A 144,179-nucleotide genomic window follows, 5' to 3' on the forward strand; every position below is an offset into this window, starting at 1 on the left:
GTCTTCAGGACATGAGCTATACGTACACGCATAGTGTATTTCAATTTCTTGTATGCTATGGGTAAGAAAACAAGGCTCCAAATTGAAGAGAGCAGTGCGTGTCAATATTATACTGTACGAGCTGAAATCTTCGCATACAGATATTTTCGCGAATTGCTACTTGGAGGACATTTTCGTGTGTTGTTAATTTCGCGGTTGCGAGGGTCTAACTGAACTTAGTTATTCCTGCGTTGTTATTTTCGCGGTTCAAAGGCGATTCGCGAAATTCGCGAAAATAAAACCACCGCGAAAATTTCAGCTCGTACAGTAGTAAAACTGTTGTACTGTACACCTTGAAATCCAGTGAAAGCAGGATGTATGAAAACACAACACAGCTCCTGATGTTAAACAGCACCTCCATGAATTACATGACTGTCTGTTTAACTGCTGATAATAATAGGATGAAAGATACCATTTTTCTCTCTGGAAAATACTAGACAATCTACAGTTGTTTATCCATATGTATGTATGTTTGTGAGTGTATGTGTGTGGATATACAGTGTATGCACCGGTGTGTGCATGTACATAGATTGTACATACAATGTACAGGTACATTGTACATTACACACAAGCATTAATGTGCGTACATTACACACAAGCATTACTGTAGAAGCTAGTATTCCAAATAAAGTAAATCACAAAGTTTGCGTGTCCTTGTAACTTTGACTATCAAATGTACTTCAACGAGCATAAAAAAAGCAACAACAACAACAAATTGAGAAAATGTTTCTCTTTTTGGCCCACATGGGCCAGCATATCATCAACGTCCCGTTGCCATGGTTTCTCACCTGTTTGACGCGGTCCCTGTCCTTGGTCTTCTCGGCCTTGTTGATGTAGCTGTCGTAGTCCAGGAGCTTGTCGAAGCGCTTCTGAATCAGCTTCTGTGGGCCCTGGAACATGTTGAGGAGGCTGTTGAGTGGGGACATCACCCTCGCCTGCACAAACAGGGTCTGGAATGAAGAATACCACATCAAATAAAGGTTTTTAACCCTTTCTGTGCCATTCTTTAGACAGTGTGTACAATTCTATGGTACATGTACACTGTATGTGGTTCAAAGCACTTATGTACAAGGTACATTTTAGAGGGATAAAAAGGGGGTTGGGGTTCGATTCCCCCACACACAGGACCTCCGTTTCACAATATGTCCTATCTGAGGAACAGAGTATTTTCGCCTTTTACTTGAGGGGATGACATGATTATGCACAGCATTGCTCATACAGACCTCTCAACTTTTCTTACTGCAAAATACTATTGGGATGGTTCGTCTCAAAAGTAGTGTAGAACACAAAGAGCAGTTCCCATAGGAGCCTGTGGTAAAATTATCAAGAAAAAAAGAAACTCCTATTGAAACAAGTGCTGGGAATGATAAAAATTCAGATTCGCTCCTCCAAATTCAGAATGGTCGGGAGGTCCGCTCATAGGCTTTAAAATGGGCCACAAACTCAAGCCATTTGATCGTAAGGCAGAGCAATGTACAGTTGTACACACTACCGACAAAGACATATCATTGTTCTAAGATTTCTTTGTTTGTTTGTTGTTTGACTGTTTGTTTGTTTGTTTGTTTGTTTGCTTGTTTGATTGTTTGCTTGTTTGTTTTGGAATCCTTACATAGTCCTTGTAGAGTTTGTTGGCAAGGTGGTTCTGAACTGCCTCGTACTTGTTGACCTCGTGTAGGTTGGACTGGTTGGCGTAGTAATCTGAGATGTCGCTACCCACTGTCGCCTCCACAGCGGTTGCTTCCTGGACGCACACAAAAGAATTCATGGCTGTAAAAACATCAGCGTATCTCTCCTACAAGTTCTACTCTAATACTTGGAATTGTACCTATGTGTACAATTGTACATTAAATTCTTCAACAGTTAATAGACAATTTCAGCGAGGTATCAAATCTCATATTTCTTTTCCTACAGCTTAATAACAACCATTCTACTCACCTGCTTTCAATGAGCTGTCTTTATCTATTAGGCAGAAATTCCCCTTTGAACCCATTGAGGATGGACTGGTTTTGCTACGACACGCATTTCCCATACACACCTGCCCAAGTATACTCAGGACTCATCCTCAACGGGGTTAGATAGAATCAATTACTTGTTGCTGGGTAGGGCAAGCCTCTAGCAAGCTTTTTGGTTGCTAAGGCATTTTCTTTTTTTAATGAACAAAGCATCAACAGAATTTGGATATATTAAAGAAACAATCTATTCTTCAGAACAGAGTAAAAAACATGTCACCTTTTAATACTATGGAAGATGTTTATCATGTGGTACACTACGTAGTACTGTATAAGATAATATTTTTGTGAGGGTCTAATTTTCGAAAATTTCACGAATCACTGTTGGATCGCGAATTGAACAACATGCAAAAATATCTCGAATTGACAGGCATTAGTGCACTTATGATAGCCTCAGAGTCAAACTCGCGAAAACAGCATCCCACGAAATTGTCCGTGACCTCCTCATTCTCGAAAATATCTGTACGTGAAAATAACAGCTTATACAGTACTTGATGAAGAAATAAGATTAATCGCTTGCCACATAAAAGCGAGGTAAACATGAAAAGGATATACGACGTTTGTTCAGCCACAAATCTGCCAGCCTTTGCTTAACAAAGTACAACAAATCCACCTGTAAATGAGCAAGCTGTATCCACATCTCAAAGACGGTTATTATGTTTTGATTGCAAGCTTTCATGCTGGTCGTCTTTCCATGAACTTTGCAACCAGAAAGGACTATTTGACAATGTACCTTGAGTTGTTCCAAGTATGCGTGGACATCCTTCACAAAAATCTTGATTGTCTTTTCCAAGTTGTGGAACTTCCGCTCCGCTTTCTCAAAGTCCTCATCAATGGTCTGTAAGACAGTGATATTATTATTGTATGCAATTATAATCATCCAACAAAATCCCACACCAAAAAAAAAAAAAATAAAAATAAACAAAAAAAAAACAAAAAAAAAACAACAACTCCACTACCCGCTATGCTCAGAATTCAACACAATAGTACATTCCCATTATAATGAATTTGGTAATAAATGAAATTTCGTTATAAAGAAGTAAAAAATCAGGTCCCCTAATTGTAGTAATATTACCTACACATTTTTGTATAATTGCACTTATCTAGTAAAAATCACAATGTAGTATTTTCTTCTATACATTGAAGGTCAAAAATGCCTTACACTTTTATATATGTACTTTCCATGAAATAATGATTTACTATATAAATGTGAAATGTAGCTTTCTAATACCTGTAATTGTTTTGGGGTTCCACATTAAAAACACTCCATTCAAAAGTGGTATCTTCTCATACTTATGTCAAAAGATCAGATTATCTTAATTTTTGATCTCTGGCAAATGTCATGACCCCTCTTCCCACAGCTATAAGATAAACACCAGCCCTAAAGATACTTATCTTATAGTAAAAGTGGGCACAAATAAATTGTTTGCCTAAAACTCTACATGCCTGAGTGTAGAAAAGTCATCTGTGAAAGACTTCATCTTTTTCCAATAAGAAACGTATTTGTTTTGTTTCATTTTGCTTTGTTTTGTTTGTCTGTGATGCAAAAGGAGTTGACCTCTGACCTGAGTGCTCAGTCCAGTCATCTGGGTGAAGCGTTGGTTGATGCGCTGTGACTTCTTGCGGATGGAGTGGAGGTTCAGCTTGCCAAGCTTGTCTGAGATGGCTTCTTGGCCTCTGTGTCTGTATTTCAACACTGACATGAAACAAGAAACACGAAAATGTGTCAAAGTCTGGTAAAGAAATCTAAGGCCTCTATTAGAGCCACTTCACCTAGTTTACTGAACAAGTATGACGAGGGATAAAAAAAAAAAAATAATAATTGAGTCAAGTCTCAGAAGAAAACACCACCTCTGGACTTCTTTACCCCTACTTCATACTTTGTAATTGGACAAAGAGAAATAACAACCCCAAAAAATCTGAAACGGAGACTACATGTATATTCTATTGATTGGTGTGCCTACAGTTCAATGCTTTTCTAATGGGGAGGGGGAGGGGTGGAAGAAAGATTTTGAAAGCATTTCATGATGCGATGACTGTGGTTTTTTTTTTCCTCTATTTTCGACTTCCTATCACCATCTCGTTTGTCTAATTTTCTATCTATTAAAGAAGATGGCAGGATAGGCAATATTCAGCTGCACTAGCTGGTCTTCCATGGGGTCCAGTTGGATGCGAGGGTGGACCACCTCAACGGATTAAACACCCTGCTCTTTACGATGAATGAATGAAGCAGGATCTTTTACATGCATGAGCTGTGACCCTCTCACACCTTGAACTTCCATTTTATGTCCTACAGTTGCATCTAGAGGGGCCGGTACGATTACACACAACATTGCTCAGTTAGACATTAGTCATTTGCATTTGGAGGCAGACGCCCAACCGACCGAGCCAAATCATTGCCCTTCTACTGCTGTTCCTTACCCAAATCTTTGCGCCTCTTGAACTCATTGATGTCGGTGGCGACGTCGGTCATGGTGGCCAGAGCCAGCTTGAGGGTGGCCTTGTCCTGGTGGTCCTCCTCTGTGTACTGTGTGGGATGAGGGAGGATGGTGAGAGTGTGAGAGGTGTCGTCATAGTAACGCATCTATTCATGAGACCGAAATGATGATTTGAATGTGTTCTGAAGGTGCACTCTAGGTCTTCATTTTATAACCAAGAGCACATCTATATTCATCAGTCTTTAAAAAATGCTGCTGAGAACAAGAAGTGCATTATCACATTTTTTTTTTTTTTTTTTTTTTTGGGGGGGGGGTATTGAATTATTGGTATCACGTTGTATAATGTAAAGCTCCATCTCCTCTACCTTATGATGTCAATTTCAAATTAATTTTCATCCAAAATCACAAGCGTGCTTTTTTCATTTAATATTTGGAAAGATGATTATAAATCTACCTACTTTTGATTAAAGATTATAAATCTACCTACTTTTGATTAAATGAATTATACACTTCATGAAAATTGATTGTCTCATTTCATTTACGTGTATGCTCAAATCTTTGAATGTGATGGTGGCCTTCAGGTTCTAAGGTGATGATATGTTGGCTACTCCTATGATTACAGCAAGTCTATAAATGCATCTATTCACGGGAAGGTGACTGTGATGCTGAGAGAATACAGTAAACTAAAGCTCCTTAGAACAAGTATTGCCTTTTCTCATAGGCTGCTTGCACATTTGGCTCCAGCTCCAAGAGTTACACTGTACATTATACTTGGGATACCGGTATACAGATACATGTAGTTCCCCTACGGCAGCTCTATCAAATGCCTACTATGGTATACAAAGCTTGCAGCTTGTTCTCATTCGAGCTCGCCTTGGGGGAAGTTTACCAATCCTACTGATGGTTGTGGAGTACTTAGCAACAAAATGGCCTCAAAGCTACAGATCTCCTGCCAAAAGCAGGTTTGTGAAAGTTGGAGTCTCTGCATTGTGCATGGTTACAGACATACGCTATAAAACAATCTGCCAAGAGCTCATCACACATTGTACAATGTACATGTATGCTAGGGAGAAATAGGACAATTTGAATATTTTACCTTATACAACTCTGCCAGAAGTAGATGATATTTGAGTATTCTCTGGACTGGCTTGATGAGGAAGGAGGCCAAATCCCAACAATTTGTGCTTTGTCTGCAAAACGAAAGAGGTGAATTGATATATGACAGATGTACATGTATGAAACACAATATGAAGGAAAATTTTGATACACGCTGTATACCACTTGCATAAGGCGTGACAGACAGTTAGTCGCTGGCAGTCCAGAATACATCCGGCACACAGGCATTCTCTACTTCATTCCCGGACACAGACATTCTGCCTGCATTGAGAATGCCCTACTTTTAATCCCCTTAGTCTTGTGAATGGAGGCATTCCATGGTATTCGGAGAATGGGGATTATGAAATCCTCTATTCAAGGGCGTTCAAGAGCAAGGAGGTACAAGGCCAGCTGTATAGTAGCACATGTACCTCCTTGGTGAAAACATGGGGCTGATCAGATGCATTCTAGAAGACAAAGGCTGTCAACCCTGGCAAATTAATCCTGTTACTGTTAGGTTTCAACAGACAAGAGGGATTAATCAAGGTACACCTGCACTGTTGAAGCATCTTGGCTTCATTCCACAATGCCTGTCTTTTCTCAAGGCCCAGTTTAAGCAGAGCATTCCTGAATGGTGGCCAAGAATGGGGTAAGAATGCACACATGCTCAATGAAATGCACCCTACTGAGATTAAAAGGCATTCCAGAATGCCAGCATCTAACTGTCTGCCCTTCCTAAATGAGTGGATGACTAAAAATAACTTAATATAACATTACAACTTTACAACATCAGATATATATTCACATGAAATGCACCCTACTAAAGATTAGAAGGTAATCCAAAAGCATTCTGGAATGTCAGCAACTAACTGTCTGTTGTGTCTACATGAGGCTGACTGAAAATAAGTTGAAACTTCAGCATTTACAACATCAGATATACAACTGTACATGTATAGCAATTACAGAACATGATTCAGATTTGACTTCATCAGTCACTCTTTTTTTCTTTTTGTTTTCTTGTTTTTTTCCTTAACAGACAAAAGGAAATCACTTACCTGACCAGCTCCAAACCCTGGTTGATGTATTCCTGTACTTCTGGGTTTTCTTCATACTACAAGTAAGACAATAGGAAACATCAGACCTTCAATAATTGTGAAATAATAGGGATTACAGGTAAATCTATTATTAGTTTATCAATAAGTACTAATTCCTTTCTTACAGGATATATTGTTCCAAGGAATATAAAGAAACCAGGCAGACAAATTAAAGTATTATCTAATCAGTAGGGCAATCTGTCAATCAGTTGAAAGTATTATCTAATTGATAAACATTTATATTCAATGTCAACTATTGAAGAAAAAGAGACAGGGAGAGATAATAAACTAGAAAAGCACTCTGAGAGCGCAGACCTCCGCCAAGCATGCAAATCATTTTCACCACTGATCTTGTTCTTCCGTAGAGATATCAGTGATTTCCACCCATATGCATTGCGTGCTGAAAGTTGCCAAATTTCCCAATATAGAAGCCTTTGTTACGTCATAAACCCTCAGCTGCACGGCGCGCCTCACCCCAGCAAAAACTAGAGCACGCACTTTAGTGCGCACAGGGAAACCTCAAATACGCGCAGCCTGAACTCCCAAGTTCATTGACCCTGCCTGTCAAAATGTCAACAATCCTTCATAAATTCCCCCAAAATTCTCGGATCACTGCCAAAAGTTAATCGTTTGGTACTTGTGTCATCCTTAACCTTTCCTGCAAGTTTCATCCCAATCCGTTCTCTGCTTTTTGAGTTATTTTGCACACGGACAAACGAACTACATGTAACGAACAAACCAACGGAAACGAAAACATAACCTCCTCCCTTGGCGGAGGTAATAAGAGAGAAAAAGAGTGGCAGAGATTGAGAGAGAAGAAGAGAGAGAGCTCTATAGACAACATACAGTGATATTCACTCCAACAGCTGACTCACATTCGAGAACAGGCAGATTGAGTTCTGTAATACAAAACAGCACGATCAATTTTGTTTTGTTTTTTTAGGGGAAAAGTATTAGATGACTATAAAGTCTTTGCCCCTTACAAATGTGTACTATTTACCTTTTCAAGAAGAGCCGATGCATCGTCATGGTTACGACAGTACTGTGCGTATGCCTCATGGAGGTTCTTGGAGTTGTCCATAAAGACTTTGCCTGTGGAGAATTGGGATCAAGACACCATTAATCTCAACATTTCTTTGACAATGAGTGATATCAAACCAAAAGTTAGCTCATCTATTCGAACAAGCTTTAAATTTGATGTTTCTTTGCAGTTCAGTACGTGCTGCTGTCTGCCAAATGTTGGGGATATTATCGCAGTTAAACATGACACATAAAACTATAAACAGGACAAAACTGAATGTGAGTATCAATGTAACAGTAACATGTTTCTGTAATAGTTGAAAATTATTTCACATGTCTTGTCCAACCTGACTGAAAACTTCAAATGGCCTCTCTACAATGAATAGTGGTCAGTATTCTTGGGCAGGTTTCAAACCTTGGTTAACTACTGACAGTACAGCTGTGAAGTGTAGTGTCCAGTCTTGTGAGTGAGCAGTGCTGCTTTAATTGCAGTCAGCTGCATAATATGTTTTGGTTATTACCGGAGTAACAACTGCACTATGCAACAAGGAAAAGTAGAAATTACGCGGTGCATAAAATATGTCCCCGCCGGAAGTAGCATTTAGTAGCAAAATGTACAATATCGGTAAAAAATCAAGGTCAAAGGTCAAAGAAGTCAAAGGTCAAAATTCTGTGTAGAAGTTTTGAAGCCCTCACCTAGTGCCATCACAAAAAGCAAACGGAATCGAAATCGGGTTAGAAATGGCGAAGGAGTAGCATTTTGTAGCCAATGTACAATATAGGTCAAAAATCAAGGTCAAAGGTCAAAGAAGTCAAAGGTCAAAATTCTGTGTACAAGTTTTGAAGCCCTCACCTAGTGCCATCACAAAAAGCAAACGGAATCGAAATCGGGTTAGAAATGGCGAAGGAGTAGCATTTTGTAGCCAATGTACAATATAGGTCAAAAATCAAGGTCAAAGGTCAAAGAAGTCAAAGGTCAAAATTCTGTGTACAAGTTTTGAAGCCCTCACCTAGTGCCATCACATAAAGAAAACGGAATCGAAATCGGGTTAGAAATGGCAAAGGAGGAGCATTTTGTAGCCAATGTACAATATAGGTCAAAAATCAAGGTCAAAGGTCAAAGAAGTCAAGGGTCAAAATTCTGTGTAGAAGTTTTGAAGCCCTCACCTACAGACTGTAGTGCCATCACATAAAGCAAACGGAAATGAAATTGGGTTAGAAATGGCAAAGGAGTACTATTTTGTAGCAAAATGTACAATGCAGGTCAAAAATCAAGGTCAAAGGTCAAAGAAGTCAAAGGTCAAAATTCTGTGTAGAAGTTTTGAAGCCCTCACCTAGTGCCATCACATAAAGCAAACGGAATCGAAATCGGGTTAGAAATGACGAAGGAGTAGCATTTTGTAGCAAAATGTACAATATAGGTCAAAAATCAAGGTCAAAGGTCAAAATTCTGTGTAAAAGTTTTGAAGCCCTCACCTAGTGCCATCACATAAAGCAAACGGAATCGAAATTGGGTTAGAAATGGCGAAGGAGTAGCATTATGTAGCCAATGTACAATATAGGTTAAAAATCAAGGTCAAAGGTCAAAGAAGTCAAAGGTCAAAATTCTGTGTAGAAGTTTTGAAGCCCTCACCTAGTGCCATCACATAAAGCAAACAGAATCGAAATCGGGTTAGAAATGGCGAAGGAGTAGCATTTTGAAGCAAAATGTACAATATAGGTCAAAGGTCAAGGTCAAAGGTCACAACTGAAATTCTGTATAGAAGTTTCAAAGCTCCCATGTAGTGCTATCATATAAAGCAAACAGAATCAAAATTGGCTCATAAATGACAGAGAAGTAGCAAATTGAACATTTTGATCACACACGGACGCACAGACAGATAGACGGACGGACAGACAGACAGACGGACGGACGGACACACACACGTACGGAGCTCGTTTCATAGTCCCCTGCTCGAACTCGTTCGGCGGGGACAATAACTGTTAATTTTCCATGCATACACTGTAGTCACATTCACATACATTACGGGATAGAAAAAAAAAATGGTTTCTTTGTGTACTGCTCACATGTAAAACATAGGGAATGTTATTGTGAGATCATTAAAAACAAAGTAAAACAAAACAAAACAATAAAAAAGTACAAATTTTTGCATTGCAATGTGTACCTCCAATAGTAAACTATAAGTATATTAATTTGTGTGTCTATAAAAAGACTTAAAAGCTCAAACATTATGGTGCCAAATATGATTCTCAAGAAACATGAATTTTGGGTGTGTGTGAATGCAGCAAATAGATCTTTGGATCAAGAAGTTTGGGTCACTAGTGCACATGCACAAGAAAGAAGAAAGAGTGTGCTGTCTAAAAGCTGGTGACTGTGACAAAACAATCATACACTACTGTTCATCACAATGACCGTGTGCTTTGGAAGCACCGCCCAAAAACAGATAGTTGCTGGTCACACGACAAATATCGCAAAGTTTCAGTTTCTAGCCTTCACACTGGCAAAAGGTTGAGAAGTTTGGCGGGGGTCGGGGAAATATCCCTAGTTGGAGTGGGAAGTTTCGCGGGAAGGTTGCAGTCACACTGGCAAAATATCGTGATCTTAAACTTTGCAATCTATATATTGCCAGTGTGACCAAAGATCGCAATATTAAATTTCACGATCTTTTGCCCGTGTGACTGCAGCTATAAATTTGAGAAGAGCAAAATTCTGTCTCCTCTCGCCACTGACCTATGAGTTGGTCCTCCACTGGTTTTTCTGTCGTCTCCTCCAGACTATTCATGAAGCTCTCTGCCACCTGGATGACTTGCTCCATGTTACCAAAGAGGACGTCCAGCTCCAGACCTTTGGCCTACAAGGGTGGAAAGGTCAAAGGTGAGAGGGAGAGCAGAAATAGAAACACATAGATGAGTAGACAAGCAGATCGGTAGACAGAAATATTGATTGATGGTCATAGTAGATGTAAAATACAGGGAGAGAGAGAGATTGAGAGATGGGGATAAAATGAAAGAAAGGACATCAAAATTTAATCCTTAAAATAGAAAGGACATCAAAATTTCATCCTTAAAATAGAACCTACCAATACAAATTTTGGCCTACGAGGGTGGAAAGGTCAAAGGTGAGAGGGATGGAAACACATTACAGATGAATAGATTTAATAAGCAGATAGGCAGGTAGACAGAAATATAGATTGTTTAGTCATAGTAGACATATACAGCGAGTGATAATTATATTATAGAGAGAGATGGAGATATGGGGAGAAAAAGTGAGAAAGGGCATCAAAATTTTATTCTTAAAATAGAACCTACCATTACAAATTTTTGGGAAACTTACATCAAAGGTGGGCGTGTCTGCCATACTACAGATTTCATCATTTTGTGTACCTTAAACACATTACTATGCAGTAATAAATTAAGAATCAATATTTTTAGATGCAGTGAAATTAACATCACTTTTGTGGCTGAATCAAGGAGACTTCGATAAATGGGGAAGTTTCTTTGCATGCCGTTCTGTTAAAATTGACCAAAAAAAAAAAAAATAGAGGAAGGAAATTTGCAGTATTCAATCAGAGATGCAATTTCTTCCTTGTACATGTACAAGCTGTACCAAACATACACCAATGGTATGTATGTACAGGGAGGTGTTACAGAGATGGATCTATGGTTGATCTATGGGTGATTTATTTCTTTCATAAATTTTCTTTTATTTATTTTTCTAATCAGATGATCCAAGAGAATTTGGCATTCACCCTAACTGCTGTGCATTCATTATGAATTCAAAGCTTTAACCGTTTGAGTGCTTAGAGTGCTGATTGGCACAGAAAACCCTAAATAACACTGCAAACACTGTTCATGGTTCCTTGCTCAGTAAGTCTGTATTAATTTGACATTCATTAGCTGTTGCTAGGTTGGGACAAAGTTAAAAAGCTTTCTTGTCATTAGGGAAAATTATTGTTCTCATGCAAAATATTTCAATATATTAGAAAGAAAAAAAAAAACCTCTTGCTTTTGTTTTGACTTGACACCAGTAAGGCACCCATTTTTCACTATTCCTGCATAGAGCAACTTTTCCAATAATATTCCATGTAATAAACGATAACTTAATATCAAAATGAGGGTTCTTCTCTCAACATTGGTGAAAGGAAAAGAAAAGAAAAAGTGACATGAAGTCATCTTGGTTTAACCATGACAGTAAAAGAATGTGAATAAGTTTGTCTACAGCAGTAATAAGAAGTAATACAGAAAGGGTGTCATGGTACCATATCTGTAAAAACCATAAGGGCTTTTTACACTTGTAAAATTTTGCTTAGCCCCGGACCAACGGTGGGGCTAAGGGGGGGCCTTAGCCCCACCGTTGGTACGGGACTATCCTTAGCCCACTTTCTGTTTACACTCGTTTTTGCCAAAGTGGGCTAGCCCCACCGATAGTACGGTACTATCTGGCCCTGCAAAATAGCAGGGGTTAGCACCGCAATTGCGGTGCTAGCACCGCAATTGCGGTGCCAAGCAAGTGAGTGTAAACAGAACGAAAAAATAATCCTGGGCTAAGCGACGGAGACGAAGTCCGACCCTCACTGACCAATCAGAAACGAGGTAATCAAGTGCTGCCGGTGCGTGCGTGTACGTGTACAGTACACAGCGTGATTATGAATATTCATGTGGTTTGGAAAGTCCGGGGCTAAGAAATACGAGTGTAAAAAGGTCAGTTTTCTCCTTAGCCCCGGACAAGAGATAGTACAGGACTAATTGGCGAGTGTAAAAAGCTGAAAAAATTGGTACGGGACTAACGATAGTCCTGGGTCAGAGAAAGTCCGGGGTTAAGAAATACAAGTGTAAAAAGCCCTATACAGGATTCCATGCAGTCCTGCAATAAATCTTTGAAATACTATCTTTTAAACATTTCTCTCTCTAAAAAAAAAACAACAAATATAAAGAGAGAAAGAATGCTTTACAATAAAATGAAATCAGCGCCCCACCATCACCACATTACCCAGGACAAAAATTAGGACAGCACATGACAAATATGATGATTTGCATTTAACAACTCTGGTGGTACAATGAGTTTTCATTAGTCCAAGAAATACACACATAGTGTAGCATTAGTTTTGAATATGGAGTCAACAATACTTCCTTGCCATCTTGCTGAGTGAGTTGGGGAAAGTGCTTGAAACAACTACGAAATGGTTTGCAAGTTTATTCTTTTATTTATTTAATATGTTTTTGTATTTCAAAGTTGACAAGATTCAAACCCCTTGCAATATCTCATGATTCCAATGGCCAAATAAAACACTTTCGCCTTTCTTCAACAGCAAAAATACTAGACACACAAAACATACTTTGTTCTCTGCGGGGTGTGTTTTGTTTTGTTTTGTTTTGTTCCTTTACACTTTATTCTAGAAAATGATGCTGCCACTGTATTTCTTTCATAATGCAACATATATAAAAAAAAACAGGTGACTGATCTAACCTGCAAATCTAATCTGCATAAAGTCTTAACATTAAAACATACAATATATGATCTGTGCCAATGAGATAGTTAAAGAGTGGAAGGTGGTGGAAAATCTGTGCAGAAAGAAAGAGAAAGAACGTTTTATTAGTGGTAGTAAGTCTCATTAGACCAGCCACCAGAGCAGAGAATGAAGGCTGCAGCAGAAATCTGCATTCTTCTACTTTGAAAGCATGAGGGAAAGATCTGTATCAACATGTGATAGAAAACATCATTAGTGTCCCCTAACGAGAGCTGTGGGAGAAAAAGGAAACCCTTCAGGTCAGAAACACAGAATATTATACAATACAGCAGTGAAGGCTAAAAAAGAAAGAAAAAAAGAAAGCAGAAAAATAAAAGTAAGTGAATACAAGGCATGTTAGGAAACATTATTATACACTGTGTATATATATATATATTTTTCTCTCTCTCTCTCTTTGTATAGTGCAGCATCCACAGACCAGAGCATGGCACTGACAGACGTGTCATATACATTCCTGTGCACGTTTGGGTGATAGGAACATGTAATGATGTGAAAGAGACACAGACAGACAGACAGACAGACAGACAGACAGACAGACAGACAGAGAAAAATACAGAGAGAAGCAAGCAACAGAGACACAGAGAAATATATAAAGAGATGGACAGACAGACAGACAAGACAGAAAGAAAGGGAGGGGGAGAAAGAGAGGTGTGTGACTAGATGGTGTACAGTACACACTGTAGGTTTGTGGTTTCTGTAGCAGTGGATGATAATACACACAACTACACGTACCTATTATTCCAATCCTAGTGATGGGTTGGGTACAGTATAGTACATGTATGTTACTTTCGGTATAGCCGAGTGAAAACAAACAGCTTGCCTATACAGTACATGTGCAGAGCCGGAGTGAGAATCGGTGTGAATGCAGTGATAAAAATCTATGTGGTGATTATACAGATGACACAGCGTCGGCGTTTGAAATCCTCCATCTACCATTCTCTTACATAGTATTTATAATAACAATGAAATTATTGTAGCTATCAGAATTGTTATGATGGATTACAACTGACAGTTTCATGGAACGTCAAAGGCAATTATGGAAGAAAAGTAGATGAATTCATTAAAAAAATTTGCCCATCATGCACTAATCATGGGTTTGTATTGACTCCGGTCCAGCTACACAAATACCCGGATATCCGACCATGAGAGTACAGAGTATCAAGTTGGTATTAGTCAGAGAAATAACAGGACAATGAGATGCTCGATAGGAAGATCAATTAACCCATTCTTCAATCCTTTGTGTGTTTTGAGTGCTGATTGGCACAGAAAACCCCATAGCATTGTACACACTGTCTAAAGTCCCTGGCACAGAAAGGGTTAAATGGAGATTGATGTACCACAATACTATTTAGTCTATGGAATGCTGCAATACATGCTGTACTTCACAGGGGCAACAGGTTCACACAGGGGAGAGAGAGATAGACACTGTGTTTAGACAGATAGATAGATAGATAGATAGATAGATAGATAGATAGATAGATAGATAGATAGATAGATAGATAGATAGAATAGATAGATAAATAGATAGATAGATAGACAGATAGATTAGATAGATAAATAGATAGATAGATAGATAGATAGATAGATAGATAGATAGATAGATCGATAGACAGATAGATAGACAGACAGATTAGATAAATACCAGATAGGCTAGATAGATAGATAGATAGGGAGAGAGAGAGAGATATATATTGCATTTTAAATTGACCTAGAGGGATACTGTGTTATTAAAGATACATGTATATAGATCTAGAGAGAGAGAGAGATATATATATGCATTGTAATAGATATCTAGAGAGAGAGAGAGAGACAGGGCAAAAGAATAGAATGTTGCCTGAACCTCATTAACATGACACACCCACGGGTGGTGAAATATGATTTCCATGGTGAATCAACGGAATATAATCTCTACTCTCGGGGAGCATACTCTGATTGGATTTCACCGAGTCATCTGTCATTCCACTCGCTATTATCAAATTGAAATGTACGATCCCCTGAAAGGTATCAAAAGACTAAACTAAAACAGCAACAGTAAAGCCTGGCTTGATAGCGAGCACTACTGAACATTTGCTGACAAAATTCCCCCACTTTGCCGGCACGTCGGCGCGGATGAAAGAAAAGACACTTCATGCTCCATTCCATTAAAATTTCAATGCATGCTCACACATGCGATGCACAACAATCAGATGTCAAAAATTTGCAATTTTTTAATCTTCAAATTACAATTTGAAGAAGGCATTCTTGGCAACGTGCTACACATGCCCATTCTTTCAATCAATTGCTATCCATTTCTCTGGTGTTGATATTAACATATCCATAATTGTTAAAAAATTCAAAAAGTCTTTATTTTTCTGAACCAAAATAGAACCACATGGCAATGGTAATGGCCAGTGTTTCATTGTGTTTGTTGACTGGTGGGGAAAATGAAAATATTGTGTGATTATTTCTTTGTATTAAGTTATACATTTTAGATATCGCCGAGGGACAATGGAAGTTTCCATTTTAGAATATATTATGTCCTGGTTGAGAAGGTTGTGGTACATTCAAAGACTGCAACTTTGACTACTAACTAAGACCACTGAGTGAAAACCTGACTAGAACATAAATGGACAATCCTGTGTGGATTTTGAGTGCACCTGAGTGCAATTATGCGTAACCAAAGCCATAAAGTGCATGGTTTAATTGCAATTCATTATGTATTGCTGACTGTACCCAACTCTAGATTGTGATTTAATTATGCGTAATTGCATCAAATTGTGCTTGCTTTACACATACGTGTACCGAAAATGAGACATGACTAATGGCTGTACAGTGTGTACCCTGCCAGGAGAATCACACAAAATCTACTCTCAACTGTGATTTTAATCAGAATACTTTTAATGTTTACATCTTTGGCAAACACATGTGAAAGAAAAAAACACATAAGTTTAATAGTCGTGGCATAGATTTGTCTGCTATTCCACCTGGCATCCCAGGAAAAAAAAAATGAAAAAGAAAAAGGGGAAATCTTTCCAAGCTATAATAATGTGGCAATACACAGGTTACAAAGAATACAATGGAACTCTCATGTCTGGTGCAGAGGAATTCATAAGTTTCATGAAGCCAAGGTCTACTAGCATGTTGTTGTGCAAAAGAATTTCAGTTTCATCTTAGCTATTATAATATACTTGTGTGCTATTGTTGGTGTTGTTGCTGTACAGGAGAATTTAAGTTTCACCTAGCTATAAAGATCTAGTAGTGTGTTGTTGCTGCTGTTGGTGGTGGTGTTTTGTTAAAGTCCACATCACACTTTTTTAAATTATACTGGATAGTGTACTACACGACCTCTGCTGAGTACTGTATCATAATTCAATTTAAAATGCTGAACAATGTTTAACAGTTAATGAAGCATGATTGTGATTGGATGACTGTGCAAATAATCCTTCAATATTTTTTGTTATTTTCACTTTTTTGTTAGACTGCAATGAGTAAATTCAGAATGCAATTATGATCGTGCATGATGGTCAAAACAAATTTTGCGACATGCGTGTATCATGCATGGTTGCATATGCTTGGTCTTGTAACGTGATTGCTCTCTCTACAGAAAAATCTGTCAAACTGAAATGTCATTGATGCAACAAAGGTATAGTTTCTGCAGTGAATCTGTGGGTACTCACTTTCAAAGAGAACCAAGTAAACTTCATTTTGCTGTCATGAATTCTGATCTTTAAATCTAGCTCGAATCAACCTGTACTGCAAAATAAACACTTAGGCCCGAATTCACGAAGGTGGTACAAATGAAACCATGGTTTAAACTATGGACAAAAACCACGGAGCGCCAAGTGTCGCACGGTATATTTTGTTACGAAATTGGTCATTTCGTCAACAAAATGACCGTTTCGTTAACGAAATTATCATTTCGTGGACAAAATGTTCATTTAGTTACAAAATGTTGTCATTTCGTTACAAAATAATCATTTCATCGACGGAATGGCTGATATCGTAACGAAATATTCCATGCGACACTTGGTGCTCCATGGTTTTTTTCCATGTTGTACCACTTTCGTGAATTCGGGCCTTAGTGCTTTGCTTCTGGTGTACCCTAAATGTCAAGGGCTGAATTTGTACTTTGCGCCTTGACCCAGTTCTACATTTCGATGCCTGTCACTTTGTCCATTATGCCACATTGCATTGTGGATTTTAATTGTCTGCAAATACCCTCTGATCTGGGAAACTAACCAATGTTTGGCAGAGTGAGGAGGGATGGTAAACTCAAGAATGTGGCGAGTCTAATATTGTTCATTCTTTTCTCAAAAATTCTAACATCATTATTAAAGATTTGTAATATAACCCACCAAGGATTCTGAAGTGAAAGCACCTAGGCTGGACGATAAACATTGACAAGTGACAGATGAAAGCAGCATCGGTGACAACAAATACTTCAGCTTGAATTCAACGGTGAAGTGGCTTTCACACAAGATTTGTGTGGATTTAACATAGAGTCAATACAGATGACTAGACAAGATTATGCTACCCTGTTGCTTTCGGAAGTGAAAGCACCTCGGCAAGACTATAAACTGGCTTTGCTTTGTTTAACACTCATGTGACAGTTGAAAGAGCATTGGCTACAGCGAAGACTCCAGTCTGAAAGGGGCTTTCACACCAGATTTGCGTAGAGTTGGATGTACACACATAGAGTCGGTACTGACTACGCTGAGCTTACTTCCCTAAGCTGTGAGTGATGAAATGCTGAATATTCACAAAATGTTAGAGACTACATGACTGCAAGTGAGAGTGTTTGAATAGGCTTGGGTTAGTTTGAAAAAGACACAGGCATACTGATGTTAGGTAAGACATGGGTATGAAGGTGGAGTTTGGATTAGTCTTCAGTCACCAGGAGTTTGAAGGGGAATGTGATTGGGGTCTAACCGCTTTCTTTTCACCAGTGCGCTCCATTTCTTCCTCGGCCTGTGCCACTAGCAGCGCACTGATCTCCACCTGATTGGACGAAACAAATCACATGACAGCCACAACACACAAGCATGAGGGCAACCACAATGGAAACTACATTCACATATAAAGTAACATATTGTACATACTAGGTGTTTCAAAAAACATTTCCCACTTTTGATTCTTAATAATTCAAAAAATATATATCAGATAACACTGTCATTGATATGAGTGATAGCTGAGTAATGTACAATTTGGTTGAAGGTGGTTTAAATATGAAAGCATAAACAAGTTTCATGAAATCCATGATTAATTTCACAGTTAGGTTCCAGACTTTGCTCTATTTTCAACCCTGTGTACAAAATTTCACTTTGCACACGGGTCAATGGGTGTGTATGGGAGTGTGTGGTTAACACCTTGACAATGGTCCTGAACAATGGCCAGGGTTTGAATGGTTCATTATTTATTCATGAGAAATTCCACTATCACAACTAGTCTTTATTCAGCCTCTGGCAGTATCTGGGTAAAGTCAAACGCCTGTCGATACTGTCGTTGAGTCGCGTCAGTGCTCTCCCTACTTCTGAAAAACAAAATCACAATGAATTCCTATTGTTCTATGGTAAACGTGGTGACAGGAAGTAAAGAAGAATCAATTAGAGTATATATACACTTGTGTATATGGAGCCTTAAATAAATCTACTCTGAAACAAATCGCCCCAATGATATTGCTGCTGAACTCTTTACCAAAATGATCTCTTCGTATCGAAAAAGCGAAAAATTTGTCAGACTATTTAATTAGTAGACAGTTGTATTAAAATGAGGAACTTTAGATCATTTATGCTTTATGATATCCCAAATCTAGTGATATGTAAAGCAAAATTTGAAAATGATTGCCAGCTGGAATGAAATGTCGTGTTTGCAAGCACTTTACCGTGCATGAATTCAGACTAGCAGTGCCCAGGGCAATCCACATGAATTATTGATTAAGCATTCATGTGCCTGGGAGCGCCAGACTGACGCCTAGTCAACAGGTGGTTCAGGCATGTCCATTGTTCAGGGCCATTGTCAGCACACACTCACATACACATCATTGGTTCCTGTGCGAAGTTCAATTTTTGTACAGGGGGTTAAAATTTGACCAAAATCTGAAACCTTACTTCAAAATCAATCTTAGATTTAACGTAATTGATTTATGCTTTCACATGCAAATCACCTTCAACCAAATTGTACACTATCCAGCTATTACTCATATCAATGACAGTTTTATCGAATGAATAGTATTTGAAATATTTATGATCAAAAGTGGGAAATGTTTTTTGAAACACCTAGTACATTGTAGGTATGTATGGATATATGCACCTGTACATACACATTTTTCTTTTTCTTTTTCTTTTTTTTTTGGGGGGGGGGGAAGTGGGGGACATTCATGAATACCAAGCCCAAAACCTACAAAACAAGGCAGATTAGGATTGTGTAACAAACAAAAAAAAACAATAATAACAATAATAATATTAAATACAAGTGTCATTTAGGCTCTTGACAGTCGCAATTTTTAAAGTTTGTCTTACTTTGGGAGAGTAACCTTTCCTCTCCTGTCTGTCAAAACTTTGGTGGCTTAAAACAAAACTGAAATCGAGATACCGAGTTTTCCTGTAACATATTTTCTTTGAACAGGCACTGCAGGGAAATAAAATGTGTTTTCATTGATACTTCTGCACAGCATGCCTGAGCGACCTTAATCTTATTATAAAATCCTCTTTTCTCCCTTTTCTATGAAACTGCAGTCTCTCGGACTCTCTCTTACACGTATATCAATTACTTTTTGAATGGGTTAGGATGGTCCAATTATAACAAGTCATCATGTTAACGATAAGAGCTTACTCCCTTTTCCAACTATGCAGAAAGGTGGAAATTCATTTTTGGCCTAATTTTTGTGGGTTTTGAGCTGGGCGGTCATATTTAATGATATGCACAATATACACACCATGTATTCACAACATATACAATGCAATTCATTCATCAATTTATCCTCTTTTTTGTGTGATATGCACTCTTTAAAGATGGTTTATTATCTTTCAACATGTAGTTATTGTTCTCCGACTTTCTATTGTCCATTGGCTTGCAAGCTTGTCAATTTATCAGATAAATGACAAGGTACTGCACTGAAATTGGATGGGACAATGTGCATGGGTAAAAAATGTTCAGATATTGTTCAACCTAGGACTGGCCAACATTATCAGTGAGTATTGCTAATCTAGCAATGTACCAATCTAAAAAATGCCTGATAAAGGGGCAGAAATTAACATCAAGACAATAAATCTAATAAAAAATAGTGGGGATATTACAGAAAAAAAAAACTATTTAGAAAAAGAATTGATTGAATAAGATTGAAATCTTGAATACATGTTTACCTTTTCACCTCCAAATTTTCAAGGAAAAGAATGATTTTGAGAAGCGATTTCTGAAACAGGTCACTGTTGGCCATCCTGTTATCAAGGGATGGTATAGTTTAGGTTGAGATACGTTGTAGGCTTCAGGTTTCCAACTTTTTTTGTGAGATAATGAGAAACCTCTATGAAATATGAAAGAGCGTACAATTCTATGACGAATTCAAAGTGTATTCGATGAAAATTGGTTTTGAAATGGCTGAGATATCCAAATATTCTGTATAAAGAGGGTCCTAATAGAAGGTGGGACCTAGCTTTTCAAGGACCATTCTATTTTACTTTGTTTTATGATACAATGTTGTATCTCAGCCATCACAAAACTGATTTTCATCAAATTAACTTTGGATTCCTCTTAGAACGGTATGCTCTTTAATATTTCAGAAGTGGTATCTAATCAAACTCCAGTAACATGGAGATGATATTTTCCTGCGCTCCTCTACCATATCACAAGGGAAATAAGTCAAATTGAGCTATATGTACATAAACAGTATATTGCATGCTTCACATGAAAAATGGACTTGTTTAATAGATGAAATCTGTTTTCATGTTTGCTCTGGAGCAATCAGACTACTCATGCATAACAAGCAAACACGGTGTAATGCTGTTGAGGACAATGGTTAATGATACCGTAAATGTCACATGTGGAGCATATAGTGTAGAATGTTTCTAAGCACATGGACTAGATAAAAAATGGGCATGCATGCCTACTGAGTCGCGGCTAATGGATTGGTGTCTGCTACCCACAATTGTGATTAAACAGTATAAAGCAGAAGACAACATTCAAACACACTTTGGTGAGGGATAAATCATGAGCGGCAAATTACACATCGCGGATTGCTTGATTTCTATTTGTATGTATTGCAAGTTCTCTCCACATAAATTAGTGAGGTTTTGCTTGTAGCAGTTCACCACCATTGCATGCTGTTGTTTATGAAATATACGGCAATAATATGTGATTAATCTAGACAAAGGAAACAAAAAACAGGTATGATATAAGGAAATATGGAGCCGAGCAACCATTTTCCGTTTTCCCACTTCCTCTTTTCATTCCAACATTTGACAGATATCTATTTGTTTGCCTATTCACTAGTTTCTGTAATTTCTACAAATATGTACACAGTATACAATGTACATGTAGCTCAGTCTCTGAATCCATTCATTAAATGTATTTTCCCAAACTAGTGTGTACAGTGTATCTTCAACTGATTATTCCATTACAGTACACTAGCATAAAATCACACTAATGTTATTCTGTCACAATCTTTGTGTGTAATCTTTCTCTCTCTCTCTACCCCTATTGTATGTTGCTGTCTATATCAACAAAGCAATTAATTCAACTTTGTCTATGTCTAATATTGTATCTCTTTCTCACTTTTTTTTCTTTTTCTTCATCTCTCATTCCAGGTATTCTATTAATTGATCACTCGTCAAATGCATTGTATGCAACCTTATGTTTGTATCAGACACGTTCTTGTACATCTAGCATACATCCAATGTCATATTTTCCCCTTTCTCAACCCTTTCTTTTTCTCTTGCTCCACTCCCCCCGGCCCCCCTTCTCATTGTATCCCCACCTATCTATCTAATCTATCTATCTACCCACCTACAGATGTATACTCTATCTATATATCTATCTATCTATCTCTTGATCCTTATATCTCTCCTTGTATCTTCACCTATCTATCTAATCTATCTATCTACCCACCTAACAACCTATCTGCAGTATATCTATCTCTTGATCTTCACATCTCTCCCCATATCTCTCTCGTTACCTGGTTCTCTTGCAGGACGGTCATGAATCCCTCCTGGCAGAGTTTGATGTCTCGCACGTAATCCACCTCGGTCTTCAGAAGTTCCTTCACCACCTTCTCCCGGAAGTCTGCCGGAGTCATCTTGGGGGCCGGGGTGGGCTGGGGCTTCAGGGCTGCTACTTGGTCTGCCAGGAGAACAAAATGTGGGTATGAATTGTGAGAAATAGAAAGATATACAGATAGATGGATAAAATGTAGATATATTGACAGAAAGATAGATAGAGATAGAGATAGATAGATAGATAGATAGATAGATAGATAGATAGATAGATAGATAGATAAATAAATAGATAGGGTACAGATATACAAATTTATATAGACACATGAATAGATACAGTAGATAGATAGATAGAGAGATAGATAGATAGATAGATAGACAGATAGATAAATAGATAGATAGATAGATAGATAGATAGATAAATAAATAGATAGGGTACAGATATACAAATTTAATGTATATAGACACATGAATAGATACAGTAGATAGATAGATAGATAGATAGATAGATAGATAGATAGATAGATAAATAAATAAATAGACAGGGTACAGATATACAAATGTATATAGACACATGAATAGATATAGTAGATAGATAGAGAGATAGATAGATAGATAGATAGACAGATAGATAAATAAATAGATAGATAGATAGATAGATAGATAGATAGATAGATAGATAGATAGATACAGAGAGAGATAGAAGTCTGCTGGAGTCATCTTGGGAGACAGGGCCGGCTGGGGCTTCAGGGCTGCTACTTGGCCTGCCAGGAGAACAGAATGTGTGTGTATCATTCAAAATGTTGGTATGAATTGTGAGAAATATATAAATAGAAAGATAGACTGATACAATGTAGATTAAGATATAGCTAGATGAATAAATGAACACACAGATAGGTATGTACAGATAGATAGATTGACATACTAGATAAACAGATAGATAGATAGATAGATAGATAGATAGATAGATAGATAGATAGATACATGTAGATAGATAGACAGATAGACAGATAGATAGACAGACAGACACATAGATAGGGTAGATTGATATATAGACAGATGAATAGATAGACAGATAGATACAAATGTAGATGGATAGATAGATAAATAGATAGATACATTGTAGATAGACAGACTGATAAGCAGATTAATATAATATACGTAGATGGATACTGTAGATAGATAGGGTAAATAGATACAGAATACATAGATAAATAGATAAATAAATAGATACATAAAGTCTGCCAGGAGGACAGAGAGTGTCATTAAAAAGAGGTACGCATTACTTATGAGAAACGGAGAGATACAAATAGCTAGATCGACAGATACAAAGACAGACAGACAGACAGAGAGACAGATAGATACAGTAGATATGGTGGATAGATAGAAAGATAGAAGTCTGCCATGTAGTCATCTTGAGGGTCGGGGGCATACTCGGGCTTCAGCACTGTAACTTGCTCTGCTGGGGAGAATAAAGTGTGCACTGTCACTATTGAAAAGAAATGTAGGTATGAATTGTGGGAGACAGACTGACACAAACAGAGAAAGAAGAGATAAAGTTTGGAGTAACTTTAGATGGAAAGGCACAACAGAGAAAGGAACATTGCGATTGGTGCTGAGTACAAAACAGAGAGACAGACAGACAGACAGACAGAAGAAACAGACAGACAGACTGAAACTGAAGAAGAAAGATTTAAAGTTTGTGGTATCTTTATAGAGAGAAATGAACAGACAAATGAACAATGACCTCGGTGCTGACAATGAGAGAGAGATGGACAGACACACCGATGATGATGCTGAAAATGATTACGAACAACATTATATTGCGCCATTTTTCTGCACAAAGAACATTCAAAGGTGTCCGGCTCCACACAATTATGCCACACAATAGTCACAAAGTTGCTGGAAATGACAGCAGGTCTTTTGTTCCGATTTGAAAGTATCAAGGCTGTTTACAATTCCAATGCTGGATTGGTGGAGTATTCCACAGACTATGCAGAACAACTGGATAGAAGACCTCATTCCCGTATGTTTTTAGGCGGGCAATGGACATTTGAAGAATTATTCCTGCATAACATAAATACAGTCCTGGCTGCCACTGGGGTACATGTACATGTACAGTCAATGTTTAGTGCAGACACATAGCTAGGGCCAAGTTATGAAGAGTCTTGAATAGAAAAGTAAGCAGCAGGATCCTATACTGCAATCTGCATTGCACAGGCAGCCAATAAAGCTCACAAAGTATTGGTGAGATATGGTCAAACTTCTTGGTGCCTGTAAGAAGGGATTAAGAGCAGCATTCTGTACACCCTGGAGACGTTTGATTGATGACGATGGCAGGCCAGCAAAGAAGACAGTTGCAGAAGTCCAGTCTAGAGGATACCAGGCCACAAATTGGATTTTCTGCAGTACTTCATGTAAGACTATTTCCAATCTCAGCAAGTCTTGCAGAGCTGGTCATATTTAGACTGACAAACATGCGATATGTTTCTCCACGCTCAGACAAGAACAGGAAAAGACACACTGAGCAAAACAGAAGGACAGAGAAGTATGGTGCCCTACTTTGGCAAAAGGAAGCAAGTGACATACCATCCGAATTTGAGTTATTGATGTTTTCATAATTCACATAATGAGCTCTTCTTCCAGGCAAAATTTCATGCAGAAACACTCATCCTACTAAGCAATATGTTAGATAAAACATCATGTTAGTCCATTGACGTCAGTGTAAATGACGGACACTTTTTGCTCTTTTACGAGAAATGTCACTTTTGTCACTTGCTTCCTTTTGCCAAAGTAGGGCAGTATAATGTAGTGCATGAGTGATGGAAAGACACTATAGAAAGTGAAAGAGAGAGATGAAAAGAATGCGGTAAAGGAGCATTTTGACAATGAAGGGAGTCTAGGAAACATAGAGAGATTCAGACAGGAGAGAATGTGTGAAATACGAGATTTATATTGAAAGTGAGAGCGAACACGATCCATTTGTCTCAAATATCTTAGTTATTCTTTTTATATCAGTCAAACAATGCTATCAAAAATGATTGTCACTTTACTGATTTACAGTCGTCTCTGCCATTACTTCCGTGTATTAAAACCCTTCCTGAGCTTTGCCGATCTGAGAGCTTTTAAAGGGATGGTATAGTTTTGGTTGGGGTCCGAATAAAAGGTGGGACCTGCCATTTATTCGGACCACTTTGTTTCTCTTTTTTGATATCTCAGCCATTTCAAACCCAATATTCAAAACCACTTACAAGATATGAAAGAGCGTACAATTTTAAGAGGAATTCAACGTTTATTAGATGATAATTGGTTTTGAAATGGCTGAGATATCCAAAAACAAAGTGGTCCTAATAAAAGGTGGGACCCACCTTTCATAACGACTACAACCAAAACTATACCATGCCTTTAAAGAATTTATTAATTCAATGCAAGAGCCTGCAACACCTTCACCCTTTCTGTGCCAAGACACTTTGCTTTAATCTTTTTCTTTTATAGTTGGTAATTTGCGAAGCTTTTTTGCCCATCCTGCATTCAGCATTAAACATATATCAAAACTTGACCTACAAAGAATGTACATTGAAGTTAATAGCAAGCCCACTCTGCAATAGCTACATTTGTACATTGTATGTACCTCAGTCCAACAGGAAGGCCATGGTGATACAATAAGAATTCTAGTGAAGAGAATTAGATTACTGTGAAAGAAGATATTTTTGTGGCATGAAATTTTGGCAAATTGCAACTGGCAATTAATGCATATGGTGTAAACAAGGAACTTCCCCAGGCATTTTAATTGCACAAATCTTGGCTCTTGCAAAATTTGCGATATCAAAATGCATGCAAACATTTCTGGTTTCACAGTATATTCATTGACAGTTGGTTTCCAGATAATCTGTGCCAACTGGCAGTTGAAGCACAGTACAGATTAAAACCAGCTTTGGATGAGGTGTGGTGGAAATCCGGAAATACCTACAAAGAATGACATATCACATTTATTTCTTTAAGGCTACAATGCACATTTGTGGCAAAAGAAGTTCCTAGTAAGTTTCACACCAAGTCTTTTGAATGCTAATGAGCAAATGTATGATGTGCAAACCTAATTGGCATTGAACAAAATTGGTTCTGCAGGGGTTAAACTCTCACTTTGAGTGCAAAGGAGAAGGAAGTCCTATTAAAAGATTATCACAAGAGACTGTGTTTGTTTCACACAACACCATCAGGTGAGTAACATGTCATAAACTCTGTGCGAAAACAGATAAGCTGCAGTTGTCAAACTTCCCAGTTGAAGGCATTCATAATAAAAAATGCAACATAAAGTAGGCACAAATGTTTACGGGGCAACCTCTTTAGCTGCCAATGAACTCAGTTGCAACTTGCAAATATATTTGATTAGCATTCCTCTACTCCCCCACCCCAATAAAAAGGGAAAATGAGAAACAAACATGATAAAACGCACCTATGAAGAGATAGACAACAAAGTAAGTCATACATGTAGTAATGCTGTACTATGCTTCTTTTCTATGGGGGACAAACATAATCCCTGTCCTATGAAAATTACTTTGTAACAGTCTGGACATTTGAGCTAATTGGCATTTGAAGGATAGTAAAGTGTGAACATGATCCTGGCTTGGCTCAGCACTCCGTGACATAGAATTGATTTTTGAAGTATTTTTTTTTTCCCCAAAGGATGTGGAAAGTGGATACAGAATTTCTTTACTGAATACATCAGTGAAGTTTGAGCAAAATTGGATATCCATTCCAAAATTATTGAGTTTGAAAGAGTTGTGGCATTGTTAACATTGATATTGATTTAGTCCAGTGAAGTGGGTTTACAAGAAGTCTACAACAGCCTGTGATGTCACAGTAGTGCAACGATTATAAAAAGAGAATTCCATATAATTGTTGCTTTTTAAAGAGAAGTACACACTCCTAATACTTGTGAATACTAATGTGAATGCTAAAGGTTTCATTAAACCCACCTTCTCCCACATTTGAGAGAGGCATGTCAAACAGAACCCTAGAGGGGCGTCACTACCACTCACCCTGCAGGGAATGGAGCTCTTTCTCCTTCTCGGCGATCTCTGCCTCCGCATCCGCCACCTGCTGCTGCAGCTCCGCCTTGTCCGTCTCCATGGTGACGAACGCACACTCTCGGACCAGACTGGACTTCTGTAACCTCTGCTTCTGCAGTAGGGAGAACACCGGGAAATGTACAACAAAAGAGAGATAGTTTAGAGTTAATGTTAAAAAGGTTACATGCTATGTACACTATATAAAGGACTTGTTAGGGGTCAGTGGATATGACAAGGGACTCTAAATTATGAGGTCGCCGGTTCAAGTCCCTGGACAGCAGTGATACATCAATTACATCTACCAGTGTGTGTAAGGCACTTTATCCTCACTGGCTATTCCTTCAGAAGGAATGGAATAGAGTCAAAATGTTCCCTTGCTTGCTTGTTTGCTTACAGGCATTTGTTGTTTCATTACCTGCTACAGTGTATGTAAAGTGACTCATAATTCAGATTCTATTAAATCAAATCAAAATCAAATTATAAAGATGAATTCATTTCCCACACATATCTATCAGATGCATTGCCAACTTTTGCTATTTTCTGTGCTCAAATAAAGTATACCATGTATACAGAACAGTATGGTGTACGGAATCATTCTATGTTTTGGAGTCAATTCTTGAGTGCAATGATGCATGAAACATTGAGCATTTTTACCTCCGCCAAGTGAGGAGGTGATGTTTTCGTTAACGTTGGTTTGTTGTTTGTTTGTTTGTTTGTTTGTTTGTCCCTGTGCAAAATAACTCAAAAAATAGTTAACAAATTGGGATGAAACTTGCAGGAAAGGTTGAGAATGACACAAGTAACAAACGATTAACTTTTGGTGGTGATCCGAGAATTTTTGGGGAATTTACGAAGGATTTTTGATATTTTGGCAGGTATATTGTAGGGTCAATGAACTTGGGAGTTCAGGCTGCGCGTATTTGAGGTTTGCCTGCGCGCACTTAAGTGCGTGCTCTAGTTTCTGCTGGGGCAAGGCGTGCCGTGCAGCTGAGGGTTTATGATGTAACAAAGGCTTCTGTATTGGGAATCGGGCGACTTTCAGCACCGATGCTGTGTGTATAAAGTATGATATCTCTACGGAAGAACAAGATCAGTGGTGGAAATAAGCTGTATGCTTGGTGGAGGTCTGTGCTCTAAGAGTGCTTTTCTAGTTTGTAAGATAATTATTTTAATACTGAAGATATGAATATTTTATGCATGGGCAATACACGTTTCCTGCAGTGCTCTCATCGAGATTAAGTAAAGTTTATTCCTCTGTCCACTTACTTCAATTTCTTCTGTCAGTTCGGAGATCCTCGTCTCCATTAATGAAATGGAATGATCCGCATCTCCATTCACTGCTGTAATGATAAAAGGGATAGAAATGCATCTCTGAAACAAATCTTATGACTAATACGTGTTTGCCTCATTGCCCTCACAGAATGCCATGTTACATTTAAAGCTTGGAAATTGTTTGTTTTCATTGAATGTGACATAATGCATTTTATTTCATTTTTGCATTCCTTTTTCACACAAAAAATATAACACAAAGTCAATCGAACAAAGTTGTGAGTAATATTCAACAGTCGAAAGTACACTATACCTGGAATCAGGTATAGACAAAAAAAAAATGACTGAGCGAATAAATGTACATTGTACAGCATTCTTTGTCTTGATAATTAATACACAATGGAAACAAGTAAGCGTCATTTTATGCATAAAGATTTCACATACCTGTAGGTCAAGAGAAAAATTATCAATAAGCAAATCTAAAAGAACTAGAATGCACTGGGTAATTCCATGAAGTTGGGGCACAAAGTGTTACATTTTAGCATAACTCAATACTAATTATGCTATACATATATTGTTCATAGGCTTTACATTTGTATTGAGACCATACATTTTCCTGGAAATTTTATGCCATTCAGACTCAATTTTGATGAAGTTATTACAAAACTAGATGTATCGCTATGGCGACTGATATGCCTCCGCCATAATGCATGGTTTTCCTAATAGGTCTATATAGTACAATGTCTTGACAATGTGTGATGACAGTTTCACACAATTGGCAAAATATTAAAATGACAGGTTTGACACAAATGTGCTGAATGTTCACTTTCCTAGAACTAGGTTCAATTGGATGAATGATTAAAATGTCAGAGTGCAGGTATTTGGGGAACTGATGATTTTAACTTGACTTTTGACCCTTTTATAAGTTTATGCATTGAGTAATTTTCAAGGTATTGAGAAAAAGTATCATTTCAATATCAAATGGGAAAATAGCATTATCTAAACCTGGCCTTTGACCTTTGACCTCACAGTTCCAAAGAGAATCACTGTTAGGTTGAACATGCATAAATATGTAAGTTTCAAGATGATACCTTGAGTTACTTTAGAGATATGGAGGAAAAAGTGCAATTTAGCACTTTCACTTGACCTTTTACCTTTTGACCTTTTACCTTTTGGCAAGAAACTTCCCCAAAAATATATATTGGGTAATACATGCCATACATCAAGTTTAAAAAAAAAAACCTTCAGGCATATTGCATTTTAAGGAAAGTAGTGATATTTTGAAGAGTTGACCTTGACCTTTGACCCCATGACCTTTGACCCATGACCCCCAACTTCCCTAGATAATCACTGCCCATCGGTACAAGCATATATACTAAGTTCCATGAAGATACCTTGAACCATTTGCGAGATATGGAGAAAAACATGAAATTTCAATTTTTTTTTCACAAAATAACCTGTGACCTTTGACCTTTGACCCTGTGACCCTAAAATCCACACAAAGTATTATCCCCCAAGGATATACCCTCATACCAAGTTTGATGTAAAACCACCACACGGTTCTTGAGATATCGACAAAAACAAAACGGGACGGACGGACGTACGGACGGACGTACGGACGTACGGACGGACGGACGGACGGACGGACGGACGACCCGAAAACATAATGCCTCCGGCCACTTCGTTGCGGAGGCATAAAAATGTAACGGTGTCCTGTAGCATCGTGACGTGTCCATGTAGCATCGTGATAGTTAAAATCTGGTCCTAAAAGTCAAATTAATGCAATTAGCTTGACCAAAATTTGATATAATATGCATAATTACAACTCGATCAGTCAGATAGCTAAATATCTTTACTCTCCTTTCCACAGTCTTACTTTTACAAGAAAATTACAAAATGTGTCACTATGCTACGCGGTGTCCACCAAATGTAACAAAAAAGGACACCGCGTAGCATCGTGATACATTTTGTAATTTTCTTTTAAAATTAAAACTGTGTACAGGAAATTTGAGATATTTAGCTATCTGACTAATCTCGTAAATATGCATATTGCATCAAATTTTGGTCAAGCTAATTGCCATAATTTGTCTCTTAAGACCAAATTTTAAAATATCACGATGCTACATGGACACGTCACGATGCTACAGGACACCGTTACATATTGTTTAATAACTTCATCAAAATTGAGTCTGAATGGCACAAAGTTTCCAAGAAAATGTGTGGCCTCAATGCAAATGTAAAGCCTACAAACAATAAATGTATAGCATAATGAATATTGAGTTATGCTGAAATGTATTTTTCAAATATCACGATGCTACATGGACACTGCCCCAACTTCATGGAATTACCCACTGACAACATTATATTTAGCACACACACACACAAAAAAATGCACATTGAAAAGACAAAATTCACACATACAGTACGTACCTCCATCTGGTCTGAGGTGGGACAGCATGGTGTCTTCGTCTTTTCTGTTGTTGGCTCCTAACCGGGGTGGACCAGGTCTACCTGGGGGAACCTTCTTTTTGGCTGTTTGAGGTGAGGAAATACAGGAGAAAGATGTATCTCATTACTAACCCTTTGTGTGCAATGAGTGTGGATTGGTACAGAAAACCCTATGGCATAGACAGGGTTATGAAACAGCAAGAGATATGACAAGGTTTTTCTATGTGTATTGCTTTTAATTATTGTTCAGTATGATGTTATTCATGATCTATGTTGATGGTCCTGTATTAAGCCTACTCATCTCTGCTTTGTCTTCAGCCATCACTATCTTATACCCCGTTCTTTCCTGTCTTTCTCCTCCCACCCTTCCTCCAAAGAGATTTTTCTCCTCCCCACCACTAGAGGGCAGACTCTACAATGGAGTCAATGATTTCATGGGGGCCGACATTGTACCACTTAGTAATGGCGGACTTTGCGTACTAAGTATTCATTTCTACAGCGCGTATTACGCGACCTTTTGAACTTTTACGCGAGTACGCACTTGATTTTGGCTGATCCTCGATTGCTCGTTTGCTAGCGTGTTAGCACGAGGGGTGAGCCTACCGCCTCAATGTCATCCAACCTTAGTTCGGTGCATCCAACGCTCCCCTTGCGCTCTCAAAACAATAGTACAGGGCGTATGAAGACCCCGCACTCTAGCAGTCACTAGGGAAAATCTCTTTGCCCTTCCTCTCACTGCTTCTTTCTCACAAACCACACTTTATTTATCTAATAATACATACACTGTATGTGTGTGCTCTTTTGTTTACGCCGCAAATTCATGTATACTATACACATCATACATGTGCATTCACATTCACAAATAGTAAGAGTGCTTTAACCCGTTGAGGACGAGTTCCGAGTATACTCGGGCAGGTGTCTATGGGAAATGCATGTTGTACCAAAATCAGTCCGTCCTCAATGGGTTAAAGGATGACTTTTAATTATTTCTGATCTCATTCAAGGGTTTGCATGTGCGAAGTCTTCTTTAAAGGCCTCTCACATTGGTGGCACCGACAAAGATGAATAAGCAAAGAATCTACTAAAGCCAAGCACGTCGGCACAAGGACCTTTTTTTTTTCTCCTTTTTTTTTTTTTTAATGATCATGCGTGAGCCTAGCCTGCACGCCCACTCCTATTGAATAATTCAGTTAGTTAATTCAGTAAGTCACATCAACCACTAGATAGGAATTGCTAAATACGCCCACAGGCTCACGGTGTCAGGCATCAATGATGCACAAGTTTCTTCAATCAGAGACTTGCTAGTTTGATTGGTTGTGAATAATTTCACCAGCACACACTGATAGTATAAACATTCCGTACTTCAAAGCTGTGAGTTAAGAAGTTTGGGCTGGTCTCAACAGGCCATTAGCTGTATGGTGGTTGGACTCTGTCGTATGGGAGGACCCCTTCTACTCGTTTCTCATTGCAAGTTACTGCAGTTTAAAGACATAATTTACCATTTGCAGATGAAACAAGAACCCAGCATTAGTGCTTCAAAATACTTCTAAAATCTGAGTTAGGGATAAAAACAACCACTGTAAAAATTTGAATCTGTATAATTGATGTTAAGTATTGTTAAATAAAACATTTTCTAATAAAAATGTTTCTGGACTAAAATTGTTTACAGTTATGGTTTATTGAGAAAAATACCGATATCTCCTTTTATCTTTTAGTGATCGTGAATTCTGTAATCTCATTGGTCAATCAACCACTTAATATATCCCGTATTATGTGGATATGACGTCATGATACTGTATTACACAGCCAGCTGCGCGTGTACCAAAGACGTTTATAGGAAAGCGCGCGCTAATCCTGTACAAAACAAATGGACAGCGCGCGGTCCTCAAGCGTATTGCGCACATAACCTGAGACCACTAGACGCTTGATAAACAACAGCAACTTATATCTATCTGGCTACTGCACTGCAGTATCTTATGGCGTGTATGTGTACGTATTTGTATGCGCGCATCACATGCAGTAATCAGCTCGCGAAATGTAGGCCTAAGTCAACATGGTCATGGCTGACAGCCAGTGATTTCAACATCATTCACGAGGGGAATCAGCGAGAAAAAGGTCAGCACTTACACTAAAAGATAAAATCGTTACCCCCTGCTTGTTCTTACGAAATACGGGAAATATCTACGGTCTGGTGCCATATTCCATTCGGCCTTTGGCCTCACGGAATACGGCACCAGACCGTAGATATTTGCCCGTATTTCGTGAACAAGCAGGGGGTAACTAATAATATTTTAGGCTTTATTGGGAAAATTTTATATGGTAGGATGTTCTGTGATACAACAGACCTACACATATATGCATCAAATGTGATATCTTGATTTTTTTTTTTTAATCACTGCTCCCAAAGGTAAACATGACCTTTAAAGGAAACCAAAGCTAAACTATCCATGTGGATTGAGTAAAAGCAGCAATATTAGTAGGACACATCAGTGAAAATACGACGAAAATCAGACAACGAATTCAAGAGATATGAGTTTTTAAAGTTTGGTACTGTCATCACTGGATATGAAGACTGCTATGTACAATTCACAGGCCATTTTAGACGGCAATATACACCGTAAAGAATACTAATTTGACAGAGAAACAACTAGTTTAATTTTTAAACATGTTTTGCCAATTCAAGAAGCATTATAAGCGAACAATTTCATACAAGGGTTTGAAATTTTGGGAATTCAGCCATACAATTATTTTTGAAACCCCCCCCCCCCCCAAAAAAAAAGGGATCCAATAAAGAGATTTTTTTTTCTTTTGTTATGCTTTTATACCAGTATTACATAGTATGGCATACTAAAACCAGTATAAAAACAACAGTAAGAAAAAAAAAAACTACTTAAAGAGGGATACTGGGTCTTGATGGGTTAAGAAAACAATCTGAAACTTGGCTAACTAGATGACTACAAAGCTGATTGACAGACTGATGGATATCAAGTACAGAATATCTGTTTCTGTGGATCACTACCACTTAAGGCAATCTCATACAGAGATTTGGCTTTAGCTCATTTAGAACACTCCGAGAGTAGGTTTATGGGCAGTGAAAAATGCACATGTCATGGTGAGGGCTGAAGTGTTGTAGTCAGGCAAGTTCAGTTGTCAAACCATCAAACTATGAGGAGCTGTTGAGGTTCAGTGGATAAGACCACAAACAGTCAATCACATGGTTCCAGGTTGGAGTTATATGGCTGCAACAGTTGTGCCGCTCAGGCAAAGCACTTATTATTGCTTAAGCCCCATTTTCACAGAGCCTTTCAAAATAGATTACAGCGACAACGTCCGGTTAGCGTCCAATCTTTTTTTTCTCTCTCTCTTTTTTTACGGCAACGACAAGCTAGCAAATTATATAGACATACAAAAACACAAGAAAACAATTGCTACATTGCTTAAACCTTCAGCAACTACTGTAGGCCTACATAGGTGTATTAGTTCATGGCAGCTCTTTTCTTGCAACAATAGCTAAAAAAGAATCTGTTACTGAACAACAGAACTCCATGCAATGTCTTTAAGATCTATCCATTTTATTTGTCCCTATTCTATTAATAGCAACCATTCCAATACTCCAAATCCTTGAAACTACAGTAATATAAGTCCCCAAAGAGAAAATTGTCAAAAATGGGATACTAATAAACCATTGAAGGTTTCTTCTGTATGCACCAAAAACTTTCTTTATAGAATGCATCATATAAAAAGCCTGCCTGTTTTCTCACAGCATTGCCACTTTTTGATACTAAACCTATTTAGGTGAAAATTTACAGCAAGCTTATTAAAGAGAAGTGCTACCTGTGTAGAAACATTTTGGCACAAACTTCGGACACGACATTCGAACGCAGCAAGTCATGTTTCCCTCAGGGCCGAACAACTCAAAGCAGCACAGTTACATTCAATTTGTTAGTTGCGCACCGACAGTCACTTACCACACTGTGAAGCGAATGCGAAATGTTCCGACACGGCCGGCCAAAAAGCGTGAAAGCAGCAGCAAGGCACGAGGCGAATAAAACAGGACCTCAAGACTACAATGTCGGTCTAGCGAGAATTTCCTGCTTACAGCTCCTACACCTTCTTCACTTTAAAAAGTATAGAGCCACTCTCCAGAATCTGAACAATATAGAGATTACCCATATGGAATGTGCCTTGCATGACAGCACTTCAAAAGACACATTGAGGGAGGAGACTCCAGTACAACAGAGTACCTTTAGCTCTTCGCAAGAAACAAAACTAGTTATAGTCCACTTATAATCTCAACTGGCATGCGAACTAGATCTGTCTGTTACCTTTCAGGCAACCTATCTAGATTAAAGTCCTCCATACTGTGTAAATACAAAGAGGAAGACACCCACCATGTATCAGTAATCCAATGATATTTACTCACAAACTGCAAATACTATAATCTATCAGTTAGTCATTATCTACTCATTACAATTTTTAAAGGGAAGTACATTACACTATGATGGGTGACAATGTACACACAATCACAGTTCTCAGTAAAAACACCATCACACTAAATACAAAATTCTACAAAATATATTCATATCATTTTTTATAGGCTGCTTCAAAAGAATACTTTGGAATTAAATATTAGCCTGGAGACTAGAGGTGAAATTACTGTCAGTACCTCTTTTATACTGTTTTACAAGCCAGTCAACAAATATACACTGTAAAAGAACAATACCCACCCCCCCCCCCAACATAATACAGATTGTGGTCAGTTGTACAGTGCACTCTCATTATAACATTCATGATTATAGTGAAATTCTGGTTACAATGAAGTGAACATTGAGGTTCTAAAATTATCTTCTACAAAATTGTATATTTCTTCAATTTAATCATATACAATGTACTCTATTTGTTCAGTTATAATGAAATTTTGATATAACGAAAGGAAACTGCTGGTCCCAAGGACATTGTTATAATGGGAGTTGACTGCATATCACATTCTTTCAACTACCCTTTCTGTAAGTAATAGAAGACATAAAGTCTGGCCATCATATTATGACCAGATGAAAAAATGAAAACAATGGTTCTACATTTCTATTTATCAAATGTGATGTCACATTCACAGCATTCATTTAATGATCTGGCTTCAGTTCTTCAGAAGTGTGCAACAAATACAATAGAGATTTTTTTTTTTTTTATAATATCAAAGAATTGGAACCAATTCGTTCAGTCTGTGCCTATGACTTCTAATTCCAAAGGGCTTACAGGGTCTATAACAAATCACATAACTTGTAGTATGGAAATAGTTAAGCAAGGGAGGGGAAAAAATTGGGGGGAAAAATATGAACATTGTATGTTCCAAAAGCCAGGCAGAATACAAACAAAGGTAATTTTGTTAGGTTTGAGAATATTTCTTTTCTTTATTTTTCTCTATCTTTCTGGGTGTATAATACCTGTATGTGCGTGCGTGTGTGTGTGTGTGTGTGGGGGGGGGGGGGGGGGGGGGTGTCCTAAAAAAAACAGCTTCAGCTTCAGTCTGCGATATTGCAGTGGTATTTAACTCCAGGCAACCAGGGATACATTTCACACCAGGCATATACACATGTAATTGTATGCCCGTTTGTTCAGAGTACAAATGTGTACATATGGAAAAGCGCCCTCCTGAGGCCTTAGGGGTATACACTATATAACCCTGCTTGTTCTGCATATTTAGGACCTGTACATGTATGTAGGCAAAAAGTTTTCACACTATTCAAATGGTGGGGAAGTTTTAAAATGTTTACATATCCTCAATTGGAATGTATAAACCTATGTACATGTATACACTACATGAAGCCTGACATTTTGTTTTACTTACGAAACTAAATATTTTTTTCAATTTCAATTTTATGAATAGTCAATTCATTAGAAGATTTTTTTTCCAGTTCTAAGCAAATAATAGAATATACCCAGTTACCTTGAGCAAACTGTCATATCCCTGGCTGGAGTATCTTACCAGAATGTGTGTGTCTGGGTGTGCATGAATGCGAGGGTGTATGAAGTATACTCATTTTTGCAATGTGGTGTACTCACAGGTATGACTATAGATATTTTGTAACATTGAAAAAAAAATGTCTAAAAAAATTCAACATGTGCATCCACACTTCATGCCTTTAAACAAAGACATAATTGCATATCAAGAAAGAATACAAAATAGTAGATACCCTTTAATTCCACAGATATTAAGTGCAAACAATTTGTACCTAAACTTCCCAGACACAGATAAGATACAGTGTACATGAATAGCTGAAAAAGACTGAAATGTATTTCTTGGCAAGCAATTCGAAGTACAGCAACATTTTAAAGAGTTATCATCACATTTCTTTTCACTTTTTTTTCTTTCCTGTTTTTTTTTCTCTGTTTTGTTTTTGTTTGCTTTTTGTCCCCCGCTTAAGCAGGAGCCCTGCATAAATACTGTCTGTTAACAGCTATACAATCAAGACCCCACACAAAACCAAGCATGTACAGCATGTATATCATGTTAAACCACACACAATATTTGTAACAATTTACATCCAAGACTACAGTTCACATCCGCTAAGGGTCCCGGAAAAAATGGGCTTGAAAATTAAGCGCATGCATTTATAGTAGAAGCTTGGTATTTTCACCAGCACAATGTCACCCTATGGTGCAGTCTCCCAACTACATCCAATCAGCAAATGTTTTCACAGTGCAATGTGCAGAATCTTTCTGGCATTGGTTGGAATTGTCTGCTTTGCTAGGAAAATGAAATCTTACAGTGGTTCTTTCTTTGAATCTAGTTAAAATGTTAGATATCAATGAGGGACAATTATGGATGTTTAGTATTTCAGAACATGTCCTATTAAAGCAGGTTATGGTTCTCATTGAGTGGTAAAAATAGCACATAATTTTTTGTTAAAATTAATTTTGTTGCACTTACCTTTTTAAATGTGTTGTTACTATTCAGTTCACTACCATTAGGTGAGCAGTCTATGTCACTAGATACTCCTTAGAAAATGTATATGTATCACCTCTATACCAGTTGTTTTCTCATGGATTCGATACACCACAGAACTGGTTCCACTCAGCAATGGATTATTGAAAAATACTGACAGCACATATAATGATACAGTTCACCAGGTGTGTGAGAGTACATGCAAGAAAAAATCTGTGCATTAAACTGTGAACTTTTTAAAGGGAACACAAACCCAAAGAGCAATGTGGATTGAGTAAAAGCAGTAACATTAGTAGAACACATCAGTGAAAGTTTGAGGAAAATCGTACAATCGATGCAAAAGTTATGAATTTTTAAAGTTTTTGTGTTGGAACCGCTGGATGAGGAGACTACTAGAGGTTATGACGTATGAGAGGACCACTTAAAAGAAAATATAAAAGGAATTCCACAAAAATTCACGTTTCTAGCAAAAAGAAAGAGTTCTTGACTAACCGCTTTCAGAAAGCAGGGGGAATAAGTGCTACCCCTAAAATATGTCAGTATCAAGTTGATGGAATGTGTAATTTTCATGAAAAATGAATTTTCATTGAATTCCCTTTTTATTTTCTTTATATTGTAGTCCACTCATACATCATAACCTCTAGTAGTCTCCTTACCCAGCAGTTGCAACACCAAAACTTTAAAAATTCATAACTTTTGCATTGATTGTCCGATTTTCCTCAAACTCTCACTGATGTGTTCTACTAATATTGCTGCTTTCACTCAATCCACATTGCTCTTTGGGTTTACTTTCCCTTTAATGCATTTGAATCCCCCGAAAGTCAGAAAATTGGGTTTGGGGCAATGCAAAAAAATCTGGAATCAGATTGAATGAACTCTGAACTCGCACATCCCTGAGTTCACAGATTGAGTGAGGAATCTGGAAGCTTTACCTGGCTGTGCTGGCCTGGCAGGTGCTGGTCGACTCGGTTTATTTGATTGGGGCGCGGCTGGCGTCTCCTCGACAACCCCTCCGATCCCCAGGAGATCCCCCACAGCGGCCTGAGTCTGGGGCCCCTTCTGGCTGGACTGCTGTTGCAAGACTTGATAGTCATACAGGGAGGTGGGTATTAAAATTAATATATTATGCATCCATATGGCTGCAAAACCTCTATTTTTGCTCTAAAATGAACACAATATGCATACACTGCATCATAAACTGATTGGCAAGTAGTCTTCTCATCCAGCAGAGCATCAAAACTTCAAAAGTTCATAACTTTTGATCAGATTATTTGAGGTTCCAAAAACTTTTATTGATGTGTTCTACTGATATTCCTGCATTCACACAAGCCACAAGTATATCAAGGTGTCCATTAACTTGTCCTTTAACTCTTTATGTGCCATGGTGGAAACCCCCTGTGTGCCACGTTATGCTGAGACACGAAGGTAGTCATGCTTTGAGAGAGAATTCTGTTTTTCCAATCTATATAACTTCTACAAATTTCTTTTAAGCTGAACATAATAGAGAGCAAAGTTAAAGAGGAATGCCAAACTTTGCTTCCACATACCATTTATGTATGACAATTTTGTGTTCAATTTTTCTTTTGCATTATCAGTTGCTATATTACTGTAAAGGCATGACTTTTGCACATAAAATAGTGACAAAAACTTAGAATGTACGCGAAAATCTGGTTGGGAACACCGCTTGATAGTCAATCACCACATAGAATGCAAGCCGTATGTAAGAGGAACAAAAGCGCGAGAAACGCTTTGATTGTACCGCGGGATTAGCGATTTATCGATCGGTTTTGGCGGCTTTGTTTGTTGAGCAGAATATGCGAAGTCGGCACGCCGTCGACTGAGTCGGACGTGCGAACGTGGCACATAAAGAGTTAATAATACAGTGCTTCATGTGCCAATCGGCAGAAATGTGAGAAAATCAACTGCAGTATCCTTGAATTTCTCGGGTAAACTCAGCATTTTTCATAGAGAAGTACAATGTACAATTGTACATATGAACATTGCTGATACAAACAATTGAATCAGATGCTCTTGAGAGTTTTATCATTCTTTTGCACAACTCAATACAATATTTTATAATGAATGTGACACCAATAACTGTAGTTAAAGGAGACCTCCGGGTGATTCTCAGATTTTTACATTTGTACAACTATGAATTAGTTATAATGAGGACAGAGTTTCAGAATTTGTGATAATTGGGATGAAGAATAAGAATATTTTCAAAAAAGAGAACAAATTGCAATGAACAAGGATGATGACATGGCAGAGTCACCATAAGAATGCATGAGTTGGGGCTCAAGGAAACAGAACAAAAGAATAAGGCATGCATAGATTATAGACAGGTGAACTCGCAAGCAAGCGGTATTGTTATGGAATTACACTGCTATCATTTTTGAAATATGCGAACCTTCTATGTCATCATCCTTGTTCAGTGTAATTTGTTTGCGGTTTTTCAAAGTATTGTTTCTCTGCTAAAGAACCACAATAAATTCCACAAATCTATACAGGGAGTTGTCGATTTATGTACTACATGATGGGAAATTATGAAAATCGTCTGGAATGTCCCTTTAAGTTAGTTTTATCCAGCCTCTATTTCCACGTAAGAATCACAAACTATTTTCTTGGGTCCCTCCAGGTAAAGTTTATTTATTTTCTATCCAAACAGCATTCTGACTTGTTATTGTTTACCTTGCCCAATGACTCCTAGATCCTGCTCCAGTAATGAAGCTCCTCTTGTGACCGGAGGCGGTTGCTCGGTAACATCTGCATCATCTGTCTCCCACTTGGTGGTGTCAAACATCTGCTGGATGCTGGCTTCAAAGTTTGCAAGCTCTGGATTGACAGCTGGCTGAGAGGACAACAAGTCCAGGCTCGGCTTCGGAGGGGGCACCGGCTTCTGGGGTGGGGGTGACAAGATGCCGGTATCAATGTTCTCTATGCTGGTCCGGGGGCGAGGGCGTGGCACAGCAGTCCTGGGGTCAAATTTCTGAGGTTTGGGCGGAGCAACAGGTCGCTTGCCCGGGGATGGGGGTGGAGGTAGCTTGAAGGCAGTGGAAGTCTGAGGGTTCTGGGGCACGCTGAGTGGCGAGTTGATGGTGAAGTTGATTCCGTTGGCGAAGGCATCATCCGACATGTCGGACGGGATGCTGTCATCGCGTGGAAGGGCAGTGTCCGAGGGCAGCATATCCTGGTTAGGATTGAAGGGAGAAGCAAAGTCTTCACTGGCATCAAATGGGGGTGTGACAGCGGAGAAGGGATTGGCTGAGGACCCAGGCTGCTGGAGTGGCTCTTCTTGCTGGTCTTGAACTGCCGCTGCAAATGGGTTTGGGGAAGGTTGTCGAGGCGGTACCGGAGGCCGGTACTCCTCTTCCTGGCTTGGAGCTGCGACTTGACTGAAGGGGTCCATCTCATTGCTAAAGGTGGCATTGATACTGGGAGGCACGTCCCCACCTTCCTGCATGGCCATGTCAAGGTCAGAATTTACCTGGGAAAGGGTGAGGAGGGCAGACGTTGCATTGGTATTACCAGGAGAACTCCCCTCCATCATGGCACGATCAAGGTCCTGGGTAACCTGTGAGACGGTGAGCATTTCTCCTGTCTGAGACGGCGGCGGCACCGGTTCTGAGCCTCCCACAGGGGCAGCAGTCGGTTGGATGGTGGAGCTTGCATCCGTGGCCCCTGATGTGGCTCCCCTATGCACCGGTCGCTGCACGCTCCGAATCTGCTTAGAACTAGTGGCGGCGAAAGGCCTGGCTGCCAGGATGTCAAACTTCGAAAGACTGTCGAGGGATTCCTGTTTGGTCACAGCGGGCCTGGACTCATTGTCACCGGCGGAGGCTGCTGGCGCCATTGGTTGCAGGATTGGGGACATGGGTTTGTCCACGGGGCTCATGTCCAGGAGAGAGTTACCCCGTGTCGGCTGGGGCGGTGGCGTTGGTGCAGCATTCTGCGTCTCAGCCGACATCGGTGCAACGGTGGCAGTGTTTGCTGGGGTCTTACCGGCGAATGACACTGGCTTGAAAGCAGTGCCTCCTGGTTTGAAAGCATGGGGAAGCGAGGGATCCCTTACCGTGGAAGTAGAAGAGGGTGGGGCAGGTTGCATGGGCGGCTCACCTCCACCCACCAGTGGGTCAAAGAAAAGCAGATCATCCAGTCCTCCCCCTCCACTGGAGGTCTGACTGGGCTGAACAGGTTTAGCTGGCAAGCTGGGCTTCTTGGAGCTCAAATTATCGAGTTCATTAAGCGGAAACACCTCATTAGCATTCTTATCAGAGGATGTACTTGGCGGTAAGCTAGGTGCCACACTTTTCTTGGACGGTTTCACACCAGGTGGTTGCGGCGCTTGTCGTTTGAAGGATGGAGTCCTGGGTTTCTCCAGTAATTGCACATATGCGATGGGAATGAAGCCCACTTTTCCCGAAGGATGCTTGGCCTCATACCACTCATTGTCTGGCTTTGTCACGATTGTTAAAATGTCCCCTTGCTTCGCCATCAGGTCGTGCTCTGTTTCTGCATTGAAGTCATAGAGCACCTTGGCTCTCCTGCCCTTGATGGAAGGAGACCCCTTCCCTTGACTGACGTCCAGGAGTTGGGGTTTGACCACCGCCACGTCCCCTTGTGAAGCTGATGATAATACTGAGTGGCCAGCGCTGGCGACTGGCTTGGCCCCGCTCTTTGGTTTCACTTCGGGTGGAACATACCCCGGTGGAATGTCTACAACGATTTCCACAAACTCAGCCGGAAAGAGCCCCACGTTCCCGTCTAGCTCCCCTTCGAGCCAGTTCTGGTCGATCCGCCGTCGAAGGTTGATCCTCTCCCCGTCCATGAAACTGAGCTCACAGTCACGCTCTGCGCTGAAAGGGAACAGAGTTTTTGCCGACGGCTGTTCTGAAGTCTTAGTACTGCTCAACGGGAATGACTTCGTCAGGGCATTTGACCCTAGTCCAAGAACACTGTCCTTTGGTCCATTAAGCATATTTGAGTCAAGCACTTTCACACATATTGCAGGGAGGACACCTGTTTTGCCATTAAGAGATCCTCTCAACCAATCATCATCCACTTTTTCTGTGATGGTGATGATGTCACCAATTGTGAATGTCAGTTCGTCACTAAGCTGCCCTGTGTTATTCTGTACAGCTTCAGCTTGCACACCTTGAAACAGAGAATGACAAGGGAAAAAAAAAAGAAGACACAAAAAATTAGTTTCCATAACATCTAAAAACAAGATCTGCTGTAAAATGGAAGAATAACCATGACAACCTGCATTCAACATGCTGAAAAAACCAGAAAGATTATGACTGCAATACACTAGACTATTACAATTTCTCTAATTGTCCACAAATAAATGTGACAGAAGTTAGATCATCATTACAACGTAACTTCTCCAATTTGATAGACTTTCTTTTGCCATGAAGGTAATTTAGAGTAAAATGATGAATTAAATACGTCTTCTTCTTTTTTGCTTCATGTGCTGTATTTTATTGCATCACTGTATCTGAACATAAAGTACTTTATTTTGTCAGAAACAGCAGCAGATCTGCATGAGAGACTAGTGACAGCAGGTGGACCATGCCGCACATGACGTGTCCAACAAACCTGAAACTGCGGACGTCTGAACATGGTCCTGCATGGAGCTTTCCTGAGTGACGTATGCCTTGGGGAAAATCCCGACTCTGCCACCTATACTGCCCTCCATCCAGTGATCATCCACTTGTCGAGATACCGTGATCTCCTCACCTGGGGAAACACACAGGAAGACATGGGGGTGGGGGGTTGTAATCATAAAGTGTTTTACCATTGCAGTCCAGATAATGCTCAACGTCCATAACTAATGCACACAAAGTGGAATCCCAATGTTAAAATCTAATCAACACACTTCAAGCATCTCATGTACCCAAATACCAAAGTGTAAAAACATCATCCCGAGAGGGACTTTCTTGGTTTTTTTTTTTTTCTTTCCATCATGTTAATGACATCTGAGGCATATAGGCGTATTGAGAAGCTCTTTTTTTACCCTCAGAACTTATGTAAAAGAACTTGAATATTCACGGAGTTAAACTGGCCCTTTGTTGCCTGGCAAAGTCTATAAATGTGCGTAGATGAGTCGGGGGGGGGGGGGGGGGGTAAATGTGGAACTGAAAGGGTCGAGCATTGGGGCAGATGAATATCAGAGTATATATTCATGCACATAATATGCAAATGTGCATATTTTGAAAGGTACACATTAAAAAAAATGACTGCATTCTAAAAAAAAAAAAAAAGTTTTGTAAATCCAAATAATTCAGCATGGTGATTTTTATTTCATACTAAAAATGAGTTTTTTTGTTGGCATTTCACCTTTCTTAAAGCTGAGATCTCCATCTGCGGTGCTGTCAAAATCCTCTATGGCAACAACAGTGTACGTCTTGCCTGCCTGTCCATCTGTTTGTGTGACGGGTGGTCCCCCATCGGCAGGCTTGACAAAGTTTGAGGGGAAGGTGCCACTACGACCCCCACACGTGCCCGACAACCAGTTGTCGTCGACTCGTGACGTGACCTCCACACGGTCGCCCGCCTTGAGCGACAGCTCGCCGGCCTCCGACGTGTCGAAGTCGTAGAGCGCCACCACGGTGGATCCCACCTCCATCCCAAGTGAGCACCACGGGCGTCAATCTGGTTGGCAGGAATTAATTACGAGACAGAATGAAATAATCATGAGGTAATCAGATATGGTATCATTTCGTTTTCTTTTCACTACACTAATCTATCTTACTTTTAGTTTTGAGATACCTACCTGAGTGTATTTTTGTCTCTACTGACTAAATCAGTATTTTTTCCTTCACTGTCATCTTGGCATACAACCAGCTCTACTAAAACATATCAACAGAAGTTTCACAAAGTTGAAATAAACTATTAGCTAAAGATGTCACTGCAAGTTTCATGCAAGAAAGCACTCAGATGTTTTTACGGACTTACAAGTGTCTGCATTCAGATAACTCAAAGTGTTTTGAATGGCATACTTACGCAGCACAAATTTAACCACAGAAAAAAAAATGCAAATGACCTTTAACCTCTCAGAGAATGTTGAATACAGTGTACCACTTCCTCTGGCCTTGCCAGTATCTGCACACTAGTTCCTTATTGATAATAAACCTTCATAAATGCCCTCTTGCAAAGAGATCTTGATCAACTTGAGGCAGATAGTGACAGTACAGCCTGTATGTAGGGAAATGTGCATTTTGCATCTACTATATAGAGAGAATAATGTGTAGTCAATCTGTCGAACATTATACAGAATAGAGTACTGTAAAACATGATATATTCGCGGCATGAATTTTTCGCGAATTGGAGCCGACGGCCTTTTTAGCGGCATGAAATTTTCGCGAACTGGAACTGGTATTCAATGCATATAGTGTAGAAAAGAACTTTCGTGTGCATTTTAATTTCGCGAATCTTCGCGCTCGCGAAATTCGCGAAATTAAAATGCACGCGAACATTTCTCGTTTTACAGTATTTGGACATCTTGTTTAAATTGTATCATCTACAATGTACAAATATGTAGTACAGCATGGCGGCCAATGCAGAAAAAAAATGTATCATCCCCCCCCCCCCCCCCAAAAAAAAAAGTGGCATTTGGGTCAGGGTCCGGCCAGATTCCTTTGCAGGTGAAGTGCCCATCCCCATGCATGTAATATTCTGCCAAACATCATGCACGCAAACCAGAGTGTGTGTAGACCTGTCTGAACTTTCAAAACCCCTTCATCATTTTCTTCAAGAACAGAATCAGGTAAAAAATAATGTCTATAACTGTGATCGAGCTACAATAATTTCTTTATTCGATTGTAAGCTGCGCATCAATGGACATTTACCCCTGAGGTTGTACAGCGTACATGTACATTTCATATAAATCTGTAGATAAGCCATACAGTTTAAAGTATCTCTAGGTCTGGGAGGTACAATGATGTGTCTATAAATACACATCCCTCCTTGAAGACCCGCCCCCCTTCCTCAGTTGGTGCGGAAAGGGGGCCTGTGACACACAGGAAGAAACGCAGTATCTGACAAACCCTATCAAATGTCACTGATTATCACTTCTGAGCAGAGGGTCATAGCAAAGCAATGGGCATTTCACAAACAGACCTCAACAAATGATATTGCACATGCAGCCCAACTAGCCAAATATTGATCTCCTAATTAGCGAAGGAAGTACCACACAACTCCTGTGATTTGATATTCAGGAAGGAGGATCACTTGCACACAAACAGCACTTACGTCGATGTAGGAAGGGCAATTTGTCAATCAGATGCACAAACAGCACTAAAGCCCTAGCGGCTTGTAATCCAAAATATTATCTGCTGATAACCAGAAGGGCTCTAATATCACAGTTTGGGGGGTATTGAGCTAATGGTATCTATTGTAGAGCTCAGTCTCTTCTAGTTCTACACTGTAAATTATGGTACACATGTATTAATTGTAGATTACTTTCATTTTCAATAAAATGTTTAAGTCAAAATACAAAATATAAAATCTAGATCAATGCCTGACTTTTTATTTCATGAACATAGACTGGATTTCATTTTTATTTTAACGCTCAAATCTAAGAATGCAATAGCGCCCTTCTAGTTCTCAGCTGAAGATGTATCATGTGTAGGTACACCATAAAAAGTTACTAGTATTGTGTTCTGTACACTGTACTTGTACAGTGTAATGATGAGATGTACAGTCATGCTATTGTACTTGACTGCTTTTAAGTAACCCCTGACAATCTAGATTACATGTAGACTATCACAGGAACCACACAGTGGTTACAAATACATGGTATTTCCCCAAATCCCATAGACTGGTCAATATTCATGACATATCAAGAACATGTTCCAATAAGATATTTCCAGCTTGCTGATTGGTCAAAGCATACCACGTGATCATTCGTGAAAAGTGTCTATCCCTGCACGCCCGTGGGATTTTCGCGCACCCAAATTGTCTAATCCACGGTTGAAATTTTTGCGGTGTTCAAATTTTCGCGCATTTCGCGCAACCAGAAACTAGCGCGAAAATAAAAGCACGCGAATATTTTTGCTTGCCGTATGTGCCTGCGCGTGATGTCTTGATTCCGCGGAATTAAAAACACAGGAAACTCTTCCGACCCGGCCAAGCGCGAAAAATTAGTCACGCGAAAATATCCGCTTTTACAGTATTCAACACAAGCTGGGATAATCTCCGAGAAAGCCTACTCTGGACCATTTTCCAAAGGTAAGTACAATTTCAAAATCTTTGATATTTGATTTATTTCATTATTTCTTTCTCATACAAGGTATATTCACCTCACGTTTGAAATTACTTAGCCATCTTATAAAAGGAATAACGCATTTTCCCGTCGTTGTTCAGCGATATGCAGTGCACTCGAGGTTTCTTCTTCGCATGCATACTCCACACTCGCCTCCGGCTCGTGTGGAGTGTGCATGCTCAGAAGAAACCTGTCGTGCACTGCATACTCACTAAACAACTCCGCGGAATGCGTTATTCCTATACTAACTGTCACATCCCATCTTAAAGGGATGGTGCATATAGTTTTGGTTGAGATGAGGATTCTATTTTGATGCTTTGCAGGATGATGAGAAACCATGCATGAAATGTTAAAGAGCTACGGAACTCAAAATTTATTTTCAAAGATGAAAATCAGTTTTGAAATGGCCGAGATACCCAAAAACAAAGTAAAACAAAGTGGTCCTAATAAAAGGTGGGTCCCAACTTTCATTTAGGACTTAGACTTTGTCTCTGGATATCTTAGCCATTTCAGATTAGAACCAATTTTCATTGAATAAACTTTGAATTCCTCTTAGATTTGTATGCTTTTTCATATTTCATAATAGGTCAAGGTTTCTCATCATCTCATGAAAATAAAGTTGGAAACCTGAAGCCCTACAATTTTATTCCAACCAAAACTACACTATCCCTTTAAATATCAACACAATCTCACACCCTCGAAAGGGATGGAAATAATCTTAAGGAGGGAACATAAATTTGCATTTCCTTGCTGTGGTTTTTGATCTGCCAACTTACCCTCTTGGGGGAAATTATCTTACAAGCCTTGATTTGCCAAATATATAATGACATTTGTGCAATTGCCTGCAAATATCACAGTTCAATTCATACATTCAATGTATATTACAACAGTAGGTTAAAGGAGCTAGCATACACTTGTAGTATGAATTTTGGGGGAGAACAAATCTGCTGCTACTACATTTGTACTTGTACGTCAGTTGTGACTACAAAGCTTCAGCTATCGAGTTACTTTCCTCGAGCTCTTATAATACCAAGATACACTGTAGTGGTAATTGGTTTAGATTGTAAAGAGATAATGCAGAAATAATGCAGAAAGAGGTTTTCTAATTATTTTTAAATTATGCAATCTACCAAATTCTAAACAAATCACATCTGGTAGAAGTTAAATGGGGAAATTTCAAATAAAAATAAACACACAATGAAAGCCTAACCACTGCTTTAAAATGATTGCAAACACAACTTAATCATTCGCTTAACTGTATCCATACAAACTTCACACTAATTTGAAAGCCTTCAACAAACACTTTGTATTTTGTGTTTAATTGCACAAATTCGCACACGAACACAACTCACCAGAGATGCCAAGTTCAAAAAACTTTTATGAGTGAGATATTTATGACTCGGCATGTCGGCGCTCGCGCGCATGCGCACGCGAACGAGGAGGGTGTCCCCCTCCCATGGTAGGGAGCTTTTTAAAATTATTTAATAGCTCTTATTAAATGATGCGATGTGGTGCATACTTTAGTGACTATTTTTTACTAATTTTGAAAGGCAAAAGGGAAATACACCTTCAATTGCAATAGTTACTATCACTTTAATCCTTTGAGATGCTCCTTATTTTTGGCCCAAATTGCAGACTTCACCAGATGCGTGAGAAAAATGGGTGCCATGCGTGAGATCGTGAGACAGACCCTAAATGCTTGAGTCTCACGCAGAATGCGTGAGACTTGGTACAACGTAGCTCTGACTCACATTTCTACATGTTATCATTGTGTACAATGCCATGGACATGAAATATGATTGTGGTGTCCAAATACTCTTTGGTTGCAGCTCAAGGCCCACTCAGGTCAAATGGGGACATTAATCAATGATACGATGGAAAAAAAAAAAGCAATGTACAAATACACATGGTACACAATGTATGATGCGAAAGGCTATAGATGGATCAGCAGGGTGTTAAAAAACAAATTTCGCCAGCATGGACACAAGGGCAGTAGGGTAAAGCCCCCACAGTCCACTGAGGATGAGTTGATATGGCTGTCAGATACACTCAAGACACCTGACAGAGTATACATGTATACGAGTATACTCAGAACTACAATACCCAGGTTGTCTTCCATCCTTGATAAATGTACACAGATCCGTCTTGTTCCTTGCCCCCCACCACTGATTTTTATTTGCCCTCGGCAAGCGAGTTACTAGCTTTAACGCACCCTGCTGGGTTAGAATATGACGTGCTGATTGTAATCACACTGTCCTCCATACCCCCCTGAGAAAGCAGCAAGCACATCGGTGAGTAACCTTTTGGATGCTCCAGGTACACGTGATTACTCCTCATCTCCCTGTAGAAAAGATGCAGACACACCAGCCAGCAATGCATGCAGCGTCATCACCGGGTGCCGGCACGAAATATGAGCACGGTGGCTGGTGGATCGCAGGGCTCGCTGTTTTCTGCTCATTAAGCGCGACGCATCACCATGCCCTCCCCCATCCCACCTCGCCCCCATCCCCCAATCCCATCCGCCTCATTACTGCATGGAGTAAATTCTGCACTATCTGAGCAACCTTGCAGCATCAGCGAGGATACGATTACTCTCTGGATGCTACAGTAGTGTTCAAGTGATTTCAGTCTCCTCTGTAATACTGATGATGCCAGCTGATCTAAGTACTGGGTGTGATGCAGAACCCTTGGAGTGGCAAGCTCAAGGCTTACCCACAATGGGGGAGGGGGGGGGGGGGGGGGGGGGATTTCTAAAGAAGAAATTGTCTACGAACATACTAGAAGCTGGATCCACTGAATAATAATAATAATAATAATAATAATAATAATAACAACAGTGGCTACTTGTATAGCGCACAGGTCCACTTTTCAGTGCTCATGGCGCTTCAAAAATGAAAAGATATCATATATTTACGTGCATATAATGGTATGCAAACATTTCAACAAAGAAGAAAATGGTAAACAAAAACAAACATATACCAAATAAATGCAGACATATCTGGTCAAAAGTAAAGGGTTTCAAAGTTTTGGTTAATCAAATTTGCACCTGAGGTTAAATCAGCAGTAGTTACGTACTCCCCCACCCCCCCCCTTCTTCTGCTCCCATATAATATGTGATTATGTTTCATTGCACATGATACGTACAGACTATGTGTACAGCTACATGTATTGTCTTGTACATAAAATGTCAATAGGAGGGCAAGTCCAAGATAACGCGCACGTTACGTATGGGACATTCAGAGACTTTTATGACCTGAAAAATAGTGTTAATGGCCTTTGATCATATTGAACTTCATCATGGTGATTGATATCTAGAAGAAGTATAATCATGTAAAAAATGGAGAAAAATGACCTTCACAATTATATTCTAGAAGAGAAAATAAGTGCTGTTACGTATGGGACCAGAAAATTTTTGTTTTTTTGAACATTTCTTTCAACCTCAAAACTCTCTGAAAGTATATCATTCTACAACTTGTAACTTACTGTGATGAAAGTCACAACACTCAAGATTATCACAGGTAAGTTTCATGTCATGAGGCAAAAAGCTCAAATTACAGGTTCTAATTAAAGACAGACATGACGTGTTACGTATGGGACAGTTACGTATGGGACAGTTTGTCCCCCATTCATTTAGTGTGTGAAGAACCATGTTTATGGGTATTTTGCATATTTATTGAAGTAAAATCAGTTGGAACTACTCAAATACTGATCCAGATTGTCAAGGAAACAATATTCCCCAAATATTCATCATCATAATCATATTCAATCATATTTTTATATTTTTATGACCAACCTGGCTATGCATGCCCTTTGTCCCCCATTCGTTTAGTGTGTGGAGAACCATGTTTATGGGTATTTTGCAAAATGATTTTGCAAAATACCCATAAACAAATTTTTGCATAATTATTGAGGTGGAATCAGTTGAAATTACTCAAATACTGATCCAGATTGACAAGGGAACAATATTCCCCAGATATTTACCATCATAATCACATTCAATCATATTCTATATTTTTATGACCAACCTGAGTATGTATGCCCTATTTTTATCAGGATAGTTACTACTGAAAAATTGAATAGTTTAAAGTGTTTACTTCCATTGATGAAGGGCAGTTTGCCATTTAGTTTCAATAAAAAACAACTTGACACAAGAAATATTAAGTTTAATAAATAAGCAATACCTGCTGCGTGGAACCCCAGTGATCGAGTAGACATATGATGTCTGTCTATCAGTCAGGTCATTGATTCGAGTCACACCTCAGTATGTATACCCATGAATTTTGTTGTGGCTACTACTGGAAACTGAATAAGGACAATTTGGGTATCACTTGCAATAAAAAGAAAAATCATTTTACTTTTTTTTCTATTATATATATCACAACCATTTCAAATTGGATCTCCATCACATAAACTTTGAATTCCTCTAGTCTTAGGATTTTATGCTCTAATAAGTAATTCATATAATTGGTTTCCAATCATCTCTTTAAATGTTGAAGACTGAATCCCCATTTCTACAAAAAAACAATACCATCCCTTTAATGATGATTTTTCATTGTGTATTTTGCCATTTTCCCCTCCCCCTTTCTGAAAATTGTTCAGTCAAGTTCATGTATTGTTTCAAGTGTCTATAACTCAAAAAGTAGCTACAATGTTGGGATGCTTTCTTCAGGATGATTGACCATTTGTATACTGAGAGACCTTCCCAGCTAGCTACATGCATTCACATGCAATATGTATGAGGATGTCCCATACGTAACGCATTTGTCCCATACGTAACATTATTTCAATGCCTAATAAAAAAAAATTCTTTTACTTTTTTTTCTTTTTTCTCTGGTATTTAATTTCTCTAAACAATGAATTAGAAGTTTCCAAAAGGGCATTAAAATAACCTTAGCAATTTCAGAAAAAACCTAAAAAAATGACCTCATTTTGTTACGTATGGGACATCTCATGATAGGACACGAGCTAATTTGCATAATCATTTGCATAATCCCTAAATTTTCATACCAAGTTAAACTATGTGATGAACTTCTTATGTCCACATATTAATCAAATATTATTTGCTTTCCTTTGAATTAATATGAATTTTTATAAATGTCCCATACGTAACGCTGTGTTTCACATTTATGCAAATGAAGCCCTTGAAATTTGCATAAATTTACATAATATCATTTTTTCCTCCATGGAAATCAAAACTTCAACTCATAAGCTTCAAAATGATACCAAACATGTCAATATTGAGCAAAGATGAAATTTAGCCTTCTGAGGGGACCTTATCTTGGACTTGCCCAGGATCTTTTTCAAATTTGTTTGTATCTTTCAAATTTCTTTTGCCACAATGTCCCTCAATTACATAGTTTGTTTAATGCATTGCACATGTCTGTACATTCATGTACAATGTACCTGATACAATACCAGCTTTTTCCTTCAAATTGAAGGATTATGTGACAAGAGTGACAAAGAAGAAAAAGGATGAAGAGAAAGAAAGAAAAAAACAAAACAAAACAAGGTAACAGACTACTGCAGATCGCGCAACAAAATGTAGGTATGATAGCTAGGTCTTTTATCGCACATGACACCTTAATGGTCTCTGCCAAATGGCAACCTCATTATAAATTGTCAGCATGTGGGCAGATGGCTTTTAATGGTATGAATATGAACATTTGAATGAGCAGTCACTGGCTAGAGATCAAACTGTGATGTGAAGCACTAGGTGCTTTTTTATAATGAGACAGTAAAACAAGTACATTGTACCTATCTCTGCCAGTACACAATGGGATTGATACCGATCAAATCAACTGGCATCCTTTTCTACACGTAGATTGCAGAATTTACATTCGTGTACGGTGATAAACCTACCTAATTCCACAAACACGCATTAACTGGTACAGAGGCAAAGACTGTTTAATAAAACATGATATATTACAAGTTGAATGAGTAAACATGTAGTACTACTTAATTTCAAGAATGGCATGCAGCCTAAAAATTATTTGGAATTGACCAGTAAACCTGCATCACTATCCAGACTTTAAGTGAGTTAACAAAAACAAAAAAAAAACAATAATATGATATCAAATAACATACATCCCTTGTATTTGCAATGTGTACCTTTTTATGAATGCGCTTTTATGAAACAAACCTCTGTGAAATTGATTTTGAAATATACCCTGTAGGCCTAAACAATAACAACCATTACAGGGCTTTATTCATTTAAAGTACAATATTTCAGTCCTTCTTCATCGCACACACACACACACACACACACACACACAAACAAAAAGTTATACAGTCCATGAGTAGGGTATATGACCTACAGTGAAAAGATGAGTGTAGCGTGTGCTATCTTTACTAGCATCGCATTGGCCTTGCCTAATCAATACAGGCTAATTTCCCCTGCCAAATATATCAAATGAGACAAGCTAGCCAGTCTATGGCAGAGGGAGAAGAGAATGAGGGGAGAGAGTGAGAGAGAGAGAGAGGGGGAGAGATGGGGGAGAGAGAGGGGTACAGAGCAGTGTGGCATTTCAATTGGATTAACACTGGGCCAGTGAAATATTGGATGGTGCCAGTGCGGCATGACGAGCCGCTGTGGTATACGTATACACACACATACAATTGTATTATACACACTCACATTTAACTGCACGCGCGCAAGCCGAAAGCAGTGTGTGTATTTATAATCATACCTCTATGCTACGTTTAAATGTGATGGTGTTCTTATCAGTGAAAGCCTTAAAATGCTGTATTTTTTCTGTACAGATATTTTTCAAATAAATGAAGAAACACACACATGTTTGATGCCTAAAAAAAAAAAAAAAAAATCAGAAGAAAAAGGTCAACTCCAGCAGAACGTGAATAGCCTCCAAGAGTCTCCATAACACATTAAAGGGTAACATCTTCTTCTCTTTCTTTTTTTCTCGTACCTCATGTAGAGTTTGCAAGCAATTTGTCCTGCGTACCAGTCTACATATATCCACAAATTGAAGCTTGTTACAAATGTACATCTTCAGTTATGACAATATTTCACTTTGTGGAAATTATACTCCATATTTATTGAGTCTTCAAGAAGCTATTTAAGAGAGACCCCAAATATCATTGTCTGTAACAAATATCCTCGGGGGAGGGGGGGGGGGGACCTCTTTAAGAAAGAGTCAATGATCTTTCTGAAGGTGTGTGTTATTTGTGTGGCGTAGTCTTTTATAGGACACTGAGCATTGTACTTTACCAAGGCCAATTACATCACAGTCGACACAGTTTTAGACTACCAATAAAAGGCAATTGTGTACAATAGTAGTACTTTAGCCAATGATGTGATATGTTTCGTTTGCCACTTCAGGATGGAGTGATTTGTACAACATCATCGGAGTTTGCCCGATATTGCACCACGGCTGTCCTTGCCGACGTTATCCCAAAGGTTAACTCCAGTGGGAGTATTGATTTCTGCAGAAGTTGAGGAGTACGAGTAGTGGACATAATCAGCGGTCAGTTGTTGTGCACTGAAAACGGTGGCCATCCACACTAAATATAATATTATATATTTTGTCCTAGCAGGGCATTACATTAAATATAATGCGGAATATTCCCCTCACCAGCCCATATTGCTGCTCCTCTGACAAAATTTTCAAAATGTGCAACTGATACCCATTCTCTTTACACTTGCCCCAACAGTGAGATCTGTTGCCCCCAAGCAAGCAGTATTCAAAGTGGGCTTGTAGCAACCTGCATAACATTATGAATAAAGATGATGATCCAATGGGTATATACCCTAAGCAAGACAGGTTGTGGTACCCTGGCTCTTATCTTCTTTGTGTTACAAAGAAATTATGATGCACTACAAAGTGTCCTCTACACTTCACAATTCTGTCCTTAATGTTTTTCTCTATCAATCTCAGTGGCTTTTGAAAGGCTTATGTGCAGCTTTGACATTCTGGACATTTCTGGCCGAAATTTCATGCTTTTCTTTCAAAAGAGAATGACCGAGTACAATAAAATTTATCAAAACGGCATACTGAATAAAGCTGCTGAAAAGCTCATGACGTGTTTTTCAATCAGAATGAAAAAAAAAAAATGATTCTGAATATTTTACGATAGAATAGGCCTTAATTTTTATATCAAAAAGTGTAGGGCCTATTGATATTCATGACCACCCAGATTAATTCGCAATTTGATATCAAAACACAATCAATTATTAAAACTGATCGTTAGCTGGAACACTGACCTACAATTTCATTTCCCAGTGGTGGATATTGGCTAACTCAAGCAAAGCTTTCCCTGATCGTGCATCCCCCATGTGACATAACATGACACCTATTTTATATGAAAAGACAGGCACATGTATACACAGGAGCTCAGATGGGCATATTTTCTATTTTAATGTTTCTTTTATTTTCCCGTTTCTCATTGCGTGTGTGGGGTGTATCATTCCTGAATACACACCATGAATATCCCACAATTATTCTATTTTCTTCAAGGCTTATAACAAATAGCATGGTAATAACCATAATATTTAACTGCAGTAGTTTCAAAATCATAATAATATAATAACTAAAGCAATTTCATCATGATAATGATCATAGAAATAAGAATATTGATGACCATATATCATCATGACACAGTATGCGAAGGTTTCAAAAAAGTCCTGGTGCTTCAAGTCTTTATTTCCAAACGTGAAACAAAAATCTTTCCTTTATCTTCTGTGTGTTAGTGACCTTGTAATTATCTATGAATTTATTCATCAAAAACAAAGAATTTATAAATGTATGTTTTGAATACAAGTACTTGTATGGTCACAAAGGAGAGGAGTGAAACTCTACAAATGATTTCTTTGCCAATCAACTGATGTGTGTATTTGGATTTAGTGATCCCATGACAAAAGAAAAGCAATAAACAGTGTGTATACTGTGGTATATTGTATCAGGGAGACACAGCCATTGAACTGCACAATACATCAGTAGATTTGTGCAGATTTCTTTTAATTTGTGAGTGAATTGTTGTTAGGTCTTGTGAAAACAGGAACTTTAAAAATACTATCAAAATGTAAAGAAAGACTGTGGTATATTGCATTTATAGGGAGATACCGTCACTGTTTAACTGCACTAAAGGTGTGTACAGATTTCTTTTAATTTGTGAGTGAATTGTTGTAAGGTCTTGAGGGAACAGGAACTTTTAAAATGTATTTAAAATGTAAATTGTTGGAAATCCACAGCCCAAATTATTGCTAGATTAAATGTACTTAACAGGTCATGCAGAGGATTCTATAATGTATTGCCTTGCACTGTATGCACTCTATACTACACAGCACTTGGTGTACACTGGCATGTTTACTACGTATGCATACAATAGAATGAACATTTAGTATTGTGTGCAAAGAGGGGGGGGGGTGGGGGGGGGGGGGGGCTGAAGGCCAGGGGAAACAGCACAGACAGGGAGATTCCCTGCCATGTCATTGTACTTAAAACCAGTCAATACATTGCCATACTTTTTACACTGTACAATGTACAACTGTATGTTAATCATAATAATACAGAGTCTAAAGGTCCTCTATACATTTGTGGATCACTGTATTCCACCATAATAATGATATTGATAATAATTTTAACAATAATAATAATAATAATGGGCAATTCCACGGTAACTCGCGTTACAAATAATGGGTACATTTTTGGGATAATGTGCCAATATCTTTGTAATTGGTAGGATCTACAAGTTACTTTTTTCATCATGGGTTAAGTAGACATACACCAACTAAATGAATCCAAAAAGAAAAATAAAGGACAAACATGTTGGGATTCTTGAATCATTTAATTTCGGTAACTCGCGTTACACAAAAAGGACATGGTCAATTCTATGAAGACCTCTTTTTGGAAAGTCTCCTCATACTAGACAATCTTGATAAAAGTTTTCCTACCTTGAATTGATAGTGGGTTAGGACTCATAAATTAACAATATCAAAGTTGAGTAACAATGACCTGGAAAAATGTAGGAAGCCTTTATGTCGGTAACTCGCGTTACGGTAACTCGCGTTACATTATGTCCACTAACACAGGGTGACACAAATTGATGACATACAATTGTTCTGATGGCACTGAATCTTGTGTTGAATAATCTGAGAGATGCTTATTTGTGTAGATAGTAAAACGAATAAATGTTAAACAAATATTTTACTAATAAACCCAATAGAAGAGTGTGTTTAAGACTAGTAAGAGCTTCACTCCTCATAGAGACCTTGAATATGTTTGAATATATACTAGATGATATGGGTGTATTATTACATTGTAAGTTTCAGAGTGTAAAGATGAAAAATGTTGAAAGTCTTTTTAAAACAAAACATAAAAGTATCAAACCCTATATACAAGTTTACGAAACAGCTTACAATCTTTCAAAAATTCAAATCCTATCTTTGTGAGGAGTGAAAACTAGTACATTTCTTTGTAGCTGATTGACAAAAAGACCAGTTCGTAATTCCACTTTGTGCATGAACAAAAAAAGATCATTTGTACGAACAGGCATTTTGGTTTGTAAATTCACTGACATTTAGCATGTGTGATGCGATGATTATTCATGCGATCCTTATCTAAATGATGCTTGCCAGCACATCCACCTGACAGCAAGAATGGTATTTTGCAATATAAAATGTAAACGGAAATAAGCTGTTACTGCATTCAATACAAAACAATGAAATGGATGCCTGCTAAATCATAAACTGATGGGAGTATTCTGATCCCCTGATCTAAATGCAAGTTCATTCTTTTTTTGAACAGAAGTTCCATAAATTGTTATGTCATGCAAGCTTTGTATGCATTATGCTGCTTTGAAAACAAGTGAAGTGCCGAACCAACTGAGAAAAAAGAAAGGTCATTTGTACCAATGTGTACATGAGCTACAGTGTATACGAACTGGCTTATTACCCTACATCGACGTAAATAAGCACTGAATTGATCAGTGTTTTAGTAGTAGCCATGATAAAAAAAGTCATGGGCGTACATACTCAAGCAGTATTCAAACTTACGACCTCCTGATCACCGGACCAGGTGTCATCTCCACTAGACCACCGTGCTTTCGCCCGACAGCAAGTAGTGCTGATTCTAATCCTTATAACATGCAGTGGGTACTGCGTAATTATTCAAATTCATGAAATTCTTCCGTTGAGATGTTTTCATTGCAACTGATTGACAAATTGCCCTACATCAACGTTAATAAGCTCACTGAATTGATCAGTGTTTTATTAGTAGCCATGATAAAAAATCATGGGCATACATACTTGAGCAGGATTCGAACCCACAACCTCCTGATCTCCGGACAGGTGTCATCTTCAGTAAACCACCGAACAAGGATTAGAACCAACACTTCCTGTGCTTTATAGCATTCTGTAATAAAAATTCTGTAATACTGATGCAGGAAATTCAAAAGATAAATCTAATGGTCTCATTCACTGCTGGATAAATGTACACATGCAGTGAAAGCCAGGCTAGACTCTTCAATGTGGCATGTGATCAGTGGCCTTGATGCTAATCACAGTTTATTAGGCTACCCTCCTTTGTTTCAGTCAAGCATAGTGTGTATAGCACTGCATTTGATTGTTTTCACCACAATCTAGCTCAATTAAGTGCTAAAATTTGCTTATGTTGGGGGAAACTTGTGTTTATAGTTGGTAACTCGCGTTACATGCCGGTAACTCGCGTTACATGGTAACTCGCGTTACACTTTTCATTGACATTTTTTAATGTGATAACAGTGTTTATTCAAGTCAACATCCTGTGTACAGTATCAGGGTGTGATGAATTTAGAAAATTATGATTCCCAACAAATTACCTCCACTGCTTCCTTCAGAATGAAAAATATTTCTTGTTTCGGTAACTCGCGTTACATGGCTCAAGGGCTGAACTTTCATGTGGTGATTAGAATTTTTTGAAGGTGGCATAAAAATTTCCTCATGGGAGACTGAAGTAGAACCAATTTGCTTCTTTAAAATGAATTAATTGAAGTGCTAGCAGAATTTTTCTATTAAAAAAAGTTATATCAAGTTAAGCATGCATTTTAGCAATTTGGATGACAGAAAAATTGTCTTCAACATTTGTAGCTGTTTCTCGGGAAATATTTGACCGATTGATATAATTCTTTGAGTTTCTTTAACTTCAATATATGGGTAATACATAATGAGTAATTCTTTTGCAATATGATAAAGTTGAAATTTTAGTGCCATGTCCACATTCCCATGGAATTGCCCAATAATGATAATTATAGTAATCATCATCATCATCATCATCATCATCTTAATAAACATATAATATATCTGTAATAATAATAACAATGATATAATAATGAAAGTGATATAATTAATGATAACAGATTGGAAAATGAAAAGCCATACATTGTACATAGCGTATCTGCTGACAAGTCTAACAAACAGTTATTTGAGAAGCTTTGTGAACATTGTCTCTGAAGTTCAAAGTGATCTGTATGCAAAGAATGTTTCTGAGAAAGCATTATACACTTACATGTATTGTATCATTAAAAGAGCTCTTAAAATTAAAAAGAAAACAAAAAAAAAACTTCGAGTAGGGTCTGAATAGAAGGCTATTGGTACAGAGGTCTGCAGCTGGGGATTATTGGAGTGATGAATTGATCAGGTCATTACGCATATTCCACCCCGTGTGACCATGACATGTACTACAGGCTCTAATATTATGCAGACGAGGTGGTCAATGAACGCATGTATACGTCATCAATTGACTACAATACAATTCTTTGCCAATTGGGTGATTCACACAAAATTGTAAGATGCCCTGCTGAGTTTGACATGTACACATTGACTGTACAATGCACTTTTTATTTTAGACAATCACATCTCCATTTGCATTGAAACATATAAAATCAGGTTCATGTTGCAACCCCCTACAGTTTTTGTACTTTTAAAACAAATGAATTGTTTTATCCTATGTTCAACAAGAGAAAGCAAATATGGGGGTACCCGGGAGGGCAATTTTGGAGGAAAAATGAGTTTGTGACTAGAGTGAACTATGCAATTTAAAGCCTCAAATAAAAAAAAAATAAAAAAATTGAATTCTAATGACAGTAATCACTTCTATTACAAGGAGGGTTAAAGTTCTCCCTACAAGCAAAAGGGAGGGCTGGTAACTACATACAATGTACAATTGTATTTCATTGTCAGTTTGTTTTTTATCTCTCTCTCTCTCTCTCTCTCTCTCTCTCTCTCTCTCTCTCTCTCTCTCTCTCTTTGCATAACAACTGTAGCAAATCACCTTTCCTTTTCCTCTCAACTTGATATTCAGCTTCCCTTGAGCATCAAAGTCAAATTCTATTAGTGTGTGTATGAAACATACAATTTGTAATACAAAATGAAGAGGTCTATTCAAATCAATGCACAATCTGTCTCATTTTTGTCAGTCCAACATTTTCATATTATCATATTATGTGTTTATTCTACCGTCATATCCTATATTGTAATTGCTCAACAGGGAATTTTCTTGCGGAGGGCATGTAATTTATGTTGCTTTTAAAACAGCATCCTGCTATCCCAGTCCATGGTGTAGTGTGTATGGGTGCCTCTACATTAACATCTCATGTAGATCATAATGACTTATACATCAATTGTACTATATTGAACATTGCGAGCAGTAATGATTCTTTTTTTCAAGATTCCATCAGATGATCTACAAAATAGCCAGATATTAAAGACAAATTAGTTATAATAGGTTTGATTTAACAAGGGGATTTTCATATGCACAAATTATGCATTATTACACTTACAAATGTACATAAAATCATTTTTACATGTACTGTATAAACCCATCCAACTACTGTAAAAAGGACAAACAGTTAGCATCATATTAGTAGGCACATGCATCACTAATAGATTTGAAGTTCATTGTAGATTCAAGTTTACGACTTATTCTTTGTGTAGATAAAAAGGGACTATTAGAAATCAATGTGTTCGACCCATTAAAAAATCTCCTTTGTGATGATGTGAGAGCATCAAAGTATCGTTAACTGTCCATGACTGCATGTAAAATTCATACGTGTTTTGTTTTCATTTTTTTTTTAGGGGGAGGGGGAGGGGCAAACATTTACGATCTCACCAATGGAAAAGAAAGAAAAGCAACCAAGGATTAAAGAAAGGTAATATGATTTAAATGGGTTCATACCACGGTATTATAAGGGATGGTATTGGTATTGGCTGAGGTAAGGATTCAACTTTTAACTTTTTTTACAATATACTTTTAAAACCACTCTACAAAATGTTAAAGAGCACACAATTCTGAGACAAATTCAGAGTTTATTTGATGAAAATCAGTTTTGAAATCGAAACCAGAAAACCAATCCAAGTGTCTTTTGATGGGTTTATGAATACAGCCTTGAAATAAACTTTTAATTTGAGAATATTATGGACTTTTTTATTACTGCTAAAACTGACTAAGCAGGCATGTCCGTGTAAAGTACGTTGTACTATACGAGCTGAAATTTTCGCGTACAGATATTTTCGCGAATTGCTACTTGGAGGACATTTTCGCGTGCTGTTAATTTCGCAGTTGCGAGGGTCTAACTGAACGTAGTTATTCGCGCGTTGTTATTTTCACATATTGTTATTTTCACAGTTCAAAGGCAATTCACGAAATTCACAAAAATAAAACCATTGCGAAAATTTCAGCTCGTACAATAAATCATAAACTGTACCAAGACAAGACACTCATCTACAAACTGTAGAATTTGTTTTTGTTCTTGTTATTTTGTTTTCACCACAGGACACCCAGATCTAAATATAGAATGGGCTTTATTCTGTGACATCAGAACAAAGTTTATATACGTAGCTAGCAATTGATAATTCATACAGTATAAAATTACAATGTACAGTTGTGTCATATCTATCACTTGAGTAAATTCTGAGTTTGATTGCATGCTACAATGTATCCCAAACAGAGAAAAAAAAATCTCCTTTAAAGAATATCCCACTTCACCCTGTATACATGACTGTCAACTGACATTGTGTAATGTACAATTGTATTCAATAGTTTGTATGCACTTGGAGTTTAAAAACTGTGCCTTTAAAGAATGAAAGTAGAACAGCGCCTGCCGTAGTATTTTAGGGAAATTGAATCTACGCCAACGCCAGCAAATATTGAACCATGCCCGACTTGCAATTTGAGTAATAATGAAATTGTATGTGAGGCTTGTGGCAGTTTTGCTGATCTTTCAAGACATTGGTTTGGCTCATCCACCACAGTAAATGAAATTTAGAGAAGAATGCGGCATCTACAAGGTACTCAATAGCCACAAGGCATGGGCAGATAGACTGCATTTATTCATTTAAAAAAAAAAATACCGGTAATAAAATTATAAAAAGGATTGTTAAAGCAACTACTCACCAAAATTCAAGCACTACAGGAAAGCTGTATCTTGAGAGGAGATCCTTATTTTAAAGTATACATACTATCAAAATCACAATGTATTTAATGTATGTACAACTACTTGTAATTTAAAGTGTACTTGTCATAATGTAAAATAAAACAAAGTTTTATAAATGTATTCATGAATACAAAAAACACTCTGTTTGTGTAGATTTTAAAAACTATGATTATAGCCCAACAGGGCATCAATTGGTAATTTCATATGATTGCAACAATGTACATATAATAATGACAAAATGGTAATTTTAGGATCTGAAGACAGAATTGCTCCAACATCAGGGCAGAAATTGTGACAAAATATAGTTGTACATGTAGTACCTAACAGTGGCAGATCCAGAGGGGGGCGCATCGGGCGTGCGCCTCCTCTTTATTTTTTGTTAAAACAAAAGAAATAAAAAGAAAAGAATGGGGGGGGGATCGTTTATCTCCACTTTAATTTTGTAAGGGCGCCTCCCCTTCACGGAATTCCTGGATCCGCCCCTGCCTAAAAATCGATGCAGACTCAAAAAATACCCAAAATTTTTACCCTGTAATGTATTTCATTTTGATAAAAGAGTATACACTACACTTTACAATAATCAGAAGCGTAATGGGTATATAATGCACAGTTTTTATTTTCTCTCTTGTTTTGGTTTGTTGCCAATTTTATTGATCCTGCTTTCCACAGAATTTCTAGTTTGTAACAGGTGTATTGATTTTTCTTCTTCACAGGCAAGCAGGTCAAAATATAAAGTGAGCAGAAATAGCCACGGAAATGACTTGCATTAATTTAAAAGCACGAACAGTACATGTATTGTACACGCACCGTACAGTATGTAGGTAGGCCTACATAAGTGTATCTGGATATGTAATGTTTGACAATTTTTTTATAAATTATACAGCCTAAAAAGAACTGTAAAGAAGGGCCTGTTGGAATAAACCACATTACACATTCGCCTTGCTGCACCCCCACATTCCAATACAATCCATCACAAGACTGTATAGGGAAGATGGGAAAGCCTTCGGGAGTAAGGCGATCATATGTCGCTACCCAAACACGTTGTGCACTCTCCGCTGTGCGGGGGAGGGAATCCAAACGAGAGAGACAGAGTTCTACTATCCATGAAAACAGACAGCTATACCACCGCGGCAGGTTCTAATACCGGAGTACGGTACATCGGTGTCAAGGCGCCCCCGTCTCAAGCTCGTGCACTCCTCAGGATGTGTTTTTGTTGTTTGTTTTTTTTTTTTTCTTTGGCTTGTCTCCTTGTAATCAGCGGTGGCTGCCGCCTCGCAGGCACCGAGCGGTGATACATCTCATCTGCAACGTTCATTAGATCTGCGGCTAAATGCCATTTTTACAGAGGAGCAATGGTGTAATAGGAAAACGCAGTGGCCAACGTCCATGGGCAATGTTATGGAAAAAAAAGAGAGCAACACAGCATCATCGTGTTTGAGTATTATTGCATCATGCGGTACAAGTCAAGTACAATTGTACCTATTAAAAAGACGAGTGTGCGCATGTGTGAATGATACTTTGTATAAAAGCATTTTTCACAATCAAAGAGAGGTGGAATGTTGTGGCTGGGGAATATCCCTGTTTGATTTCAATGCCGAGTACAATCACCCCAGCTGAATGAATGGGAGGAATTTTATATGGAGCAGTGGTGTGTGTAATTCCATGACTTTGCTACAGTTACACAATAGAGCAGGAACCTGTGCATACCGCTGTAGAGCATATTTTGTATAAGTCAGGAGATGATTGTTTTTTTTTTTCTTTCTTTCTTAATGATGTGTCTATTTGATGTACGTACAGCCTGCTCATGAAATCCATTAAACATGTGCACTGCTCTAAAAAATGTATTAGCTGCCTCTGGTTTCAGCATCAGTGCACAACTTTGTATGATTAAATCTTGATAGTGGGATTAAACATCAATTACCAAAGGGTACTACCCACAGCCATTCATAAAAGCAGTCATCCACCATCACACACCGTGCACTCCCCTGGCCCATCTAGAGTACAGTATCTAATGCACTGATTGCAGACTACACAAGGTCAGGCCACAAAATGTGCCTCTGCCAACATTTCTACAGTGATGAGCTACATTGTATCCATCTCGTATGATAATGGACAAAGAAGGGCTCATGAATATTGAAAGTTGACTCAAATCTATGGCTGTGGCCTAGTAGTCCCTCTGTACTTGCCTCAGTGGCTCGCGGCTCGTAACGTATTGATTACGGGGTTAATTGCAAATGGGGGGGGGGGAGGGAGCTGAGCTAATGCTTGGCAGGTTCCTTGTGATATCACTTGTAGTATAGTCTCAAACATAGTGTACATATCCTGTTTCTTCACAGATTAGATTTGGTTTTTAAAGCCCAAGATAATGTGCCAATCCGCCTTTTATTTTTCAATCTTACAAGAAGCTTCAAATTATGATTTTTCTCATAGCTACAAAGAGCCTGAAAATGGAAAACCAATCACGAGTACACTCGCATCAAAATGCATAAAATTCAGCTAAAATAATTGAAATATATCAATAAAACTAGGAATTAACAGAAATGCAAAATTTTAAAATATCGCGGCCTTTGGAAAAGGCAAGTGACAAGTGTTTCATAAAGGTAGTACGGTACTGTGAAAGTGGAAATTTTCGCGGTGTTGAAATTTTCGCGCATTTCGCGCAACCAGAAGCTAGTGTGAAAATAAAAGCACACGAATATTTTTGCATGCCATATGTTCCGGTAGTTGATGTCTTGATTCCATGGAATTAAAAACATGTGAAACTCTTCTACCCCTTCCAAGCGCAAAAACTTAGTTGCACGAAAATATCCGCTTTTACAGAACAAAATGATAGCCATTATTAATATCCCAAGTGCTCGGCCACTCGGCACCATGTATTTTCTCTTTACCTCTATTTTCATGTTTTCCCCTTTACACTTCCTACTTTGTATTCTATGTGTAAGTTGACTTCAATGCTATTAAAACAACTACCTGAATAATTTCAAAACATTCATCTGAAATATGATTTTACTTTCTTTAAAAAACGTGGATATACAGACAGTAATTTTCACATATATATTGTATGCGATTTTGTTAAACATATTCACTTTTTCCCTTCTCAGAAGAGGGTGAATATTATACGTACATATAGCGAGTACAGTGTACCTACAAGTGTGTACAAGTGGTGGGTGCTCCCAGCAGGTCTATGTTTGTTGTTTACTGTGTGTCACAGTGTTTCTTGATAGCACTTCTTTGATATCACAGTTCTTTTTACTATTCCACACAATGGAAGGGACAATGTAAATTTTGTATTCTAATACAAGTTTCTTTTAAAAAACAACAACAAAACAATCTCTAATTTCATTCTTCCAAAACATATTAATGTACCCACACTTTCACTGAGCTCTCACAAGAAATCAGTGCCAAGAATATGACATTGCACATGGTTTAATGCACTTTGAAATTCATATTTTCCTTTAAATTGTAACAATGCACTGCAATCAAATGGCTTCACATGAACCCCCTTGCATCACTGCAATCTCTGTGTTACCACACATCATCATCCTCTTCCTTGCCACTGAATAAAGAACGCTCCTTAAAGGCATTGTTTTACCATTTGCAGATGACACAAAAACCCAGCTTTAGTGCTTCAAAATAGTTCTGAAATACGAGTTAGGAATATAGAAACAACCAGTGTATAAAAGTTAATACTCAGTATAATCAATGCTATTGTAAAGTATTGTTAGATACAGTATACAAAATGTGAACAATAGTTAAAATAAAATTGTTTCTAGACTAAACCATCTTCAGTTCAGAAGAAATGCTTAAGTACAAAATACTGTATTGTGATATACAACGTAATATCCTTACATTTTAGCCTTTATTGCAAAAATTTCATATGGTACAATGTAAGATATTTTGTGATCACAGCTGACCTACACGTAATGCATCAAATGTGATCACACAAATACTGTTTTTAATCACTGCTAAAAAAGGTAAACTGTACCTTTAAAACCTCTGTCAATGCTCTGCTAATGAGCTCTGCTATCTGAACCCCAAATGGATAAGGCAGGTGTTTTGGAGAAAACTAAATGCATGCAAGGGGGAGGGGGGGGGGGGGGGTGGGGGGGGGGGGGGGGGGACCAGGATGAGCAGGCAAGATGAAAGCACATTTGGATTTAACAACTGTGTGGGGGAGGGAGGGGAGTGCCTTGTGCACTTGAATTAAATGGAGCTCCACTGTACAAAAGTGTATGGATGTCTGAAAACCTCCCAATAGTCCAATACAAGATTTTCACAATATTCATACAGTGTACCAAATACCTACAGTACGAAGAGTATACAATGTATCTAGGCTAATTTGTGGAAACCTGCCTTCAGGCAATTATTCATTACCCTGAATTGCCTGATAATTTTTAATCCAATACTGTGAATTCATTTATAGATCTGTAAATACTGTAGCTGAAACTCTTCACACCTACAATGTAGGCCTACATGTTGTACATGTTTAATAGAGATTTGAGAGTTAACCAAGTACAGGCCTATCCATTATGTGTAGGCCTTCATTGTATACAATGTAGATCTGTTCATTGAATTCAATAAAGGCAGACTGCCCTTCATTCTCTGAGAGCAAAAACAAAGATGTATGTTCTGTGTGAATGCAGGCAAAAATAGCAAAAAATTATAACATACTAAAAAAATAAAAGAAAATACCAAGAAATCTTAATCTTTCTAAGTAACTGCATATTTTGTACATACAACATGTAGTACAATGTACACAATTGTAGATTCTGCTATTCATTCCAGGGTAACTACACACATCTGCTTTTACATACACTGTATGTAATACCCAAGTGTCACAGGAAGACAATGAATTCTTTGGCAAAAGCTGAAAGATAACAGGCCTGGGAGTACAAAACTGTAAAAGTATCTGGGGCTCTTGCAAAAATGCCCTCTGGAGTAGTGTGATAAACATAGAGAAAGGGTAATACCCTGGTAGACACATCACACATAATTTTGCTTATTGATGGAATTCATGATCTACACAGTGATTGTACAATGAAAGAAGTTTACATTGTACTGTCAGTGTTCATAAATAATGCAAATTGGGATTTAGAAGAACTCAAGATTTTAGCAAGCACTGCTCAAATAGTTTTAATATTGCTTTACCAATATTAAAAGCCTTTTCAATAATACAAAACACGAGATACCATAATTTTTTTACTGAAAATCAACTACTGAGAGGTCTGAAGACGAAAGACTACAGCTGCTATTGGGAGAAGTATGAATCATACAAGACGGCGTGGATGTTGTAGCACACTGAAATTGGTTACTGCAATGCAGAATTCATACATTAGAGGTGCATATCGGAACTCGCATGGCGCTAATTCTCCTACAGCTCTGGTATAATGTTTGAATTAAAGATGATGTTGGCATCTATACTGGCTTGCACTGTATTATTTATGATACGGATTGTACATTGGGCAGTGTCTACAGATATTCCAACATGAAGGCTGAGAGGGTGGATAAAGAATCAGTTAGTGATCATAACATTGACTCCAAATTTACTACTTTATGTTTTTATGACTCACCCCGGAAAAAATAAATTAAATAAAAAACATAAATTTATATAAACAAGACAAAACAGAACAAAAAGGCTAAATTAGTTTTTAATTTGTGAAAGTTTCATGCAGGGAATGTTTGTGGTTTTAAGTTTTGAGGAAATTGTCATCACTGAAACGCTTCTCCTGTTTTTTCAATTAATATTTGGGGCAATATTATATTTTCATTGTCACTTGTCACACTGTTGTACAGAGACATTATTTGAAGCAATCAAATTACACAATTGTATTCCAGCCTTGCTTGCTTTGATCTCAATCTAGCTACCTTGTAGACACTGTACATCCATTTTGTTTCTATTAATAAAAACACTAAAGTATATATTTCCTCTAAAAAAAAAAAAAATCATACACACTATGTACGTGTACTTGTACTATTTCCTTTATAATTACATCGCATTTATCATAACTTCTAATATGAAGTTTCCTACTGATTAACATGAAACTTGGTACAATCTACATATTGTTGTATAGGCTGCATGGCGTACAGAGTACAGTGTTTCTCTTTCAGAATTTATTGTATGCACTGTGATGTGCACATTCATCAACCTCTAAAATGGCTTTGTAGCTCTGCAGACATCGTGGCATGTGAATGAATCTGTTCAAGGTCTGTATACTCCAGCAGCAGCAATGGAATGCTGTGTGACATACAATAGTTACGTTCAGACGGGAGCCCTTAACCTCGAAGTTGGGAAACTTCGAGGTTAGAGCTTGTAGTTGGGGACCGTGAAGACGCACTCGTAGTGTAGCAAACCTCGAGGTTTGCTCGATGTTTCGAGCCACGAGAAATCTTATGGTTAGCGCTCTAACCACGAGCCGCGGGGGGTCCCCACTCGTAGTTAAGCACCGTGTGGACACAAAAAACAACGAACTCGAAGTTAAGAGTGACCTCGCCGTAAACTCCAGCCCCCACAATTTCCCTCTGCTTCCGGGTCAACCTCCCAAACGTACACCACAAATACACTACACGTGAAAAACCTATGACGCACGATACAACAACATCATCTTTTCTTCCCATGCGCTTGATCTCTGAAACTGAACACGTCAAACTCGCTACTGTATTCTATATTCTTCTCCGACGCTAAAAAATGTTTTCGACGAATATCTTCATAAAGGCATAAAGTCATCAGTGCAGTGCTATCTCTGCATACCATGACAGAGAAAAAGAGTACCTGTATACAAGCGAGTCCGACAGGGTTGGACTAAAGAATAAATAGACGCCTTGTTGTGTGGGCTGAAACTTCCGGTTTTGTGGTTTTAACATCGAGTGGGGCCCACTCGTAGTTACGGGGAGCAGAAGCTTAACCTCGAGGTTTCGTAACCTCGAGGTTAAGATTCGTCGTGTGGACACACGTCGTAGTTAGGGGGCAAGAGCTAAACCTCAAGGTTAGGGCCTGCCGTCTGAACGTAACTAATTTGTATGCTCACTTCAATTTAATATCACTAATTGACAAGGTACAAATGAGTTCTGGAGCATACAGTGTAGGCTACACTGTATTTTTTCTAAGTTCCACCCTGGATTTCCATTTCTTATTCAGCTACTCGTACATTGTGTTCATTCAGTTTCCACATAGTCAGAAATTGTGCCATTCAGAAGAAGTGCACAATATTTACAGTCTTTATATGACCCTCACCTCCTTCTAAAAAAAAAAAAAAATACAGTTTATTGGGTAGCCTACAGAACAAAAGATAGCATACATTTATATACAACTGTACAAACACATGTATACAAAGTGTACACACACATAAGAAATTTGTATTGTAAGTTGTACACTGTACATGATCTGTAGTTCTATTATAATGCAGGGGACTAATAGCAGAGTGTATCAGAGGGATCAAATTTTTGTTGCAATCAGTCAGAAATCAAATGCAGAAAAGGCTCACTTCCTGCTTTTAAAGTGCATAGCACATTCTTTGAATTCCCCCTCACAATGTAAATAATAACATGTTTCATATTTCCCCCACCCTCCCCCCCCCCCCCAAAAAAAAAAACCACCAACAACAACAACAACAACAACAGCAACACCAACAAAACAAAGGCAAATGTGCAGTACATATAATGCTAGGGATATCAGTAAACTGTGCATCAAAATGTTAATAACAATTTTTATTCCAAAGTCTGACCCCCCCCCCCCCTTTCTTTTCTCTAAGATTCCCATCTTGTCTTTCAGACAGCTTCAACACAAACCATCTCAGCCCATTGGGCACCTAACGGTGTGTGTAGAAATGGCGAGATGCAGCACTTTGCCAAAGTCTGCAGTGGAGAAAAACCACCCTTGCAAAGCCAACTATCTTCTCCCTTTGGGGATACTTCACACTTCAATAATGAATTTTGATTCTGGAGTGTCAACTGTGTCTTGCACTGCACTGCAAAGGCCTTGTACACTCACTGCATCTTCAATCAGGCATGGAGATTTTGTCATATCAAATTTCATATTAACCAGCTTTAATATATTTAATAGCTTTTTATTTCAAAATGAAACTGCTGTGCATGCCATATGATTTGTGGGATTTTTATTATGAGTTTCAAGAGTAGGGTGCAATTCGCAAATTTAACAATGAAAATATTATATAACTCTGATCCCAGCATGAACCCTGCAATGTGCGTGCATTCATTTCTCAGTTAATTTCTACAGTATACTCTAATTAATTCTACTCTTTAGAGTTAATTTCTACTCCAGTTATATTTTCTATGGTTAGTATACTGTATGTAACACTCCACAATCCTGAAATTGAACACTCATGGAATTGTCAGGAACTGTAGTTTGCCTGCATGTCATGTACAAGTACATTGTACAAATTGTATGACCCTTTTTAGTCTCTGACAATAGAAGAACCATATCAAACTTGCAATCACACTTTTGACTACAAGTATTTTAAAAGCTATTTAAAGGAATGGGAGATAATCACACATGTGTAATGCTTGAACTGTTCTGATGTTTTGTTGATAGTGAAATAAATGTAGACCATGCAATTAAAATGTTTTGTTATCATTTGGGGTTCTTTAGTGTGACTTATACAATATATTATAATACCAACATAAGTATGCATTTTTATGTTTTATCATATCATGATACATCATCACGCTCAGAAGAAGTACATGTAATACTTGATTCCAAATTCGACTTTGCACAAGAAAAAATTGCACTTAAACCTGTAGGTAAATAATTTATTAGGACAAAACATAAAACAGGCTTTCCATTAAAAACTTACATAGCGAGTACATGTAATTGTAGGCAATTATATGGAAATTGATACAATGTGTTTCTTGAAGAGTCAAAAACCAGATGGGCCTCTTCATTCTGCCTACATTGTACAGCAGCACTGTGTATCTCCATAAAAGGCAAATCAGTGTATCACAAAATCCCCAGCATGCATACAGCTGTACATAGGTTACAAGAATTTTTCAGAACAGTCAGATGGCACCGATACAGCACTTGAGAACAATGATAAATAGGCCATGTTTACTGAGTGTGCCAAGCTTTGAGTTAATGAGATGATTCCTTCATGATGGTTGCCATGGAGATTTGATTGTTGTTCTTGAATGACAGTGCTCAACAACATAAAAGTGAGCAAGTGCACTTCGATGGAACTCACTTCAAGACCTTTTTTTTCTGAAAAAAGTAACATTTCCAGCACTCATCTTAAAGGTTCTTTTCAGAACTCACTCTCTCTCTCTATCTCTCTTCGGTACAATATTCTTGCTCACTTTTCCCCTCCGTTAACTATATTGTACAATATGCAGGATTCTGCTTCAAACCAATTGTCAGTAAAATACTCCTTACAAATTCTCACTCCCTCATTCATCTAGAGCCTTTCTATCTCCAAACTTTTTACTGCTCAGAAGTACTGTAGTATGGAACCAAAGGAATGCAGTTTGTCCATTGTAAGCCTTCTTCTCCACCTACAATTGTAGATCCTAAGAGCTTTCATATGGCGAATATTTTGCGAAGTTTTTATTTTCATGAATTTTGAGAGTCAGGTGCTATTCGTAAAATTTCAGATGCATTCTGAAAATAATGACTCTGATCCTGATATGAATATTTACAGGCAATCCAAGCATAGGTCACAGTGTTTGTTTATAAAATATTGAAATACTCATACACTTTTGTAAACACATTATACACTTTGTGCCTATGTACTTCTGTGTGATGCCATGAAGAATGTGTGGAATTTCAATGTCAGAAAAGTTCCCCAACCAGACTGTCTGAAGGATTACTGAAAGGCTTCAATCATAATCCCCAAGGCTCCCTTGAATGTTTGGTCAATAGCCAAATGGCAGAGTGCAGACTATTGCACACAAGGTAGAGCATATCATATCATTACAGAGATTACACTGAGTAGCATATTAGCTTGAACTTCTGAACTTTTCTGTATTTTCAATGATTGTGGGGCATTTTAAAATTTAAGTTTCAGAATGATTCCCCGAGAGGGTGAGGGCTTTCTAAATAGAGTTGGTTTGTTTTTTGTTTGAAGTTTGTTTGTTTTCACGAAGTTTGCTGTGCCGGTGAACTCAGAACTGTAACCTTAATATGTGTTGGTGAAAGTCATGGATAGCTCACAGGGTGTCAAAGTTAGAAGCCTGTTGTATATATTTGTGAATTGAAGTGAATATAAAGATTGTGGTTCAGGCTGTCGCAGCCCTGAAGAACTCCTGGCAAGGTAAATCCCTGAAGCAAACAACTCCTTTAAACAAATGTACTGCAACTGCAGCACGTATAATTATACAGTAGCTGTACAGTGCTTGTGGTTTTTGTTATTGAAAGATGTAGGCCCTATGTAATATGTACATTGGCTCATCATACTCATGGTGGAAGCTTGGCTGTCCATTTCATAACATGCCCTGTTCTATGAAGAAGTTAATTTCCTCAGGAATGTATGCTGCACACAACCATGAGAGCATTTCATCTAGTGTCTTGTCAATTTTTTTTTTTCTGACAAACTGTTTCAAGCTACTGAAATCCTTGCATCTAATTGGCTGACAGCAAATTTGTCAGAAAGATACTGAAAAAACACTTGATGAAATGCCCCTCTGAAGACAGCTGTACATTGTACATTATACAACTTATCTACTGTGTGTAAATGTTGAATATTAATTTATAAATAATTCATATGTAATGTATGACAAGATCTGTACTTACGTGTTGTTGTTTATGAAGTTGTGATTAATTATGAAATCTGCAAAGCTCATCACGGATGATAATACAGTTCAACCTCAATTATCCGGCCTCCTTTTATCCGGAAATCTCTATTATCCAGATGCGTTCATGCAGTGAAGGACTTTTTTTTTCATCCAAAAATTGAGAAAAAACAGTGACTTTAACATCTTTTCATGGATCTATTTCATTAATTTCACAAGATGTGCATGATAGGATTCTCAATATCTAATGAGGTAAAACATGTATGATTTTCACATACTAGATACTTTATTTCTGTGAAGAAGGGACTACAATTTTGCGCAGGCTAGCATAGATTACATCACCATTGCGGGGTACGCTACCTGCCTACAATTGTAGCTGCCAGTGCACTGGGATGGCAGCTTGGACGGCAGCTATACATTAAAGGACAAGTTCACCTTCATAGACATGTGGGTTGAGTGAGTGCAGCAGTATTTGTAGAACACATTGTGATCAGTGAAAGTTTGAGGAAAATCAGACAATCCGTTCAAAAGTTATGAATTTTTGAAGTTTCTGCTCAGTCATGGCTGGATGAGAAGTTTGATAGCTTGTGATGTCACATGAGTACAACGTTATAAAGAAAGTACAAAGAAAATTCAACATATTTTATCTTTTCTCACATAACAAAGGAATACTCGACTTCTTTCTTTCAGAAGGCAAGAAGGGGAATAATATTACCCTTAACATACGTCAGTAACAAGTCGAAGAAACATGCACTTTAATAAAAAAATAAAGTTTTGTGAAATTCTCTTTTTATTTTCCTTATATCGTTGTACGCATGTGACATTGCAGGCTCTAGTAGTCTTCTCTTTCAGCCGTGACTGACCAGAAACTTCAAAAATTCATAACTTTTAACGGACTGTCCGATTTTCCTCAAACTCTCACAGATGTGTTCTACTATATTGCTACATTCATTCAATCCACATGTATACGAAGGTGGACTTGTCCTTTAACATTGTGTGTCCCATATCCGGCCAATTCGCTTTAATATCCGGATGAGCGCTGGTCCCGACATGGCCGGATAATCGAGGTTGAACTGTATGTACAAACCTGTAAAGATTGTATCGTAGTATAAATGTCTTGATGTCATTCAGGACAGCTATTGGATGAGAAACACAGTGAATTTAACCTGCATATTATGCATTCACAAACTGCAATCAACAGGGATCAGGGCAATTTAACTGAGTACCAGATAATTGCAAACCCAAAAAATACTACTTGGGTTGATCATGTTGTCATCTCCATTAAATGTGATCTAGGGTGTGCAAGTGTTTCACAAGGAGTCTGTAGGAAGTGACATTCGATCTTAACAGTTGTGAATGACTTAAAATTGATACAAATATTAATGGTACTCAATCGGTAGAAGCTATAGATGCTGTACACATTTCTTCAATGGTGTTCGAACTTCCTAATGAAAGTAAAAATGTTGGGAAACTTCGCGTGCAGCCATTAATATCTGAGTGCCGAAGACATCTTTGAGAAGTGATTTTTTAGGTCTACAATTTGAAGCAATTTAACATGAAAAAAAGTGACATTTCAGTGAAAGCTGCATGGCAAAAGCGCTGATTTGCAATGAGAACAGCCGGGGCGGTGGCCAGGCTAATATCATCAGGGGTGTATGGGTACTTTAAAAGTGCTCAGGGGAAAAAAGAAAATATTCAAAACAAAAATGGCAATAATCAGAAACTTTTTTTTTCCATAGAATATAAAGTGCATTAAACTGTTAACAGTTTGCAATTACACATTGAATTGCCAAAGTCTTAAAAAGTGGGTTTAGGGCAGAGTAAAAAAATAAATGAATTCAAAAAAAAAAACAAAAAAAAAAAACTCCCACATGTCTGTGTCATATGCAGCAGAATGTCAAGTGTGAGCTATAGTATGGTGGAAAACTCACTTGAACTCAATGATCGATGACGCAGATATTTTCGTTTTTTTTTTATTCTCTTCATTTTTTATGGGGGAGGGGGGAGTCAGTGCAAAGGAAAAAAAATAAACATGCACAAATTATGGCTCTCTGCAACATTTAGGCCTAATGAAATTCCCCCCCCCCCCAAAAAAAAAATAAATAAATAAATAAATAAATAAGATAAAAAACTGAGAGAAAAAAAAGAGAGGAAGAGAGAAAGAGAAAGAGAGAAAATCAGGAGGTTCTACACAATAGCCCTTGGCCTTGCTTTGCTTTTTTACCTATCTTTCAAGAATGTTGAAGGCTTCCACACTACACTGTGCCAACTCATTGCAGGTTGGCTCATAGAATTACAATGTAAGTCATCTGATAATCAGTGTGGTTAGTGACAATAGTGCAGTAATTGTGTATAAAAATTTGACCGAAAGATCGGTCTGTATCTGGTCGTCGGGGATACAGTTGTACGTTACGCAGAGACTGTGTCTGGCTCCATGGATCCACTGTCTACAGAGGAGAGCGATAACGTCAAAAATAAATAAATAAATAAATAAATAAATAAATAAATAAATAAATAAATAAATAAGACTCCTCCACCGGACAGACAGATCTTTCTGTCTACTAAAAATAAGACTAGAGAAATGCATCAATATGAGCCAATAAGGAGAAAAGAGTTTAACGTTACATATCCCTCGATTCCCTGATAACATAACTACAGACTGACCTTTCGGTCAAACTCAAACTCAAGATCCGCTGCCCTGGACTTGTCCTTGCCAACACTAACATTTAACAACAGCAATTTAACGGAGCCACCTCGAATCTAGTGTTCCTACCACCACCTGCCTATCGATGAGGATAGGATACAGGTTGGCCCCTTTCCCATGTTTCTGCACTGCACTCGCAGTGAAAACATCAATGGAAACTTTCCATTGGAAAGGTCATATTCCATGACACACTGTCAGTGTCATACGCAAGAATCACACTTCAATCAATGTGGCACACACTCGCACACACATCACATTGCCCCTCTTTATCTGTGAGATGAGCAAACAGACACATCAAGCCCCCGCCGACCGATCGGCTAGGCTAGGCTGCGAGCCCGCGAGACAAATGTCAAGTGAAGCCGTGGTAGGCCAGTGTCTGTGGATGAGCAAATCATCTGATTATGACCGAGTCATGAACCAGCCGATACGAATAAGAGATAACACTATTTTCTTGTTACTTCATTTAGGAAACACGAGATTATTGGTCTTACCTTCGAGATAGATGAGCTAGAAGATATATCCGATTTGAATAGCAAGATTAGCTATAAATTTCTGGGGTCCTCTCAACTACGCCCGACGATCTCTCACAATAAACAATCATCCGTAATTAGAAAGATTGTAATCTCATTATGCTGAAGTCTCAGTGTAAACCGGGGAGGTTTCGTAAGGATAAGAAGTTGTACCATTCTGTTTCAGGAATCATGGGATATACAAGATGGCGACCTCCATGCGAGGTTCGAGAGATTCGATTATTTTTTTTCGGGTAGGTGACAACGTACATCGCAAATCACTCGTCACAAGGTGCTAAGTGAGTATTTGATAATGAAAATGTGATTTGAAGTAAAGGAGTTCTATAGCTATATTTTAATGCTTTCTTAGTGTGGAGTAGACCATTCTAGTCCATCATTACGTCTACGAACCGAGGCGACATAGATTTTAGTCCCATACGTTCATATTGCTGTCGGTATTGGTGTGTATAATGCAATAGAAGATTCAAGGTGCCCCCCGTGTTTTTTTTTAGACGGCGCAGATTGGGGACCCTAAAAATCTATTGGGAACCCTATCCCTAAACCTAACCCTAATCCTAATCCTAACCCTAACCATCAAACCCTAACCCTAACCCTAACCCTAACCCCAACCCTAACCCGGGAAGAGTTCCTTTCATGCCCCCCCCCCCCCCACTACCTAGCTACCCACTAACCTTTATTTAGTTTATTATTATCCCCCCACACTAATTTGCACAAAATAAATTACTATTTTTTTTACTAATAATAAACTAAATAAAGGTTAGATCTAGTGGGTAGTCACCAGTGGGGTTAGTGGGTAGTCTGAATAGGGTGGGGGGGGGGGGGGGACATAAGGAACTCTTTCCCCTAACCCTAACCCTAACCAAAAACCCTAACCCAACATTTTTCCCATAGGTTTAACACGCGCCATGCCCCAATCTGTGCCGTCTTTTAAAAAAATGCGCCCCGGGGGGCGGGGCGCTGTAACCCGACACGTTATATGTGACCCTGCATCACAAAATTAACAAAAGTCGCCAGACATAGACTTTTAGTGGCATTAGTTAAGGTAAGATTATGGAAGAGCAGACTCTAAGCTTTAAAATGATGTAGAATCTAACTGTTGTAGGTTTAACTCAAGTCGAATGGACGTAATTTAATTTATGGACTCTGTTCTTGTGAGCTGTAAAACTACGTGAGCTCTCCTAACGTTACGTAACCTATCTAAATATTGCCAGTAATGATCGGAAAGAAAACACCACACTAGTAGAAATAGAAGAAAAGAGTAGAAAAGTGTGAACTGAGAAAAGAGGCTTTTAACCAGTTGAGGACGATGTGATTTTGCTACAACACGTATTTCCCATAGACACTTGCCCGAGTATACTCGGGACTCGTCCTCAACGGGTTAAGTACAGCCAGGGTCTAAAATCAAGCACTTAATTTTTCCAAAACTGTGCTAGCTGTGCGATAAATGGGACAAAAAAAAAAGTGATGTAAACCACCAGAGCAATAACAGTGAAGAGATTACCGTGGCCGTGGTATCATTTTATTGAAGCTGAAATTGAGCAGGCTTTATGAACACATGGACATGAATAATGCCAACTCTCAAAAGCAAAGCAGTAGCATTATCCTGTCAAAAATAGAAGTGTTGGTGTTATTTTCAGGGCTGCCAATCTTGAGTGAGAGTTTGGCGTGAGACACTGCGAGGGAGCGGAGCGACCTCCTCCTGGCTAGCGCCTGGCGGCCTGCTGCACGGCCGTACATATGACGTACACAGTCAGTGTATGTAAAGCGATGTAAAGCACACGTCATAGCCATACATGTACTGTAATTTGCCAACATTACAACCTATGCTCACGTGGTATAGGTAGAAACCAATCGTAATTCAAAAGCTCATCTTTGCGCGAAAACCGAAAACGATTATTATTGGTTAAGCGTTACACCCGCGTGGGAAAATCTTAAAATTTTGGGCTTGGGCAAATCGATATTCGGAATATCAGAGAATTTAGTCCAGAGATATATTTATTTTTGTAGTCATGTATATACATTCCATTTTGGGGGTTTAGCGTGAGATTTCATTTATCAGAGTGAGACAGTCAAAATTGGTTGCATTGCTCGAGTCTCACACTCAATGCGCGAGAGTTGGCAGCCCTGTATTTTCCCCACACTCAGTGCCACTGTACAACTGTAGTTGAAACCAACACCCCTACCCTCCATGACATTGTCAATAGGTGAATTGTGGACAAACTGCTTTTCTGACATGTTTTAATGAAATATGGTACCAATAAATTTATCATTGTTTTGCTGTTGCTCTTTAATTTATTATTATCTTTTTTCCAGTAATACTTAGATATATTTACATCCCCAGTGCTTATGAACACTGTGTTTGTTGATTCTATAAATTTAACAGCTATATAAATTACATGTGTAGATTTAGATCTAGATCTAGATCTAAAATGATAGCAATGAATTATTAGAATTTATGTAAATAGATACATCACCAAATTACAAAACTATGATCTCTTAACGTCTATAAATTGATGGGCTAAATTCACTGGTTTGAGCTTTGTTTTATTTCCTTCACCAGATGGGCTTGATTTCTCGCTTCCTGCTTCGTGATGCGTATTAGTTACCATTGGCATGAAGCTGGTTTCACACTCATCAGAAATGGCAAAACGGCTGAGATTCTTCTCTGGGCTTCTATCAAATAATCATCATCTTTGGACCACGTTTAGAGCTCCACGATACCTTGGACTGTCCAGTGGTGTTAGAGATTATCATGTTAAACCAGCCACAGAGCACAAGGACTGCAAAATTGGGACATTTCAGGACAGTTTCACAAAAGTGATAAAGTGTGATTATGAAGAAGTTTTAAAGAAAGCCAGGAGTCCAACTCGAAGAACAATGGAGAAATACCTGCAACTTTTATATTCATGGAGATGCAGGCCCATATTCTGTGCTGTTGTAGACAGAAAGTGTGTGACTGATACACCTGTTATGCAGGGGCTGCTTCATTCTAAGAATTCACCGACAGCAAGACAATGGACACACACCCAGATAAAAAGGTTTTGTGTGCAATCGACCATCAACAAGTTGGGGAAACTGTGTGCAACATCAGAAGCCAGGATCCCTCACCATATTTCGAGGAATGCATACCATTCGCTGTGCAGTGGGTATGATGTTAAAATGAGTCACCACTCTGAATGTGATAGTGGATGCAGGGAACGGTGGTATGGAACTTCATCTGACAGTGAGACTGGTGATCCCCTCTCACCAAGCAGTGTGCAATTTAGATACTACATGGATCACCTGAGAAAAGAACACCAGCTCTTGTCGGAGAAACTACAGGTCTGAAAGAATGATACAGTGTAAATTTGAAATATTTGCTTTGAGAGATTAGTTGAATTGCATTGTGCATTCTAGCAAATAGATTCCTGGATATTTATTTCATCAGGGTGACATGTCATTAAATTGCAAAAAAAAATTAAAAAAAAGACTCAAAAAGTTAATCTTCATCTTCTCTTTAGAATAGTTATGTAGATAATTTAGAAAGCGGCAAAAAAAAAAAAATTGTAAATACAATTTACATGTTAAATTTTATGCATTCTACAGAAAGCCGGCACTCAGAAAATATAATTTTGTCTTTAGGGGATGACCTCACAGCAACAGCATTGGAATCTTGTTTCATGTGACTTTTTATCAGGAAATAACTTTTTGACGTACTTGCACTACAATACAGAACCTCTACTGGCATACCAATCCCCACTTCTTTGATACAATATAAAATGCGTAAAATATGTTTCAGTGTAGTATTTCATCAACTAAAAGATTTATTTTGACATAATATTCTATTCATCATATTATTTTCCTACTATTATTATTCTTCTTTATCTTTCTACATGTACAATATAAAGTAAATCTAATGTACATGTAACTTTGTCTCTTAGGTACTGCCTTTACATTGTGCCTTTCTTAAAGCTTGTCAAATGAAATGCATCTGAGCTTCACTTAAAAATACTTCTTCATTTGCATGATGCAGAAGTCCACATATATTATACTGTCATCACACTGCTGGAGTTGCATTGTTTGTGTCATATATTGTATATACAATATATATACATATGTATTCTATTCTGACACAAATTCATTGATGCATTTATAGCCAACCAAGACTCGGGGAAGTCTCTGCGATGTCATTTGCTTTGTTGACACAGGGTGGCGAAACGTTAACGGACTCCCAGCAGAGAAAAATGCGTGCAGAGCTGTTTGAATTGTCCCCCATCATTGACAAGTGGGAGGAGCTTAATGTCACAGAGCAAGAACTGCAGGAGCTTGATCAGATGATTGAAGGTATTGAAGGATATCCTATGTTCCTGTCAGTCTTTGCTATGAAGCACGTTTACCTGTTCCTTTAATACATTTAGATGATGAAATTCCCAGTGATGCAACATTTGCTCATGCGACAATTGCTCCAGTCTTATTTTCTCCAAGGATTTGGGGTTGGTGTTGTGGTGGGGTATTAGGTTTAGTTTGATGTGAGGATTGGGAGTAGGGTTAGGGTTATATTTGTGGGTGGAACGTATGTTTGGCTTTAATAGTGTGCAGGTATTTCATGGGAGTAGTCGAGAGCATATGTGACCCGCTACAACAAAATGGTCCTAAAGTCGCGCACGGTCGAAGCCGTGAAAATCGAGTGTGAAGTTAGAGCATCAAAATTGGTCAAAACTTACGATTTTCTGAATTTGACATATTATTAGAGCCTGACATGTCTTCTATCATCTGTCGAAATTTTGAAGCAAAATGATGAAAGGAAAGACCAAAAAAATAGCGTTTTTCTGGGCCATGTTTTTTTTGCGTTTCAACGAAGCAGAAACTGGTTCGAACATTTGGATTGAGCGCCACACATAGGCTCCGCCCCTAACAACGACCAGAGTGATCTCATTGGTCAGTTTGCTGCTTGCCGCTAACCGAAGCGTGAAGCTCGCACACTGCCCAGTCGACTGGTGCATGCGGGCGGGTTGCGCTATGCCTAGCCGCTTCTCCTGATATCCTGGTCACTGATTGGTCAGTGAGGAGACCGCCGACGCTGTGTTTGAATGAGCATGTCGGGGGTTGCTAGGGCTTAACTTCTATTGTCCAGAGGGGAATACTGACTTGCGTGTCTCTTGATTGTGATTGCGTCGCAAGGAGAACTTTTAGGGTGCTTTTCTCGAAACAGTGATTTCCCAGACGTCTTGACATGCTCTCTTTTAAACATCGATATCTCCTCAGCCGATTATTTCTATAAGACATGTTATATATCAATTTAAAGCAGAAAGATTAGGGAATTGTGTCATGCAATTTTCAAATAATCGACCTCGCCCGACTTTAGGATCATTTTGTTGTAGCGGGTCACATATTAATGTCATATGTAGAACCAAATTCCCAGATGTACTTTCCACAAAGCCTGCCAGGTTCAAGTTGACAATGGATTAGAACTGAAATCTCAGTTTGGGAAAAAAAAGTAGACTACAAAATCCTAAAAAAAAAATATAAAAAAAACCACACACACACAACCACTTTGAATTAAATCATTGGATTTGAAGGTTTTCTGGTGTCATAATATATGAACAAGGAGGAGAATTCCGCAAAATGTCATTTTGTTGTTGTTGTAATGAGAAGTGCACATTCCCTAGACTTCTTTCTGACATGGGATGAAGGAAATAATAGCCACAAATTGTCTGATATTCTTCACACTTTGCTGATGTGAACTACTGATATCATTGCATTCACCAAATCCTCATCTACATATACCTGGTATACACTGTACATGGGGTATACGTCTATGTAGTACATGTATTCCCCTATAAAGGAGCCAGTGTACCAGTTACTGCCAAGCACTCATTGCTCCCCTAGTGGACATGTGAAATAAATCATACATAGCTCCATATAAGCAATCAATGTGTCATCTCTCAAACTTCTCCATCACCCCCAGGATCACCTGCCAGCAGCCAGGACAAAGAGATGCAGGAACTCGCTGTCTCTGAGAAGGCAGAACTCTGCTCACGGTTTGAAGTCCTGAAGGAGGAGGTACAGTAGACTACCATCAGCCATTCTACAGTTTGAGAAGAGTTTATGTCTACCTTTGCTGTATACTGTAAAACTATGAGTGTTTGAGTGCACTTAAATTTTGTAAATTTTGAGGGAGTCAAGGTTCATGAAGTTAAAATGCTTGCGAAAGTTCTTGCCTTCACTAAATGCATTGTATGCCAGTGGCAATTCGCGAAAAATTTCATGCCATGAAAAAGGCTGTTGGCTCCAATTTGCAAAAATTTTGTGTGCAAATATTATGTTTTACAGTACATGATAAAATCTCTTTATGACATGAAACAGGAAACCATGGAAATGTTGTTATCACTTTATTGATGCAAATTATGTGAAAATGCTGTTGTCACTGTAGCTTTTAAGGCCCCAAGTGTAGTAATCTACAATTTGTAAATCAAGTATTTTGAGCAAACTGAGAATTACAAATGATTCCCTTGAAAGTGCATAAACTTTAACAATGGTGACCTGAAGTTCTCAGATCGTTGTCAAATTGCTATATTGCATTTGACAAGCCTTACCCTGTGGATAGAACTGGTGCTGATTTCTCATCTTTGGAATGCAGAATTTTCCTCCACTATACAAATCAACTCCTGTGACAGTTTGTTATCTTTTATTTTGAAGGGTTGGGATGTATAACAACATTGTGATGGCTGACTAGTAACATGCATCAATTCAACATTTCAATGTTTTTGTCTTTCATCAATCTCAAATATTTAAAAAAAAAAAATGTTTCTTCACCTTTGCTGGCTTTCATTGTAGATCTTAGAAGTAAAATGGGACAGATCTACAGTACCCTATGTGTTTTAAGAAAAGCTAAGAATCTTGAAAATACAAAATGATGAAAAGAAATAAGGAGAATCATGATGCACTATTGGGCAACATTATCAAGTCACTGCTCACATGATCTTCTTTCGGCAGCTCATTGAGCTACTCATGCCCTCTGAGGACACGGACAATAATGACATCCTGATGGAATTCTCTGCTGGGGTCGGAGGTCAAGAGGCTATGCTGTTTGCGTCTGACATGTTCGAGATGTACCAGCGCTATACAAACTTTCAGGGCTGGACATTCAATGTACTGGAGTACTTTACTACAGATATAGGTAGGTGAAACAGTAAGGTGCAGTTAATGTTGGTACAACTGTAGGCCAGTGACTCCAACCCAAAGCACCTTCTGATCTGGAGATTCTCCTGCCTGAAACCCCTAGCAAACGGGAGATTCCAAGTTGATGTGTGCGAAGCGCGAAATTCCCAGGGTTCTAGATGCTCTCTGGTGCTATCTAAGGCTTATTTTTTTTCAACATACTATAGCAATAGTTTTTTTTTTTTTTTTTTTGCTGTTTTCTGTGTTGTTATCGTCCATACCTCCGTAGTTTTCTTTTGTCATGATTGCATTGTTTTGACTTGTTCTGTTTTGTCAACTTTTTAATAAGTGACATTTTTCTTTTTCTTAAATCTGTCAAAGGTATGTATGTTACAGTACTATGGGTCATCTACTCACAAGGGCTTTTCCTTTCTTGCTGCTTCCCCCACCAATGGCATTGTCTTTGTATGTAGTCATACCGCCACATTATTTCTAATTGTATGTCGTATGTCTTTTGAATTTTTCTCTTCTTATATCTCATTTTGTACATTCATGTTTTTATTGTCTGCTCTGTATATTTTTAATGCTTGGTGCAAAATAAACTAAACTGAAACTGAAACTGAATAAGTGAGAAATCCTTTCCAACGGGAGACACAGAGCCAGGGCGGGAGAAATTAAATCATAAGCAGGAGAACGGGAGATTTTGGAAAAACGGGTTTTCGGCGGGAGATCTCCCGTCAAAAACGGGAGAGTTGGAGTCTCTGGTAGGCTTATTAGAAATCATCTAATGCTGAGCTTTTAAATGGACAGTCATTGTGTTCAGTAGTACAGTGAGTCCCTTTATAAAGAAAAAGAAAATTAAAAATACAAAATGCAAAACGAAACAAAACAGACTGAAAAACGAGGCAAAAACCAAGAGAAGAATAGAAAAATTGCTCAATACAATCTGAATTAGTTGGGAAAATATATCATGATTTTTTCTAGAATCCAATGGGATATATTAATTTCGGGCTCGTTGAACCATATTTTTTGAAAAAAAAAAAAGAGAAAAACTTAAAAACCTTTGTTTATTGAACCTTAACCTGTTGAGGATGGGCTGATTTTGCTATGAATGCTTCCATCCTTTTTGGAGAGCACAAACAACCTTATCAAATTCCAAGCAAGGCCCTGGAGTCTTCAGTCCAGAGTCCTTGCCTGTGACATTTGGCTTCAGAAGAATACTAGATAATCCTTTGTTTGCTTTGAGTACTGATTGGCAAAACAACAACACTGACAACACCAACAACAACAACAATGACGATGACAACAACAACAACAACAACAACAACAACAACAACAACAGCATTGTGCCCACTGTTCAAAGTCCCTGGCAGAGAAAAGATTTACGAGGGGCTGTTAATCACTATGGCAATCTCTTCCATGTTTGTGTTTCTTTTCAGGCAGAATGCATATTTGTAACTTCCCTTTTGCAGAGTATTCAGAGGATTCTATCTTCCCTGTCCCACCCAATAAACACTCAAAGACAGCATATTATGCTGTGAGGTATATGTTTCGTTTGTTTTCAACTTCAATCGTTTCTTTTTCAAATTAGGTGGCTTGAGACACGCTTCAGTGAGCGTCAGTGGGGAAGGGGCTTACCGACTCATGCGCCACGAGGGTGGTGTACATCGTGTGCAGCGGGTGCCGAAGACAGAGAGACAGGGGCGTGTCCACACAAGCACCATGACGATAGCAGTGCTACCCCAACCAAAGGAGGTGAAACAGGCTTCATGTGTCAGTTGTTACCATAGCAACAACAGTAATTCAATGAGTGACCTCCAACATCAGTGATGAACTGCACACCCAACCTTATTGCATAGCCTGCTGAAACCTTTTGGAGCCTGTACAAAGTTTGCAATAATTTCAAGAGTTAGTAGTTTATGGGTTGAAGAAATAAAAGCTATTTCAACCATGATCTTGGTGTGTCATGTCATTAGATGGTCAGAAAAATCAGTCTTGCCTCCGATTCACACCAAAAAAAAAAAAAATGAACAGGTCATTGTTTCTAGACAAGTACATGTATCACCCTCCTTGTATCATCGTCATTTGAAGCAAATTACTTGTTGTTTTTAGTTCACATCAGCCAAAGGTCCCAATTTGCTATTGCGATCATTCATGATCAGCCGTCTGCTGTATGTTGTCTGTTGTGCACTATCTGTCAAAACTTTTTACAGCTTTTTGCAGTTTCTTCTTAAAAGCCTCATAACGGATAATAAGGGCAGTGAGTTGGCCCGATCGGTAGCGCATCTGCCTCACGATCACGCAGCCTGGGTTTGAACCCGAGTCTGGACTGAGCAATAGGGACTTTTCGATTTGCACGTTGAGCCAGGCGTCACCCTGTTATGACGTAGTTTTTACGTACTGCGCATGCGCGAGTGTCGACCCTCGGCTTATCGTACAAATTTCGAACGCGTTAACCCCGGTTATCACCGTCCACCCAAATCGGTTGCGCCGCGCTCAACCCACCTTGCTATGACGTCACACTCCTCTCGGGTATCGTGCGAAAGAGCACGATGACTCTCGGGAAATACGTGCTCAGTTCACCTGTTTTCCTTTTTCTTTCGAGAGAATATTTATATTCTAATTACATGAAAGCTTATGATCTTGATACGTCACAGCAGCAGCGCTGACATACAAACTACAGCCTCTGGTACCTACTTTATTTGCCCGTTTTCACTGTTTCGCACTTTGCAACTGCCTACCGTAGTCCCACACATGCATGTACACGTAATGCTGTACGCAAACAGATCTTGGTGCTTTTGGCCTAGCTAGTGCAGCAGTGCATTTGCCTAGTAGTCTTACCATGCATCATGTTTTAAAATTCACATAATTCCTCCCAGGATACGCATCTAGTCAAAGTCAAAATGAATATTACAAGTACTGAAACGAGTCACAAATCCGTATATATGCACGCAAGGCACAGGTTGCCTCCTGCACACGCCACGAGACGTGACGCCGGCGCCCGAAATCGAAATGTGTTTTAGCAGCGGGTCAACGTACAGACGTGACGCCTGACGTACGGTTGCGCTCGGCGGCACGTCTTTCTCGTTCACCCAATCGAAAACTCCCTAATGTTGTTTGTAAACATACCGTCCCCTCTAGCAAGAGGCAAAACACTCTGTCCCTCGGAAAGGACATAAAATGAAGGTCCCGTGTATGAGAGAGTTACAACTCATGCACGTTAAAGGGATGGCTAGTAACCGATCAGTGGGAATCAGTGGGAATGCTGAGGGATGATTGTTCCGATCCTTGTGGGATTCATTTATGAGTACATTATATATCCACTGTTGTGTGAAAATTATTTGCTTCAGAATGGTCTCATATTCAAGTAATGTGTAGATTAATGCCCCGTCACTGACCAGGGACGCTTACCTGGAAACATTAAACTGCACATTACTTGAATATGAGACCATTCTGAAGCAAATAATTTTCACACAAGAATAGACATATAATGTACTCTTAAATGAACCCCACAAGGATTGGAACAATCATCCTCCAGCATTCCCACTGATTCCCACTGATCAGTCACTAGCCATCCCCTTTAAAGATCCCGCTTCATTCATTCATTGCAAAGAGCAGGATGTTTAACCAGGTGAAGTACTCCCACCTCACATCTAACTGGACCCCATGGAAGACCAGCTTACGTATCCAGCCATCTCTCAGATGGAAATGAACAAACAAAAACCAGATTTGGCAGGTACAGTGTAGCACAGATTGATAAGTGATCTCAATTTACTCAAATGGACACCATGCCCGTGTAGCAGTTAATGTATTTATGGTCATCTCACTCTCCTTCTGATCTGCCTTGATAGATTGACCTGAAGCTTGACTCGAAGGACTTGAAGATTGAGACAAAGAAGGCCAGTGGGGCAGGAGGCCAACACGTCAACACCACGGACAGTGCAGTCAGGATCACGCATATACCTACAGGTTTGTTGCTTAGCAAGATGCCGTCTCTGTGATGCTCTGTGATTGAGAACAAGACCGCAGTATACTTGGGCAGATGTCTATAGGAAATGCGTGTTGTAGCAAGAATCTCATCAGGTTCAAATAAAAAGAAAAAAAATGCAACAAAAAAGTTCGTCATATCGTTGAAGAAAAACTGAGGAGAAAAATTAAATTCAAGGAAAGCTTCATCCACATCATATGAAATACATGTTAGATATTACTTATTTCCAGTTCCATTTCCTCGCTACGTAGTTTTAATAGCGTGCGCAATTTCCAGCCAAATTTTATGCTATAAATTCATTACCGGAAGATGCAATTGAAGATCAATTGAGAGTTTGCATAATAAAGGTTGATTCATTCAAGTTTTAGCTTGCCTATGATTCATTTACATGTGCTTTTTTTCACTTTCCTCCTTAATTTCACTACATTTACTTTATTGTGAATGCTGCTGATATCTACAGGGTGTCTCTAAAAAAAGTAAACCCAACTTCAACGGCAAATTTTCAGAAAACTATCCAATATTTACACATTTTTTCATGGTTACATAGTCCAATAAGTCCTCTGTCCAATGATACCACGTAGGTTATGTATCTCTCATGCATGACTGAGCATGATTCAACTTAGTGAATAGGTGTGAAATCATCACTGTGGCAAGTTCCGTGATCAGCATACTTTCTCACATTGTACCAAATGGCTCTTTGTGTTGTAGGCTGCCTGTCGGGGAACTGCACCCAAAAAGCCTCTTGAACTTCCACGCAACTTCTTGTTTCCTGGTATCAAGTTACCAGGAATACTTTCTGCTCAATTGTCAACTGTACCATGTTTGGAAAGCATGTGAAGTGTGCCTGTGTCAGGAACAACCTTTGCTGACAAAAATTTAACTTCAAATATGCCCTAAATGCATGACAATAGCAAGAAACAACTTGCCACAGTGATGATTTCACACCCAATCTAAGTTGAATCATGCTCAGTCATGCATGAGAGCTACATAACCTATGTGGTATCATTGGATAGAGGACTTATTGAACTATCTAACCATGAAAAAATAATGTGCAAATATTTTAGAGTTTTCTGAAAATTTGCTGTTGAAGTTGGGTTTACTTTTTTTAGAGACACACTGTATAGGAACAGTCAAGAGAAAGTGGGTGTGGTAATTTCTGCATGGTGTGTAATCAAAGGTATGTGAGATCACTTACAGTACTTTCACTTCAAAACAAAGCAGTGGTATTGAATTGTTATTTCTATGGTGGTTTGACCTCCAGGGATTACCGCAGAGAGCCAACAGGAGCGCTCCCAGCACAAGAACAAGTCCATAGCCATGACGATGCTCCAGACCCGCATCTACAACATCATCCTTGCCAAGCAGGAGAGCTCAGAGCGCACCCTGCGCCTCTCCCAAGTCGGGTCCTCCGGACGGTCGGAGAAGATCCGCACCTACAACTTCCAGCAGGACCGCATCACTGATCACAGGATCGGGCGGAGTGTGCACGATGTCCAGGAGTACCTCTCCGGATCGGATCTCCTGGATGACATGATCCAGAGTGTGGTGGAGGAGGATGCCTTGATGGAGCTGAAGAGGAGGATTCTGGATGTGTTTGATACTAGATAGGAGACTCCATCAACCTTGACCACACCCACATTATACCTGCATGATGAGGTGGAGTGTGCATGACTTCCAGGAGTACCTCTCTGGATCCGAACTCCTGGATGACATGCTCCAGAGTGTCGTGGAGGAGGATGCCTTGATGGATTTGAAGAGGAGGATTTTCAATGTGTTTGATAGACAGGAGACCAGACTCCATTTACCTTGACCACACCCACATTCATACCAAGAGAATCAGCCAGAGAGTATACAAAGTGTGGCTGGGGCACATACTGAATGTGTATGATGGAGACTGCATCAGTGTGACCACACCCATGACGTTAATACCAGGATGATCAGCTGGTGATGTTACAGGATGTGGGGATGATGGTGATGGTGAAAGCCCTCCAGAAGGTGATGTACTGATGGACGGGCGACCGCATCCATTTGACCACACCTATATTGTACATGAATTATTATCATCAGGGTACAACCAATGTATTTCATACACGTGTATCTGACTCAGTGCACCCTTGAGAATTTTAATTTTGAAAAAGAAAAATAGCGTTTTGACATCATTACACATTTGTATTAACTACCAGGTATGGATATCACTGCATATCTCATTTTGGAGACTGTTTGCTACTTTTGTAGCACCAGCCAACTTCAATAAATTTAAAGGTAATTTACAGAAAAAGAAGCATCAATTTGACAGATTAAGGGGAACTCATCAAAAACCTTGAAAATATGTTGGTTGCAATTTCAGAATTATTGAAATATGAAGGTACAATTGTATTGACAGCTTTGAAAATTGTGAAATAGAAACACAAAATGACATGTGAGCAACTAAAGACTCAAATGCAAGATAGATTTCCCCTTATTGTTTATTATATAATAAAAAAAATGTTGTACCTTATCATTTTGATATGATATATATTTTTTTCTCTTTTTTTTTCAAATGGGATGTATTTTTTTTTTTTTTTTTTTTTGGGGGGGGGGCTATAATCATTGTTTCTCTCTGTAAGCATGGTAATATTAGTCTGCGGACTGACTGACATTGTGCTCCTTGTGTATTTTGCAGTAAAAATGAAATTGAATTGACTTTATCTTGTTCAACTCCAACAAGAAATAGGAACAGTAATGACAACATTAAACAACATGAATGTCATCTCTGGGACTTTGTGGGTTAATTGCCTAAGATGGAGCCAACCCATCTCCATATCAATCCACATCAAATATACACTCCCTGAAAGTGTCTTCATCGTCCAAAATGTAATTATTCAGGCTATGATTTGTGTTGATGCATAGGGTAGTTGTGATACCAGATGGGATAATACATGTTCATGTTTTCCAGCTTATCTTCAAATGGTAGAACAGACAGATATTCACATTTCAAAAAGGTTACCCTGAGGGTTGTGTACTGGAGCTTTAGCATCAATCATGAGATCAACCCATTGAAGACTACATGTAGTCCTGAATAAACTTGGGTAAATGTTAATGGAAAATGTCACAGCAAAATCAACTCTCAGAGGGTGTTCCCCCCCCCCCCCATTTGGATACCCTTTAGAGAGAAACTATTTTGAATAAACTGTTTTTTCTTTTCTTTTTCAGTAAAGAACTGTCAAACGTAGCAGCCTACTAGCTGATTTTTTTACAGCATCCAAAACAAAAGGACACAGCAAAGGATACATGAATTGAGAAAAATGTAGTAAGAAATCAAAGTTAAAACAAAACAAAACAAAAAGACTATGAAGAAAGTAATAACATTAGAATCATGAACTTGAAGAATTTGCTTTCTAACTACAATTACAAAGTAAATACAAGTGTAGTACCAAACAGATAGAGTTATCAGAGCATAGTGTGTTCTTTGAGACTTTGTATGGACTATTTGAAAAGTACAAGCACTGATGCAAATGTGTAGTAGGTTTCTTGAATGTATATTTCAAAAGTCATCAGGTAATGCATATGTAAATGAACCAGCTTGGAAATACAAGCCTAGAGCAAAATCGAACAGTTATATACAATCTATACAACAGTATTTTTAATACATAATTCTTAAGATACACGTACACACAAATTTATTTGCTTCCTTCAGAATATTAAACGATAATGTCAATGTCATGGTGAAGAGCCTATTAAAACAAAAAATGGAAAAGGTCTGATCGTATGCCTCCCTGCTTTACAAGCTTCTTCAGTCAGTGCTTGTTTATTCTTCAATTTTCGACTGTGGGCCATGACTCTTATGTGAGGGAGCCAGTGTTTAAATGGAGACAAAACATCCAGTTTTGGTAAAAGAACAAATTATGTCTTCATAAGTTAATAGTGCAGTGTATAACTCAAAGGAAAACATGGGATTGCAGCTTGTATGAAAGTGATGAATAAACTGTAAACCTGGAATTATGTTAGCATGCATAATACCTGAAATACAGGTAATTTTTAGTTCTTGATGAACTTTATGTGAGGTAATAGGAGGGTATGGAGTTGACTGCTGGTGTTGTGAGATCTTGGGGTATGTTAATCTGTGCACTTACCTCTTTTTGTGTTACAATAAAGACAATTTTGAGTGAAGTGAAAACTAAGATCAGCATTAAGTCTCATAAGTGTATTGACATCTTTAAGACCCTTTTGATAACCATTAGTGAGTGTTCATAATTTTGTTCTGAGTACAGACATATTGGGGAAAAAAGAGAATGTGTCATTCATCAGTTAGGTGCAAAATAGTATAGACTTGAAAGAGTAAAGTATTGCAAAGTAATCTAAATTTCCATGTGAGTTTTATAATCTTTCAAGGTGATCATTCAAAATGGCCTAATATCTCAGACCCTCATCGCATAGTAAATAGACTGCTTCTGTAAATGTATTACAGTAATGGATGTTTCTGTTTTTTTTTTAAACAGCCTAGTAACGAAGCATTTAATTCACTTGTTACCTCCCATTAAGTTCCACAGGCAGGAATTAACTTTGATGTTGCTAGGAAGGGCAAGCCTACATTAAGCTTTGTGGTTGTTAAGGACAACTTTTGTAGATAGAGCATGCATAAATCTGAATGCATTACAGAACTGGTCTTTTGGACCCGTGACAACCATGTTATGCAATATTTTAAGGAGCCAATCTTATACCTTTATTAAGCACAAGAGCATTAGGATTCTTGATAGAGGTCACATAGATTCTGTTTAGTCTCTTGACCCTTGGTCTCTTCTGTTCGTCTACTGACACAGGTCTCGATCTTGAAATCAACATCATACATGGGGATGTCTTCTGTTTGGGGGTTTATTTATGGAATGGGGTGGATGTTTTTGGTTTTGTGTTGTTGTTGTTGATGATGATGTTGTTTTTGTTTGTTGTTGTTGTTGTTTTATTGTTTTATTTGTTTGATAAGGGATGCCCATAATGAGGATGTGTATCTTTCTGAACACACATACTCAAAGAGTTTCCTCTCCAGTATGGCTAATGCCAATTCTTCCTGCTTAAAACTGATGTTTTGCAAACGTTTTCCGGACTAGTCATTCATTTCAAGTTTAAAGTACAGTTGTGGATGAGCCTCTTGCCAGATTGAAGGAACTCTGTCTTTTATCATCGGGACGTATATCCTAGGCAACTATTAGATCACATAACACCAAATGCGCGGCCATGCACACGTGCCTAGCGAAACACTCCAACCCTCTGCGTTCCTCCGACCAAAATACACTCAAAACAGTCTAAGCTCAGAGAGTTCCATAGTGGGTAATTTTATTTAGACACCGTATCAAACCAGATGCAAGCATTTTATTCACAAGTACATGAGCAACTTGTACCGGTACAAAGCGCATACAAAATGCTGAATATAAAGTACTGTCTTTCTTTTCCTGTTAATAGTTACTATACAGTTTGAGTATGGAGACTCTTTTCTTTCTTTCTCTTAATTTTTTCAAGTTATTGTTAAATGGTCACAAGGAACAAAGAAAATTTTGTCATCAACTTATACAAAATTTTACAAGCATGCAACAATCTGTTGAAATGGTCAAAAGTGAATTTAGGACATGCATGCAGCCAGCCATTAATTGACTTGAGCGATCATGATAGATTGTCATATTTCTCATTCATTATTGCTAAATGCACAGTTGTTGTTTTTCTGGCTGTTTGAAATAATTACAGTGGAAACTCGATATAACGAGATGGTCGGGACCGAGTCGTTTTCCTCGTTATAGCCGATATCTCGTTATATCAGTAGGCATAAAAGAAAGCATAACATAAAGACATTAATTTGCACATGTGGGACTACCCATCATCTTTCAATCAATACTGATAACTTGGTAATGTGTGTGAGGTAATTACTCACCTTTATGGGTAAGAAGATGTTTTTTCGCCAATGAAATCCGATATCAAGAATGTTTTTCTTATCAATTGTAGATGTTTGAATTTGTAAATCTAAACTGCTTGCGATTGTGTGAAGATCGTCTGTGGATTGGTGTGTGGTTACGGTATGGGTGTGTGTTGTGTGTGGAGAGCTTGAATATGGTCTGCACAATGCTGTGTGTGCAGTGTGTGTGTGTGTGTGTGTGTGACACATTTTGTATGTACATTATGACTGCGTGTGTGTGAAGATGGGGAATTCCCTACGTAGAAAGCCAATCACAGCATCAGATTGCCTTACACTTGCTAAACGTCATGATGATGTCATGTATACGGCCGTCCCACCACATTTTCTGCATGTATCAGTGCGCCCACACACACACATACACGTACAACATGCGGTGCTAGCTGTAGAGCGAACTGAAGAAAATATGTGTGTACAAGACAGTTTTTGGCGCATCGAGCTTTACAATCTCGGAACATGATAGCACAGGCGAAGTAAAGCTTTACCCGAAGACATTTTGCTTTACCTCGCTATATCAGGTTTGATTGGCTATGTTTTTCTTTGTTTGGAAATCACAAAATTTATCTCGTTATAGCAGTTATTTCGTTATAGCCGATCTCGCTATAAGAGTAGCATTTTACATAGACTTGTGTGGAAGGAAATTTGGGACCGGGAAAATTTCCTCGTAATAACCGATATCTCGTTATAGCAGTGTTCGTTATACCGAGTTTCCCCTGTAATACATTTTGATTTGTCACAGGCAGTTCATTAATTGTGTATTGCCTTAGATCATACCAAAATGTTATAGGCCAACGTACGTGCTATGTGAGGAGATGTTGTGTGTATACAAAGTGGCATGTGGACGTTGGGTTGTATCCAGGATCTTTGATTATACTGTGTGAGTGTAATAGTGCCCTATTAATAGGATGGAGCCAGGTATCTGTACAGATTATCAATATAGAGCAGGGGCCGCAGAACATTTTTCAGTTTGGGGGGGGGGGGGGGGGGGGGGGGGGTGTCAAGGTCAAGTCCCCCTGCAGCCTCCCCCCCCCCCCCCCCTTCCCCGCAGTTCCGCGGCCCCTGTAGAGAGGTGCCCTCTACTTCTGCTCGGAGCACGCCCTCTATGACCGTAACACATTATATTTTTATTAATCGTTGAAATCTAGTTTGCCTTCCAAGTAAATTCCTACTTTCAAGGAAAAAGTAACACGTTACGTAGATGTTTTCTTATTCGACAAGGCACTTTTAGCTGGTCATCAGGACAGGTTTGTTTGTTTTTTTTCTTTCTTTTTTGTGTGTGTTTGTTGTTTGTTTGCTGTTTTAAAGATTATTCAAGGAGCATCAAAAACTTGTAGTTATTATTGACATTCAAGAAGGAGCTCTAAGGTATCATACAGTACAAATGTACAACAAGAAAATGTACAACATGAAAATTAACCATTCTGTAATAACCAACAGTCAGTCAGGAAACAGATATACATGTATGGTTTAAATTATACAATTCCGCAAAGGTAATTCAACAACACAACACCATTGATAGCCATAGGTAAATCCTTGTTTCCGGCCTGTGACAGACGATCGACGTCGCTGATTTGTTAGTCTAGTTTAACCTTCAAGAAAGATTTTTGGGAAAATACCTTATGTATTACACATATATACATATTTACATCCAAAGGGAAGTTCTCGTGACCGTGACGGATATAATTGTGGTAAATATATGCATGTACAACATGAAAAATAATGTTTGTGACTAACCTGTGTTACAACTTGTCCCCCGGGTTAACATAAGGAATTACTTATAATCTTTTTTACTGTACTTTCCCCAAAACTGATCCTAACTACAAAGCATTATTGGTAAATCCTTTTTTTTAACATGCGAAATTGTTTCTGATTTGTAATAATCTAAGTTTCATTCTTGGAAAAAAGTTTTAAACTCGGAAGAAATTGATTCTTAAGTTGCTGTTATTGTTGTTGTTGTTGTTGTTATTCTGGTGGTGGTGGTAGTCGTAGTAGTGTTGATGGTGGTTTTAAATGGAAAATAAAAAAAGTGAGAAAAAGTTGGGCCTTATTAAAAACTAATTTGCCCCAGACAATATACACCATACTGACATAAAATCATGCTTGTTTTCGTTTCGCAAATCGTGGCTCCCATGCACAAAATTCGCAAAATTATCAAATTATCATGCATGCGAAAATTTCTGGTTTTTGACAGTATGTTCTGTAAATGAATGTTTTGTTAACGTAATACCAACAAAAATAATTGCAATTGAAAATGGTTTACATGGTTTATGGTTTACATCAGTACTTTAACATGGTCTGTGGTCTGATAGCTGTCCCATAGAGGCGAACCCACACAGTCTATTTTTCTCTGCTAATTTTTCTCCACATATACATTGCAGCTCCCAGTGGCAAACCATGCCTTGAATGTGAAGAGAGTAAAATGGATAATGGTTTCGCCTTAATGGGAAGGACCAAGTCATCGACAACGTGGCCATGTTGAAGGTAATGAACCATAATGTTAGAAGAGACCCTAAACACGAATCTGCAGTCATGTAGGCTGTCCTGATGATTTGACCACTTTCATTGACAGATCTCATCCATACAGTCAGACATGCATTGTTCTTTCACAATAACACGTAAACTTGGAAAAAGTGCAATTTGTCATTGTTAATTTGAAGTCCATGTGTTCGGTAATGCAAGACATTTGCCAACATAATTAGGTATCAAAGGAAAGAACAAGAGTTCCCCTTTCCTCACAACCAACATTGTGCTCTCTGTAGCGGACACTTGAAGACCTGAATATAAGAACGACCCATTCCAAGTCCATTTTTTGGCCAAATTCAATTTGACATGGGAAATTGTAGCTTATGCATGGACTCATCTTGTGTATAAATCCTAATTACCCCCGGAAGTGCCTGAAATGAATGAGTTAAAGCTTATATGAATGTAAGAATGAAGGACTTGGGTCATTCTTATATTCATACATTCTCTCATCCTTCTCTCATCTAATAGCAGAATATCATGTATATGAATCAAAGAACGACCCAAGTCCATATGATTCAAAGAACGACCCAAGTCCACCACACAAAATGGCCTGTCCACAATTAATGTAAATGTTAATTGTAATAATAATATATGCTCTAATTTGTATATACACTCAGCAAAAAAAAAAAAAAGTAAACACTTTTTCGGGTTCATAATTTTTATAGAAGATTTTCATCAAATTCCATGTATTATATACCATTAATGGTAATCTAATTGGCTATCAACCTAGTAGGTCAATATTAAGCGAAACTTTATGCATGAATGTACACATTCGTTTTTGTTCTCCAAGGCACAAAAGTAAAAATTGCAAAAATTGACATACAAGTGATGATAACAAAAGACCAATTCAACACAATCATATGAGAGACATGAATGAAATAGCAAAAATAAGTTTTCGTTTCCTTTATCTCTCTACAACCTAAAACAAAATCAAAGTGGGGAATTTGAGGGGGGAAATAAGAATTTTCTACCAACTCAAACTTCAAATGACATAGGGAGTAAGGGCAAAACATGATGAAATAAACCGATAATCTTTATTTAATTCATTCAATGTAGTAATTTAAGATCTATAAGACAAATTCAAGAACCAAATATAATTTACAATTTTCCTAATTTGAGAAATCAATTCCAAATCCTACCATCTTCGTTAATATTGCTTCTCTCATTTCACTTGAATTTGGATTTGACAGAAAATTTTTTTTATATTCCTTTAATCAATTTTACCCTTTATTGATCTTTTGGGCCTCACAGATATTATAAACATCATAGATATAATTTGCAACTGAATTCATGTTTCTTATTGTGTTAAATTTTTCTTTTGTTCTTACTGTTACATGGAAGAGCATTTACATAATATGAATGAAAACTTGTTCATTTTTTGCAATTTTTACTTTCGTGCCTTGGAAGAGAAAAACAAAGTTGTTCACTGATGCGTAAAGTTTCAAACTTTACTGACTTGTCAAGCTGATAGCCAGTTAAATAACCTTTCATATGGTATGTAATACATCAACATCTTGCCAAAGATTCTATGAGAAATATAAACTTGAAAAAGTGTTTACTTTCTTTTTTTGCTGAGTGTATACAATGTTGCTTTCCCATTACAGTTAAATAGAATATCATTGGAGAAATAAAAAAGATATGACGTTTTTTAAGTTTACTCGAAATGGTCTTCCATGGACTTGGGTCGTTCTTATATCCAGATACTCAATTATGAAATTGTAGCCCTGCAAAGTTGGATACTTTTTTTTTTTTTGATACGCACTGTATTGGATCCCATCTTGTACTCCTCAGTCCATCGCGTTATCTTCAATCGGGTACTGCGCTGCAAGATCTTCCAAGCGTGCCTTCCCGAGCGCTTCGCGAAGCTGTTTCCATACGTTAGTAGGCTTACACACATTCTGCCTCCACTCTTTTAGCATCATCAGGGTGGCGGCTGCGACTTCCTCTTCCGCGTCCTTCAATAACCCCTTCAGGTGTCTCCGTGTGAACTTTAAAGCGTTGCCCAGAGAGTAGTAACTCAATGTCGCTTTCGATGCCTTCTTAATGTAATTCGCAATGTCGGTGACTGCGCTATCCCATACGTCTTTAACCGGTTCTCTGGATAGCGGAGGGGAGTTAAAAAGCATGTTGACAGCCTACTCTAAATTCTGTAATCGGTAAGTGAGATCCATAAGTATATCACTAGTAGAACATAATCATTGTGGTTTGATTCTTTACTAGTAATAAATTCAAGGAAACTTTGTTCCTCTCTCTCGCTCTCTGCACTGGCTGGTAATGTGGGTCAAAGATACAGTAGAAGAGAAAAAAAAAAGCTGTGAAGTTTTATATTAGTCCTTATAATCACGCTGCAAGAGAAAATAAAACCAAAGCAGCACGTACAGCTGAGAGAGGTTTATTTAACAGTATACAATCTGGATGCCGCAGAGAGTGAGAAGTGCAGGTGTATGGCCTGGGTAACTTTATGTTTCCTTTAAATCCCGATTTGCCCTGACCGAATGAAATATGGCTCTTTTCAGGGAGATTGTTCGAGAGGCAATGCCAAGTTAGATTGAGAATTAAAAATCTATGTTATGAAATGAAAATAATGTAATCAAAATTTATCAAAATTACTATTTCACTATGTCTTTTTTTTCAATGTGGGACCTTATAGGCCAACAACTATCTAATAATAATACTAATAGTAATAATAATAATAATAATAATAATAATGATAATAATAATGATAATAATAATAATATAAATTATAATGTTAAAGCTGAATTGATGTCTCAGACCGCTTTGGAGTTTCTACTGTGAGAGTGGAGAAAATGTAAAAGCGAAGACAGCACACGAGTATGTAGGTGAAGTATGGTCTTTGAATACATGTATAATACTGCCGACCAAAAGCTCAAAACTCTTTAGCATGACATAATCACGACCCTTCTTGAAGTCACATCTAAAAATGAAAGGGGATGGGATAAGAAAAGACTCGTGACTTTAGTTAGGGGATGAAATAACATGGGAATTACAAAATCCTAAATGAAAACCACTGCTGATTTGGAGAAGAATAGAATATCTATAATATGTATATGTGTGTGTATTTTAATTATACATATCTACATTTGTAATATCATTTTAGGTTTTTGTGGAAACTACTTACTCTTCCTCATCAATGTCAGCATCTGATGAACGGTGGTGGCGTGTCTGAATAGACCCTGGTTAGAAAAACAAAACAAAAACAATTTTGCGACCTAAGAGATATAACTAATGACATGAACAGTTTCCCTCTTTCACTCTTACATTGCTGCATGTGACGGCAAAACAAACTTGGTTCGTGTATGATAGATTTGTAAGTGTTGGCTTTTGATTTTGGTGCGCTTGCTCTGTAGTGACTTGTCGTCTTATACGAACGTTTTCGCAGAGCATTCCGGATTTAAGCTGAATTCAATTGAATTTATTTCTTAGACGTCAAAACAAAATACGATATTCCTACATATCAAGATGGACAAAAAAAGTCATTAATGATTCCAGAAAACTTGAGATATTTGACGACGACAAAGCTAAACAAGAATAAAAGACCTAAACTCTGAAGTACGAATCTGTAAAGCAAGAGATGATTACTTTGTATAACGTATTAAAATATATTTCATGGAAGACGACCAGTTTTATCACTGTTCAAATCCTCTCCCTCTTGAACAAAATTTGTTTCTTGTATAGGCTTTATTTCTCCCCACGGTCGTGCGTAGCAGAAGGCATGATTACAGTTTAGTTTTTATTGCAACTGATTGACAAATTGCCCTACATCGACGTAGATAAGCACTGAATTGATCAGTGTTTTAGTAGTAGCCATGATAGAAGAAATCATTGACGTACATACTCGAGCAGGGTTCGAACCTACGACCTCCTGATCTCCGGACAGGTGTCATCTCCACTAGACCACCGAGCTTCAAGTATGTACTCCCATAATTTCTTTTATCATGGCTACTACTAAAACACTGATCATTCAGTGCTTGTTTATGTCGATGTAGGGCAACTTGTCAATCAGTTGCAATGAAAACATCTCGACGGAAGAATTTAAGGAATTTGAATAGAGTAAAGTTTGTTCTCAAGTTCTTAAAACCATAGTTCTCATATATTTGCAGAAATGTCGCGTTTTACCCCAAGATGTACATAGAATTATCTAGAAAAGAAATGTGAGCATACCCGATCCTGGTTGCTACGTAATAATTGACTATCTATATTTGAAAAATCGGGGAACGTGCAGTACTCAACGATCTTCAGCTCTATAGAGAAGTAAATTGCATGCAGCTATAGCTTCTTGCAAAATACAACCCCTAGTGCATGATTGATCGTCGCTTAAGGTTCTACAAAATTTGTTTATTGGGAAACAATTCAACCTTCTTACAATTTTGGACAGGAGGAGCAGTACAATTTAATGATATTATCTCATCATCTTGGCAAAAGAATCGCGTCAGCCAAGTAAATCTCTTGGCATAGAGCCTTTTGATGTATATCAAACAAATTCTAAATGACGGAAGATAAATTAATCTGAGCTCTCCTATATGAGAACACAGTGTCATGTATATCTAGGTTCACGCAAATAAGGGAATCACGCCACAAGTCGATTAATCATAACAAGGATTGCACGTGAATGATATTCCTTTTGTTTCTTTGTTTGCTAATTAGTTTGTCGGTTTGTTAGTTTGTGTTTTCCTTTGGGGATTTATTTTTTTTAATTTCAGTACTAAGCAAACAAATAGGAACCAGTTTTAAAAACTATACAGATATGAACAAAAATGATGAATAATGAGCAACGGTGTCAGACCGGTTTTTCTGTAGTATTGTGGGGCCTATAACCAGACCTGACAGATACATCATTTTCCCCGCTCATTTTCAAACTCTTTTCATACAGTTTATAGATTTGTAATTCAATTTTATCGTGAGAAATCTTGAATATGTCAATTCTAGTTTCAAATTCATAACATTTCCTGGTTATTTCATTTTTTCCTGCAACGGTTCACTTTTTACACATTCAGGAGTAACATACTCACACAAGTACCCCACGCCCACACAAAAAAAAAAAACACACAGACACATAAACACCGTTACACACACACACACACACACACACACACACACACCCACATATTGACACAGCATAAAAACAAAGCCTGTACTGTCACATAAACGAAAACAGTGATCTCTGATTTCCAGGCACAAATATGATTAAAGACAATTTTACATAAGTAGATTTTACGCCCGTTTTTATGTAAAATAAATGATTAGAAGACATTTTTGTTGTTGTTGTTGTTGTTGCCGTTTTCCATGTTGGATAAAGTTTGTTTCATACATAAAATGCAATAACATAAAATCAGGAATGATTGATTTGAGCTCTTTTTTTTCCTGATTTTATGTTATTACATCTTACACTGTATGTATAACAAGCATTTTATTCAAAATGTAGGCCTACATGATGTAAAACAGCAGAAACCATAACGTTTCTACATTAAAACGGGCTAAACTCTACAAACATGAAATTGTCTCGTTTTCGTTTGTGTAATAGTACATTCCGCGCGTACTATAGTCAGGGTGTGTTTGTATGTGTGTGTGTGTGCGTGTGTTTTGTGTGTAGGGGTGGGGTACACGTGTGTGTATGTTACTCCTAGATGTGGAAGAAGTGAACGGTTGCAGAGAAAACAAAATAATCACGAAATCACAACAAAAAGGATATAAGATGAATTTGAAGGAAAATTAGACGAAAATGATCGCTAAAGCACGAAATAATTGCTTTTGCTCCTACGTGTGCAGCGAGTGTGACGGACGAATTTGAATTGTAAATGACAACAATTGACAATTATTTTTCTTTTTTTACTTTTTTTTTGGGGGGAGGTAATTTAAATTGTGATACAGATTACAATGATGAGATATAATGTTAAATTTGATTTTTTTTTTTTTTTAGGGGGAGGGGGAGGGGGCTGTGTTTGTGTATCGCTCAAAGATTATATTGCTGTGTTTTGTCCTTTGTTTTTTTTTTTCTTTTGTGTTTATCAAATAGAATGAAGGTATAATTTGAGTTAGGTTTTGAAGTGAATACTGGATTTTTTCCCGTTTATCTCTTGTACTTGAATGTTATATTTTCATTATTGGTCTGTTTTGATGATGGTATTCTTGTATGCTATTTGTTTATGTTTATGAATATACATTGCATGAGGGCTCACATCTTTAATAAGGACAGCAGTAAAAAGGAAATGATTTATTTTTTGTTGTACCCCATGTGTTGCTTCCCTGTTTATACTAATTGTGTTATATACGTCAACTGTGCTATTTCCATCTCAATGTATATTTATGCAACTGTTATTGTCATTTTCATGTGGCAAAATAAGAAATAAAGATGATAGTAGTAGTAGTATATATGGTAGTAGTAAAAGTAGTAGTAGTAATAATAATAATAATGATAATGATAATAATAATAATAATAACAATAATACTGATAATAACAGTAATAATAATGAATTGAACAGACTTGTTCGAAAATGATCGAGAAAAGACGAATTCGAAACTGGGATTGGAATATTCCATAAGATTCTCTCGGCGAAATAGAACTACAAATCTGTTAATTTGAATGGAAAAAAAAAACGTTTCAAAATGAATGGGAAGATATGTACGTATGTATAGTAAAGAAGCTGTCCCTTTTGCCCCTTTACCAATAGAGCAAGACTGTCAAAATTCTTGTTCTTAATATTGTGGGGACTTCTGATGAGATAATGATCAGACTTACGAACTTCGCCGGCAATGCTGTTCACCTGCGAATCCTCCAAGATGTTAGCTAAGGTATTTGGCTGGTCCACGCAATCGCCCTGCCTTTTTTGCCATTTCGACAGGACGTTCCTCATGGCTTCGCCGATGTTGTTTTGGCATTTTTGGCGCTCTCCCTCGATTTCGTTGATCGACAGCCCAAGATGGAGCCCTACGGGAACGAATTTCTCGATTGGGATACGTTCGGCGATCTCTAGGAGCTGGACACTGCTGAGCTTGGGAGCCGTGTGCGGCAATGTCACCAACTTTGAAACTCCCCTGTACGTTTCTAAGTTGAGTAAAGACACGGTAAAGAGAGGGATATCAGCGAGCGATACCCTTAGATAAAGACCTATTTATGAACAGAACCCTTTAATTTCATTCTCGTCAACAATTCATGTATATCGTTGTCAAAAGAAAAAATCAAAAACTGCGTTTTTGTGAGACTCTTCACTTTCGCTACTCCAATATCTCCATTTTCTATCTCTCTCTCTCCATCTTTCTTTTATCGCATCTATCTTCACATTTCAGTTTGTATGTTTCCTGCCTTGATATTATTTATTTTTCTGAAACTTCATGGAAGATCTCTGTATATGTGGGGGCGCTGTGGCATGTGGGGGCGCTGTGGCATAGTGGATAGGACTTCCGACTCCCGAACGGAGGACCGTGAGTTCGAATCCCGCCCAGTGCTTACATCCTTGGACAAGATGTTTTTACCCACAATGTCCCTCTCGACCCAGGTGTATAAATGGGTACCTGGCGACGCTAGGGTAATAATAATAGCAGGGCCCTCTGGTAGAGCTGTGGCAACGCTGAAGAGGCTACCCTGGGTAAATAAGACCTTATTATTATTATTATTATTATTATTATTATTATTATTATTATTATTATTATCATAGCGAATAATGTACAAATTTGTCATGCAATGGTAAGAAAACTGTCAAAAACAATCACAGCGTTACTGTTCAATTTTTCATTAACACATTGGATTCTGTAATGATACTTTTCCAGTGAAGCTAGGACATAATATGACGCTAGAAGTAATGTAGCATGAAGGACTTAAAGCATAGTTTTGTACCAGGAATCGAACTTCGGTCTTCTCGTACATCGCAATCTCGTAGGATCTTCAAGAACTGCTTGTTTCGAAGGTCGCCCCTAGGCTGGCGGGAAAACCATGTGCGTAACATCCAGAACGTGGCTTCCGTTGTGTAGTTGTGGTCTTTACGAAACGACTTGAGTGTTGGCGACTGGAACCCAAGTCTCAAGCCTATGGGGTAATAGAGGTCTGCCGATATCGCCTCGCTTATATTCCATAAATCTACTTCCGGTGTCACAGTAGATGCATCTGTTGTACCGAGGTAGACGAATTACATTATTTTTGTTTGTTTTGGTAAAGGCTACCCGTCATCAAAAATTTGGCAATACCGCCCTATACGACATTTCTTATATTATAGGTTTTCCCGGTCAATTTCATACTTCTGTCCCTCAAATTTATTAATGTGCATTCAAATTCACGCAACATACGCACGCGAAAATATTCGGGCATTCAAATTCAGGATCCGAGCGATCAATTTCATTTAGGCCCTATGGGCGTTTTATTTCGTTTCCATTAAATCAAATTCACGATCGGGCATTCAATTTCAAAATGCGAGCACCGACTTTCCTACTCGTGCATTCAAATTCATACGATAGTCACGTGATAGTCCCAATGAGCTTGTTTGGAGCGTTCAAATTCATTTTTAGGCGATCAAGTTCCTACTTCGTGCAATCAATTTAATGAGGAAAATGGAGTAGACTTTCAAGAAAGGAGAAAGGGCCAACACAACCAATGAAGGCTTGCATATAGTGAATTTATGAATGTTTGCAGGTTCTACATTGTTCTCTGTTAATGTATTCTTTGTTTTTCATCTCAATAAATTTCAAATTGTAATGTCCGATCAGCAGTGTATCCTGACAATCTAATCATATTTCTTGATGATACTGCATGCTGACAACGCCCCTGATGATACACCAACCACATAATGACAATCATCAATTTAAAGACAAACTGACACACAATGATCCCACATAGTCCCCCAAAAGTAAATCAATACACACAACAAACAAGACGTATAAAATCTTCATGTATCAGTTTCAATATAGTCGAAACTGGTTTTTTTTTCCTCGAAAGTGTCAACCAACCCTCCGTATTATGCTCGTCTGTAGGCCTATACAGTGCCAAATGTTTGTTTTCATTTTCCATCAAAGAAGATGGCTGGATAACCCATATTTAGCTGCAATAGCTGGTCTTCCATATGGGGTCCAGTTGGATGTTCTGCTTTTTGCGATTAATAAATGAAGTGGGATCTTTTGCGTGCATGAGTTGTGACTCTCTCACACATGGGACCTCCATTTTATGTCCAATCAGAGGGGCATGTGCCTGTATATTGGTTTTTGCTCTTAAGCGCGAGTTCAAAATAATTGTCGATGAACAGGTGGATCTCTACTGCAAAATAAATAATCATCATAAATCCCAATATATTGAAAGCCAAATGAGAAACACATGCATACACAGCCCCAAACTAACTAAATTCAGGACTTCTTTTAAATTGAATGCAGTTTTTTTGAACATGGTTGCCTATTCACGAATTTGAATGACCGACGAGATTCCGTCGTCAGCTTGACATGAATTTCAATGCTCATTGATGAAATGCGTGCTCCTCTCTTAAATTTGAATGCTCCGATAGTGAATTTGAATGTTCCGATAGTGAATTTGAATGTTCCGATAGTGAATTTGAATGTTCCGATAGTGAATTTGAATGCTCCGACAGTGAATTTGAATGCTCGAATAGTGAATTCGAATGGTCGGATTTTGAATTTGATTGTTGATTCAATGCTGCGAGCGTGGAATGCGTGAAATCGAATGCTCGGAATAGGAACTTGAATGACAAAAGTATGAAATTGACCGGGAAAACCTATATATAGTTAGAGTTTCCATACACTTACTGTCCAACGACCAAAATTGGAAGAGGTTTGCTGTTGAACATAACATAATTTAAATGCAGACTATCGGATATGCCTACACTTATATTACAATCCATTGAAAAGAGATTAGAATATCAGTACTCATAGGCCTTTATAGGCCTATAAGGTAGTAAATGATAGACCCCCACCTTGTCTTCGTAGGCTTGTACCTCGACGTGACGTCATATATCCTACTAGACATGTCCTAACGAATGAGTAATATAGGTTTTCCCGGTCAATTTCATACTTTTGTCATTCAAGTTCCTATTCCGAGCATTCGCTTTCACGCATTCCACGCTCGCAGCACTGATGAACCAGTAATCAAATTTGAAATCCGGTAATTCGAATTCACTATCCGAGCATTCAAATTCACTGTCGGAGCATTCAAATTCACGAACGGAGCATTCTAATTCACCATCGGAACATTCAAATTCACTATCAGAGCATTCAAATTTAATAGAGGAGCACGCATTTCATCAATGAGCATTCAAATTCATGTCAAGATGGCGACGGAATCTCGTCGGTCATTCAAATTCATGAATAAATAACTGCATCCAATTTAAAAGAATTTAGTTAGTTTGGGGCCGTGTATGCATGTGTTTCTCATTTGGCTTTGAATTATTATTGGGATTTATGATGATTATTTATTTTGCAGTAGAGGTCCACCTGTTCATTGACAACGTTGAACTCGCGCTTAGCAAATAGGAATATACAGGCACATGTCCCTCAAATTAGACATAAAATGGAGGTCCCATGTGAAAGAGAGTCACAACTCATGCACGTAAAAGATCACACTTCATTTATTCATCGCAAAGAGCAGAACATCTACCTGGACCCCATGCATCGACCAGCTATTGCAGCTGAATATGGGTTATCCAGCAATCTTCTTTGATAGAAAATGAAACAAACAAACAAAAATTAGGCACTGTATATGCCTATAGACGAGCATAATACGGAGGGTTGGTTGACACTTTCGAGGAAAAAAAAATCGACTATTAATATTGAAACTGATACATGAACATTTTTATACGTGTTGTTTGTTGTGTATTGCTGTCTTATTGATTTACTTCTGGTGGACTAAGTGAGATCATTGTGTGTCAGTTTGTCTTAAATTGATGAATGGTCACTATGTGGTTGGTGTTGGGGCGTTGCAGTATCATCAAGAAATATGATTACTAGTCGTTGTGTTGTTTGGGTGCACTGCTGATTGGACATTGCAAATTTGAAATTTATTGAGATGAAAAACAAAGAATACGTCAACAGAGAATGTAGAACATGTAAACAATCCTAATTACACTATATGCAAGCATTCATTGGTTGTGTTGGCCCCTTTTCCTTTCTTAAAAGTCTCCTCCATTTTCCTCGTTAAATTGATTGCACGAAGTAAGAACTTGATCGCCTAAAAATGAATTTGAATGCTCCAAACAAGCTCATTGGGACTATCACGTGACTATCGCATGAATTTGAATGCACGAGTAGGAAAGTCGGTGCTCGCATTTTTAAATTGAGTGCCCAATCGTGTATTTGATTTCACGAAAACGAAATAGAACGCTCATAAATGAAATTGATTGCTCGGATTCTGAACTTGAATGCCCGAATATTTTTGCGTGCGTGCGCTGCGTGAATTTGAATGCACATTCATGAATTTGAGTGACAAAAGTATGAAATTGACCGGGAAAACCTATATTTACCTAAGCAAAAAACAGACAACAAAAAATGTGGTTTTTTTTTCTCATACTCCGCCACTAAAGTCATTACTAATTTCCGTTCAATTATCCCCTTCATTACACATTTTCAAGAAACGCCTCCGGTATTACCAGTTCATCTTTTGATTTAGTTATTATTTCGTATGACCACCACTTGTATTATGTTTTATTTTTTCCTATGATTTCGATTTATCTTCTATTTGTATATGTTTCTTGGTATTTTTTGTAAGTCCGTATTTGATTTTGTAACTTATGTACTTGACGCAGGGTTCCTTTGCAAAGCAGGCCATTGTGGCTCCGAACGGACAACTCTGCTTTAAAAGAAAACATAAATACATGAACAAAATTAATGAACAAATGAATAGTTTTACCTAGAAGAACCTTAAATCGAAATTCACATGAAATGGAACCCAATCAAAATAACTTCCGATTTTCTTACATGTTTCTAAAGCAGTTACAAAATGCAGGTATGGGGAGCTAAAGTGTTTTTGCTAGGTGTTGTGGGGTCATCACGGGACTGATACCCAGGAGACGTACGGCCCACGAGTTCGACATTTAAAAAAAAGGTCAATGAGCCCTACACAGGGCCGGCGCAGTGTTTTCAAAAGTGTGGGGGCCCACTTCCGGGTTTCATGAGCTAACAAGCAAAAAAAAAAACAAAAACAAAACAAAAACAAAAACAAAAAAACACGTCGGCTCATCTCTCCTCCCCGTCCACTTCCGGGTTTCTTAAGCTGACAAGCAACAACAACAAGAAAAAAGGTCCTCAGCTCATTCTCTCCCCTCCCATTTCCGGATGTTATAAAAAAAAAGGGTCTTCAGAGAAAAAAACATAACCTTACCGCCACCATACTTCAAGATCTCTATCTATTTCTATTTTAGTGCCACTTACGTACTTCCGGGTTGAAAAAAGTGTGGGGTCCCGAAGTGATGACACCTTATGTATTCCTTTGTATGGTGCACAAAAAGTGTGGGGGCCCGAGCCCCCACGGCCCCACGGCTGCTACAGCCAAAGGGTCATACAGTTCATGAGTTCGCCAGTAGATGAATAAAACAAATAAGGCCCATGAGTTCCGACACTATGCCAACAATTAAAGGCCAACGAATTCGACACTAAGCAAACAAGGCCCACGAGTTTGACACTATTAAGGCAAAAAAGCCCACGAGTTCGGCACCAGGGAAAGTGACCTCGAGACCGATATTACATAAAAAGGCTCATCGTGTCAGTCTCGTCACTTGCTTGCCTTAAAGTGTCGAATTCGTGGGATTTGCTTGCCTGGTGGCGGAACTTCATGAGCCTATTTACTTAGTGTAGAATTCACGGGCTGTATGACTTGTGAGCTGCACGGGATGATTCGTGGGTGTTGAAGTCGTGACGTGTACCATTTGATTTAATACCTCTGTTTCGTTCAGGTTAACGTAACCTTAATAGACTTGATAAATCATGTATGAGCAAGTCGGACTGTTGCAGCAGTAGGCCTATTAGGTTGCTATGGAGTAACGGCAATGCCATTGCATGGAGTCCACACAAAATTACAATGTTACATCAATTATGGTGATAATGATTCAGAAGAGTGGAGAGAAAATTTTGCCATTGGTTCGATGCACATGATTTCAGCATTCATAGTATTCATAATTACAAAAATGTGAAGTATTCTATGGTTTTCATTATGTTATCATCAAATTTCTTCGTGATAAAACTGGTTTATTCCAATAGGGAAAATGACAGCACTGTTATGACGAATTTATTATATCAAGGGTTATCAAGTGCTGTAAACTCATTTTCTGCTATCCTGAATAATGCTAGGGATAAAAAAAAATCGTACAATTCTATACTTAAAACGGATTCCAGTAAAGTGTAAAGTGAATTGAGAATACTTCTGCAGTCCGTTGACATGGAGATGGCACCATTTTCGGACCCAATGTCCTCCACCTCATGTTCAGTACCCCGGTCGACAATCCTGGGGTTCACACCGTTGGTATGGTCTTCAGGCCTAGTGGTAGACGAACATCGATTATAGGCCTTTATAGCATCTTTTATTAATTTCTTATTCGTATTTAACAGTATAGGCTCTAGAACCGTTTAACGCTTTAGTATAATTTACTATGAGCTATGATATTTGCAACTGATTGACAAATTGTCCTAGATTGAAGTAAATAATTGTAAACACTGATTGATAAGTGTTTAGCAGCAGCCACGATAAAATCATGGACGTACATAGTCTAACAAGTCTACTCGGGCAGGGTTTGAATCAACCTCCTCCAGATCACCGGACTGACGTCCTATCCACGAGACCGCCGAGCTTGTGCCTGCAGCGAGTGCAGAGTCTGGTTCTAATCCTCGCAGTATCCGACCAGGAGACCGTGGGTACGAATCCTGACCCGCTGCCCAAATATGTATGTCAGTGATTTCTATCGTGACTACACGATCGTGGTAACTAATAAACACTGATTAATTCGATGCTTATTTGAAGGTATGTATGGCAATAAAAACAACTCGACGCATGAATTCTATTTATTGTATTACTATGATTTATGGTTCCGTTTTTCAACTTTCACTGTAAAAAAAAAAAAATCGCTGTAATTGATTTTCTCAAGTGTAGTTCCATGAACAGGCTTACCGTCTAGGGTGCATTTTCCCCCATTTTATCCGAATATTACGTCTAAGGTATCCTCTAGCTATGGTGTATCTGTCTTTATCAACAATGTTCTTATTGCTCGCTGGCATGCAATTCATATTCGTCAGCAGTAAATCGATTCTTATTTTTGTTTACTATGGAGCTCTTGTCTATGATAATGATAATTAAACATGTTACCTTTATCGTCAAAAATTTGGGAATCATTACATAAGCATTAATCAATAAGTGGTAACATTTAACCATTCCAAACCATTAATGATCCGTAAACATCTAACCCCCACCCCCTCCCACGTCAGAGCGAAATGTTTCTCCGCCGCAGTCCCCGAATATACCAACTGACCCTCTTTCTTACTCCAATAAGGCTCCAGCAAAGTCGTCAGGATTTGGTGGGATACACAGTGGTCTTCGTATTTCCTGTGTCTTCTTCTCCTCAAAGAACACGTGCAGATCATTACCTACTTGCACGACCAGGCTCCCTGCAGTGGTGAATGCACTTCGGATCGGTGAAACGTTCACCTTGTTAACCGAGTATTTTGTCACCTTCTTGCTGCTGCATTTGATTTCGATGAGGTTCTCATTGAGTACTGTTTAGTGGAGTGAAAGGATCAGAGAAGAAGAAACTTTAGGAAACATTAAACGCTGAATGTTTATATGAATTTGTAGATAGTATTACAGAGTTATCACAAAATCCTTCATAGGCCTATTTTACTCAAGAAATTACGAGCACACAGACTGCGTCGGTTGTACAACCCTGGGATACGCCATCTAAGCGATATCGAACAGTCACAGAGATATTAAATCCTCTCGATAAATAGATAGATAGATAGATAGATAAAATAAACACATAGATAAATAAACTTAATAATTAACTAATTACGTGTGATTATATAAATTTTCTAACTTTCAAACTTATATATAGAGAGAGAATATATAAAGAGAAAGATCGAGAGAGAGAGGGAGAGAGATCATCATCATATTGGTATTGTAATCCACTGTTTATACATGTACCTTTGATCAACACCAACAAGATAAGAGGTTAATATATGTATCACCTTTAAGCATAAGAAATTCGTCCTCGATGTAGGTTGTATAGATTCTCCGGTCCGGTCCCTTCACACATGTCTGCAAAAAATTAATCTGTTTCCCTTTCTTACATGTGACTTCATTCCTAGAAATAGACCAGACTTCCACTCGATTCCTTGTCTGAACAAGTAGGGCCCCAGTGGATAATGCATGGATGTGTGTTATGTGGTTGCGAAAAGATTTGGTATGTGATTCGCTTCCTGAGCGTGCATCAAAGATTTTCATAACTGAACGATTGCACGTGACAAGCTTCCTCTCGCATACGGCAATGATTGGCGTAGATGTCAGTGCCGGAAGTTTGATGCCTCGCAAGTATTGTCCGGACGAACTGTACACAATTAGCTGGCCATCTTTCGACACAATGCAAACCAGCGAGCCGTCAGGCATCAGGGCGCAGGCATGGATATGCGTTTCGCATTGCGAAAGGAACTCCGTCGTCGCCTCTGTCAACACGTTTAATTTTTCGTAGGAGTAAGTTCCTCGCTTGCTATGTCGGATTAACACAGTGTTATCGATAACCCCAGCAAGGAGGGTACCACCCGAAGCCGTGAGTTTCTTTCTTTGCATGTTAGTGAGATCCATCACTCATTGAGATTGAAGTCTCCCTATTTTTTTTTTCAAATTAAAAGAATAAAACATGAATTGACGAAACACTAGACATCAATCATTTTTATTTCAAAAGTGTTCAAAATCATTTGGGCGATGAACTTTGACTGTCGGTATAGGTTATCGAAATAATGTCCATGGGCGGATCCTGGAATTTCTTAAAGGGGGAAGGGGCGAAAAATGAATATTTTTGTTGCTATTATACTTCCGGCCAGTTTCATCTCATCTTCTTATCTTTTTAAACAAAAAGTAAAGAGGGGCGAGCAGTCGGTGCGCCCCCTCCCCCTTCTGGATCCGCCACTGATGTGGTGGCCAAGATGTGAAATTACAATAAATCAGTATAACCTTGTAAATGGTGAAAAACCTAAATGAACAAACAACAACAAAGGTTTAAGCCTATTTTGCAAGTGCTCAATCCGAATCTGGATGATACAACTTTTGCGTCCTTCAGAATTTTGAGGCAATAATTATTCAAAATGGCCGCCAGACTTGAAACTATCATATATTATACATGATACTGTTTTTCCTTATGAAGGCTGAAAACTGGAAAGATTTGAAAGTTTTAACCTGTTTTAAGGTTCTGAATCTGAAACTGGAAAAATAACTGATGTGTAATCTTATTCTTATGACTGAAATATTTGTTATCCCTCCATTCATTACCCTTTGCTTTGTAATTGAAGGTCTCCGAGTTCATCTCCCTCCTCAGACATAGTGCGCAGTGAAGATGCAAATGCGGAGCAAGGGAGATACCACGATTTTACAGCGGTTCATTTATGCTTTTCTTCCTGAATATTTATAACTAAAATAGGCTATATGCTCTAAATTTCTGTTTAAAAAAATCTATTGTTCCTGAAACAAATGTGCACCAAACCGGTGAACTTTTATGTTCCAAGGGTCCCATATCGAACAAGATTCTTTTTTTTTTTGAGTGGGACCCATCATATCCATTCCCATTCTTATCTAATTTGTACCTTGCATAATAACATTACTCCTATTATCAGATTTGTTTTGTTTATTTACGTTTTTGGAATCATTAAAATTAAGTACTGCTCTTACATGATATATATTGTCTGTTAATTTGATGGAAATAGAAAAAAGATTAGTAGCAATTCAAAAAGAAAGTGTGGTATCTGTCACTCCCTGTGAAGGCACACATGCAAGATGGGAGTAACAGATCCCACACTTTAGCAAAATCAAATTGAGTATATGAATATAAGAACGACCCAAGTCCATGGAAGACCATTTCGAGTAAACTAAAAAAAAAACTTCGTATCATTTTTATTTGTCCAATAATATTCTATTTAACTGTGATGAGAAGGCAACATTGTAGATACAAATTAGAACATATAATTATTATGACAGTTCACATTAACATTAATTGTGGAGAGGCCATTTTGTGTGGTGGACTTGGGTCGTTCTTTGATTCATATGGACTTGGGTTGTTCTTTGATTCATATACATGATATTCTGCTATAGAGATGAGAGAAGGATGAGAGAGGGCGCTATTATGAATGTAAGAATGACCCAAGTCCTTCATTTTTACATTAATATAAGATTTAACTCATTCATTTCAGGCACTTCCGGGGGTAATCAGGATTTATCATTTATACACAAGATGAGTCCATGCATAAGCTACAATTTCCCATGTCAAACTGAATTTGGCCAAAAATTGGACTTGGGTCGTTCTTATATTCAGGTCTTCAATTGTTTTGGGTTTGTTTTTTTTTTTTGGAATGCCGCTTTTGTGATTTTTTTTTTAATATTTTTTTCCCAATGTTCAAAAAAAGAGTAGGGCCTATAACAGTATGATGGTATGATTTCTCTTCTTAAAATGCAAATGCTCATTTGCGTGGAGGGGACATAACCCCCCCCCCCCTTCTACTCATAATAATAATAATAATAATAATAATAATAATAATAATAATAATAATAATAGTCTTTTGGTATGACGCGGCCGGGGTTTGAACCCACGACCTCCCGATTGTGAGGGCAGCCGCTCTACTCACTGAGCCAACACATCGGTAGGAACATAAGATATAACTCATATAAGATTTAACTCATTCTTTTCAGGCACTTCAAGTACTTTCAAGTACAGTGTCTGTTCGATTTTCAAGTGTTGTGGTTAGCGCTTTAATAGAAAGATTTTGACTTTTCCCGTGATACCTTCCAGGTATTTCCATATGGTATATCAGAGAATTCATTGCCATTTTCCCACCATCCCCCTCCCCTTAGAAAACAAAAACAAAAACAAACAAACAACAACGACAAACAATTTCAAGCACCTGGATGAAATCAATTTCGTCAAGAATTTGAATTTGAGAAACAGTAAATATATGTATTATGATCATGATTTGGCCCTATTGGCACCAAATTGTAATGCAATTTTAAATGGACAACCATGACTTGAAATTCCTATCAGGGACAAACTTCATTTGTGACCCTGCACCATAAAACAAACAAAAAGTCGCCAGACATGATTTTTTTAGTTAAGACCATATTCTGAAAGAGCAAACTTTAAGCTTTAAAATGATGTATAACTCAAATCAAATGGACTCTCCCAACCTATCTAAATATTGGAAAGAAAGCACAAACTCGGGAAAAGTGTGAACTGAGAAAAGAGGCTCTGAAGTACAGTGTCTGTTCAAGCACTTAATCTTTACCAAGCCGTGCTGGCTGTGCGATGAATGGGACAAAAAACAGGAAGTAAACCACCGAGTAACAACAATGAATGGATTATCAGATTGAATTGAAATTAAGAATGCTTCATTAACACATTCTGTCCATAATTAATGACAACTTTCACAGCAGTAGCACTATCCTTTCAAAAGTTATTAGAGTTGAAAGTGAAGAGTGTGTAAAAGGTTTTTCAAAAATGGAAAAGGGACTCTAAAGACACACCTAATCACACTATTCTACCAAAAATGTTCGAGATAAACCGCTAACAAACACATTTTCTCGCCCGTTTTATGATAACAAATTTTAGTATAATGTAAAAGAAGACCTGTTCTTTCAGAAAATATGAAAAAATCAAGATCGGCTAGGTTAACCCATTGCACTTATTTTCAGTCCTCACGCAAAATCAGTGTGTGCGACTTTGTTTTGTGGTGCATGGTCACATTTACAGCGTTTGTGCGTTTGTACCCGAATAAAGACAGAGAGACCCAAAATACAACGTGTCATTAAATGTGAAGTGGTATACCAAACTGAAATATGCGTAATATCAGTAAGTGTATGAGCAATATAAGAACACTTACCTCCAATGGGCCGGGCAAAAAGGCAAGTAGCAGTATGCAGTTCGACAAACTAGACGGGAACATGCAGATACTACCAATGCATTTATCAATTTCGAAGTTTAATAGATTATACAGCCCATTTTATAGTTCCATATTTAAACAATATCCCATGTCCCTTGCGTATAGTTCATCCACTTTATAAAAACTTCACCTTTGCCCGACAATCCTTTTTAAAGGTTGCAAAAATAAACAAATAAATAAATAATGATAATGTCATTCTCAGTGGGAGGCGTATCGTAAACGAATTGTCGGGACATGGCGCTACTAACGTACAGTAGCTGAGGGATAACCACTACCAAATTTTTCGGTGTTTCTTTTTTATTTCCTTCCATGAGGATTTAATATTTGAACTTTGTCCAAGTTGCGTCAAAGAGTTCTCCAAGAAAGCCACAGAGAACTAAAAAAGCCAAGTTTACAATCACAAACACTGTTATCGAGGCTGTATTGAATATTTTATGTTTAATTTGTTTTATTTCCTAGAACGTGCGTTATGAAGTCCAGTTGGACTAATCACGAGAACTTTAAAGTGTAGTTAGATTACTCACGAGAGCTTCATCGGGGATCAGATTCACCTAATCATCATTCACCTGAAATAAAAAGAAACACCTGCTTGCTAAATGGAGCGTGCGCTCTTTAGTTAATGTTAATTAACATGAGACGGACGCATTGAATCTAACAAAGTTACATATTGAAGAGTGTTATCGCAAAATGAACTGCACTCCATATTTAAACATTGTAAAGTCCATCGTCAAATAAAGCAAAACAAGGAAAAGTAGAAATTACGCGGTGCGTAAAATATGTCCCCGCCGGAAGTAGCATTTAGTAGCAAAATGTACAATATCGGTAAAAAACTCAAGGTCAAAGGTCAAAGAAGTCAAAGGTCAAAATTCTGTGTAGAAGTTTTGAAGCCCTCACCTAGTGCCATCACAAAAAGCAAACGGAATCGAAATCGGGTTAGAAATGGCAAAGGAGTAGCATTTTGTAGCCAATGTACAATAAAGGTCAAAAATCAAGGTCAAAGGTCAAAGAAGTCAAAGGTCAAAATTCTGTGTAGAAGTTTTGAAGCCCTCACCTAGTGCCATCACAAAAAGCAAACGGAATCGAAATCGGGTTAGAAGTGGCGAAGGAGTAGCATTTTGTAGCCAATGTACAATATAGGTTAAAAATCAAGGTCAAAGGTCAAAGAAGTCAAGGGTCAAAATTCTGTGTATAAGTTTTGAAGCCCTCACCTACAGACTGTGGTGCCATCACATAAAGCAAACGGAAATGAAATTGGGTTAGAAATGGCAAAGGAGTAGCATTTTGTAGCAAAATGTACAATGCAGGTCAAAAATCAAGGTCAAAGGTCAAAGAAGTCAAAGGTCAAAATTCTGTGTAGAAGTTTTGAAGCCCTTACCTAGTGCCATCACATAAAGCAAACGGAATCGAAATCGGGTTAGAAATGGCGAAGGAGTAGCATTTTGTAGCCAATGTACAATATAGGTCAAAAATCAAGGTCAAAGGTCAAAGAAGTCAAAGGTCAAAATTCTGTGTAGAAGTTTCGAAGCCCTCACCTAGTGCCATCACATAAAGCAAACGGAATCGAAATCGGGTTATAAATGGCGAAGGAGTAGCATTTTGAAGCAAAATTTACAATATAGGTCAAAGGTCAAGGTCAAAGGTCACAACTGAAATTCTGTGTAGAAGTTTCAAAGCTCCCATGTAGTGCTATCATATAAAGCAAACAGAATCAAAATTGGCTCATAAATGACAGAGAAGTAGCAAATTGAATATTTTGATCACACACGGACGCACAGACAGACGGACGGACAGACACACGGACACACACACGTACGGAGCCCGTTTCATAGTCCCCTGCTCGAACTCGTTCGGCGGGGACAATAAATGGCTGTGAATAATACGAAGAGTGCCAATGATTGTAGAATCAACCCTGGTAAGAAAAAAAAGGGAAACTGGTAAAGCAAACAGAATCGAAACCGGCCAAAGAATGGCGATGAAGAAGTAGTCAGTAGCAAATCTATAATATAGGTAAAAAATGAAGATAAAAGGTCAAAGGGGTCAAGGTCAAAATTCTGTGTAGAAGTTTTGAAGCCCTCAACTAGCGCCATCACATAAAGCAAACGGAATCGAAATCGGGTTAGAAATGGCGAAGGAGAAGCATTTTGTAGCAAAATGTACAATATAGGTAAAAAATGCCCTCACCTAGTGCCATCACATAAAGCAAACGGAATCGAAATCGGGTTAGAAATGGCGAAGGAGTAGCATTTTGTAGCCAATGTACAATATAGGTGAAAAATCAAGGTCAAAGGTCAAAGAAGTCAAAGGTCAAAATTCTGTGTAGAAGTTTTGAAGCCCTCACCTAGTGCCATCACATAAAGAAAACGGAATCGAAATCGGGTTAGAAATGGCGAAGGAGTAGCATTTTGTAGCCAATGTACAATATAGGTAAAAAATCAAGGTCAAAGGTCAAAGAAGTCATGGGTCAAAATTCTGTGTAGAAGTTTTGAAGCCCTCACCTAGTGCCATCACATAAAGCAAACGGAATCGAAATCGGATTAGAAATGGCGAAGGAGTAGCATTTTGTAACAATATGTACAATATAGGTCAAAAATCAAGGTCAAAGGTCAAAGAAGTCAAGGGTCAAAATTCTGTGTAGAAGTTTTGAAGCCCTCACCTAGTGCCATCACATAAAGCAAACGGAATCGAAATCGGGTTAGAAATGGCGAAGGAGTAGCATTTTGTAGCCAATGTACAATATAGGTCAAAAATCAAGGTCAAAGGTCAAAGAAGTCATGGGTCAATATTCTGTGTAGAAGTTTTGAAGCCCTCACCTAGTGCCATCACATAAAGCAAACGGAATCGAAATCGGATTAGAAATGGCGAAGGAGTAGCATTTTGTAGCAAAATGTACAATATAGGTCAAAAATCAAGGTCAAAGGTCAAAGAAGTCATGGGTCAAAATTCTGTGTAGAAGTTTTGAAGCCCTCACCTAGTGCCATCACATAAAGCAAACGGAATCGAAATCGGGTTAGAAATGGCGAAGGAGTAGCATTTTGAAGCAAAATGTACAATATAGGTCAAAGGTCAAGGTCAAAGGTCACAACTGAAATTCTGTGTAGAAGTTTCAAAGCTCCCATGTAGTGCTATCATATAAAGTAAACAGAATCAAAATTGGCTCATAAATGACAGAGAAGTAGCAAATTGAACATTTTGATCACACACGGACGCACAGACAGACGGACGGACAGACACACGGACACACACACGTTCGGAGCCCGTTTCATAGTCCCCTGCTCGAACTCGTTCGGCGGGGACAATTAAACCTTTCCAGTAGTACATAACTTGTAACATAACAAGGAGTTATTCTAGAAGTTATGATTACAAATATCATATATATATCTTCTTACTACTTTCTCTGTTCTTTTATTAGCTTTAATCCTAAATATCTCAATTGAACAAGAAAAGATTTAGTTTGTTTTGCGATGAAACTCTTCACATGTATAAGTAGAAGGTGACGCTTTCACAAAGTCTGGAGTTGCCCGTGCCGAAACTAAATGATACACAAATTCCCGTTCTTTGCAGATGTTCCTTGTTGATTATTTGTCTCCACCAGCCCGCTACGCAAGGTGACATGCATTAGAGTGCGGTGAAAATATTATTCTGCAATACGAAATACCCTTTAAGCAATAGAGATTATCTCGCTAGCAATCTGACTTGCAACAGGTTTAGACATGTGTCTCATAAACATTGTAAAACCACTGACGCGATTGGCTGTTAAAGCTTAACTGTGAAGGATGATAATTATAATGATCTCAGACTATAATAAATTTTATTGAGTAATATTGTGATATGTACTGTCGTCAACAGCAACTATGCACGGTATAGGCAAAATTACGTGCTGAAACAAGCATTATGATGCGGTGAGAATTTTTAGTCAAACTCTCCAATATTCGACTTAAGATAAATTGAACTTTCACGCAAGCTTGACTGTATCTGTAAAGTGAAAAATGCTTGTATGATCAACTCGTAGTCAAATCAAATACGTCGTGCATTTTTATATGCATTTTTGTTTTTAGGTTCTGAAACGTTTGTATATTATACGTTTTATAGGTTAAGTATTCTCTTATGTAGTTCATCTGTTTGAAGCTGTTGAGTGTGAGTTTTTTTTTTCTTTTCCTTTTGATTTCACTGCGATCTTTTTGCGAGTTTCAAATGGACGAATTGCTCATCTTGTTAGCACTTTGTGATCAGTGAAGTTTGGCATTGCGATCAATGGCCACAATCACGCAAATCAGAGTAAACAAAAGTGAGACGAGTGCGCGTTTCAGCTTATCATTTATTTGCCCAGTATAGGAGGTGATGAGAGTACACATTATCACAATATCACTCATTATTATCCATACAGAGGATTTTTAGAGCCCAAATACAAGTGTTATTTTGTCGACGAACATCATAACACCTCCGACCCACTTAGAAAGTTTGTTGAACTCGACCAATATTTTTTGCCGAGGCGACCAATATTCAAAATATTGGACGGCAAGAGGGGGATTCCCCAAAGTTTTTTATAAACTGCACCGTGATTGGCTGAGATATATACGAGATGACCTGAAATATGAAGTAAAAGCGTCTGTGATTGGTCAATCACGAATTAATTAAAATATCGGTTTTTTTCTAAAATTCTGTGTTTATACAAACAAATTTTATATATCAATTAGTTGAAATTGTTTTGCATACAATTTTTCAAAATATCACTTTCATACCAGGAAATTAAATTTAGGTTTGATGAAAACAAAGGCGACGATTGATCAGCTCAGCGCTACTGCTAGATAGCCCGCGCGCGATATACAAATACATGTAGCCGGCCACCGCCGCTTGCATTTGCATGCATGTTACGTTATGTGTATACTAAGTACAGTAGGCCATAGCTGATAGGACTACAGTACGAGTAATTCGATCTTTCACGATCTACGGAAGATGCGGCGTGATTTGTGTCTCAGATCTCGGATACAAGAACATCTAATTCTGGTGTAAATTAGCTAGATCTCGGCCTAACAGTAACATGACTGCTACCATGGATTCGATCACTGTTTTATCAGGGAATGAAGTAGATCTAGATTAACTAACACTGAAGAGTGTACCATACCCCATGTCAGGATCAAGTACAGTAGCTAAGTAAGAGACCATACAGCACTCTGAAACAGAAAGGGTAAGTGAAAATATTCTTTGCTAAAATCCTCTGTAGGATAATAATGATAATATCAGATGTCCTATTTTCGATTAATACAAGGAAATATAGGACTCGCTAAGCAAAATATTGGACTCGTCTTCGACTCGTCCAATATTTGTGCATAGCTCGTCCAATATTTCCTTGTATTAATCTCAAGGCCATCCAATATTATATAAATAAATATATTGTATTACATTATAAAATCACAATGCCTTTCCAAAGGGTATAAAGAAGTTTATGCATATCTCGCAATATATCAGACATAATAAACTGACATTACATTTTCAAATAAATAGAAGCGACAGTGTATAAGATGTGACAAAGCATTACTTAAATATACGGGACTTTTAATGCTTCTCAAACGAAGAATTAGATAGTTCATTTGCTAATAAATGGATTGATGAATTTCGCGATAAGGAAACAATGCACAAAAGTGATGTAGGCCTATGAAGTCTATGATGATTTCCAGCCCCTGGTTCTTTGTAATAACTAGAAAAGTTTCCTGCGAAATGATATTTGCTACCATATCGTCAAGTTCAACGTAAGTAGAAGCTCTTTGTTCTCTAAGAGGGGACTTTGAAAAGGGTCTAGGGCAAATACCCAGGACCCTTCCCCTGGCCCTAATCCTAATCCTAACCCTGACCCAAACCCCTAACCCTAACCCTAAACCTAATCTCAATCTTTACTCTAACCTTACCACTAACCAGTATTTAGCCGGGGGGGTAATTACCCTCTGGGGGTAGTTGCCAGGATACGCTTTGAAAGGTGCTTCGATCTCTTATTTGAGCTACGCGGTTCATGTAACTTTGACCAAGGGGATTGCAATATTATTGGCTTACAAGTTCCAGCGTATACTAAAAGGCTGTGCAAGAGTGTGTGTACATCTTCGGAATGCATGATCATAATACATCTCGTTTGTTTTGTATTGTATTATAGATTATAATGTTTTTCGCTATAAAAAGGACATACAAACAAAGACATATATTTAAAATAAGCCCTCAAAGGAGGGATGACCGTACTCAGCCCTGCTATCCTAAACCATAGTAACAGCGCTGTTTTTACGGACAATGACAGATGGGCCACTTATATGAGAAATATAAACAAACAGGTTACAAAGTAATATTAAAAGAAGATACAAACATACAGAGTAATATTTCAGATGAAAACTACATACTATTATATACAATTATAAGCTTCAATGGGAAAAAGGCAAAATAAAGCCATTTACGTATGTTCAACAGAGACAGAAAGTGAACCAAGAATACCCATCTACATCTTCATAAGCCATAATCACATACAATCAGAAATACAATTATCTAATCCCTTCAAAAATATATATGTTGACTTAAGGTCAATTTGAAGGCATAAGGCAGCGCATTATACTGCATCGATCCCCCATAATGTGTTGTTCCTTTACAACAATGGACAATGGTAACTGCGTTATATAGAGAATATGAGTAACTGGAAGACTGGAACATTATCATTCATGGATGGGGATAAGATATTACGAGTTAATCTAAATATAAACATGTTCAAATTCTTCCCAAGTCTAGACTCAAGAGAAAACCAATTTAAAACAGAATGAGTTTGTAAGTTGGACCCAATATTGCTAGTATATTAAAGGGCTTGCTTTCATAATAATCAGTCCAGTGCGATTAAAAAAAAAATTGCAATGGTTTGATAAAGATGTTTTATGACTTGAATCAAATATGATATCCACATGATTAGAAAGCTGCAAGATATTGGACAGATAAAACAACTTCAGATAAGATTCATTGACAAAATGTCACAGTCCACGTATATAATTCACTAATTACCCGACTTTTTTTACATAAATTCACAATTTGCATATCCCATTTCAGTTTGTTATCAGCATTAAAACCAGGCTATTTAACACTATCCACTTGTTCTATTGCTATACATTAACCCTAACTAGGCCGGGCTATTCAGGTACAGTACTCTCCGCGTAATCGGGTATCGCTTAAACGGGTACTCCGCTTAATTGGGTAGTAAATTCAAAATCACTTCTAATGCGCATTAAAATTACCTGATAATCGGGTTGCCTCTCCGCATAAACGGGTAAATAATTGTCTTCTAATCGAATTTTCACCCTCATTTTATCGCAGATATCGCAGATATAACACTTTAAGAAATCATGAATGTCAAATTTTCCCGGGCTAATCGCATTCTCTGCTTAATTTGCAAAGTAGACTGATCATTCTGGGAGTGATTAAACATAAAAAAACACATGTACAAGTACCGACTTGCCACACGGAAACGAACATTAGGCCTACACATGTAACTGGCACTCACGATTGCATAGACAGACAGGAGATGAACACACTTGCGCTCATCCCGTGCTCCGCAGCAACATTCACAATGCGAGAAGTTTGCAACGAGAATCAGGCCATTTTTTGCACCAGCTCCATAATTGTGCTTTTCCCGGTCACTTCTCGAAAAGTAACCCGAGGTTCTACGTGACTAGTGCACGCAAGGAGACGTGTTCATTTCGGAAAACGCCTGCATGTTAGCAAAGAGCCTTTATAGTAAAACGACAAAGTTTTCTGAAGACATATTTATCCATAAAATGAGTGTTAATTATTGTTCGTGACTGAGCAAGTGTAAGGTACAGCTGTATGTATAATGTGCCGTGCAGGTGTTTGGTGCAGTGTAAAATACATGTACACTCACATTGTGTGTGTCAGTTGTGAGTGATACTTGTTCTTCTGTTAATCGGGTACTCCACTTAACCGCGTAAGAAACGCTCTGCTCGAGCCTACCCGATTATGCGGAGAGTACTGTAGTTGATAGAGCCGGGGGGGGGGGGGGAGGCCTGGGAGGCCCCCTCCAGATCTCGGCCGTCGACCGCGCGATCGCGACGAAAATTGGTACACACATTGCCTATGATGTAATCTAAAATATCTTGAAGTTAGTTTTCAAAAAATTATCATTTATGCTAAATTATGCTAATTTATGCATAATGATGCATGAAATCAGACTATTTGGTATAAATCACAAAATAAAGCTCAAAACAGGCACATTTTTCTGTAAATATTCTTTTTAGTGTCCTTAGCAAATGCAATAAAGAAAAATTGTGATATCAGAAAAAATTCTTAAATATCTTATTGTTTTTTTTATTTCTTATGTATTTCTCTGTTTTTTCGACTTTATGTTTTCCATTGTTTTTTCGATGAAATTTTTCCGCGGCATCGCTCTGAACGAGAAAATAAGTTATTTATTGATTTTAATCAATAGAACACCAAAATAATCATGCTTTTATGAAATTTGCCTGTAGGCACAGTTTGCATTGAAATTGTACACGAATTCACGTTTTTGAGCAATTTTTGGTCTGACATGCATGTACATATTTATGCGTAACTTCATAACCGCGCGCCCGGGCGTCGCAAATTTGGTGTCAAAAGATGCGGGAGACTCGATAAAAAAAAAGGTCATGAAACGTCGCGGCGATAGCTTTTTGCGATCGTGATACATCGCGCGGAACGTCGACGGGAGGGGGGGGGGGCTAGTTAGGGTTAAAACATTTATTCAGCATGTTTCTTGATCCAATGAGTGAAGATAGAGTCTTTTCCAAATTGATAGTTTATATTTGCAAACATCCATTATAAACAAAAACTAAATAATTCTTTAGATTCGTAAGTACAGTTTCAATGTTACTATCAGAAATATACGCAACAGAGTCATCGGCATATAATTGGAGTGCTTTTGGCGACGTATGACTTATACGTTGCCCCTCACTCGCTGCCTCCACTTTTTTAAGCACCGTCATAACCGTCAGGTGGCGGCCGCGAAGTCCTGTTCTGCGTCCTCTACGACCTCGTTCAGGTATCTTTTGGTGAAGCGTAAAATGAAGCCCTGGCGACGTACGTTGCCCCTCACTCCCCACCCCCACGTTTAATACCGTCATGACCGTCAGGGTGGCGGCCGCGAAGTCTTGTTCTGCGTCCTCCGCGACCTTGTTCATGCATCTTTTGGTGAAGCGCACAATGATGCCCCGGTGATGTATGTTGCCCCTTACTCCGTCCCCCCCCCCCCCCCACGTTTAAGTACCGTCAAGACCGTCAGGGTGGCGGCCGCGAAGTCTTGTTCTGCGTCCTCTACGACCTCGTTCAGGTATCTTTTGGTGAAGCGTAAAATGATGCCCTGGTGACGTATGTTGCCCCTTACTCCCTCCCCCCACGTTTAAGAACCGTCATGACCGTCAGGGTGGCGGCCGCGAAGAATGTTCTGCGTACTCTACGACCTCGTTCAGGTATCATTTGGTGAAGCGTAAAATGATGCCCTGGTGACGTATGTTGCCCCTTACTCCCTGCCCCCACGTTTAAGTACCGTCAAGACCGTCAGGGTGGCGGCCGCGAAGTCTTGTTCTGCGTCCTCTGCGACCTCGTTCAGGTACCTCTTGGTGAAGCGTAAAATGATGCCCAGTTTGAAGTAACGCCCTTTCCATGCCTTCCTCGCAATATCATTGAGCACGTGAGTTCTGGTTTGCAATTGAGAACGTTCATATCCTAGATAGGAAAGAGTGAGGGCGCAATTGAAGAGGCATGTTATCAGTTTTGTGGATTAGGTCCGCGGTATAGGACTAGCATGATTTCTTCTCTCGCTCTCTCTAAAAAAAAAAATAGAGTGCAAATATTCACTCTTAAAGGAGTGAATAAAAAAAGAGTGAATTTAGAGTGAAATTGGAGTGAATTTTGAGTGAAAATTTTCATTTTCACTCGTTTTAGAGTGACATCAGGGATCACTCCAAAATCTTCGAGTGATCCTTGAGGTCACTCCAAAATGAGTGAAAATGAACATTTTCACTCAAAATTCACTCCAATTTCACTCAAAATTCACTCCAATTTCACTCTAAATTCACTCTTTTTTTGTATTCACTCCTTTAAGAGTGAACATTTTCACTCGATTTTTTTTAGAGAGATCATTTTCGCCCACTGGGTACAACGTCAGGTTAGATACTTAGAAAAAAGAAGAAGAAAGGAGCATCTTTTTTCCCCCGTTACGATAACGTTACACGATAGGTCCGCTGCTAACAAGCAGAGTAAAAAAGTAGTATTTATCACATGTGTACATGTTAAATTCATGCCAGATGAGAGGTGAAAAGTTTTGGCGGTAAGCTTTTGTTCCGTTAAGAGTATTAGTACATTTTCCTTGACCAAATAGAATTAGATGCATGGCCCCATATAAAATCCTCATTTCGGGTTAAACTCGAGATGAACTGTTTATGAAGCAATGCCAAGTTGAACGGGGAATAAGAAACTACATAATGGCATTCAAAATAATGTTATCAGACTGACCGCAAAATTCAGTAGGTGAAAAAAAAGTGGTCTGAATGTTGCATATGCAGTCTAAAACATTCTGGAAGCTCTGAAGTTAAATTTTCCTTTATCTAAAAAAAAAAATGAAAAAGGGACATAATCATATATGGCAGCAGTCAAGTAGGGGAAGTAATCTAAATCATCCCCGTTGGGAAAATATAGCTAGAAGTTTACATTACCCTTCTTAAAGTTGACGCTCCCACTTCACGTAACGTGAAAAAAAAAGGGAAAAAAGAAACAACTCACTCTTTCACCTCTTGACTTTTGTCGCCGGTGTCAGCTGATTGGTGGTAACTGATAGATACTGGTAAGAAAAATAAAATATGTAGGACCATTTCAAAATTGCAATGTATAAAAACGATTGAGATACTGTGTAGATTAACCCTCTGCCTCAGACCTTCCAGTTATATTTGCGGACACAAAGGATGTAAGAAAAGAACTGATGGTGTTTGACGAATTTGTCATTTTTACCCATTTGGTTTGAGCAAAGGGAACTACGCTCCATCGTGGTGTAGGTATTGTGACTAATTATCTCACAAGAAAAACTGAAATCCTGCAGTATACTCGATATGAATTTAATTTATATGGACTCATTTTTTTTTCATGATTTACCCCAAAAATGTCATGAATACCAATTGTGGACAAATAGCTAACACATGCAATTTACAAAAAAAAATGACTAGACGCTCACACACGACACACACACACACACACACACACACACACACACACATAAACTTCTTCTACTAGGTTGCTGCGCTTAGATGTTATAGATCTTCAAATGCTATGGTTTGTCTTAAAGAAAATCACAGAAAGAATTGAGAATTGAGCTTGCTTTGGGTGTTTCTGTTTCTGCAATTGAAATTAGACATTTCTTTTTTAATTTGTCCAAATATCCCGTCAAAATATCCCATTCAAAGTGTGCAGCCAGTCGTCGAATTTCAATTCTAACACTCGACTAATGTTTTGCTCTAAATATGATTACGTAGTAATCTTTTGTTATATGCGATTTAGACAAGCAGGACGTAAAACAAACCAAACAATCATCCGAAGACTTACGAACTTTCCTGGCGACGTTGGCCAACTGTGCAGCCTTCAAGATATTAGCCAGGGTGTTTGGCTCGTCCACGAACTCTTTCTGCCTCCGTTGCCATGCCAACAGCACTTTTTGCTGGGCCTCGCCGATGTTGTTTCTGCAGTTGTGGCGCTCTTTTTCGATGTCGTTAAACCGCAGCCCCATATATAGCCCCACGGGAACAAACTTGTCGACTGGAATATCTTCAGCTATCTCGAGGAGCTGAAGTTCGGTGAACTTGCGAGCCCCTCTCAACTTTGTCACAATCACGTGTGAAAAGTCTTCCGACGTTTCTGTATGGTGAGCGAATATAAAGAAAAGAAAATATATATTAGTTAAGAACATTTAGTTACAGCATAACGGGTAAATATTTTTTATCTCCATTTTCTCTTTCTGAGTGCCCATGAAAGAAAAAAAAAAGTACTGTGCTTTCCATCTGTGTGCTTCTAGCACTTTGCTTCTACCTCACAGAGTCTCTCTCTAGTTATTAAGTTTCACTCCACTTAAAGTGTATCTTTGCCTAAAAAAATATTTTTAATATGTGAAAGAGACACATTTCAGGAGTCCATTGCACCAACTTTCAGAGAAAATGGGTCATTTAGTGATATAATGCATCTGAAAGTTTCTAAACACAATGGGTCTGGGAGGCAAGACTACAGCAAACCCTATTGTTTGCAGTGGGTTCCGGAACCACAGCGGTTCCTGAATCTCCCAGATACAGTGTGTTTGGAAACTTTGAGATGCATTATTTCACTAATTAATGACCCATCTTCTCTGAAAGATGGTGCAATGGATTACTGAAATGTGTCTCTTTCACATATCCGAAATAATTTTTTGGCCAAAGATACACTTTCTTTCTTTTTAATTAAATGTTTTCTTTCCCACCAGGATATTGTCGCTTCTTTAAGATTGACTTAAGACCACTGTGTCTCGAAGAAGTAGAATTGTGTTGCGATGGTTAGAAATCACTGGATGGCATTATAATCGTTTACTTTATGATTAAACACTCTTGACGTGCATGGATATCTGTGGAACCATTTTTGTCGAGCCCATCGGAGGTGAGGGGAGACTAAGGGATCGCCTGCGGCGTCTGTCCGTCCGTCAGTCCATCCGTCCGTCCGTCCGTCGTCTGTCCGTAACGCTACAAAAACTTCAATAACTCTTTACTCTGGGCTTCAATTGCAATCAAACTTCGAGGGAAGAGGGGTCATACAAAGTTTGACATTTTACCATATATGAAGGTCACCTCAAGGTCAAGGCTCACAGGCAGAGGTTAATAAACTTTTAGAGCCCAATGTTAAGGTTTTATGGCGCGTTTATATTATAGGTCATAACTTTTGATCCATAACTCCATTTGTGACCAAACTTGGATGGTAGATGTCCCTTGGGGAGTGGCTGGTCACCACAAGGTCAAAGGTCACAAGCAGGGGTCAACGAACTTTTAGAGCCCAATGTTAGGTTTTTATGGCGCGTTTCTATTATGGGTCATAACTTTTGATCCATAACTCCATTTTTGACCAAACTTGGATGGTAGATATCCCTTGGGGAGTGGATGGTCACTAGGTCAATGGTCACAAGCATGGGTCAACGAACTGTTAGAGCCCAATGTTAAGTTCTTATGGCGTGTTTCTATTATGGGTCATAACTTTTGATCCATAGGTCCGTTTGTGACCAAACTTGGATGGTAGATGTCCCTTGGGGAGTGGATTGTCACCACAAGGTCAAAGGTCACAGGCAGGGGTCAACGAACTTTAAGGGCCCAGTGTTAAGTTTTCATGGCACGTTTCTTCTTGCCATAAATTTTTATCCTTTCACATCTCGTTTTATCTGTTATCTCTTTTTTTATCTGTAATATCCCATTCGCGTACAATTTCTTGTACGCGGATGGGTGAGACACATTATGGCACTTGCCTTGTTATTACCTTTCTTAAATCAAGATATGAATGATAGAAGCAACGTAAAATGAAGGACTTTTGATATATCACTTGTACCATGAAGCGACTTGCAGTGTTCTTGGACCCCACAATTGCGTAAGATCTCGGTGAGTTGCTTGTTTCTATCGCCGGGCCTACAACCCTTGTTGTCTATCCACCTGCGTAACATCCGGAACGTGGCTTCCGTAGTGTTGTGCTCTCTGCAGAACGACTCGATAATTGCCGACTTAAAACCAAGTCTGTGGCCAACGACACTATATAGGGTGGATGGTATCGCCTCGCTTATGTGCCATAGCTCCACTTCGGGTGTCAAACATGTATCAGCTGTGCCGAGAAAGACGAATGATGAAGTTTGGTTTATTTGTTTGTTTGTTTGTTTGTGTTTTCCAACTTCCAACGCATAATTTTCGTCAGAGCTGTAGGCTTATAGATACCCGTCATGAAAAAGCCTGAATTGTCATCTTTTACAAACCCATTTTTTTTTTTGGCTCACTTTACCACTTTAACAAACTCCTTACAATTGTAAGTCAAGTCTCCATAAGCCTAACTTTCCGACGACTCTAAGTTGGCAAAGTAATTTGCTTTGGAAAACGCCATCACAGAATCCACCCTTGTACGAAGTCAGCTAGGAAGTTGTCATTAATGTGTGTATGTGTGTGTGTGTGGTGTGTGTGTGCGTGTGTGTGGATACATAGAGAACATGTTCGATTGTTCTTTGTTTGTCTTTTTGTTTGTTTTTAGAAATGATGTTATGCACATGAATAGACAATGAGTCAGAGTGTGTGGAAAGTTCTGGAATCTAGAGGTTTGAGATCCTTGCGGAAAGTTCCAGAGTGGTTATGTGGTCTACGTGTATATAAGCCATCTAAATAGCAATGTAGGTAGAGCACATCAAGCACCTTTGCTCAGAGAATAGCGCCACATATGACCCAGAAAGATACAGTTTGTCCTAATTATACATCACCCTCTGACAAGATATAATTTGTGCTCTTGTGGAGACAAGGCCTAGAGGTAGTATTGCCTGTGGAGACTTAATTCACTTCCATCAGTGATCTTTGACTCAATTACTTTTTTGCTTTTATGTGCACATGTTTTAATTCAATTGTTTATCTATTTCCATCAAGAGAAGAATACATGATACAAAGCGGTACATGTGTCAATTGCCACCATGAAGCAGTGACTTCTTGCATAATCAAAATTATGTTCGAGGATAAACTATCGGCAATCCAGAGAAATCTTCAGGGTTGTGAAACCATAATCTCATTATGTCATGACGGATTATGGTACAACTTTTATTTCAAGTGAAATTTGAAATACTTCTGCAGTCCAGTGACATCGAGACGACATCATTTTCGGACCCGATGTCCTCCACGTCATCTACGATATCGGAGGAGATCGACTGGCTAGTCTCTGGATCGAGGTCTATGTTGTCCGCTTCCAGAGACCTAGTGGAAAACGTCCATCGAAAATGAATATTTTACATTCATATCACTTGTTTTAGCAGTAGTCTATTTAATTCATTATGTCGCTCAAAACGCTGTAGTTTCTTAATAAAGATTTGCTACGTTCTCCCATCTTTATCTTTTTTCTTTGAAAAGAAGTATTTCACTAGAATTTATTTTCTTGAGTATTTGATACTTCAATTAACATATTTTATGTATTTTATACTTAACATGCTAATTTGAAAATTGTTGTTCTATCCAGATATCAAGCTTTAGACATAAAATACATTAGTACTCTTTACACCTATTTTCATAGGAGGTATCTTTAGTCACATTACTATATACTCCATATTACCGCTGATACCAAACTTTAGCATAATGTAGAAGAAGACTTGCTCTTTCAGAAAATATATCATGAAAAAGTCAAGATTAATCCGTTTTGTCTATTTTGAGTCATGACATAAAATCAGTGCTTGCGAATTTTTATTGATTTTGTGATCCATGGTCACAAAATGTGCATTCAGCGTCACATTGAATCAATTTTGACCCCATTATGTTGTCGTTGTCAATCTACATCTATTTTGTAAAACATTTTCTTACTGTTCTTTGAGTTTCAAATCGTATTCACGTACCTAGGCGTCATTTGAATATACGTATTAAACTAAAGTGAATTTATATTTTTTCTCTTTTATCATGTAATCTAATGATGATAATCTAAGAAATTATCTTCGTCATTTAAAAAAAAAAGCCGGATATCATAACAGAAAACATTACTATGTGCCTATTGACAGGTGGTAATATTTGAGCCTCACTGGTAAGGGCGGGATTTTTTTTCTACCACTCTATTGCCAAAAACACCAATCTGATCTTTGTTTTTTCTTACTCAAGCAAGCTACTGCTGACGTCAGGGATTATCGGTCTGTGCATTTCCAGTGTCTTCTCCTCCCGAAAGAACACGTGTAGGTTTTTACCTACTTGCACCACCAGGCTCCCTGCAGGGGTGAACACACTTCGGATAGGTTTAACTTCAGTCGAGCACTGCGTCACTTGCGTGCTGCTTAGCTCGGTAAGGTTCTCATCCAAAACTGTGAAGGATAGGTTGACAGAATCGGGAAAAATAATTGACATTAGTGCACAGGTCTGTTTCAACTTGGGGGCACTCTTTCTAGACATAGGCCCTAGTAATCGACACAATACATGGATATTTTGTCAGCTTAACTTACCACGAACCAAAATATCCTCGATCAACTTTCAAATCAGCATTGTTTAATTGATAAAGTCAACAGGCCCTGGCTTTGTAAATCTTCACGATTACATGTAGGCCTACATCTAAACAATATAGATAAGTCAAATGGGTAGTTGTGTATCACCTTTAAGCACAAGAAAGTCGCTATCCTCCAAACAAGTTACATAGATTCGTCGATCTAGTCCCTGCACACAGGTCTTCAAAGCTCCCATCTTCCTTTCCTTGATCACTTTATCCGCCGAAAAGGATACCACTACAAGTCGCCCGCTGGACTGCATTAATAAAGCTCCATTGGGTAATACACTGACGTACATAGCACGCTTGAAAATAAAGGTAGTGTTGCGCTCTACGCCTCCAGAGTGCGCGTCAAGGAGGTGCACAGCTCCCTTGGAGTAAATGACTACCTTGTCCCTGCACGCAGCAATTAGGGACGCGGATTTTCCCGACGGAAGACTCATTTGTCGCACGTGGTCTCCGGACGAGTTGTACATGACCAGCTTGCGATACCTCGACGAGCCTCTCTCCGAGACGATACAAACTAGAGAGCGGTTCGGCATCAGAGCGCAGCTATGAATGTTTGTCTTGCATCGCGGAAGGAATTTCACCGTTTCCTCGGTGAACACGTGTAATTTTTTGTACGAGTATCTCCCCTTCTCGTAGCGCCGGATAAGTACAGTATTATCGCTAACACCGACGAGGAGGGTTCCCCTCGTACTGATTTCCTTCCGTTCACCGTTAGTGAGATCCATCGCACATTAGCTGCTCAAAACATCTCGAATGGAGTCCAACTATTTTTTCTGTAAAAGAATAACATAGATTATGAAGTTAAAGGACAAGGACATATACTGTACATATGGATTTAGTGAATGCAGCAATATTAGTAGAACACATCAGTAAAGGTTTGGGGGAAAATCGGACAATCCGTTCAAAAGTTATTAATATTCAAAATATCTGTACAGTCACTGCTGGATGAGAAGACTTCTACAGTGTATGATGTCACAAGCGTAGAACGATATATAGGAAAATAGTTTATAGCAATGTTGAACTTAATTTCATAACTTTTGAACAAATTGCCTGATTTTCCTCAAACTCTCACTGATTTTTTCTACCAATATTGCTGCATTCACTCATTCCATATATCAGGGCTCCCAACTAACTTTTTTTTTTGGTGGCCCGATGGGGACACCAAAATCATCAATTTCAAATTTTTGGTGGCCCGAGAGAAAAATTTGGTGGCCCGAAAAAAAAAAACTATGCAAAACATTAACTCACTGCATGCGTTTATGCATTTCCGGCGCAAAAAGTTACGAACTTATTGACATACCTTAAAAAAAAACTCTGGTGGCCCGAGGTGGGCCACCAAATTTGTTCTTTTTTGAAATTTGGTGGCCCCGGGCCACCGGGCCACCGTTAGTGTTGAGCCCTGCGATATAATGAAGTTAGACTTGTCCTTTAATGATCATCAGGCATCCATGATATTTCATTCCAAAAGTATTCAAGAATACCTGTCTAATATTACTCTGTTTCTGAACTCTTATAATAAATCTTCCCAATCATTTTCTCACTATTTCACATACAGTATTTAAGTAAAAAAAAACAACAACAAATCAAAGCAATCAAAATGAATGACACTTTGACGGATTCTAACCTTAGAATTAGGAGGCAGTAAATCTCCTTTGTGAATCGATATTGAGTTGAAAATAAAAACGAACGTCACTAACAAATTGACAAATCGGGAGCTAGGGTCCTTATTCATGTCATTTTCTTGCTGTGCTGTTTTTTTTTTTTTTTTTTTGGGGGGGGGGGGGGGGGGGGTGGGTGTTTTTTTTTTGGTTTAGCTTACATTTTTTTTTTTTATCTGCCTTTGTTATTAGCTCTTTCTATCCTTGACGTTATTAAGAAACAAATATTCTGATCAATCCGATACGTGTTCGTGCACACATTAAGAAACCGGGTATACACAGTGTATCTCATACATGCACATTCAAAACACCATGATAAGGTGGCGCTGCTCTGTGGCGACACATTTCAAGTGGCCAACGTTCAATGAAATACTTATGGGTAGCAAGGATTTCTTTTACAATGTACCTTGACAATTGCACCTCAATGAACACAGAGCATGCAAAACCAAATTTAAGCGACATCAATCAAATATATATTTTACATAGGCCTATATTATGAATGTGTTAGGGACTCTTCTAAAGTAATTCCATGTCTTCTTTTCATGGACAGCATTTAGATAACATTGCTAAGACTTTCGTAGCGCATACAATTACAGTCAAATGTATGTTATACAGGGAACGATTTAAGTTTTGTCTGGACCATTCAAACAGTCATGACAGTAATGTACATAGAGAAATATCAATGATAATTTTGGGATGTGAAATTTTGCTTTGTTGTGACGAGAATTACGCATAGCCTAGGGGAGAATTTGCCTTTCATTTTTCTTATATTTCGATATGCATACGTCAGAACAATAATAAAAGTTTAATAAATCATAATTTACATTACATTGATCGAAATGCAATGTCTATGCATTTGCTTTATTCAGATTGTATTTAACGCAATACTAAATTACAAAAAGTCAGAAATCAAACCATATTCGAATGACACGTCTTGTACGTCTTTTTCCTACTCTGATTTTGTCTTCTTTTTTCGTCGTCTGTCACTTTATCTTCTCCACTTTTCATTTCTGATACTCATATTTTGTTTCTTCCATTACTGTCTTCTCCTATCTTCTCTTCTCGTCTCTCCCTTTCTCTCTTAAACACTCTTCACTCTTTGTTGTTTTTTTTCTTACTTAATCTCTATTTCTCAATATTTCTCAAATTCTCCTTGATCTTTTACCCTTTTTACCGTCAGTAGACCGAATTCAGTAACATCAATAATGATGTGTATGAGGATGAAAAACTGGGTTGGAATTAATTTCTCAAATAATCAGTAATCGTATTTATAAGTAGCGGAACGAAAATGACAAGTGTATGAATTGTAATATTACTGCGCGCCTGCTGGGCTCTTTCACTTGCACCATCACGTACCTCACCTCATTTTCTGTACATATACTACTATTTCTGTTGTCGCAAATTGATGCCACACCGAAGGACTCTTTTTTTTATTTCTTTTCTTTTGTTTTCGATAAGTACAGTGTATACATGATGTATTTTTTGCCCATTTTTCAGCTCTTTCAAGACTGTCGTATTTTCAAGCTATATGCTTATTAGTACTTGACGACAGTCTTCTGCATTCACACCCCAATACATGTGCAATAATTCATTCAGATCATTTGATTCACTTTCTCGCGAATGGTTCTCAATTGACGTGTTCTTTTATTCTTTTCTTTAATCTGCATACGTATATCTCAGTTATGTAGGATGTTCACACAGTGTGTTTTATTGTCTTGGAAACAAAGAGAAATGACAATATTCCATTTGTAATAATAATATATATTCAATTCCCAATAAATTCATTTGAATTGGAATGAATTTAATTTAATTTAGTTTAATTGAATCTAATACAATTGAAATACAAAATACTATTGATTTCTTCCATATTATTTCATTGTGCCTTCATGTCGTCCTTTTTTTTTCAATTTTTCCTTCGTTTCAATTGTCCCATCATAAACATTCATGATTTAGAGACACCTTAGAGTCTATGAAATCTGACTCTTCAGTGATTAATTTTACTGTAGATTCCCATGAAGTCAATTAACCAGTTTCCCACACCTAATTTCTTTGAGCTATGCTCACCACCTATCAGTCAATCTCTAATGCCACAGCACCATTCTTACTCATATGTATAGTATAGCAAAAACGGTGTGACAATTTTAAGGCCTAGATTATGGCATATCTATTCCAGTAGTTTGCTTACAGGGGACATTAGTCGAGAATTTCTAGATCTTTCAGTGATGTGTGCACTTTATCCCTTGAATACTGCAAATGTAAAAAGGATCCAGAATAAAAACTACATTATTTCCTGACATGCGAAAAATATTTTCTCTCGATATTCTCAGTAATGAATAGCATCGACAACAACCCCCCCCCCCCATTTGGCGCGGCTTGTCTGTTTCTTCTCCCAAACAGTCATGTGCATCAGGATATCTTGAATTGATTTGCATACATCTTGAGGGAAAAAATACATGTAATGAATCTTATCCTGTGATTATTATATTATGATAAACCCCCTTCCCCTGGGAGGACAGGGGGACTGCCGTTGAAACGTGTTGTCCATATGGCAAGCCTTTCTTACATTTAAAATTAATTTCTGATATCACGAATTCCATTTTGTGATATCAAAAAAATCAGATTTCTGGATATCAAGAATTCAATTTGTGATATCAAGACTTAGATTTGTGATATCACAAATTCCCGTGAGTGTAGCACATAAACTTAATTTGCGATATCAAGAAATCGAATTTGTGATATCAGAAAATCCATTCTTGATTTCAAAAATTCAATTAGTGATATCAGAAATTCGAATTCGTGATATCAAAAATTCAATTTGTGATATCACTGAATAATTTGTGATATCAGAAATTCGAATTCTTGATATAAAAAATAGGTTTCACGTGAAAAACCAGTGGCAATTCGTGATATCACAAAATTAATTTTTGATATCACAAATTCGAATTTGTGATATCACGAAATAAATTTGTGATATCACTAATTTGAATTTATGATATCAAGAATTCTCATTTGTGATATCAAAAATGCGAAAATCTGATGTCAAAAATTCCTATTTTGTGATATCACAAATTGAATTATTGATATCACAAATTCGAATATGTGATATCAGTTATTCACAGGGAATTTGAGAGTTAGTTTTGCTCTGAAATTCAACTGTGAATTCGAGCATTAGTTGAGCGCAGAAATACACAAGGAATTCGAGCGTTAGTTCAGTGCAGAAAATCGCTGTGAATTCGAGCGTTAGTTCAGTGCAGAAAATCGCTGTGAATTCCAGCATTAGTTAATCGCCGAAATACAAAGTGAATTCGAGCTTTAGTTCAGTGCAGAAAATCGATGTGAATTCGAGCATCAGAAATACAAAGTGAATTCGAGCGTTTTTAATAGTTTTGCACTGAAATTCAACTGTGAATTCGAGCGTTAGTTTTGCGCTGAAATTCAACTGTGAATTCGAGCGTTAGTTGAGCGCTGAAATACACAGGGAATTCGAGCGTCAGATCAGTGCAGAAAATAGCCTTTGAATTTGAGCATTAGTTTAGCGCAGAAATACAAAAGGAATTCGAGCGTTAGTTTTGCGCTGAAATTCAACTGTGAATTCGAGCATTAGTTTAGTTCAGAAACACACAGGAAATTCGAGCGTTAGTTTTGCGCTGAAATTCAACTGTGAATTCGAGCATTGATTTAGCGCAGAAACACACAGGGAATTCGAGCGTTAGTTTTGCGTCAGAATTGAACTGTGAATTAAAGCATTAGTTTAGCGCAGACGTACGCAGGGAATTCGAGCGATAGTTTTGCGCTAGAATTCAACTGTGAATTAGAGCATTAGTTTAGCGCAGAAATACTCAGGGAATTGGAATATTAGTTTTGAGCTGATATTCAGATGGAATGTATACTACTGCTAACTTTTAAAGAAGAATATTCAAAACACAAATACGTATATTACATAAGAGACTTACACATCCATCATTCCCTAAATGATCATCAAGGTATGATATGCGATGAATTGATGCAAATCAATGTTTTGCAACACTATCACGAATTCAATGATACTATGCTTACTTAAGGCCTATATTTCATTCATTGTTCTGGTCCTCAAATTGTTGTCTATTGTAGGTTTTTCCATTCATTTTCAAACTTTTTTCATTTAATTTCACAAATTTTTACTTCAATTTCGTCGCGGGATACCGGGAATAGGCCAATCTTACTTTCAAATTCGTCTTTCCTCGTTCATTTTCAAATAAAGTCCATTCAGTTTAGTCATTTGGCATACATTTTCGTCATTTACAGTTCAAATCCGTCAGTCTCACTCGCAGCACTCAAAACAGCAGGATCGTTTTCGTCTTTTGTCAATCATTTTCGTTAAATTTTCATTCATATTCGTCTCATATCTCTATCCGGTGTGATATCCTAGTCATTCATGTATTTTGTTTTCTGTAACCGTTCACATCTTACATTCTGGAGTTAACATACACACAAGTGTCCCCCCCCCCCCCCCCCCCCCCACACACACACACACAGAAACACAGATACAGACACACACAAAAGCAATCCGAGTACACACTGATACAAACAGACGTACCGTCTCGCATACGACAACATCTGGCTAATTTGAATGAAAAATTCATGAAATTGTGTGAACAAAAACGAATCTGATCTTCACATTCTGCGATCCGTCAGCGGGAGGGATAAATTTGAATGACAATTGACGATTTTGAATGCTATGTCTTCGAAAATGTTTGGCGAAAAACGAATTACAGTGACAAAAGACGAAATTGAAATTTGGATTTGCGTTCCACGTGCTTCTCGGGACGAAAGTGAATAATAAATCTTTGAAATTGAATGACAAAAGTGCGAAAATGGATTGGAAAACCTATACTACGTTATTGTTAACTATGCTACATTTTGTATGTGGTAGTCCCCTTACAGTAAGACTCTTACACCAAATCGATAATAATGTGTGGTTGTATGTACAGTCATGACAGTACGTGTATGTGTTTTATAAAAGCATACCACGTGTTTGTAATGCGGAGGACCGATAGAGGGCAATCATCCATCTGGTCTGTGTTTATCAGCAGCTGACTCATGCACGGTGCGGAGACAACAAATAGAAGAGGGAGTCGTAAACCAGCCACTGATGTCGGCTGGTGGTCAGATAACGCAACGTGTTTCTCCTGTCGACATTTTGTCACTCCTGAAATATCACTCCAGAACAAAAATGGATGTATCCATTGAGATCAATAGTGTTGGGTATACAGTTTGCCTGCTCCAATATGTTTATGATTTTGTAAAATAATTTAATGTGTAATCTGTTATAGGCAAGTTTATTCAGGAACCAAAACCGGGGAGAACAAAACTGGAATGCACAAGCCCAACAGTCTTCAGACCATGAGCGAGAAGACTAAAGATATCCAGATCTTCCGAGGAGTTTGGTGCAGCAGTATGCATGGCAAACAAACAGTTAGAATGTGTAGTAAGAAGAAAGCAGTGGTACAAAGGACTTCAATTTTGTTAATCAACTTGGAGGAGTTACAGGGGGAGGCCGGGAGAGAGTATCTTTCACAAAGTTAAGGGAAACGCAAACAAAAGTTGTAGGTCAACCAGTCTCTGCCAAATCATTGGCGAGAATTGGAGAAAAAGTGAGAATATAATAATTTTCGACTTCGAAGTAATTGACAGCATTTCAATAATGCCATCTAAATAATGTTGATAAACGATTTTTTTTTCGATTCTTCTAAAACTAATTCAAATCACTTTAAATGAAAGACGAGTTGCCCAAACTCTTCATTTAGTTTTTTTTTTCTGTAACTATCGTTATATACTATGTCAAGGTAACGCCTGAAATTCCATTGGAATTTCTGCTCTTAACTAACGCTCGAATTAACAGTGTATTTCTTCGCTCACCTAACGCTCGAATTCACAGTTGAATTTCAGCGCAAAACTAATTTTCGAATTCCCTGAGTATTTCTGCGCTAAACTATTGCTTTAATTCACAGCTGATTTTCAGCGCAAAACTAACGGTCAAATTCCCTTTGTATTTCTGCGCTAAACTTATGCTCGAATTTACAGTGATTTTCTGCACTGAACTGACGCTCGAACTCCTTGTGTATTTCAGCGCTCAACTAACGCTCGAATTCACAGTTGAATTTCAGCGCAAAACTAACGCTCGAATTCACAGCGATTTTCAGCGCTTAACTAACGCTTAAATTCCATGTGTATTTCTGCGATTTTTAATGCTCGAATTCACAGTGATTTTCTGCATCGAACTAACGCTCGAATTTCCTGGGTATTTCTGCGCTCAACAAACGCTCGAATTCACAGCAATTTTCTGCACTGAACTAAGGCATTCGAATTCCCTGTGTATTTCTGCGCTAGACTAACACTCGAATTCACAGTTGAATTTCAGCGCAAAAACTAACGCTCTCAATTCCCTGTGTATTTCTGCACTCAACTAACGCTCGAATTAACAGTGGCTTTCTGCACTGAACTAACGCTCGAGTTCCCTATGTATTTCTGCTCTCAACTAATGCCCGAATTCACAGTTGCTTTTCACCACAAAACTAAAGCTCGAATTCCTCTAGTATTTCGGCGCTCAACTAACGCTCGAATTCACTGTTGAATTTCAGCGCAGAACTATAAATGCTCAAATTCTCTGTGTATCTCTGCGCTAAACTAACGCTCGAATTTACCGTGGTTTTCTGCGCAAAACTAATGCTCGAAATCAAATGATTTTCTTGCGCAAGATAAGTGCTGAAATTCCATGTATATTAATGATATCACAAAATGGAATTAGTGGTATTACTAAATGTATTTCGTGATATCAAGAATGTGAATTCGTGATATCTCGAATTGACTTTGTGATATCATGAATTGAATTTGTGATATCAATAATTCGATTTCGTGATATCAAAAATTGGTTGTACGTGATAAACCAATGGTTATTTGTGATATCACAAATTGAATTTGTGATATCAGAATTCGATTTTTTGATATCACGAAATGGAATGCGTGATATCAGAAAATCTTTTCAAAAAGCAAAATGGCTTGCCATACGTCCATATCTGCATGAAGAGAAACTCGTGAAATGTGGTATAATAAAGTATGGGTGTGAAATAATCATGAAAAACCGGAAAGTGAGCCTTACAGATCCGCGTGATCCTATGGTGAATATTGCGAATATATATTATCGATATTGAAACCTGAATGTTTGTGCACAGCATAATAATGATAAGCCTAGGTCTTATTTACCCAGGGTAGCCTCTTCAGTGTTAGAACTGCTCTACCATGGGCCCTGTCATCATATTACGCCAGCGTTGCCTGGTACCCATTTATACACCTGTGTCGAGACGGACATTGTGGGTAAAAACATTTTGTCCCAGGACATAAGCACTGGGAGGGAATCGAACTCGGGTCCTCCGATTGGGAGTCGGGAGTCTTATCCACTATGCCACAGCACCAGTAGTGCTAACGATTATCATGATACCTTTGTCACGTTGTCTCTGACATTGATTAGGCCAAAAGCTGACATTTATGCCTCTGACAATTTTACCCTTGACATATTTTCTACTTCTAACATTATACCTCTTACCTTTTTTACTCCTGACATATTTTACCGCTGAATTTTTTACCTCTGACAGTTAACCTCAGACATTTTTGCCCCTGATATTCTTACGTTTGATATATATATTTTTTTTACATATTGCAATGATAGCGAATGTTATCATGTTCGAATTGCATGCTTTGTATCTTGTTTTTCACTGTTGCCCCTATTTCTGCATTCAGTTTCAGATAGTGTAATAACTTATGGTTTGTAGCACGTCCGAGTAACATTTTTTAAACATTTTGTAAGGTGGGGGGGGGGGGGGGGAGTACAAATTATGAATTTTAACATAATGTAAAAATTAATAACTCAGAATTCAAATCATGTTCGAATGACACGTTTTGTACTTTTTAGTCAGCTTTTAGCTGTCTCTATGACATTGTTTCTTTGTATTCTAATTCAATTCAATTCAATTCAATTCAAAGTTTGTTTCATTTTTTCGACAAAAATATATATTACACTTCTTTTGACAACAGAGAATAAGGTAAACAGAACATAATGCAATGAAAAGACTGTACAATAATTGATGACCTTATAGTAATTATACATTGTAGTAAAAAAGAAACAGAAGTGGTCGAAATGAAGTATAACCTTGCTTAAAGTGCGAGAAATGGAGAGACCCATGTAAGACAGAGCTTGTAGAATGTGGGCCCCTCTGAAAAAAAAAAACATCGATGGGAAGATTAATTAGAGCATTATAAATACAAAAGTAAAGAAGGAAGAAGAGGAAGAAATCTCGAAGCCCACTGAGAATTAGATTTACAGATGAATACACTTACTTTCATAGACGCGAACAAACATGAAACAAGACTAGACAAAGCAACTGCTGAAGAAAAGGCTGCACGGGACAAAACGGGATGGACAAGACTAACAAACGCGAACAATCATGAAACAAGACTAGTCAACAAAACAACTACTGAAGAAAAGTAAAAAAGGCTGTATGCTTTTATAAGATGTAAGGTAAATGATTGTTTTATCAGTAAACTTCTATTTACTGTTTTTTTTTTTGTGTGTAGCATATTCTGACTTTGTACTTTTTTATTTTAAATAAGATACATTAAGTTTTCAGCAATTGGGTTGAAAAATAAAGTAAAACTTAATTAATATCGAATACAATACCATTGTAGTCTAAACCTTATAACAGCTGGAAGGGTGATGGTTCCCGGCTGCTGCTGCTGAGGAAATAACTAGAAAGCGTTTTCTTTTCAATTGCTTTTGCACGGACAACGAATCGTACAGATAATATATAATAAATAATTGGCATACAATATTATTAACCTATATTCGTTAATTGGATTTAAAAACAAAAAATAACATTCGAGAAAGACACGCAGTGACGTCGTAGAAATTAATACACTCGTAATGAGCAGGTACGCTTAGAGATTGTCACAAATATACTAACAATGGTATTTTTCTCTTCCCTTTCTCTTTCTTTTCTCCTACTTCGTCTGTCCTTTATGCCTTTCCTATTTTAGCTTTTCGTAGTTTTGTCACTACTGCTTTGTGTGCTATCTCCATTACAAAGTAAATTTACATTCACATTTTTTTTTCAGGAACCCGCGGCTACAAGCTTTCCTTTTGCGGATTCTTCATATTTCACATGTTGTAGAGAATAGTCTATTATGTACATTATGCCAACACACTATCTAGTCATGACCCACATTCTATTATATTTTGTATCTTGTTTGTTTGTTTGTTTTTATTTAGTGTATGTTTAGGTGTCAAGAGAAGTGTGAAAATAACAGTGCTAGAACTGTTCATTGTGTCTCGAATGTAAGACCAGTGCAGTTTCAGTTTCATGAATTCAATTTTTACTATAGGTTTTCCCATCCATTTTCGCACTTTTGTCATTCAGTTTCAAATATTTATTATTCAATTTCGTCCCGAGAAGCAGGTGGAACGCAAATCCTAACTTCAATTTCGTCAATTGTCATTGTAATTTGTTTTTCGTCAAACATTTTCGAAGACATAGCATTCACAATCGTCAATTTTCATTCAAATTCATCCCTCCCGCTGACGGATCGCAGAATGTGAAGATCAAATTCTTCTTTGTTCACACAATTTCATGATTTTTTCATTCAAATTAGTCAGATGTTGTCGATTCTTTATTTTGATGGTGAACCAACTTTAAGTCGACATATTTTTAGTTTCTCTCGTAAACTGTATCGTTACACATTATTCCCTAACCATTTGCTTTAACAATACACAAAAAACAAGACTGCCAACGAAAATGATTGAAGGATAAACGACAGTCAAAGTCATAACCCAGACAGTATGTCAGTGTCACATTTTGAACTTTAACTCCTAATGTTCAGGTTTTCGCATCATAATGCATGAAGTAAAGTTTAAATTTTGTACCCTGGAAAGCAGCAAACATAATCATGTTATCCATTCTTTGATATTAAACAGGCAATAATTCTACACTTAAATTTTGTCCTTAATCATGTTTGCTAGAAATCATTTGTCAGTGTTTTCGTTTGCGAGACGGTATGCGTACATGTATGTTTGTATCAGTGTGTACTCGGATTGCTTGTGTGTGTGTGTGTGTGTCTGTATCTGTGGTTGTGCGTGTGTGTGTGTGGGGGGGGGGGGTGGTACTTGGGTGTATGTTCACTCCTGAATGTAAAATGTGTACGTTTACAGGAAAAAAAAATACATGAATGACTGGAAAATTACACCGAGTAGAGATATGAGACGAATATGAATGAAAATTTAACGAAAATGATTGACAAAAGACGAAATCGATCCTGCTGTTTTGAGTGCTGCTGGTGAGACTTACGAATTTGAACTGTAAATGACGAAAATGTATGCCAAATCACTAAATTGAATGGACTTTATTTGAAAATGAACGGCGAGAGACGAATTTGAAAGTAAGATTGGCCTACTCTCGACATTCCGCAACGAAATTGAAGTAAAAATTTGTGAAATTTAATGAAGAAAGTTTGAAAATGAATGGGAAAACCTACATAAAAGCCTGAAGTTATTATAATGATATCAATTAAGGAGAGTCAAATTCGACTCACTCTGTTTGTGGCTATCGTTTGCTTGCAGATGCAAAAGTGTATAAATACATACATAAATACATAAATACAGACAGTCCCAAAATATACCATGACATTACATGTACAATGGTACTAATATGAAATATGAGCGACAC

General features: G+C 38.1%; 2 protein-coding genes across 2 annotated transcripts; one reads left to right on the plus strand and one right to left on the minus strand.

Moving 5' to 3' along the window:
- Positions 1 to 751: 751 nt before the first annotated feature.
- Positions 752 to 76,841, minus strand: LOC139713965 (uncharacterized; the record flags this gene model as incomplete). The annotated part of the gene is made up of 19 exons (XM_071625690.1): positions 76,755 to 76,841; positions 44,474 to 44,788; positions 43,733 to 43,873; positions 40,826 to 43,288; positions 39,070 to 39,219; positions 31,177 to 31,278; positions 28,744 to 28,817; positions 27,448 to 27,589; positions 22,372 to 22,535; positions 18,132 to 18,200; positions 10,427 to 10,547; positions 7,676 to 7,767; positions 6,637 to 6,692; positions 5,583 to 5,676; positions 4,470 to 4,575; positions 3,614 to 3,744; positions 2,782 to 2,886; positions 1,649 to 1,780; positions 752 to 989 (listed from the first exon to the last, which is right to left on the minus strand). Coding segments are annotated over exons 2-19 (4,669 nt in total), but the record flags the coding sequence as incomplete, so codon positions are not given.
- A 3,111-nt stretch (positions 76,842 to 79,952) lies between these two features.
- On the plus strand, positions 79,953 to 89,551 carry LOC139713967 (peptide chain release factor 1-like, mitochondrial). Its single transcript, XM_071625694.1, has 7 exons — positions 79,953 to 80,114; positions 80,981 to 81,116; positions 82,741 to 82,835; positions 83,769 to 83,952; positions 85,525 to 85,688; positions 87,785 to 87,902; positions 89,183 to 89,551. Exons 1-7 carry the CDS (start codon positions 79,953 to 79,955, stop codon positions 89,527 to 89,529), a joined length of 1,206 nt encoding a protein of 401 aa, XP_071481795.1. The 3' UTR covers positions 89,530 to 89,551.
- The last annotated feature ends 54,628 nt before the right edge of the window (positions 89,552 to 144,179 follow it).

Source organism: Diadema antillarum, unplaced genomic scaffold, assembly GCF_040938485.1.
Source record: "Diadema antillarum isolate AM-2024a unplaced genomic scaffold, OU_Dant_1.0 seq00002111_RagTag, whole genome shotgun sequence".
Classification (NCBI taxonomy): domain Eukaryota; kingdom Metazoa; phylum Echinodermata; class Echinoidea; order Diadematoida; family Diadematidae; genus Diadema; species Diadema antillarum.

Excerpts from the sequence above, each read along its gene's own strand:
- LOC139713967 (XM_071625694.1), top strand. The coding sequence starts at position 79,953 with ATGAGTCACCACTCTGAATGTGATAGTGGATGCAGGGAACGGTGGTAT. Across the intron at positions 80,115-80,980 it reads TCTTGTCGGAGAAACTACAG|GGTGGCGAAACGTTAACGGA; the intron begins GTCTGAAAGAAT and ends TTGTTGACACAG. Across the intron at positions 82,836-83,768 it reads TTGAAGTCCTGAAGGAGGAG|CTCATTGAGCTACTCATGCC; the intron begins GTACAGTAGACT and ends TTCTTTCGGCAG.